A 121,896-nucleotide genomic window follows, 5' to 3' on the forward strand; every position below is an offset into this window, starting at 1 on the left:
AAGTTCCGGTCCCTTTTGCCCAGCTTGAAGTTCCGGTCCCTTTTGCCCAGCTTGAAGTTCCGGTCCCTTTTGCCCAGCATGAAGTTCCGGTCCCTGTTGCCCAGCTTGAAGTTCCGGTCCCTGCTGCCCAGCTTGAAGTTCCGGTCCCTGCTGCCCAGCTTGAAGTTCCGGTCCCTGCTGCCCAGCTTGAAGTTCCGGTCCCTGCTGCCCAGCTTGAAGTTCCGGTCCCTGCTGCCCAGCTTGAAGTTCCGGTCCCTGCTGCCCAGCTTGAAGTTCCGGTCCCTGCTGCCCAGCTTGAAGTTCCGGTCCCTGTTGCCCAGCTTGAAGTTCCGGTCCCTGTTGCCCAGCTTGAAGTTTCGGTCCCTGTTGCCCAGCCAAAGGGGCAGGTGCCCAATGCCCAGCCTGTCTCTGGACATCCTGTCCCTAACAACCTGCCTGCCTCTGATGGTCTGCTGCTCGATGACACGTCTACCCCTAGGGATCTGCTGTCTGACAACCTGCCTTCTTCTGCCTCTGATCCGGTGACAGATGTCCAGCCTGATGATCCCATGCTTGATGTCCAGCATGCGTCTGATGATCCTTTTACCATTGACCAGCCTGATCTTACTTCTCTTCTACTTACCACCCAGCCGGGTTCTACTGACTCAATACCAGCTGCTCGGTTGGACTGTCATGCAAAAACAAAGTGTTCACCTGCTAATGGGTTTGAAAGCTCTGAGTCCTCGCATGCTTTATATGGGTTACCTGCTTGGCCTGAGATTCGTTTGTCGGTTGCCTCGGTTGAGTCCCTCTGGCAGAGTGTTGTTCCTATGGCTCCAAAGCCTGGTGGTCCGGACATGCCCATGGTAACTAGTAGCTGCATTTGCCTTCATGGCCCTGGTCATGGTAAGCTCCTGGGGAATGGAGGGGTACTATCTGTGCCTCTCCATGATCCGGATGCGCTTGCCCCAGCTTTGGGTGCACTAGGGGACCCGGGTCAGGTAACCAGTGCCTCAGAGATACCTAGGTGGCTTTTGAAGTGCAGAGTAAGTCCTGGAAACCAGGCAAGCTACTTGGTTATGGCGAGACACTTCTGTGTCAGAGTTCTGGTATTGTCACATGACCCCATGGCTAAGTCTGCAGGCAACTCGTGGGACCCCAGCAATGGGGTACCTGCTGTTCTGAGGGACTTGAAGTATCAAATTCTGTACATGTCAGAGGATCTGGCCAGCAGGACACCCAGCCAGTTGCTTGACCTCAGCGGTGGGATACCCAGTCAGTCACCTGACCCAGGCGGTGGGACACTTTGCCTATTGTTGGATCTTGGCAATGGGGCATCTCGCTTGGAACCCGGCACTTCTTCAGCCTACAAGGAACTTTTGCTCTGGATTTGTGCAGCAAATGACTGTCTTTTATGGACTGGTTTAGCTAGGGTTTTTTGGAGCGTCCTGAGGCCGCTCCTTAGAGGGGGGGTACTGTCAGGAAAGAGCTCACCTGCTGGTGGCACTGTAGCTCCCAGATCCATAAGCTGCAGTTCCAGTGTCCACCAGCGGGTGTCTCTCAGTAGTCAGAAGCGAACATCTTATGCAATCAGTCATCACCTGATGCTGGTTGCAGGAAGTATATTTAAACCCTGTGTATGCTTCTTCTCACTGCCTTGGTATTGTCTCCTTGTGCGCCTGACCTGCATGCCTGTGTCCCTGTATCCTGATCCTGATCCTGGACTCTGATCCTGACCCTGACCCTGCAGCCTGATTCCTTCCTTCCTGTTTGCTTACTCCGTCTCCTGCAACCCTCTCTCTGTTCTGTCTTGCTCCCAGCTCCCTCTGCTTGATCTCCCGTGTATGACCCCGGCTCTGTTACTATTACTATTCATTTATCCTGTTTTGTATATATTTGGTTTGAGCAGTTGTTTGCTGTGTGTCACTATTGTTTGGGTATCTGATTGGATTTACACAGTTATAGTTTTCTGGAGGTGCGTTTACATTTGTGTTATTCACTTATTTTTAAATAAATTATATTCTTTACACCTTAATTATGTCTAATGTTCTCTGTGTCAGTCCACACATTTCTGGTCACACCTGTTGCTGACACAAACGCACACGGAAACCCCGTCCACATATGTGAACGGTGTTCAAACCACACATGTGAGGTATCGCCGCGATCATTAGAGCGAGAGCAATAATTTGAGCCCTAGACCTCCTCTGTAACTCTAAGATGGCAACCTGTAGAAATTTCGCCTATGGGGATTTTTAAGTACCAAAGTCCGTCGCCATTCCGTGAGTGTGCGCAATTTTGAAGCATGACATGTTGGGTATCTATTTACTCGGCATAACATTATCTTTCACATTATGGAAAAAAATTTGGCTAACTTTACTGGATTCTTATTTTTTAATTAAAAAAAGTGAATTTTTTCCAAAACAATTGCGTTTGGAAGACCGCTGCGCAAATACGGTGTGATAAAAAATATTAAAATAATCTCCATTTTATTCTCTAGGGTCTCTGCTAAAAAATATATATATAATGTTTGGGGGTTCTAAGTAATTTTCTAGCAAAAACAACTTATTTTAGCTTATAAACACCAAATGTCAAAAATAGGCCTAGTAGGCAAGTGGTTAAGGAAGGAATCCTCATAGGGGTACGACATTGCAAAATGCTTAGGGATTGCAAAGGTGCGTTTAGGGCACCTACCCCGCCCTCCCCCCATCCACGAACACTAACCTGGTATCCATCTCACAGCTGCTAGTTCCCTCACGATCAGCACCCCTCCACAACCTTCCTGATTGCTAAGTAGAGGTGAAGGTAGGCAAGTGACTGGCTCCTGCAGCTGTCTATCAGGAGCTAGGAGGAGGAGTCAGGATCATGGCTTGCTGGGCGCTGTCAATCAAAAGTAGTGATCGACCGATATCAGTTTTTCGTTGCAGATATTTTGGCCATCGCATATCGGTATCGGCAGATGTTTTTGCACATTTAAAATTTTGCAAAATAAACACAAATTTTGACACAAATCTGTTAATAAACATGTTAATCTTTATTTATTAACATTTTTAACATTAAGGGCTCGTTCTTCACACCTTAACTGCATGAAAACTGATAGGAAAACTGCACTTGCAGGGACATCAGTTTCACATCATCTGTGCAGAATGCATAATAAACTGCTGCAGTAGTGCACTCACTCACTGCAATAATTTTAAATCACTACTGCAGTGCAGTCAGTGCAAAAACTGCTAGAAAAAAAGCGAGACAACAGCAAGACAGTGTATTGGAGTTGGACTGGAGTCAGTGGACTACTGCTGCAGTAGTGCACTCACTACAATGATTTACTGCAGTCAGTGCAAAACTGCTAGAAAATAGCTAGGCAACATCTAGACAGTGGATTTGAGTGGACACTACTCTTTTCAATACTCCCAGTTAAGTTGAACAATATTATACTGCAGAAACAGAACATTTCAGCATGTCCATGGTCACCTGTTAAAGGGCTTCTGTTTTTCTCATATAATGCTGCCACTTCATCGACATGCTCAGGAGGAGAGGAGGACAGAGGAGCAGAGAGAGGTATCTTCTAGCATGGCAAGCAAGTCTTTTGTAGTGTGCCTCATTTTCTTTCCACCACTGAAGAGGATGACTGGTTCCTTTAAATAGAGATGAAGTTCATCATCCAGGCTCCTTATTGCAGATTCAGAAGAAATTGAATCCTCCGCATGAGGCCCCAATAAAACACTTCAAATGTCCTGATCAATTCGACCACGATGAAGAAGACTCTCTTCTGTTCCTTGACGTATTTTTGGGCATTTTTCTGTTTTTGCAGCATGCTGCTCTTTCATTTTATAAAAATAGTGATCTGGACTTGTCTTTTTAGCAGGAACCTCCTGCACCTCCTGTTAAAAATCTTCTGTCAGCCATTGTTTTGCCTTTGCCAATACATCATCAGAAGAGAAAGCATGGTTATTGTATTGAGGATTCAAAAGACTTGCACTTTTTAATCTGTTAATGCTTCTCAAAACATGTATCAATCAAAGCTTGTTGGCTTGACAGACCATCATTTGAAAGTTGGAGGGTGTTGTGTGCCATGACACGGAGGTATGACATATCAGCAAGCCTCATTCCTTTCCGCATGTTTGCTACACTGTCTCGAAGTAGCACAAGCATCACTCGTTCTTTGTTGATTCACCAGTCTTCAAGCATGCCTAGAAACATTTCTCTACTGTACTCAGTGTGGGATCCTTGCATCACTTTTGTATTCAACACCAATTGTCTTTTTGTCCATCCACTGTCAATGAAGTGAATTAGAGTGAGTTGCCAGCATTCTCTGGTTGCAGCATAGCCTTTACTTTGTCAACAACCTTTTGGTGAATCTTTCTCAGCATTTCTGTTCGATAATATTTCTCACACTTCAGTGTGTAGCTTGGCTCAAGTATGGACATCAACCGCTTAAATCCTGAGTCAGAAACCATTGTAAATGGCTGGTTATCAGTGACAATCATCTCTGTGATTACTCTGTCCAGCAGTTGGGATCTTCCATCTGAATCTAGACAGTGACACCTGTTTTTTTCTGAAACATATCAGTTATTAGTGCCTGGGATAGTGTAGGAGGTATTTCAAAAACACTGATACTCATTTTGCTTTTTCTGTGCTGCATGATATAATTCAATATGATGAACTCTTAGATGGGCCCAAAGATTTGACGTATTTTTGCAGTTACTGATCCCATGCTTCTATTGTTTGTGCATGTGTTGGAAACTGCTGCTTTTCCTGGAGAAGGTTGAGACGAGAAATAGTCCCAGACCACACTTTTACTTTTTCTCTCCTCATCCATCTCCATTGCAATTTGAAAGAAAAAAAAAAAGGTAAAAAATTGGCTTGCTGGCACCCTGTTGTGGGTCGGACGGTGGCTGACGCCTGGTAGTGTGGGTGGCTTTCTGGCACCCTTGTGGGCTGGTGGCTGACGCCTGGCGGTGTGGGTGGCTTGCTGGCACCCTGTTGTGGGTTGGTGGCTGACGCCTGGCACTGTGGATGGCTTGCTGGCACCCTTTTGTGGGTTGATGGCTGACGCCTGTCAGTGTGGGTGGCTTGCTGGCACCCTGTTGTGGGTTGGTGGCTGACTCATGGCAGTGTGGGTGGCTTGCTTGCTGTCACCCTGTTGTGGGATGGCTGGCTGCTGTCACCCTGTTGTGGGTCGGTGGCTGACACCTGGCAGTGTGGGTGGCTTGCTTGCTGGCACCCTGTTGTGGGGTGGCTGGCTGCTGTCACCCTGTTGTGAGTTGGTGGCTGACGCCTGGCAGTGTGGATGGCTTGCTGAGTTGCTGGCACCCTTGTGGGTCAGTGGCTGACGCCTGGCAGTTTGGGTGGCTGGCTGGCACCCTGTTGTGGGTCGGTGGCTGAGGCCTGGCAGTGTGGCTGGCTTGGTATCACCCTGTTGTGGATGGCTGGCTTGCTGGAACACTGTGGTGGGTGGCTGGCTTGGTGTCACCCTGTTGTGGGTGGCTGGCTTGCTGGAACACTGTGCTGGGTGGCTGGCTTGGTGTCACCCTGTTGTGGGTGGCTGGCTTGCTAGAACACTGTGGTGGGTGGCTGGCTTGCTAGAACACTGTGGTGGGTGGCTGGCTTGCTGGAACACTGTGGTGGGTGGCTGGCTTGCTGGAACACTGTGGTGGGTGGCTGGCTGGCTTGGTATCACCCTGTTATGGGTGGCTGGCTTGCTCGAACACTGTGCTGGGTGGCTGGCTTGGTGTCATCCTGTTGTGGGTGGCTTGCTTGCTGGAACACTGTGTTGGGTGGCTGACTTGGTGTTACCCTGTTGTGGGTAGCTGGCTTGCTGGAACACTGTGGTGGGTGGCTAGCTTGCTGGAACACTGTGCTGGGTGGCTGGCTTGGTGTCACCCTGTTGTGGGTGGCTGGCTTGCTAGAACACTGTGGCGGGTAGCTGGCTTGCTGGAACACTGTGCTGGGTGGCTGGCTTGGTGTCACCCTGTTGTGGGTGGCTGGCTTGCTAGAACACTGTGGCGGGTAGCTGGCTTGCTGGAACACTGTGATGGGTGGCTGGCTTGGTGTCACCCTGTTGTGGGTGGCTGGCTTGCTGGAACACTGTGCTGGGTGGCTGACTTGGTGTTACCCTGTTGTGGGTAGCTGGCTTGCTGGAACACTGTGGTGGGTGGGTGGCTGGCTTGGTGTCACCCTGTTGTGGGTGGCTGGCTTGGTGTCACCCTGTTGTAGGTGGCTGGCTTGGTGTCACCCTGTTGTAGGTGGCTGGCTTGCTGGAACACTGTGGTGGGTAGCTGGCTTGCTGGAACAATGTGGTGGGTGGCTGGCTTGCTTGAACATTGTGGTGGGTGGCTGGCTTGGTGTCACCCTGTTGTGGGTGGCTGGCTTGGTGTCACCCTGTTGTGGGTGGCTGGCTTGCTGGAACACTGTGGTGGGTGGGTGGGTGGCTGGCTTGGTGTCACCCTGTTGTGGGTGGCTGGCTTGCTGGGACACTGTGCTGGGTGGCTGGCTTGGGGTCACCCTGTTGTGGGTGGCTGGCTTGCTGGAACACTGTTGTGGGAGGGTGGCTCGCTTGGGGTCATGCTGTTGTGTGGATGGCTGGCTTGGTGTCACTCACCCTTGTCTGATGTGGGTGGCTGGCTTGCTGAAACACTGTGTGGTGACAGGTGGCTGGCTTGGTGTCATCTGGGTGGGTGGTTTGCTCGCTGGAACGCTGTGGGGTGGCTAGCTGGCTGCTGGCACCCTCGTGTGGGGTGGGTGGCTGGATGCTGGCCTGGCGCCCTGTTCTGTTGTGGGTCAGATGGCTGACAGCTGGCACCTTGTGGTGGGTGGCTGAGGCCAGGGCCTGTGGCTGGATGGCTGGCACCATGACCGGACTGCAGCTGGCGGCACAGTGCACACGAGGCTGTTGGAGGCGTGGAAGGCGGAAAGCAGAACGTGTGCAGCGCGCGGTGAAATTATGCCACATATGGGCCGTGCAGGCGCGGGAGGCGGTCTTAGAAGGCAGAACGTGTGCAGCGTAACATACGCAATGAAGTCACGAAAATATCGGCAATATCGGTAATTTCAGAGGCCAATTCTGATATATCGGGGAAAGCGCATATCGGCCCCCGATAGATCGGTGTTGCCGATAATCGGTCGATCTGTAGTCAAAAGACACACAATCAAGGCTGGGAGCAGGCATGCATGAGTGTCTCTTTTGCAGCTGGCTTGGCACGAGACACTTGCAAACAGGATCACAGTGTAGTGCTGTGGAGACCTAACAGGCATACAGTAAAGGTCTTGTTTCAGGGACGCAAACTATACATAATATTAAAGTCTGTCTATCTTGAGCAACAATCGAAAAATGAAACATATTCTGGGTTTAGCATCACTTTAAGAGTATGTAGAGAGGGTTAGGCTAAAGCTGCTTGTAAAAAAACAAACAGAAGGGTCAGCGCTCAATAGACTGGATAATGAGGTAGTGGGAATTCCACAAAAGTCAGACTTGCCATAAAAAAGATGATTTATTATAGGATTGTCAATAGACATGTATTATATAGAAAAAACATAAAAAGCCAATGAAACCACATTGGATCCTGAGGGCGTTGAGGGGTCAACACCATCCAAATAGGCGGCTGTGAGAGCAAGGAGGGGGCGCCAGTGTCCTTGCTGATGGAAGCCTAGGCCAGGATGGGCCCAACCGCACAGTGTGCCAGAAAGGAGTGACTGCAAATTGCCACAAGGTGGTAGAAGCCGATTGGAAAGGCAAGGTGGCTACCTAAAGAAGGTTTGGCTGGCAGGTGGTGTATGTAGATGGGAGCCGATCGGCTGAGACAGGCCAAGATATGGCGTGCCTGGATTACATCACTTTGTGGCTCTGTGAAGGAAAGGAAGATAGATCCCCATAAACCAGAGTTAAAGCAAGCTCGTCTGTTGCCATGACAACACATTTTGTGCACATGCGCTTCTTCTAAGGGTGACGACTTTCTAGCAATACACACCAAATTGAGCATGTGCAGTTTGGTGTGTCTCTAGCAAAACATACTAAAGCATACTACTGAGCATGTGCAGAGTGACTCCAAAAGACAGGATCAAACAGCCTTTTTACACAATGCAGAGGATTAACCCCTTAGGATCCACAGTAAGTAGAACAAGCATGTTTTACTGCTTTAAAGATTGATTTTACTGTTGTGGGTTTGGTAACACTTAAATACATTTTTAAAAAGACTGATGTCCATCAAGTTCTACCATTTTTGTTCAGAGGGGGTAAACATAAGCCCCGGGTGTAATCCTTGTCACTTTATCTTCATAGCAGCAAAAAACAGACAAATACTTTTCTGTCTCAGTGAAAATTGCTCCCCCCCATTTCTCACCTGGGCATCAAAAGAACAGCAAGTAAGGGAAAATGGACAGATTCTAAGGGCTCTTTCACACGGGCGTTCCTTTTTTTTTGCCCGATCAGGTCCTTTTTTTTTTTTTTTTGTAACGGACACGGATGACACTTGTGTCATCCGGTCCGTATGTCCGTTTTTTCATCCCATCCGTTTGCGGATGAAAAACTGACATAATGCATGTCTATGTAAATACGGATGTCTGCGGATGACACCACTGACATCCGTTTTCGCTTCCGTTCCGTTTTTTGAAAGGAAGAAAAAATAGGGTTCTCCTCCGTTCAAAAAAACTGAACTGAACTGACAAAAAACGGATGTCAGAGGATGATCATCCGATGACATCCGTATTTACATAGAGATACATTATGTCCGTTTTTCATCCGCAAACGGATGGGATGAAAAACGGATATACGGAACGCCCGTGTGAAAGAGCCCTAAAGCTGGCCATAGATTGTTCCTTTTGATTTGTTCAGACAGCGGGCTGAATTAAAAACAAAAATGAACAGATTCCTCCATTCACACAAATGAGGTGGATGGAGGATTTCCCTCACCAGGATACTTTATTCTGACACCAGGACTCTCCACTGTCAGAATACACTGATCATTGGCTGCAGATCAACAAAACTTATCCAGCTATTCTAACTATTGAAATTTGTCAAATGGGTATGGCCACACACAAATTGCTGAACTTTGATCCATCTATGGTTACCTTTACTTTTCCCCACTCTATCCAAAATAACAACCGAGTACTCTAAATCTACTGCAGTCATGATCTCTGCAGATCATCCACAAGTTCAGAAGAAATGTACTTCCTGTGGGTTATTCTCTCTGCTTTCTGTATCACCAGTTTTATTCAAGCTTGGATAGCAAGTCTAAATCCGATTGGTGGCTTTCAGAACCTGACTGAGGTTCTAACCCTTCCCCACTCCATTTAACATGTTTGCTACATTAACCACTTAAGCCCCGGAAGATTTTACCCCCTTCCTGACCAGGGCCTATTTTGCGATTCGGCACTGCATGACTTTAACGGACAATTGTGCGGTCGTGCGACGCTGTACCCAAATTAAATTGACGTGCCTTTTTCCCCACAAACAGAGCTTTCTTTTGGTGGTATTTGATCACCTGTGCGATTTTTTGATCATGCGCTTTAAACAAAAAAAGCGACAAATTTGAAAAAAATAACAATATTTTTCACGTTTTATATGAAATCCCCCCCCCCCCCCAAAAATGTAAAAATCAAAATTTTTTAACATTTTAGGCCAATTTGTTTTCTGCTACATAGGTTTGGTAAAAAAAAAAAAAAAAAAAAAAAATCGCAAAAAGCGTATTTTGATTTGTTTGCGCAAAAGTTATTGCGTTTACTAACTAAGGGAAAGACTTTTGTCATTTTTATTGTTTTTTTTTTTAATGAGTAATGGCGGCGATCTGCGATTTTTTTTGCGGGACTGCGACATTGCGGCGGACAGATCGCACCCTTGACTGACATTCGACACTTTTGGGGGTACCAGTGACATCACTACAGTAATCAGTGCTATACATATGCACTGTTACTGTAAAAATGACACTGGCAGAGAAGGGGTTAACTTTATTTGAGAAGGAGGGGTTAAATGTGTCCCTAGGGGCGTGCTTCTAACTGTGATTGGATGTGGCTTGTGATGTAACAGCAGAGATCTACGGTCCTACATAGCAGGACCGTATGATCTGTGCTGTTACACAGGGGAGAATGACAGGTGGTTTTGTTTACATTAGCCGCCTGCCTTTCTCCCGGTGTAACAGACGATCGCGAGTGACCGGTGGACATCGGGTCCGCCGCTCACACGCCCGGGGGGGGGGTCTGTGAGTGAGCGGGAGCGCGCCTCCAGCGGCGCGCGCTCGCTACCTAGAGCCTTACAGACTAGCAACGTAGTGCTACGTCACTTTGCCTGTGAGGGGCTGACTGCCGACGTAAACTATCGTTAGGCAGTCGGCAAGTGGTTAAGATACACTTTGAGTAATATGTTCCTTCAGAGAGGTCTATATATCAGACCAAGAGGACACGAGTTACAGGGGGGGGGGGATTTGGTTCCAAAAGAGGAAGATATAGTATCTCACAAAAGTGAGTACAACCCTCACATTTTTGTAAATATTTTATTATATTTTTTCATGTGACAACACTGAAGAAATGACACTTTGCTACAATGTAAAGTAGTGAGTGTACAGCTTGTATAACAGTGTCAATGTGCTGTCCCCTCAGAATAACTGAACACACAGCCATTAATGTCTAATGCTAGCTACAAAAGTGAATACACCCCTAAGTGACAATGTCCAAATTGTGCCCAATTAGGCATTTTCCCTACCTGGTGTCATGTGACTCAGTGTTACAAGGTCTCAGGTGTGAACGGGGAGCATGTATGTTAAATTTGGTGTTATCGCTCTCACTCTCTCATATTGGTCACTGGAAGTTTAACGTGGCACCTCATGGCAAATAACTCTGAGGATCTGAAAAAAAAAAAAAGAATTGTTGCTCTACATGAAGATGGCCTAGGCTATAAGAAGATTGCCAAGACCCTGAAACTGAGCTGCAGCATGGTGGCAAAGACCATACAGTGGTTTAACAGGACAGGTTCCACTCATAACAGGCCTTGCCATGGTTGACCAAAGAAGTTAAGTGCATGTGCTCAGCGTCATATCCAGAGATTTTCTTCGGAAATAGACATAGGAGTGTTGCCAGCATTGCAGCAGAGGTTGAAGGGGTGGGGGGGTCAGCCTGTCAGTGCTCAGACCATACGCTGCACACTGCATCAAAATGGTCTGCATGGCTGTTGTCTTCTAGATGCACAAGAAAGCCCACAAAAAGTTTGCTGAAGACAAGCAGACTAAGGACATGGATTACTGGAACCAAGTCCTGTGCTCTGATGAGACCAAGATAAACTTATTTGATCCAGATGGTGTGAAGCGTGTGTGGCGGCAACCAGGTGAGGAGTACAAAGACAAGTGTGTCTTACCTACAGTCAAGCATTGTGGTGGGAGTGTCATGGTCTGGGGCTACATGAGTGCTGCCGACACTGGGGAGCTACAGTTCATTTAGGGAACGCCAACAAGTACTATGACATACTGAAGCAGAGCATGATCCCCTCAATTTGGAGACTGGGCCCCAGGGCAGTATTCCAACATGATAACGACCCTCTACACACCTCCAAGACTACCACTGCCTTGCTAAAGAAGCTGAGGGTAAAGGTGATGGACTGGCCAACCATGTCTCCAGACCTAAACCCTATTGAGCATCTGTGGGGCATCCTCAAACAGAAGGTGGAGGAGCACAAGGTCTCTAACATCCACCAGCTCCGTGATGTTGTCATGGAGGAGTAGAAGAGGACTCCACTGGCAACCTGTAAAGCTCTGGTGAACTCCATGCCCAAGATGGTTAAGGCAGTGCTCGAAAATAATGGTGGCCACACAAAATATTGGCACTTTGGGTGCAATTTGGACATTTTGACTTAGGGGTGTACTCACTTTTATTGCCAGCGGTTTAGACATTAATGGCTGTGTGTTGTTATTTTGAGGGGACAGCAAATGTTCACGGTTATACAAGCTGTACACTCACTACTTTACATTGTGGCAAAGTGTCATTTCTTCAGTGTTGTCACATGAAAATATAATAAAATATTTAAAAAAAATGTGAGGGGTGTACTCACGTTTGTGTCATACAGTGGAAGGTCATCAGATGTAATAGGGATCAGTTTTATATAGGCACCATTCCTATATTTTGTACATTGTCACCACCTTATGAAAAAAGAGTCAGGGTCATAGTTTGCTTATCAGAGTGAAAAAACTGGCTTTATTTTTGCAACTTTTGTGTCCTTTCACCAGTAACAAATCTCAGCCTACCTAAAGTGGTTAGACGGTTAGGTGATCTGGGGACTGCTGTGTACAAAGTTCTGTTTTCCTCACCTTGTGTGATCCCGGTAGAACAGAAAACTTGTTTGGTGAGATCCCTGCACATCCTGCTCAACAGTCACTGTGTGTCATCGGGACTGTGCCTGGGGCTAGGGAGCAAATAGCAAGTGCTCCACAGCAATAAAATTGGATTTAGAACTAGAGTCTATGAACTCATTGTAATCCCTTTCAGGGAGAAAAGAGGGTAGAAGTGATCTAAAGCCAATGTACACACAAACTCTTAAATAAAATACAGGTTGTTGCAAATGTTCCTCTAAAGCGTTTCTCAACCTTTATTTCTATGATGGAAACCTTTAAAATTAAATCTCAAGGCACACTAGTTAGGGCCAGTTCACGCTGGTGTGCCCAATTCCCATGCAATTCCCGTGTGTTCCTGTGCAGTGTGTTTTGAGGGCCCAATAATTTAAATTGGCTGCAAAATGCACTGGAACACTGGAAAAGTAGCATTGTGCAACATTTAAAAATGCACTGCACCAAGCACATTGTATTGCAGGACAATGTAAATTGGTGGCCACAAATGAGCTGCATTTGCAGTGTCATTAACAATATATTGTCACCCACATGAAGATCGCAAGGGAAGTCACCAGTGCTGCAGGAAAAAACGCACAGAACACACCTTTCCCGTATAGTGTGTACACCAGTCCCTAAAATGTATATGTTACCACATATGGGAGACCTGAGCCTGAGATGATGGTCCACAGCCTACAATAACTCCAGCATTAATGTCCGTTGATGCAACAAAACCCCCCAGCATTGGTGTCTGTGAGCACAATAATAACCAACAGCATTGGTGTCAGTACTATTAACCCCAATCACCCCACATTGGTCAGTGGCAGTGAAATCTACCCCCCCCTCTCCTGCTTTCTCAGTCAGTTAGTGATTTACTCTTTTCGAACCCAAATGCACAGGTGCCAAAGCTTGAGCCAGCAGAAAAAAAAAAGTTTGGATGGGGGAGAACTCTGCACTTAGGTGAAATTATATGGGAAAAAATATATTAGCAGCTACCATCACAGGTCTTGATACTGACCACAAATGAAAAATCTTTTTAATAAAGAGTGTTTAAAAACAATGTATACATTTACATGACAACACCAAAGGAATTAATCAAATCTAGGTTATAACACACATAAAAATCCCATACATTGGAAAAAGATTCAGAAGAAAAAGTGTATAAAACAGTCCACCACAACAAATGTGTGTAATAATATTTAATCCAAAATTACACGTGATAAGTCCTCTCAAATAATTCTTCTATTAACCAAGAAAAGCACTTAACCCAAACACCACTTTGTGTATATACAATGTATATAAAAAGTCTACACACCCCTGTTAAAATGTCAGGTACCTTTGATTTAAAAAAAAAAAATGAGACAAAAAATGTATTTTTGTAAGATCTTACCATAGAATCCTTTTCTCTTAGCTCATTGACAGACGTAGTCCTCTTGATTAATATCAAATTGGGACGTCCCAAAGCAGTGCCACAAATGAGGGGTGGGAACAGAAATCAAAATCCAGAAGGCCCAACCGGAGCCAACCAGAAGTATCAAGGGACTCATCGAGCAAACAGATGAGACCTACCCAACAAACCCTCGAGGTAGACCAACAGTCTCCTCAAACAGCGGCCTGCAGGAACCTTGCGGCCAAAAGAGGCATCCGACGATGCCCACATAAACCTTATACAATCTTGTAAAGGTATGAACCGACGACTAAGTAGTCGCCTTGAAAACCTGAACCACTGACGCCTGATGGCGGAAGGTCCAGGAAACACTAAGCGCCCGCGTAGAGTGCGCCTTAACAGGGAACGGGGGATCCCGACCCTTAAATATAATAAGCCTATACCACCGTCTGTCTGATCCATCTAGAGATGGTCGCGGCAGAAAACAGGCAACCCCTTCTTAGGGCCATCCGTGATCACAAACAGTGACTCCGTATTACGAAATGAATCCGTAGTATTCAAGTATACCCTGATCGCCCGAACTACATCCAAGGAATGCAACGCGAATTCTCGAGGATGACTGGGCTTAGGACACAGGGAAGACAATACCATGTCCTTATTCAAATGAAACTTTGAAACCACCTTAGGAAGGAAGGATGGATTCGAACGAAGAACAACCTTATCCCTATGAACCACCAGATATGGGGAACAACAGGATAATGCGGCCAGTTCTGACACCCTGCGTGCAGAAGTGATAGCCACCAAGAAGGCCACCTTCTGGGAAAAAGTAAGCAAGGGAATATCCCTGGTATTTTAAAAGGGAGGTTTCTGAAGAACCGACAACACCAGATTAAGATCCCAGGGCGGTAAAGGCGCGCGCACTGGCGGAGCCAGGTGTCGCACCCCCTGGATGAAATTCCGCACCAAGGAATGAGTAGCCAAAAGCTTCTGAAAGAAGATTGCTAATGCTGAAACCTGACTCTTGATAGCACTCAAGGCCAGCTTCTGCTCAACCCCCTGTTGCAGAAAGGCCAATATTCGGCCCACCGAATAACAACGTGGAGGGAACCCAAGGGATTCACACCACGCAATCTAAGACTTCCATGTGCGATGATAAATCTTTCTGGAAGTCGCTTTTCTTGCTTTAACTAGAGTAGGATAACTGAAGCTGACAATCCCTTGTCCTTCAGCACCTGGGTTTCAATAGCCAGGCCGTTAAAGCCAGCGATCGTAAAGCAGGATGGAAGATCGGTCCCTGCGACAGCAGATCCTCCCTAAGAGGAAGTCGCCAAGGAACGTCTGCGACCAGCCTGACCAGGTCGGCGCACCAGGCCCGACTAGGCCAGTCCTGAGCTACCAGGATAACTGGGATTCCCTCCACCTCTATCCTGCGAAGAAGCTTCGGCAGCAACTTGAGAGGAGGGAAGGCATACAGTAGCTGATACTGCCCCAACGGGGCGATCAGCATGTCTGCGGTGTCTGCTAGAGGATCGCGGGAGCGAGCCACAAACCCCCGCACTTTCCTGTTGAGTCGAGATGCCAACAGATCCCATTCGAGGTGCCCCAACGGAGGCACAGTTGGTGGAATACCTCTGGATGAAGAGATCATTCCCCTTGATCCAGAATCTGACGGCTGAGATAATCTACCTGCCAATTCACCCCCGGAATGAATACCGCAGAGAGAGCTGGAACAATCGTTCCGCCCAACGAAGAATGCTGGCCACTTCTATGGCCGCCAGGACACTCCTGGTGCCCCCTTAATAATTGACATAAGCCACTGCTGTGGCATTGTCCGACTGGATCCGCACCGGGCTGCCCCGGGGCTGCTCGATCCAATGAACCAGAAAAAGTCTGATCGCTCTTAGTTCCAATACATTTATCGGTAACCTGGACTCTTCCAGGGACCAAAGCCCCTGAGCAGATAATTGACCGAGAATTCCTCCCCACCCGGATAGAATGGCATCCGTGGTGACAATCGTCCAGTATATTGGAAGAATGACTTCCCCTGGCTGAGCATCGGAGACCGAAGCCACCAGACCAGAGACTCCCTGGTCCACTCGCTCAATCGGATCCGATTGTCCAGAGATTCTGGATTCCGATTCCATTTGAGAAGAATCTCTCCTTGAAGGATTCGGGTATGGAACTGGGCAAATGGTACTGCTTCGAAAGAAGCCACCATCAAACCCAGGACCCTCATGCAAGTCCGAAGAGAAGGCCAGTTGTCGGATAGTAACAACTGAATTACCGATTTAATCTTCCGGAGTTTCCCTGCCGGAAGGAATACTTTTGCCCTGGATCTGTCTAGAATTAGACCCAGATATTCGAGCCTCCTGGTGGGAATCAGAGAAGACTTCTGCAGGTTCACCAGCCACCCGAACTCTTGCAAAGAGATCATGGTGATCTCTAAGTTTTGTAACAAGATCTGTGGAGACTCCGCACGGAGCAGAAGATCGTCTAAGTAACCTAGAATCGATATGCCTCGTTGCCGCAACAGCGTCAACACTGGGGCCAACACCTTTGTGAAGACCCGAGTAGCTGAGGCGAGACCAAAGGGTAACGCCGCAAACTGATAATGGTTCTCTTCTACCGAAAAACGCAGGAAACGCTAATGTCCTGCGTAAATGGGAATGTGAAGATAGGCATCCTTGATGTCTATGGACGCTAGAAAATCCCCTTGATGCAGGGAGGCTGCTACTGTGCGAATGGATTCCATTTTGAATTTTTGTATCTTGACAAAAAAAGATTGAGTGCTCTTAAGTCCAGAATTGGACGCACCTTATCCTCTTTCCTGGGTATTATAAACAGGTTTGAATAAAACCCTTGAAAACGCTCTGTCCAAGGAACGTGGACTACCACTCCTTGTTGCAGTAAATCCGTGTCCGCTCCCCGCAGAGCTTCTAAGCGATCCGGGGATAGTCGGATATTGGAAGGGAAGAATCGCACCGGTGGGAGAGATCGAAACTCGATCTTGTAACCTGACCTTATGACTTCGCGAACCCACTTGTCCGGGATTCTGGAAAGCCATGGATCCGGAAACCGGCAAAGACGTCCCCCCACCCCAACTATGGGTGGGGGCACACCTTCAGGCTTTAGTAGTCTTATCTTCAGGCCTGGAGGAGCCGGGCTTTTGCTTGCCCGACCAGCGCCCCTTAAAACCTCCCGAAGGAGTTTTGGAGGGCTTTGCTTTTTCGCCCTTGGGGCGAAAAAACTTCTTATGGGCGGAAAAGGAAGGCCCCCGTCTCTGACGAGGTCCTTAACCCTTAGTACTTTGTGGCAAGAAAGTGCTCTTGCCTCCAGTGAGATCCTTGATAATCTCATCTAAGTTGGCCCCAAATAGGCGCTCATCCTGAAAAGGGAGATTAGCCAAAGCCTTCTTGGAACCTTGGTCTGCCGACCAACATTTTAGCCACAGTGTACGCCTGAGAACCACTGCTGAGACTGATGCTCGCCCCAATAATGGAGTGGCGTCTAGCGCAGCGTCGCAGATAAACTGTAACCCTTGTATCATCTGTTCTAACAGATCTGATACCGCCTGAGGGATATCACTCCCTTCTAAGTCCCGGCGTAACCACTTGGTCCATTCTGTTACAGTTTGAGAAACCAGACCAATAGCAATTACTGGTCTGAAAGCTGACCCACTCAGGGAAAAGATGGCGCGAGACACGGCTTCCACCTTACGATCCACTGGATCCTTAACCACTTGCCGACCGCCGCACGACTATCTACAGCGGCGGTCAGCCCCTCACAGGCAAAGTGACGTAGGTCTACGTCGCTCGCCTGTGAGGGTTTAGGGAGCGAGCGCGCGCCGCCGGAGGCGCGCTCCCGCTCCCGCGTGGTCACGGACCCCCCCGCGCGTGTGACCGGCGGACCCGATCGCCGCCGGCCACTCTGCGATCGGCGGGGGAGAGGGAGAAAGTCAGGCAGCTTGTGTAAACAAGCTGCCTGTCATTCTCCTCTCTGTATGAGAGATGATCACATGGATCTACTATGTAGATCCATTGATCACTCTGCATACAGTTGAAGCCACAGCCAATCACAGTTAGAATCACGCCCCTAGGGACACACACAGCCCCTCCCTCTCAAATAAAGTTAACCCCTTCACTACCAGTGTATTTTTACAGTAACAGTGCATATATATAGCACTGATTACTATAGAAATGTCACTGGTAACCCCAAAAGTGTCAAAAATGTCAGTCAAGGGTCCGATCTGTCCGCCCCAATGTCGCAGTACCGCAAAAAAAATCGCAGATCGCCGCCATTACGCGTTAAAAAAAAAACAACAAAAATGACAAAAATCTTTCCCTTTGTTAGTAAACGCAATAACTTTTGCGCAAACCAATCAAAATACGCTTTTTGCGATTTTTTTTACCAAACATAGGTAGCATAAAACAAATTGGCCGAAAATATTAAAAAATTTTGATTTTTACATTTTTTTTGGGGGAATTTCATATAAAAAAAAGGGAAAAATATTGCTATTTTTGCAAAATTGTCGCTCTTTTTTTGTTTATAGCGCGTGATCAAAAAAACGCACAGGTGATCCAATACCACCAAAAGAAAGCTCGGTTTGTGGGAAAAAAAGGACGCCAAATTCGTTTAGGTACAGCGTCGCATGACCGCGCAATTGTCCGTTAAAGTCACGCAGTGCCGAATCGCAAAATACCCTCTGGTCGTTTAGCAGCCAAATCCTCCGGGGCTTAAGTGGTTAAAGGACGGAGCATCCTCCAATGGGATAACCGTAGATTTGTTCAATCTGGAGATTGGAGAATCCACCATAGATGGTACTATCCACTTCTTGAGGAGGGATTCCTCGAACGGATAACGCCTATTAATGCGTTTGGAAATAGTAGGGGCTCGCTTTGGATGACCCCATTCTTCCTTAATTACATTACCGAAACACTTGGGTAAGGGAAATACTTTCGCCATTTTGGCGTGTTTATTAGTACCAAATGGAATCTCAGTATCAGCTACTTCTGATGGTGTAACCTGTAGTCCTAAGGTTTCCCGAATGGCTACAATTAATGCGTTTACCAACGCTTCCTCTCGGGCTATGGTAGATGCTGAAACATCCTCCTCACTGTCTGAAGAGACAGTACCCGAGACACAAACCCCAGATGAGGTACCTGCAACTGCAGGGATAGGCTCAGACTCTGAATCTGAAGTTTCAGATGAAATGGGGGTAGGCGGGGGTCGCTTCCTTGCGCCCTGTCCCCGACAAGCCACTTCCACCCGGGATACAAAAGTTTCCAAAACTGCTGACAATGACTCAATAGTCAGTGGGGAACTGGAGGGTCCTGCAGCCACCTCGAGGGGATCAGGTGGAGATACATGTGCGGCAGGGTCCATGTTAATCCAGGACACTTTGCCAGTGAAAAATTTAAAAAAAAAAAAAATACCTTCTTTTTCTTTTTTTTTATCTGTAATCCACCAGCGCAATAGCGCCCCTCAGCGTACCTGCTTTGGACCCCCACAGAGAGAGAGAGAGAGACCCCAAGGGCTCACCACCTGATGCAGAGAAGTTTCCTTATCAAACTGCTGTCAGCGTTTGTCCTATGCAGACTGGGAAGTCCTGTACTAGGTTTCCCGGGTAAAAGGAAGTGGCTCCGCCCCCTGTGCACGCCTTCCGGCGTTCCCAGCTGCTCCTCGGGGTCGGCTGGGCACATCAAACATGGCCGCCCCCATGTAGAAGACAATAGGCTTCGAAAAAATGGCAGCCTGCGTGACCTGCGGGCGGCCTGTGTAGGCAATGCAGACATGCGGTCTACAACAAAATGGCGGCGGACTGCCGATCTAGCGTGGCTCCTCCAGTGCAGCGGCCTGTGAACGGCTCTGGAACGGCTGATGGCCGTCTGTCGGCCTGCGGGAGCATGGCGATAGCTACAGTCTAAGGTAGGCTATAACCTCCTTTGCTCTGGATGCTTTATATGTTTACTATGGTAAATCGAACCAGGCTTCCTTGGATCAATCTGCTAGAGAAACCAAGGCTGCTGAAGTGTCAGCTCCCAAACCCAGGTTGCTTTTAGAGTGTTAGCTTCCAAACCAAGCCTGCTGGAGTGTCAGCTCCTAAACCAAGGTTGCTAGAGTGTCAGCTCCCAAACCAAGGTTGCTTAGAGCGTTAGCTCCCAAACCAAGCCTGCTGGAGTGTCAGCTCCCAAACCAGATCACACTATCACAGGGGATATGTGAACCTGTCATAGGCTAAAAGGGGGAACCTTAATGTCAGAAAAGGATCCGACCATACACAGAGGGGCCCGTATCCCAAAAACACCCCACAGGGGGGAAGGGGGAACATTTTACTCACCATACCGGAACTGACGGGCACCTCTCTTCACAGTACCCTCTCCACCGAGGTGGGGGGCTGTCGACAAATACTGATGCTGGTTCTTGGCGTCCAAGAGAGACGTTTAACTCGCAGGGTCAGTCCCCATCCAATGGGACTATGTCGCGGCCGACCCAGCGCGGAGCTATGGTCTGCACGCGCTCGTAGGCTGAACCGGGGTGACCACTGGATCTCAACATCCAGCCCGTCGCCCGGCTCCAGCATATTTACTTGAATGTGTCGCGGCCGACCCAGCGCGGAGCTATGGCCTGCGCGCGCTCGTAGGCCGGCTGGGGTGACCACTGGATCTCAACATCCAGCCCGTCGCCCAGATCCGGCATAATTTGCTTGAAGATCTCACAGGAACAACTGGAGACAAAAGCTGCCTAAAAAAAGAAAACATTTTCTAAAAAATCTTGCCAGGACCAAAGATCCCAGCAAGGAACTTAGGTCCTTACTCCTAACTAGACAGAAAAAAAACTGATTTCCTGCAGCAGACAGGAAGAGGATATACCCTCTGGGACTGCCCCTAAGGTGTGGCCAGAACGTTTTCCTTCTGCCTAGTCCTACTCCTGTAGAGGGCAGCATAACCCAATTTGATATTAATCAAGAGGACTACGTCTGTCAATGAGCGACAGAGAAAGATACATTTCAGAACTTTTTCCACCTTTAATGTGACCTATAAACCTTAAATCTTTAAGGTGGAGGAAGTAAAAAATAAAACAATATGGTTGCATACGTGTTGACACCCTTAAATGAATACTTTGTTGAAACACCTTTTGATTTTATCACAGCATTCAGTCTTTGGGTATAAGTCTATCAGCATGGCACATCTTGGCTTGACAAGATTTGCCTACTCTTCTTTGCAAAAACACTCCAAATCTATCAGATTGCGGGAGCATCTCCTGTGCACAGCCCTCTTCAGATCAACCCACAGATTTTAAATCGGATTCAGATCTGGGCTCTGACTGTACCATTCCAAAACTTTAATCTTCTTCTGATAAAGCCATTCCTTTGTTGATTTGGATGTATGCTTTGGGTCAATGTCATGCTGAAAGATGAAGTGCCTCTTCATTATCAGCTTTCTAGCAGAAGCCTGGAGGTTTTGTGCAAATATTGATTGGTATTTGAAACTGAGGCCCCTGTTCCAGCAGAAGGAAAACAGCCCCAAAGCATGATGCTGCCACCATCATGATTCACTGTGGGTATGGTGTTCTTTTGGTGATGTGCAGTGTTTTGGCACCAAAAATATCTTTTGGAATTATGGCCAAAAAGTTCAATTTTGGTTTCATCAGACCATAACACATTTTCCCACATGCTTTTGGGAGACTTCAGATGTGTTTTTACTAAATTTAGTTGAGCTTGGATGTTTTTCTTCTTAAGAAAAGGCTTCCATCTTGCCACTCTACCCCATAGCCCAGACCACTAAAGAATACGGAATATTGTTGTACCATGTACCACACAGCCAGCACAGATTTTACTGCAGCTTCTTTAATGTTGCTGTAGGCCTCTTGGCAGCCTCCCTGACCAGTTTACTTCTCCCTCAATTTTGGAGGGACGTCCACTTCTTGGTAATGTCACTGTTATGCCATATTTTCTCCACTTGATGATGACTGTTCCGTGGTATAGCTTAGGTCTTGTAAATTCTTTTATACACTTCTGCTGACTGATCCATTTTAACAATGAGATAACTGTTAGATTCTTTGGAAGCTCTCTGCCGACCATGGCATTGGCTGTAAGATGTGACTAAGAAAATGTGAGAAAATACCTACTAGAACAGCTGAACTTTGTTTAGGGTTAATTAGAGGCACTTTAATCACTTGCTACCCGCAAGATTGGCAAGACGGCAGATTGGTGTAGTTATTGTTCAAGGAAGCCATCATATGACGGTGCACCACACCAGCCTCTCTGACTATCGTGATCGCGCCATGTTGCCAGGACACAGCGCGACCCTGATCTCGGTAAAGAGTCAATGACATGACTCTTTACCCATGTGATCGGCTGTGTCCAATCACAGCCGGTCACATGTAAATGAGGAAGTGCTGTTATTCAGCTCTCCTGGCCTCACACTGTCAGTGTGTGAGGCGAGGAGAGTCGATCAGCGGCTCCTCCTCATAGGGGAGACAAGAAAAAGTAATCAGGGCACTGATCATCAGTGCCCTGATTACACAAAATGTAAATAAAGTGCCAATTACTACACACCATCAGTGCCCACAGTGCCCGCCATCAGTTCCCACAATCTGTGCCCATAGTGCTGCCAGTCAATGCCTGCTCATCTAGGCACTGACTAGCAGCACTATGGGCACTGATTGTGGGCACTGATGGTGCTGCCCATCAGTGTCCATCAGTGCCACCCGTCAGTGTCCATCGGTGCCGCCTATCAGTGCGGCATATTAGTACCTCCTCATCAGTGCTACCTCATCAGTGCCACCTCATCAGTGCCCATCAGTGCAGCCTCATCAGCGCACATCATTGAAGGAGAAAAATTATTTATTTTCAAAATTTACTCACAGAAAATAAGAAAAACTTTTTCTTTTCAAAATTTGTCATTTTTCTTTTTTTTTGTAAGAAATAAAAAACCCAGAGGTGATTTAATACCACCAAAATTTGTGTGAAAAAAATAATGATAATTTCATATGGGTACAGTGTAGCATGACCGCGCAATTACCATTCAAAGTGTGAAAGCGCTGAAAGCTGAAAATTGGCCTAGGTAGAAAGGGGGTGAAAGTGCACTGTAGGCAAGTGGTTAAATGATGCCAGGTGTGTACTGACTCCTATTTAACAAGAGTTTGAACGTGATTGCTTAAAGGTTTTTTTATCTTAATGCATTCCATGCATTAAGATTAAAAGCCTTCTGTGTGTAGCAGCCCCCCCCCCCCAAATACCTACCTGAGGTCTCTGTCCAGTGATGTCCACGAGTCCCTCAGCCATCCAGGACTCTCCCTCCTGATTAGCTGAGATACAGCCACAGCTGTCAATCAAAGTCAGTGAGCCAATCAGAAGACGGGGGGGGCGAAAGGCAGCTTCGTGTCTGAATGGACACACCGAGCTACAGCCCGGCTCGGGTGCCCCCATAGCAAGCCGATTGCTGTATGGGCATTCATTAGGAGGGAGGGACGAGGGACCCGAGAAGAGGAGGATCCAGGCTGCTCTGTGCAAAACCAACTGCACAGAGGAGGTAAGTAGAACATCTATGTTATTAAAAAAAAAAAAAACAAGACTTTACAATCACTCTGATTCTGAAAACAGCTACAACCCCAGTTATAACAGGGTGTGCACACTTATGCAAACACATTTTTGCTTTTCATTTTTACTCCCCCCCCCCCCCCTAAAAAAAAGATTTCAGTTTGTTATTCAGTTAAGTTATACAGTTTATAGGTCACAATAAAGATGGAAAAAGTTCTTACATTATTTATCTTTGTCATTTTTCACGTAACAGAAACCTAAAAATGTTAACAGGGATGTTTAGACTTTTTATATCCACTGTAGATCCACCTTACTAGATGGGGAGACCACTTTTCACGGATGGTCAAGGCACGCTTTTAGTGTGATCAATGGGGCATCATAAGATCGCTCGAAAGGCATTCACCAAAAATCACAAATGAATAGAATAATACTCTTGTGGTGTAGTAAGAATGAGTACCAATTTATTTAAAAAAATGAACCGCTTGCCAACTGCCCACTGCAAATATATTGTGGCAGGCTGGCTCGGCTGTGTGAATCACCGGCGGGGAAGCTTAGTCACAGGGCCGCTGGCTGCGATTGCCGCCGGGCACCCGCGATCGCTCCCTGTGGATAGAGAACGGCGGTCTGCTGTTGTAAACACAGCAGACTGTTGTTCTTTCTGGAGTCAATACAGAGCGTGCCTGTGTTCCTCCTATTTAGGATCAAAGGTCTCTGTATTGATTCCACAAGCCCATCCCCTCACAGTTAGAAAACACCCCATATGCATACATTGAAACCTTTGATCACCCCCTGGGTTAACCCCTTCCCTGCCAGTGACATTATTACAGAAACAGTGCATATTGTTAGCACTGATTACTGTAGTAATGTCACTGGTCCCTACAAAAATGTCAGTTAGGGGTCCGATCTGTGCACTGCAATGTCGCAGTCCTGCTAAAAATCGCTGATTGCTGCCATTACTAGTAAATAAAAAAGACAACATAAATCTTTCCCTTAGCTTGTAGACACAATAACTTTTGTGCAAACCAATCAAAATACACTTATTGGGATTTATTTTAGCAAAAAGATGCAGCAGAATACAAATTGGCCTAAAATAATGAAAAATGTTGATTTTTAATTTTTTTTTATTGGGAATGTTGTACAGTCAGGTCCATAAATATTGGGACATCGACACAATTCTAATCTTTGTAGCGCTATACACCACCACAATGGATTTGAAATGAAACAAACAAGTTGTGCTTTAACTGCAGACTTTCAGGTTTAAATTTGAGGGTATTTACATCCAAATCAGGTGAACGGTGTAGGAATTACAACAGTTTGTATATGTGCCTCACACTTTTTAAGGGACCAAAAGTAATGGGACAGATTAACAATCATAAATCAAACTTTCACTTTTTAATACTTGGTTGCAAATCTTTTGCAGTCAATTACAGCCTGAAGTCTGGAACGCATAGACATCACCAGACACTGGGTTTAATCACTGGTGATGCTCTGCCAGGCCTCTACTGCAACTGTCTTCAGTTCCTGCTTGTTCTTGGGGCATTTTCACTTCAGTTTTGTCTTCAGGAAGTGAAATGCATGCTCAATCGGATTCAGGTCAGGTGATTGACTTGGCCATTGCATAACATTCCACTTCTTTCCCTTAAAAAAACTCTTTGGATGCTTTCGCAGTATGCTTCGGGTCATTGTCCATCTGCACTGCGAAGCGCCGTCCAATGAGTTCTGAAGCATTTGGCTGAATATGAGCAGATAATATTGCCCAAAACACTTTAGAATTCATCTTGCTGCTTTTGTCAGCAGTCACATCATCAATATATACAAGAGAACCAGTTCCATTGGCAGCCATACATGCCCACGCCATGACACTACCACCACGCTTTACTGATGAGGTGGTATGCTTTGGAACATGAGCAATTCCTTTCTTTCTCCATACTCTTCTCTTCCCATCACTCTGGTACAAGTTTATTTTGGTCTCATCTGTCCATAGGATGTTGTTCCAGAACTTTAAAGGCTTTTTTAGATGTTGTTTGGCAAACTCTAATCTGACTGTTTCTGGCCTGTTGCTCACCGGTGCGTTCTTTCTTTTTAACCACTTGCCGACTGCCGCACAACTATTTACGTCGGCAGTCAGCACCTCACAGGCAAAGCGAAGTAGGGCTACGTCGCTAGCCTGTAAGGGTTTTGGGAGCTAGCGCGCGCCCGCTCGGTCACGGACCCCACCCTGCGCGTGTGCCCGGCGGACCCGATGTCCGCCGGGCACACGCGATCGTCGGTGACAGCGGGAGAAAGGCAGGCGGCTAGTGTAAACAAAGCCGCCTGTCAGTCTCCCCTGAGTAAGAATGGTGATCAAACGGTTCTACTATGTAGGACCGTTGATCACTGTTCTTACACATCAAGCCACAGCCAATCACAGTTAGAAACACGCCCTAAGGGACAGACTTAACCCCCTCCCTCTCAAAAAAAGTTAACCCCTTCACTGCCAGTGTCATTTTTACAGTAACAGTGCATATGTATAGCACTGATTACTGTAGTAATGTCACTGGTAACCCCAAAAGTGTCAAAAATGTCAGTCAAGGGTCCGATCTGTCCGCCCCAATGTCGCAGTCCTCCCCAAAAAAAAAAAAAACGCAGATCGCCGCCATTACGCGTTAAAAAAAAATGACAAAAATCTTTCCCTTTGTTAGTAAACGCAATAACTTTTGCGCAAACCAATCAAAATACGCTTTTTGCGATTTTTTTTACCAAACATATGGTAAAAAAAAAAAAATTGGCCTAAAATGTTAAAAAATTTTTGATTTTTACATTTTTTTGGGGAATTTCATATAAAAATTTGAAAAATAGTTATTTCTGCAAAATTGACGCTCTTTTTTTGTTTATAGCGCATGATCAAAAAAATAAAAAAAAAATAAAAAAAATCGCACAGGTGATCAAATGCCACCAAAAGAAAGCTCTGTTTGTGGTAAAAAAAAGGACGCCAAATTCGTTTAGGGTACAGCGTTGCACGACCGCACAATTGTCTGTTAAAGTCACGCAGTGCCGAATCGCAAAATAGGCCCTGGTCAGGAAGGGGGTAAAATCTTCCGGGGCTTAAGTGGTTAAGGATGTTCCAAACAGTTGATTTGGCCACACCTAATGTTTTTGCTATCTCTCTGATGGGTTTGTTTTGTTTTTTCAGCCTAATGATGGCTTGCTTCACTGATAGTGACAGCTCTTTGGATCTCATATTGAGAGTTGACAGCAACAGATTCCAAATGCAAATAGCACACTTGAAATGAACTGTGGACCTTTTATCTGCTCCTTATAAATGGGATAATGAGGAAATAACACACACCTGGCCATGGAACAGCTGAGCAGCCAATTGTCCCATTACTTTTGGTCCCTAAAAATTGGGAGGCACATATACAAACTGTTGTAATTCCTACACCTTTCACCTGATTTGAATGTAAATACCCTCAAATTAAAGCTGAAAGTCGGCAGTTAAAGCACATCTTGTTTGTTTCATTTCAAATCCATTGTGATAGTGTATAGAGTCAAAAAGATTAGAATTGTGTCAATGTCCCAATATTTATGGACTTGACTGTAAATCAGCCGATACCGACCCCAAGGAGCCAACTGTGCGTCTGTGGCGTCGGCCAGAGGATCTCGAGACCTGATTACAAACCTCTGCACCTTCTTGTTGAGATGAGAAGCAAACAGATCAACCTCGGGTGTCCCCCACCGGACACACAGGAGATGAAACATCTCCGGGTGTAGGGACCACTCCCCTTGATCCAACACCTGATGACTCAGGTAATGCGCTTGCCAGTTCTCCACACCTGGGATGTGCACAGCAGAGAGGGCTGGGACAAACTGTTCCGCCCAGGCCAAAATTACAGCCACCTACCTGGCCGCCAAGATACTCCTGGTGCCCCCCTGGTAATTGATGTAAGCCATATACAAAACCAAAAAAAAAAAGTAGAGGCTTTGAGAGGCCAATTGGGAGAAGGAGGACCAAAATACAACCATATAAGATAAAATAAATGTATTAATACATATAAAACAGTATATGCAATTTAGGGACACAAGGAAAAAGTCCCATACAAAAATTACAAATAGAATAAAAGACGCAGTACAGAAATATGTTCCCTATATAGGGTAATATGGAATACTTCATGCAGATGTTGATGCAAGTCTCTGATGACACTCGGTTTGAGGGTCCCAATAAGCCAACGCGTTTCGCATAAGGCTTCGCCAGGGCCAAAGAGACCGAACAAGACCGATATTTCTAGCTGCGTGCAAAGATAAAAGAGTGGCAGGATAGAACATAGGGTCCCTAGATCAAGGTGCAGGGTTTAAATGGCGGCTCCAGTACCAGCAGTTATATTCATTTGTTTCTCAGTTGGCTAGATGCATCTCCATACACCAATACCTTTGTGGCTTTCATATATGTGTATTTTCAGCAGAACGGATAGCAACGCAACTCATTAATTGTGTAGCAGGCTATAGTAACCTTAGGAAGCGCTCATCCGAATGTTGCTTTTCATGTGGTAAGTGCCAGTGGTATGGAGATGTATATGCAGTATTGTCCTATACAGGATTGAGGCAGGGAGCTTAAAGATGTACAGTCACGGGCAACACAGGTCCATGGCTGAAGCTCTCATTAATAAAAGAAAGCCTCATCAGTAGTAGTCCTCTGTGTATCCTGTTAAAGTCACGCAGTGCCTAATCGCAAAATAGGGCCTGGTCATTGAGCATCCAAATCCTCCGGTCTGAAAGTGGTGAAAAAAATGTTATGATAAATGGACATATGAAATTAAACTATGGGAATCATTTTTGTCATTTCACCATGTGTATGAGACTGCTGGTAGAGAGTGTGTCAGGTATGGAGTGCGTCAAAGAGTCAGCTGTGTGGAGATATTACACGCTTGCCACGCCAACTAGTTCCACAGCTGTTTGCAATGTCTGCAAAGTAAATGTTTCGAGGGGAGGTGGTATAACTGCAAAGTTCAATACTACCAATTTAATCAAGCACATCCAGAAACACCACGCTAAGGAGCACGCTGAATTCCTGCAGCTCAACAAAACAAAAAGGAGCAGACAATACAGCCCAGCAGCAACAAACTGCAGGATGCATTTCAACAACGTAAAAAGTTTCCGATGGAAAGTATGAAAGCATCAGCAACAACACAGAAAGTTTTGGAATTCATTGTTTTAGATGCTCAACCAATGTCAGTTGTTGAAGATGAGGGCTTCCGTCGCCTACTGGAACACTTGGTGCCGAGGTACTCTCTTCCATCACACAAGTATTTTTCTGAGACTGCAGTGCCAGAACTGTACAAAAAAGTTTGCGAACACGTCTCAAAAGAGATTAAAGATATAAAAGCTATGAGCTTTACTACAGATATATGGAGCTCAGATGTGTGTCCAATGTCGCTTTTAAGTTTAACAGTCCACTGGTTGGACACAAGCTGTACACCGCACGGTGCAATGCTTCAAGCTAAAAACTTTCATGGTTCACACACCAGCGATACCATTTCAGCTACAATTAAGGCTATACTTGAAAAGTGGCACATTCCTTAGAATAAAGTTCATGTCATACTCCGGGACAATGCAAGCAACATGAAAAAGGCCACAGACAAAAATGGGGGTACGGAGCTTAGGCTGCTTTGCTCACAGCTTGCAGTCAATGAGGGACTACTGTCACAATGAGTGTGAGCGATGCCATTGCAATTGGTAGACAAATTGTGGGGCATTTTAAACATTCTCAACTTGCATCCTTGTATTCAAGGCTGCAAGATATCCAGCTCCAGATGCAAATGCAACCTAAACGCCTGCAACAAGATGTCAAAACAAGGTGGAATTCTACGTACTTGATGATATAGTCTTCTGGAACAGAAACGAGTCCTCCGTGCTTACATTGCTGACCATGATGACCTGCCCAGTAGACTGACCACTAACCAGTGGGCTTTGCTAGAAAAAACAAGCATTATTTAAGCACAATTTGAAGAGCTAACAAGGAAAGTAAGCTCATCGACTGCCAACAACGCTGACGTCATTCCAGCTGTCATCGTCCTCAAACGCATTCTTGCTAAAGAAGGCAATGCAGATACTGGCATCAAAACAATGAAAACAACCCTGCTTCAAGCTTTCAACAAACACTTTGACACTGTGGAAGATGAAACCCTATATGCACTTGCCACCCTGCTGGACCCGAGATATAAAGACAGGTAAGTGAAGATTGTGTAACCTAACTAATTATTACATTAGCCCATCAAGTGTTAGAATTTCTAAATGTTTAAATTTACAGCATGGCATCTCATCAAATACAGTAGAAGACAGTGTTCTTGTGGAGAGGAGAATAACATATCTATCCTATATATAATAATGAATCACAATGATAATAATGAATGACAATGACATTAATTCATTTATTAGGGCCATATATTATATAAGTCTACCTCTGTTTGCGCAGGAGAGCCACCCTGCCGCAGTAAAAAGGCAGCGGGTGGTCGGGAAGCGGTTAAATGAGCATTCAGCCCTTGCTTTAAAGCTTTAAAAACAGAAAGTACTACTTTCTTGATAAAGATTACTGCTGTGATAATTTCAGACGTGTAAAGTTTCAGCAATAGTACATCACCATATCCGCTATACACCTCCATCGGAATGCTGTCATCCCCGTAGGGTTTTTACAGGTAGGGAAAGAGTCACCCTCTTCGGTTCCTCCAATGTGATAGGAGCTTCAATGTTTTTGCATTGCGCTACGGATAAAGTAGTATATACAGTGGATATAAAAAGTCTACACACACCTATTAAAATGCCAGGTTTCTGTGATGTAAAAAAATTTGATAAATAATTTCAGAACTTTTTCCACCTTTAACCCCTTGGAGCCTTAGCCTTTTTCTGACATGTGTTGCTTACCAGTTAAAAATCAAGTTTTTTGCTAGAAAAATTACTTAGAACCCCAAAACATATATATATTTTTAGCAGAGACCCTAGAGTAGGGGTCCTCAAACTACGGCCCTCCAGCTGTTGCGGAACTACACATCCCATGAGGCATTGTAAAACTCTGACATTCACAGCCATGACTAGGCATGATGGGAATTGTAGTTCCTAAACAACTGGAGGGCCATAGTTTGAAGACCCCTGCCCTAGAGAATAAAATGGCGATAGTTGCAACATTTTATGTCACACGGTATTTGCGCAGCGGTCTTTCAAATGCAATTTTTTGGAAAAGAAGTCCACTTTCATGAATTAAAAAAAATACAAAAAACAGTAAAAGTTAGCCCATTTATTTTTTTGTATAATGTGAAAGATGTTACGCCGAATAGATACCCAACATGTCAAGCTTTAAAATTGCGCACTCGTGGAATAGCGACAAACTTCGGTTCTTAAAAATCTCCATAGGCGAGATTACTTTTATTGCTGTCACAAGGAATGTAATGCTGTCACAAGGAATGTAAACATCCCTTGTGACATTAATAGGCAGTGAAAGTTTCTCCTTATGGAGGTATCTGGGGTCAAAAAGCAAATATTTTAAGGCAAAGCACCGGCCCTTGCGGCCCAGGACGTAGCCACCGACCTGGTAGAATGGGGCACAATACCTTCAGGAGTCGCCGCTCCTTGAGCCACATAAGCTTCTTCAATTGCCCATTTTAGCCACCTTCCCAAGGTGCCCTTTGATGCCTTTTCATACTTATGAGGTCCTGTGAAGATTAAACAGGGCATTTGACCTTCTAAACTCTTTGGTGACAGACAGGTAGTGTATTAGACACATTCTCACATCCAGGGAATGAAAGGCTTCTTCTTTAGCGTTAGCTGGTGTTGAGGCAAAGGTAGGCAGCACAATTTCTTGAGTGCGGTGAAAGGATGTAGCTATTTTAGGGAGAAAAGCTGGATCCATAACTCGGTCTGGAAAAATAATCAAAAAGGGGTCTGTAATAGACAGGGCCTGAATCTCACTCACTCTTCTGGCAGAAGTAATTGCTACCAATTCTGGCAGAAGTAATTGCTACCAAAAAAAGTGTCTTCAAGACCAAATGTTTCAGAGATGACTCTGCTAAAAGGTTCAAAACGGAGCCTTAAGCCCCGTACACACGCACAGATCGTCGTCATACAAATGTTCGTCTTTTCTCCCCGGGATGTCGGTGTCTGTTGAAAAAAGTGCAAAGACAGCACAAGGACAGCACAAGAATTTTGTCCGCAGACTTCAGCTGACTGCAGAAGTGATGTCATGTAATGGTTAACTTTCCCTGTGTTTTTTATTTTCTGAGCATGCCCAGTCTTGCAAATCTGCGGTCTGTCGGCTGATTTCTGTACTGACAGGCGAACAATCGTCCGTTCTGGTGTCCGCAGACAAAAATTTTCATGTTTGCAAGAAAGACTCTTGTCCGCGGATTGTGTGCAGACAGCTGTCGGAGGCACCATACTAACACGCGTACAATCGGCAGATCTTTCGTCCGCCGACGTTTGTATGACGACGATCTGTGCGTGTGTACGGGGCTTAAGTAAGTCCTTGTAAAACTAAAGATAGATCCCATTTGGGAAAATTCTTAATAGTCGTTGGCCTGCTTGTAGCTGAAGCCTTAAAAAACCTTATAATTAAAGTCTGTTGTGATAAGGTCTTTTAAAAGAAAACTGAAAGAGCCGCCACCTGTGTTTTCAGGATACTTGCAGCTAATCCTCTCTCCATTCCTTCATGGAGGAACTCTAAAACAGAAAATATATCTTTTTTAAAGGAACGCCAGAAGTTATACTTTTTCCAAACTTTCATATAAATAGCCCTGGTCACTTTTTTCCTACTGGACATCAGTGTGGAAATTAGTTTTTCTGGCCCTCAAGAGATCTTCCTCAGAAACCATGCTGTCAACTGAAGCAGCTCTGGATGATTCAGGGTCCCTTTTGCCAGAAGATCTTCCCTGACCGGGAGTTTCCAGGGTGGTTTCACTGCCAAATTCAGGAGAGTCGCAAACCAAGGTCTTTTTGGCCAAAAGGGTGTGATCAGCATTAAGCTGGTAGATTCCTCCCTGAACTTCCTGAGAACCAGAGGAATCAGATGGAAAGGGGGAAACGTATAGCACAATGTGAAGTCCTGAGGATGAGCAAATGCGTCTAGGTCCAGCGGTTGATTCTCCCTGTGGAGGGAAAAGAATACTGGCATCTTGGTGTTTTGTTGGTTTGCAAACAGGTCGATCTGGGGAAACCCCCAAATCTCTGAAATCATAAGGAAAATTTCCTGATTCAGACTCCATTCTGATTCCAGAACCTTCTTCCTGCTCAGAAGATCTTCCAGCAGATTCTGGGAGCCCTTCAGGTGGACTGCCGTCAAGGATGCCACATTCTGTTCTGCCCAGTCCAGTAACTGCATGGCCAGCTCTAAGAGGCTTCTGCTTCTTGTTCCCCCTTGCCTTGAGACATAGGCTACTGCCGTCATGTTGTCCGACAGGACTTGTACATGCTGAACTCTTACGTTTTGCTGGAAAGACAAGAGCCAAGGCTATGGCTTTTAATGGTCACCAATTTGAAGACTTCCTGGCCTCTGCTTTGGACCAAGTGCCTTTAACTGTGACCGTCCAGGTGAGCTCCCCACCCCCAAGCACTTGCGTCTGTGATCAGTCTCTTGTTCAGAGGAAAGGACCAGCCTAGACCCTTCGTCAGGCTGGCTGGGTTTCGCCACCACCAGAGGGCCCTTTTTACCCTTGCCGAGATCTTGATAGGCTTTTCTAGTGGCTCTAGGTGAGACCACTTTTGCAGGATCTCCATCTGCAGAGGGCGAGAGTGTAACCTAGCCCACTGTACTGCTGGAATAGACTAGGTGAGAAGGCCCAGGGCTGCCATTGCTGTCCGAACTGGCAGTTTGAGGTTGGCCTGCCACTGAGCTACTGCAGACTGAACTTTTACCATTTTTTCTTCAGGCAGAAAAACTTTTTGGAGAACAGAATAGATATTGTAACCCAGAAACCGAATCTCCCGTGAAGGAATCAGATTGGACTTCTCCAGGTTTAGGAGCCACCCTAGGCTCTCGAGATGTAACCGAGTCTCCTGAAGATTCTCTAGCATCCTCGCTTCGGAATCTGTAAAAAGGAGCAAGTCGTCCAGATATGGAACCACAGAGATTCCCCTCAACCGAAGAGGTTCCAGGGCTTCTGCCATCACTTTGGTGAACACCCTGGGGGAGGATGACCTCACAAGCGGACACACCGTGTCCACAGACGGGACCACCAGCAAGGCCCAACTCCCCTGAACTATAGGAAGGCCAGCGACATCCTTGGTACCCCCGGGGAGGATTAGGATGGTCAGCATCATCACCAATCTACTAAGGTGACCACCTTTCCCCCCCAACTGGAGAGAGCGCAGCCAACCACAAGAGGGTCCTCGCAGTGCTTCCACCATGGAGGAGGAAACACAACTAAGAAGGCATGGTGAAAGAGGAGGAATTTAAAGACTGCAGTGTTTCCTGATTTTGGGTGGAGCTGCGCTGTCCAGGTGCTGTCCTGAAAGGCGATTTGAGAAAAATTAGATTTTTGTCTTACCGTAAAATCCTTTTCTCTGATGTTCATTGACAGACGCAGTCTCTGGTCTTCATAACAGTAGGGTTATACTGCCCCCTTCAGGAGTAGGACACTAGGCAGAAAAAAGTTCTGGCTATGCCCATGGGCAGTCCCAGGGAGTATACTCTCTCTCCCTGCAATAGGAGGTCAGTTTTGTTTCAAAGCAGTGTCAGAGAAAATAATACCAACCCAACTCAATAATAAAGGGTTGTAAATTTGAGCCTGAGATACAATCAAGTTAAAAGGTACCAACATCCAGCATAGATTTTGAGGTTTTGAGCACTATCACTTCATCATCTAGAACATCGCCGTCTCAAAATTACAACGTTTTTTTTAGACCTGACACTTTTAGATCCCAAAAAGCAACAACAAAGCAACTTGGACACATGTCCTCAAATCCCCACACCTTCCCCCTCCCACAACACATATAACCCCACACGTTTGAACATTATAAATCTTACCCCGTTTGAACTTTCCGACGATGAAACCACGGTCCTTCAGTTAGGACTTGGCTTCTGCCCTTAGGACACCCTTGACATTACGGAGACAGTAAAAGACCTATATCTGTTCGCAAGGAACTTAACTTTCAAATTAATTTTTAAATAAAAATCTGTGAAATTTACAGCTTGAAAGATCATTAATAGAATGCACAAAACATTTCACGATGGCTGAATTTCGGGCATTGTGTGATCTGATGTTGCTGTATGAGGGAGGATCTACTGAGTGTCAGCCATCCTCCTCCGTGGCTCACAGTACAAATTAGTTCCAGATTTTCTAGGTGATACCATGGAACCTTTGATTCCTAAGAAAACTTTCAAACCCTGAGCTGTTCATTTTCCAGACTTATTGACCTGTCCAACTATCTGGTCTTTCCTGCACAATACAATTAAAGACCTCAAAAGGCAGAAATGGCAGAACATCTCCTCCAATTTGACTCCTGCACAAAACCAAGCACTTAAAAAACTTCAAACTAGAACTGATATGGTCATTAAGCCCTCTGATAAGGGTGGAAATATTGGGTTAATGACCCATACACAATATCAAAATATGTGCTTAAAATGTCCTCAATAACCAGGTTTGGTATCAACCTATCCCGATGGCCTCAGTACAGGGATCTATTGGAAAGTATCACAGCTTTTATATAGAGGCCTGGTGGCAGGGTATCATTGACAAGGACACCTTCGGCTTTCCGAATACTAGATTTCCCCGCACACCTACCTTCTATACTCTCCCCAAAACCCACAAGAACATCTCTTCCCCCCTGGTAGACCTATCGTCTAAGGCAATGGCTCACTTACTGAGAGCGCTAGCCAATTTATTGACACTTACCTTGCACCCCATGTCTACAACCTGCTTTCTTATGTGAAGGACACCACTGATTTACTTAGGCATATTGAGGATGTCCAGCTCCCTCCCGATGCCTTGCTCGTGGCTGTTGATATGGAAGCTCTTTACTCCAGCATCCCCCAGAAGCGGGGCAACGAGACGGTAAGGTCCTTCCTTATGGAACAGGATGAATCCACCTGGACACTCAATGTAATCATCATGAAACTATTGCAATTTATCTTACTTTGAATTACTTTGTTTTCATGGACAAGGTGTATTTACAGACGCAGGACGTGGCCATGGGTACATGTGCACCATCCTATGCTAATATCTACTTGGGGGGGTTGGGAAAGAATGATTTTCTAAGAAGAGACATATGCACCCTATTTGAATTGTGTCCCCTTTTGGTACAGATATATTGATGACCTGTTCTTGGCCTGGACAGGCCCTGAAAATAGGTTACATGATTTCTTGCGCCTGTTAAATATAAATGACTGGAATTTATAATTCACTGTTTTGTATAGTGCCCATCAGATCTCCTTTTTGGACCTCATGATCACTAAATTACCGGATGGAACTATCACTACTGATCTTTTCCATAAACCGTCTGCTGGCAACACTTTGTTGCATTCCACAAGTGCACATCCCAAATATCTCATTCATTTATATTTAACAGGCACAAAAAATCATGTAACATATTTTCAGGGCCTGCCCAGGCCAAGAACAGGTCATCGATATATCTGTACCAAAATATGTCTCTTGTTAGAAAATCATTCTTTCCCAGCCCCCCCCCCCCCCCCAAGTAGATATTAGCATAGGATGGTGCACATGTTGTCCCCATGGCCACGTCCTGCGTTGGTAAATACACCTTGTCCATGAAAACAAAGTAATTGCTTGTTAAGATAAGTCGCAATAGTTTCATGATGAATACATTGAGTGTCCAGGTGGATTGATCCTGTTCCATAAGGAAGGACCTTACCGTCTCGATGCCCAGCTCATGTGGGATGCTGGAGTAAAGAGCCTCCATATCAACAGCCACAAGCAGGGCATCGGGAGGGAGCTGGACATCCTCAATTTGCCTAAGTAAATCAGTGGTGTCCTTCACATAAGAAAGCAGGGCGTGGACATGGGGTGCAAGGAAAGTGTCAATAAATTGGCTAGCGCTCTCACTAAGTGAGCCATTGCCTTAAGACGATAGGTCTAGCAGTGGGGGGGGGGGAGATGTCCTTGTGGGTTTTGGGGAAAGTATAGAAGGTAGGTGTGCGGGGAAATCTAGTATTCAGAAAGCCGAAGGTGTGCTTGTCGATGATACCCTGCCACCAGGCCTCTATATAAAAGCTGTGATACTCTCCAATAAATCCCTGTACTGAGGCCATAGGGATAGGTTGATACCAAGCCTGGTTATGGAGGACATTTAAGCACATATTTTGATATTGTGTTTGGGTCATTAACACAATATTTCCACCCTTATCAGAGGGCTTAATGACCATATCAGTTCTAGTTTGAAGTTTTTTAAGTGCTTGGTTTTGTGCAGGGGTCAAATTGGGGGAGATGTTCTACCATTTCTGCCTTTTGAGGTCTTTAATTGTATTGTGCAAGAAAGACCAGATAGTTGGACGGGTCAATAAGTCTGGAAAATTAATGGATCAGGGTTTAAAAGTTTCCTTAGGAATCAAAGGTTCCATGGTATCACCTAGAAAATCTGGAGCGAATTTGTACTGAGTGTGAGCCACCTCAAACAGCAACATCAGATCACACAATGCCTGAAATTCGGCCATTGTGAAATGTTTTGTGCGTTCTGTTAATTCTCTTTCAAGCTGTAAATTTTGCTGATTTTTATCAAAAATGAATTTGAAAGTTCCTTGCGAACAGATATAGGTCTTTTACTGTCTCCATAATGTCAAGGGTGTCATAAGGGCAGAAGCCAAGTCCTAACTGTAGGACTGTGGTTTTATCGTCAGAAAGGGAATGTAGAGCCCAAATCTCTCATTCATAGTATCCTGTATGCGCAATATCTGTGTTTACGCAGAAATTGCTCCAGGGACGAAGATTTCCACATTCTAGCCAATTTTTTGCGCGATTGCCTCCTCTAAAGAGGGTATACATGTACCAATTTTAAGAAGGCCTTTAATAGGGCACTTGCCAAGGACAGGATCTCCTTGTTATACCATCCCCCCCAAACCTCAATATTAAGATACTGTAAAATTGACCACTCAGTTATTTCCCATCACTGGCATCTTCTTACCGATCACCACATCATTTAGAAATATGTCAGAGACACCCCGGAGCTGATGTTCTGCAGGGCTACCTCCCTACGTGAGCGACGAATTCAAAGTCACTACCAGGATGACAGTAATCCACCATCGGGCATCAGGGAGACCTACCAATGTGGAGAGTGCCCTCGTTGCTCTTGGGTGCTTAAGGGTGCCACCTACAGGTTGCCAGTTGGCAATCTTTTTTCGCCATGCGCATATGCTAATTGTTCCACAAGTGGTGTGATATATCTCATGATATACGAGTGCAATGCATTCTATGTCGGTAAGACCAGACGTGAATTACGCCAACGTATTGGCGATCATTTATATTATTCTAACAGTGGCAAGCTTACATCTATAGGCCGTCACATTAGATTTAGAACAGAAGTGGCAAAATTCTTTGTATTTGGAAGTGGTCCCTGAAGACCCCCGGATTGGGGACTGGGACAAGAAATTACTACAATGGGAGACCTTATGGATAGAAAGGCTGAATGCCATTGTCCCACCAGGTCTCAATGAAGTACTAACATACAAACCATTTTTGGGAATTCATTCCTGGGCTTATTGCTGCTCCTTCTCTTCCTATTTTTCTCCCCTCTCTGCTTGTATGTAGGAACTATATATATATATATATATATATATATATATATATATATATATATATATATACACACACATACACATACACGTGTTATATATTATTCCATCTTTATATATTACTGTTTTTTTCACTAATACCCAACATTAAATGTTATTGCTGTATGTCTTTTTTCATAATGGCACATACATGTGTAATCTATTTCCACCATTTGTGTGATGTAATTATCTGTCTGTTTGTATGGGCAATTATACACAATACATTTGTTTTTTATCTTCCATGTACAGGGGCGGCAACTCCCTGGAGTGACGGGTCTCGGGCTCTCTTGTCAAGGTATGGCCGTTCTCTTCCGGCGGGCATGTGATCCACTGTACAGCGGTGGTTTCAGGTCTTGGAACCTCTCCGCAATTGTGGTTGCGGCTCACGGTGAGCCGCTGCCGTACTGCGCATGTGCGAGATAGTGCATGCGCAGTCCGGTGGATCAGAGCGGGTGACGTTACACGCCAATTGTTTGGCGCGGCCGACGGTCGCCCTGCTAGGAGACGCTTAAATAGCAGGCTATGCCAGATCTGGCGGCGTCTGCTGTTTTTCATCCAGTGGAACCTCCACTGTTCTGAGGTGAGATATGAAGATTCTCTTATTCTTATTATAAGATAAATAATCTAGCCTATTCATTTACCCTTGCCTTCCTGATATTACATAGGATCTGGCGACTGATAGCCTGAATGGCTGTTAGCCTGAATGGCTGTTTTGAACAGCCTTTAAATCTACCTTATGAGAACAGTTTTTCATTCTCGAGTCTCTTTGTATATCCCCCTTGTGGATAATCACTAACCTCCTATTAATGGTATGAAACTTTCACATATTTATATAGTTATATCTTTTTTGGAACCATTTCCTAGATCCCTGCCAGCCCTCTTCTTTCCCTCTCCAATTCTTTTCCACTTTTTTTTCCCTTCCTTTCTTTCTTTTTCTTTACTCCATTTTCCCCTTTTTCTTTCGGTCTTTGTCTTGTCTCTTTTCCTTTCTTTTCTCCCCCCCCTTTTTTTCTCCCCTCCCCCCACTCCTCTTTCCCCTTTCTCTTCTTCTTCCCCCTCCCCTTTCTTTTTTCCCTATCCTTCTCTCCCCTTATCTTTTCTTTCCTTCTCTTTCTCTACTGTGTTTGTGGATATGGGAATGTTTCAGGATATGGCATTAAAAACTCTTATTATTTTACCATCAATAGCGTCTCCCATGTCCGCCGGTGAGAGAATATGGTGGCTGACTTGTCATGGGGGTTTGTGATGGTTGCTATCTTCAGGTGAGCCCAACCCTTCCCCACTAATTGCTGTACACTTGATTTGGTAATGCTAAGCCAGTTTCAACATTTTTTTTTATATGTATTAATTATATTCCGTTATTACCAGAATGTGCGTATTTTCAATACCTCCTGAAGAAGCGGTTTTCTCCGTGAAACATTTTGGAGGAATATATGCCTGGAAATTACTTTGTATCCCCTGGCTTGAATAATCAGCCATTTACCGATCTATGGTATTTTGTACCAATGTTTCAATTTTAAATTTGTTTTGAATAAAATTTTGTAAAAAGACTTCTACATGTTACATAATACTTACCACTACATGTTACATAAATACTTACGGTACCAGAAAAATCCTAAAATTTCCTTCCCATTCCCCTCCCCCTTCCCCCCTGGACTGTTCCTATAGGGAGAAGCAGCCCTTTCTCCTTCATGAATCAATAAAGGGGCGGGTACTGCCCCCATCAATGAACATCAGAGAAAAGGATTTTACAGTCAGACAAAAATCCAGTTTCCTCTATCATTCATTGACGGATGCAGTCTGATATTCATATCAGTAGGGACGTCCCAACGCAGTGCCATAAAAATGAGGGGTGGGAACAGCATAAAAATAATTCCCCAAGGCTAAACCATAGCCAACCATGCAACACAGGACTCATCAGAACAACAAGATGAGACCCACCTGAAAAAACATCAAACACCCTCAAAGGAAGACTAAAACACCCTTAAAACGCAGCCTGCAAAACTTTGCGGCCAAAAGAGGCATCTGCAGATGCCAGCACATCCACCTTGTAAAACTTTGTGAAAGGGTGGACAGACGACCAGGTAGGCGCCTTGCAAACCTAAAGCACAGATGCCTGATGGCGAAAAGCCCAGGAAACACTAAGCGCCCGAGTAGAATGCGCTTTAACAGGGAAAGGTGGAACCTGACCCTTACTTGAATAAGCCTGCACAACTGTCTGTTTGATCCACCTGGAAATAGCCGCAGCAGATGCAGGCAGCCCTTTCCTTGGGCCAACCGTGAGTTTGTACAAAGAGCGAATCTGACTTTCGAAAAGACTCAGTAGTCGCCAAGTACACCCTGAGTGCCCGAACCACATCCAAAGTATGTAATGCAATTTCCTTAGGATGTTTAGGCTTAGGACACAAAGATGGTAAACACGATGTCCTCATTTAAGTGAAAACTGGAAACCACCTTCCGAAGGAAGGATGGATCCAGACGAAGTACCACTTTATCCCTGTGAACCGCCAGATAGGGTGAATGACAGGACAACGCTGCCAGTTCCGACACCCTGCACAGAAGTTATAGCCACCAAGAAGACCACCATCTGGGATTAGGCAAGCAGAGGAATCTCCCGAATACTTTCAAAAGGAGGTTTCCAGAGAACCGACAGCACTAAATTGAGGTTCCAAGGAGGTCGCACCGGAGGTGCCAAGTGTTTACACCCCCTGGATAAAACTATGCACTAGGGAATGGGAGGCTGACCCTTGATAGTACTCAAGGCTAACTTTTTTTTTTTATAAATTCTTTTATTGAAAAGGACAAGGCATATGACAAGTCACATATAGGAATATAAATACAAATGTAACGAGCAGTATCAAGATAGAACACAATACATAGCTCTCGGTCAACATATCTAGTAAAAAATATCAGATGAACAATGAATCGAAGCATATAGACAGATAGTATACCATAATTTAATAGAAATACGCTGCCCCCGGGAACAGAGCACATGGAGAGGTATGTTACCAGATGCATTATGGTAAGTGGAAGGACCATCCGGGGCGGCCCCCCCCCCGTCACCACCGGCGTCTATCAATGGCCGGTTACCGGCACCCCAACGGCCCCCAGAGTGCTCCTCCGTCCCAAGGGGGAACGATAAGGCTAACTTTTGATCAGCTCCCCATTGAAGGAAAGCCAAGAGCAGAGACACCGAGTGAGAGAGAGGGTGAACCCTAAGAGACTCGCACCACGCAATACATGACTTCCATGTACCATGATAGCTCTTCCTAGAAGTCGCTTTCCTTGCTTTAGGCAGAGTAGGAATCACTGAAGCAGACAATCCCCTGTCCTTCAGCACCTGGCTTTCAACAGCCTAGTCGTCAAAGCCAGCGACTGTAAAGCAGGATGGAAGATTGGCCCTTGAGACAGTAGATCCTTCCTGAGAGGAAGTCTCCAAGGAGCGTCTGTGACTAGCCTGACCAGGCTGGCGTACCAAGCTCGGCGAGGCCAGTCCGGAGCCACAAGAATGACCAGAAACCCTTACGCCTCGATCATGCAAAGAAGTCTTGGCAGCAACTTGAGAGGAGGAAAGGCATACATTAGCAGATACTGACCCCACAGGGGCACCAGCGCGTCCGTGGCATCTGACAGAGGGTCCCAAAAGTGGGCCACCAACCTTTACACTTTTCTGTTGAACTGAGACACCAACAGATCTACATCTGGAGTGCCCCAATGAAGGTACGACTGCTGGAACACCTCCAGATGGAAAGACCATTCCCCTTGATCCAAGGTCTGTCAAATGAGGAAATCCACCTACCAGGTAACCCAGGACTGATATCCTCCGCTGTCATAACAGCGCCAGGACCGGAGCCAACACCTTTATGAAGACCTGAGGAGCAGAGGCGAGATTAAAGGCACAAAAACGGCACAAACTGATAATGATCCTCTCCCACGCCAAATCGCAGAAACCGTTGATGTCCTGCCCATATTGGGATGTGAAGGTAGGCATCTTTGTTGTCTATGGAGGCCAGGAAATCCCCCTGATGCAGGAAGCCACCACCGTGCGAATGGATTCCATCTTGAATTTTTGAACCCGCGAAAAGCAATTCAGTGCCTTCAGGTCCAGGATTGGACGCACCTTGCCTTCCTTCCTGGGGAACGTAAACAGGTTTGAATAAAAGCCCTAAAAACGTTCCGCACACGGAACCGGAACTACACCCTGTTCCAAATTATTATGCAAATTCTATTTAAGTGCCAAAAAGATTAAATATTTTGTTTTCCAGTTTAACTCATGGATGGCATTGTGTCTCAGGACTCTTTTGATCACTGAAAACAATCTCGGACACCTGTGATAATTAGATTGCCAGGTGAGCCCAATTTAAGGAAAAACTACTAAAGGAGGGTGTTCCACATTATTAAGCAGAGCACTATTTTCATGCAATATGGGGAAGAAAAAGGATCTCTCTGCTGCCGAAAAGAGTGAAATAGTTCAATGCCTTGGACGAGGTATGAAAACATTAGATATTTCACGAAAACGTAAGCATGATCATCGTACTAAGAGATTTGTGGCTGATTCAGAGCACAGATGGGTTTGTGCAGATAAAGGCACATTGAGGAAGATTTCTGCCAGATCAATGAATTGGATCAAGAGAGCAGCTGCTAAAATACCATTACATAGCAGCAAAGGCACATTGAGGAAGATTTCTGCCAGATCAATGCATTGGATCAAGAGAGCAGCTGCAAAAATACCATTACATAGCAGCAAACAGATACTTGAAGCTGCTGGTGTCTCTGGAGTAGCACAGACATGCTACAAGGTGTAGAGTCCTCCAGTCATGCAACTGTGCATAAACCTTCTATTCGGCCACCACTAACCAATGCTCACAAGCAGAAACAGCTGCATTGGGCAGAAAAATAAAGACTCATTTTCAAACAGTCCTGTTTACTTGTGAGTGCCGTGCAACCCTGGATGGTCCAGATGGATGTAGTAGTGGGTGGTTGGTGGACGGCCACCCTGTTCCAACAAGGCTGCAACATCAGCAAGGCGGTAGTGGAGTCATGTTTTGGACTGGAATCATGGGAAAAGAGCTGGTCGGCCCCTTTAGGGTCCCCGAAGGTGTAAAGATGACCTCTGCAAAGTATGTGGAGTTTCTGACTGACCACTTTCTTCCCTGGTACAGAAGGAAGAACTATGCTTTCCGTAATAAAATCATCTTCATGCATGACAATGTACCATCTCATACTGCAAAGAATACCTCTGCATCAATGGCTGCTATGGGGATAAAAGGAGAAAGTCATGGTGTGGTCTCCATCCTCCCCTGACCTCAATCCTATTGAAAACCTTTGGAGCATCCTCAAGCAAAAGATTTATGAGGGTGGGAGGCAGTTTTTCATCCAAATAGCAGCTCTGGGAGGCTATTCTGACATCTTGCAATCAAATTCAAGCAGAAACTGTCCAAAAACTCACAAGTTCAATGGATGCAAGGCTTGTGAAGCTGCTATCAACAGCATGTGTCTGCAGCAAACTCGATCCTCAGAGAAAGATCTGAGTGTCAGCACTAGGGTATAGGGAGGGGCTCCACCACCAGAACAAACGCCTCTAGAAACTCCCAGAACATGGCGCCATTGCAAAATGGCCGCCAGGTGTACAAATATGGTTGCCGAATCTTGCAGAGCACATGGGCTACAGGAAAATGGCAGCCCTGTGGAGCTACTGAGGGCCCTCGAGGGGACACCCCCCCAAAGCCTCCTAGATGGGATCGTTAGGAAAGGAGACCCTGGGAAGGACAGGTAAACCCACCCTGATCAACAGAAAGAAGGGGGAGGGATGTTGGCGCTGCCTGGGAATCAGGTGTATTGAAAATGACAAAAACCTTAAATGGATAATGAATAAACCAAATAAATCCAATAATAATAGGATGAATATAAGGTGTATAAAATACTTGAATGTGACTATAAATAGCAAAATGTGCAAAAAAGTGGCAAATATTAAAATAAGTGAAATATATAATGAATAAGTATATAGAGGTCCACTCAAGAAGTGACAATGATAAAGTGACTCTGCAAAGTGATGGACAGACAAATAAAAAATAAATAAAAAATTGGCAGTAATATATCAAATACCGCGAAAAAGTGCTCAAGTAAGTGACAATATACGAATAAAAACTCAATCAAATAAATGTATAGTATAAAGTCAGTGCATAAATATAGCAGTGCAATCAGGGGAGAAGTCAGTCTATGTGCTGATCCCAGGCAACACTGGATGGGATGGTGAGATAGAAGTGCTCATGCTCCTTCTTGCTCTAATATGCACTCACCAGAACAAATAAGCCCTGCAGGGGTATCTCACCCCAATGGGTAGATAGATATGATAAAAGATCCGTCTCTGGTCCTCCTATGGGTGGAACGCCCCAAATCCTGGATAGGATATCCTTGAGCCGGGCTAAATCACACACACCAAGGATCCTCAGACCGTGGTATAGTCCCCAAACGAACACAAAGAGGGAAGGACTCACAGATTTCTTATCTTACAATGAGCTTATTCAGTTACCCAATAGTTCCCCCCTGATTGTTCGTCCGACGCCGGCGGCACCCCCCCCCGCCAGCCTGAAGCTTGGTCCCAGCCCCCGGAAGTAGTTACAAACATCCCATAGCCCCAGTAGTGAGGGGGGGCAGGTAGGTGGGGGGTGCTTGACAGGACAGAGAGGAACCAGGGATTGTGGAGGTCTGGCCGCCCTAGGAAGGGGCCCACATCCACCCCAAAATCCGCCAGGGGAAGAGGAGGGAACATTTACTCACCATACCAGGAACAGGCAGGTGCCATCTCCTGACAGAACCACTCTCTTGCCGAAGTGGGGGGCTGTTGGCCAACAGGAACACTGCGACTCGGGCCTAGACACGGTCGTATGCGACCTGGCGAGACGATTAACTCACGGGGCCAGTCCCCGTCCGGTGGGACTATGTCACGGCCGGCCTAGCGTGGAGCTGGGGACTGAGCGCGCTCGCTGGAAGGCTGGGGTGACCACTGGATCTATATAGCCAGCCCATGGCCCAGATCTGGCTTAGTTGCTTGTAGATCTCACAGGAAAAAAATCCGGAAAAGAAAAACTAACTAGGAAAAACTATCTAGGAAAAAAGCTTTTGCCAGGACCAGAGATCCCACCAAGGAACTAGGTCCTTACTCCTGACTAGACAGATTAAAACTGACATCCTTTAGCAGGGAGAGAGGGTATACCCCCTGGGACTGCCCATAGGTGTAGCCAGAACTTTTTTCTGCTTGGTGTCCTGCTCCTGTAGGGAGCAGTATAACCCTACTGATATGAAGATCAGAGACTGCGTCCGTCAGTAAACGATAGAGAAACACCTATGTCCGCGGAGGCCTGCTGGAATGTCTGCAGATGGTTAAGAGAATCTTGAGCTGACATCCAGGCCTCCCGAGCAGTATCAGTGGGTTGAACAATGTTAGCAAGTTCAAACTGCGGAACCTAATCCTCCATGTGAGAAAGTAGCTCAGATGACCATCTCTTGCCTTAATCTCAGCTTTAACTAACCCTCCAAGAAACGCTTTAAACGACTCCCATTTTCAAAGAGGATCCTCATAAGAGGCCTTAAAAAATAAAGGCAGTAATTTGATGTGACTTGTAAAGTTACTGAAAGCTTGACTTCCAATTATTATTACAATTTTAATGTATTTAACAAAAAATAAAAGCTAAAATAAAACAAGTGATGAAGCCCCTGAAGCTTCTCTCAAGAGAAACATGGAGACGGACATTGCAGCCTATCATGCTCTCTTGCTTCAGCGTTCATTCACGCATATCTGCTGTGGTAATGCACGCATTATCTCAACACACCATATACAGTATGTGTAAGTGCATTGTGGTGCCATTTATTTACAGTAATAGCCCAACGTACTACGGGAACACAGCTGTGTAACAAAAAATGATGCATGTCTGATATTCTGACTATTTATAAAATGTTCAAATTGGAGTGCAGGGGATTGCAAGCTTTTTTATTTGCCTGGGGATGGGCTTTAACCTCTTACTGACCACAAAACGCATCAGTGATAGAAAAGAGGGTGGGCTTTAACCTCCGTACACACTGCATATATGTGCCCATAGCGGCCAAGGTTTCTGTGCTGAGTGCATGCTTACATCACAGTGACCAAGTTGTCACAGACCGCTTCTGGTCTCAAGATAAGATTGGGAGCCAGCTGGATGGGCTCCCCATCATGTGACCACTGTGACAGTCAATCACAGTGATCATGTGCCATCACGGAATAAAGACCCAGTTAAAAGGGCCCCCGTTACCAGACGGAAGGGTGTTAAAATACAGCCAGTTCCCCCCAGTAATGTATGGGGATACCCCTGGCCTATTGATCTTAGGAAAAACATTTGTCCAAATCTCCCAGAACACTGCCCATTGTTCCTTGTTTGCTCAATCATACATTTAATTGTATAGATTTTATCACTGCCATTATATGCTTGTGGGTAGTCTAAAACTAGATAAAATGCCTGGTGATGCTGGCCAATCCTTTGCCTTTGGGATCATTGTGTTTATAAAGCTTAGGTGAAAGGATACAGTGAGGTTGAACACAAAGACCATGACAGGGTGTGTGCATGTTGATCTATCAGCAGTTGCTGGGCGACTGGTTTGAAAGTTGATGCAAAGGATTTCTTTATTTTCACAGCACAAAACTATGGATATTTCACAGTGAGGAGTTGTGACAGCTGTCCAAGGGGAGAGCAGGTCAGAGCCACAGGGACACAAGGTGTATTTTCACTGGAAATACAAGCTAGGATCCTAATGCTAATCTGGGGTAAAGTCCAGTCATATTAAATTGCGGAGTATTGTTATAGAAGACAAGATCTTAAGATCTAAAAAAATTCTTCAATTTATATTAAAGTTTATTATGGAAATTTACAAGCAGAAAGGTGAGGAAAATGTAACAAAGTACTATCTTCAAGCCCAACTCCGGGGGGCGGGTGTCAGGAGCCACAGGAAGCGGTCTCCTGAAGGGAGGATCACGGAATTAGGTAAGCATATCACCGTTCTCCAATCCCCTAGAAAAAAAAAAATCAAGAAGTTGAACCATGCAGTGCACACATGGGAAAACTTGGAACTTTCCTTAAAGCCCTGGAATTGGGCTTTAAGGAAAGTTCCTCTATCATCCCTCTGCATCAGGGGTCTCAACACTTTTCAGTATGAGGGCCACATCCATATTTTACAAAGATTAGCTGGACAAAAAAAAAAAATAAGTTTAATAAATGAATAAATAAATTTGAGACTAATTAATAGGTTTTACTTGCGACTCCCTTTGTAGTCAGCATGGCACGATTCAGAATAATAAAGAAAGAATTACAGTAAAACTGATCCCATCAGAGTAACCTTTACATCAAAGCCCCCCACTCCTTACATGCGATTCCCCATCAGATTTTTCTCTTACATCAGACTTCACCTTACCTCACACACATACTGGCAAGCCCACAAGCTTGGCTGTAGCGGTAGGCACAGGTGGAAGTTCTCTTCCTCCTGTAAATGCTGACGCATGTTCGTGATTCTTGTTAGGAAGCAGGCGGTCCTTGCAACCAATGACGGTACAATGACAGCACAGCTGGGGAGGACCTGTCCTGAATACCATGGGGGAAGTGGGGCTGTGAATGTTGGAGAGAAACGGAGATCACAGGCTGACCTAAAGACCCGTGTGAGAGGCCACCGACCCAGCTGCAGGTGATACGATACAAATTCTTGCAGTGGGCCAAATTTGGCCAACAGGCTATATATAGTTTGGAGATCCTGCTATATATCAGTGTACCGTAAACTTGTTCCCAGTCTATTCATTGCCTATATTTCTTGTAGTGCTGGTGCTTTCAGTTTAGAGCATGGTACACCTTACAGAGAAACAATGTATAATTTCCAAATATATTTGTAAATATATGCAAAGGAGAACTTGGTTATGGTTTAAAAGTTAAGAATCAGATATGAACCAATTCCCTTTTGCTGGCTTGCTAGCGTTGGGCTCCTGCCATCAACTGTTACGGTGTTACCACCTAAATGAGCACCTCAAGTGCTGGTTTAAAGTTGATTAAAAAGGTGCTTTGTCTAATTGTTGTTCTCAGATCAGGCCCTGGCAGGATCAGGCCCTGGCAGTTGCCTAGCCTGTCCTCAGTCTACCTCTGGGTGTTGGAATGTTTGGGTGGAGAATACCTAGAAGTATACCAGGAAACAGATTTATGAATCATAACCAGCATTACCAGAAAACCTGCTGTTGTGAATCGCTTTGTTTGGTGTCCTGTTGAATATCACTCAACTATAATATACGGTCACAAATAGTTTTAATTAAGCTTGGGCTCTGCCAAAAGCAAGAAGAAACTTGCGCACCAGCTTAGTCTCCTACTACATGAGCTCAAGGAACAAACCACACCTATTAATTTAAAAAAAATAAATAAAAATCGCACCATAAAAATTCATAATAAATATTCTGGGATTTTCAATGTGCCTAAATGATGTCAAAATTCCCATAGGCAAACTTGTGAGTGTTTTAAAGAAAAAATTGACAGTTGTAATAAACTTCAAGCTTACAGAGGTATAAGCATAGAAGTCCTCGTTCTCCAAACGGGTATTAACAACGGAGCTTCATCTGATACTATTTAAAGCGGAGTTCCGGGCACAAAAAAGATTTTTTTTTTTTTTTGTGCCCCTCCGCTAGGTATGCAGCACCTGAAAAGGAATTGGATAGTTATTTTTTTTTTTTGTTTACTCACCTTTTTATTGACGATCGTAAATACTCACCTATGACAGCTTCCTCCTCCAGCGCCGCGGCTCACCCCGTCACTTCCTGCCTCGCGATGATTCCTGGGAGCTAAACGTCATAGCTCCCAGGAATCAATGCGCCGCACCGGCCCCGCTCGTCATTTCCGGGCGACGCCGCATTCCCCTGCTAAACAGCTTCTGGGCATGCCCAGAAGCTGTTTAGGAATGCGGCGCCGCACCGGAAGTGACGAGAGGGGCCGGTGCAGTGCATTCTGGGACACGAAGACGCGGAAGAAGACGGAGAAGAGGACCGCGCCGGCTTCAGCTGCCCACAACCGAGATGGAAACGCTGTGGAAGAAAATTTCTAAGTAAGTATTTCTTCTTGCAGGTAAGTGCGAACCGGGACAGATCAGAGGCTAGCCATTGTGGAATGTGCTAGCCCTGACTGTCCCGGGGGTATGTTCATCCAAAAAACGTTTCTCTGCCCGGAACTCCGCTTTAAATTTTAGTGTTGAATGGGGTAGAAAAGAATTAGAACCTCTCAAATGTATTTACTGTGACAATCATTAGAACAATTCCCTATTACCATTAGGCCAGGAAGGGATGCAAGATCGCATAAGGGGGGACAAAGACTGCAATTTTTCACTTAATCATGAAAAGATTAGAACAGTGGTGGTCAATTTTCTTTATATGGAGGCCTAAGGTACTGTCTGTAACATGACCAAAGGACAAAGCAAGTAGCATGTTGTAATAGATGAATGTAATGCTACAGAAAGCTATCAAGACTGTAGACATTTTGCTACAGGAGATGGTCGTAGACTGCATCCATTTTACAGGAGGTAGTCACAGACTGTAAAAACAGAAAAGATATTTGTGCTCCAGACATAAATTCAACACAACATAAAAAAAGGTTCATCAAGGTTCACATCATTCAATGTCTGTTTTGACCGCTCTGTGAAAGGAGGGTCATTTCCTCTGGTAAGGAGCCATGAGTGTTAGCACAGGGTGCAATTAAGATTTCATGTGGACATATTTTGACAATGTTTCAGTTAACTTTAAAGTGATTGTCAAATAAAACTCCTAATCCATTTTGGTTTCTGTGCAGTCTTTCCTGTTTTCCTGTGCAGACAGTGGAGGAAGTATATACTTTCCATTTTGCAGGAACATCTTTAATTAAAAGTTTTATTTGAGTGCCTGTTCACATTTATGCGATGCGGGAAACGCTGCGAATATAGCGTGTTCCCGCATCGCTTCCTCACAAGAGGCAGTTCACACTGCCATATGCGATACGCTGGGGGTGTCAATTCAAAGTTAACAACACCCCCAGATCAGATCGCATATTGCAGTGCGATCTGAAAGTTCACACAGAATCGGATCGCATTAGTGTGAACCACCATGTGATCCGATTTTGCTGCGGACCAAAATAAGGGTCCTGTGCATGTTTCAGTGCGATTGTGGTGCGAATTACGCCATACAAACTGTATATCTGAATTTGCACCGCACAGACATCGCAAGTAAGTGCGCTCCGAATTACATGCAATCTCTGTGAATCGCACATATGTGAACCGGCACTAAAACTGAACTCTAGGTATGGTTTTTACAGCACATTTATGTTGACATATTTCTTTTTTTTTTTTCAACATATCTAATACCGGAGTGATTATGGTAGAAGCTGCACACCCAGTAGTAGTTGGCACTAGTAGGATTGGGGCTACGATAGTGATCAGTGCCACTTTCTGGGTTCTGTGAATGGCAGCAGTGCTGGGTGCCCATCCTGTGGCTATTATGCACACACACTTGGGTACTGCTGTAATTCACAGAACTCTCTGAGCTTTTTAAATGAATACAAGGCATTCTCTTGCTGAATATGGTGGAGAGGCAGGGTGATAATATTACATTCTCCATCTCATCCAGAGATCAACTTTTTTTTTTTAATAAAAGGCGTTCTGTGAATGCCAAGTGAGCAACCCACTGTGGTCATCGGTTTCTTCATCTTTCACAGTAATTGCTCAGGAATGAGATAAGCATAGTAACATTGGCACAAGTTGAACTAATGCAGCTATGCAATAAAAGTATACCTAGGGTTCATGTTTAATTACTTTTTAGTTGCTCTACATTGAGCCCAAGCTTTGCCCATGCATGGCAAAGCAACATGTTCTTTTTAAAGTTTATCTATAGTCAATCTTTTTTTGTTTTTTTGGCTAGAGAAAGGGAGAATTACAATGCCTGTCAAGTTTTTTGTTTTCTGTGCCCCTGCTAGGCAGACTCTGCCTTACTATATGTCGTGCTGACCACTGTCCCAGGTACAGAAAGTAATGGGAAATCTAAATCTTACACTAGAAAAAGAGTTAAGGTTAAATCTCACAATAGGGCATCTGTCCTGGTCACCAGTGTAGTAAGGGTGAATCCTCTAATGAAATACCTGTTCCTGTGACAACTAAGAGGGGAATTTACTTTACTGAGATTTCCTCTCACTTCATCTCACCAATGGGGCATAGAAAAAACCTGCAGGGATTTCAACCCTGCCCTACTCTATCCAAAACTAAAAGAAGTTTTGCTTCTACATTACCTTTAATGGCTGCCCCTCCGTTTACTCTCCAGCAGCTTTAGTCAGATACCAAAAGAAAAGAAAAATACCCGACACTTACATTTTTGGGGAACATGTGACTTATTCCCCTTCCACCCATGTGACTGTGCTGGTGAGGGGTTCTTTACATCAAGCTGTTCTTTTTTACGTGTATATCTAAAAGAACATTACAAAAATATTTCCTTTAGTCACATAAGAAAGGCACAAGGAGCAGTAAGAGTTAACAGGAACATTTATTATTAACGGATAATACAAAACAACTTGCATCTCTTCTATAAGAAGAAAAATAACACAGACATTGAATTACACACCAACTGGCTGTACACTTTATGACAGTATTATCATCTCACCACAAAAACACCCAGCTGGTTACAATGTCAATAATAAGGAAGGACTCCGCATTACATAATTATCTGTTACTTTATTCATAGCGGTTCGATTGCAACTGTATTCTCCCTTTTCATCTTCCAGTGCAGCATAGGAGAGTAAAAAAGAATCTGATTGGTTGCTATGAGTAACAAACACTGTATGGCCACTGTACACCATCAGGCACATTTTAAATGTGTCGCAGTATTGCCTTAGATTATCTCTAACAGTCATGTTTAGTCAGAGAGACACGGGACAAGTAAACCTGTCACAACTACGAGCAATCGAAACTGAGCATATAATAGAAAAAAAAACTGGGAGGTTACCTTCAGGGAAACAAATGTGTCAAAATTATCACTAAATCCAGAGGCAGCTGAAATGACATGCAAGATTCAACTTTTCCTGAAAAAAATGTAGCTTGACCATCACCTCCCAACCCCATATAAAGGGTAGACTCCTCCAATAAGGAGGCACAGGGGCAGGACCCAGGTCAACCTCACCTCCCAACCCCATGTGAAGGGCAGACTCCTCCAATAAGGAGGCACTGGGGAAGGGACCCAGGTCAATCTCAACTCTCAACCCCATGTGAAGGGCAGACTCCTTCAATAAGGAGACACAGGGGAAGGACACAGGTCAACCCATACAAGAAAAGTCAAGTCCTACACATAACTATTTAACGGGGTCCACTGCTTTATCAGTTTTTACTGACAGGATCCTCTGCTGATTCATATTTTCATGGTATGCTCAGTTTAAATTTCTCAAGTTTTTGTGACCGGGGTCAGTTATGGTGACTCAGCGCAGCAACCCCTGTAGTCATTCCATTCCACCACTAGATGTCACCAGGTTTATTGATAGCCAAGGCTGTAATGATCCTGCCTCTAGGGAGGGAGGGAGGGGTTGGGGAGAAATGTCACCATTAAGTCTGGGGTCATAGTACACTTGGACTGAGCAGTGAATACTTATTGTTATGTAAGCACTGACAATTTGCAAGTGGTAGTAAATGCACAAGGTTTTTTACCTTCATGCATTCTATACACGAAGGTAAAAAACCTGTGTGAAGCAGCCCCCCAATACTTACACGAGCCTCCTCTTGATACAGAGATGTCCACGAGAGCCTTGCCTTTCCGGGTACTCGTAACTCCTGATTGGCTATTGGCAGCAGCAGGAGCCACTGGTTAATCCACAGCCAGTGAGCCAATCAGGAAACACAGAGCAGCGGCTGGATTTGGGTGCCCCACAGCAAGCTGCTTGCTGTGGGGACACCCGACAAGAAGGAGGAGCCAGGAGCATTGGTGTGGGACCCGAGAAGAGGGGAATCCGGGCCACTCTGTGCAAAACCACTGCACAGAGCAGGTAAAGTATGTCATGTTTGTTATTTTAAGGAAAAAAAAAAAATTAAAGCTTTACAATCACTTTAGGAGGAAGGACCTCCTGTCGCCGGAGAAGAAGAAGACCAGTGATGTCATCAGACCAGCCAGAAGACTGCAGGATATTGTACCAGCAACAGGAATACTGAACAAAATATTATTCCTTTATTAAAATAGCCAGCAGGAACAAATTCTACACTGATATATTTTGTACTAGGCACAGGACTTTCTCAAAGAACAGTGAAGAAAAATGCTGTGCTTAACCTGAAACATTTTTCCTGCTGGCTATTTTATTATTAACAGAATATTTTGCACCTCAGTGTACGATAATGGGATTTTTGTACTTACCGTAAAATCTATTTCTCTGGGTTCGACGGACACAGCGCTTCATAAATCATAACTAGTGGGTTATATTGCTTCCTCCAGGAGTAGGATTAGGCAGAACAAAACACACCTGGCTATGCAATGGGCTGTCCTCAGCTGGTATATAACCCCCCCTCTACTCTAGGTAATCAGTTTAGTAGCAAGCAGTATTAGAAGTATCAGAACTCCATAGAGGGGTGCGGTGTCCGTCGAACTCAAAGAAATGGATTTTACGTTAAGTACAAAAATCCCATTTTATTTTTCGTTCATCGACCGACACAGCGCTCCATGAATCATAACTACTGGGATGTCCAAAAGCAGTGCCAATAGGAAAATGAGGGGTGGGGAAAATAACCCAAGGATAAACATAAGAGCCCTTAATCAGGACACAGGAGCCTTAACCGGGTCACAGGAGCCCCACCTAAAAAAAAATTAAAGAAAAAACACCCCTCAAGAGGGAACAGCCCCTCTTAAAACAGCAGCCAGCATAACTTTGTGGCCAAAAGAAGCATCCTCAGATGCCAATGTATCTACCTTATAGAATTTTGTGAAGGTGTGCACCGACGACCAAGTAGCTGCCTTGCAAACTTGTGATATTGATGCCTGATGGCGGAAGGCCCAAGAAGCACTCAGCGCCCAAATAGAATGTGCCGTGGCAGGGAAAGGTGGAACCTGACCTTTAATGGTGTAGGCCTGAGTCACCGTCGATCTGATCCATCTGGAGATGGTAGCTGAAGAAGCGGCCACAGCCCTTTTCTTGGTCTGTCTAACCACAAAAAGTGAGTCTGACCTCTGAAAGGACTCAGTTGCTGCCAGATACACTCGAATCGCACGAACCGCATCCAAGGTATGGAAAGCAAATTCCTAGGGATGAGCTGGCTTGGGACACAAGGAAGGCAACACAATGTCCTCAGTAGAATGGAAGTCAGAGACAACTTTGGGCAGGAATGATGGACAGGGATGAAGAACCACTTTATCCCTATAGACCACTAAATAGGGACTGCGACAGGATAATGCCGCCAATTCCAATACCTTGAAGGCTGAGATAATAGCCACCAAGAATGTCACCTTCTGGGATAACGTAGGTGAGGGAATCTCCCAAATATTCTCAAATGGAGGTTTCTGGAGAACCAAAAGTACTACATTTAAATCCCATGGCGGGAAAAGAGACCTTACAGGTGGAGCCACATGTCGAAACCCCCTGAATGCATAGTTAGGGGTCGCTGAAAGAAGATTGCCAGGGCAGACACCTGGCCCTTGATGGTACTCAAGGCCAACTTCTGACATCGCCTCACACCAAGAAATGTACGCTTTCCACGTGTGATGGTATATCTTGCTGAAAGACAACTTCCTCGCCTTCACCATAGTAGGAATCACTGATCACAGGACCAACTGGCCTGCTAAATCAACATAAGCAGCAGGGATCTGCTCACCCCCAGGCCCTGGCGCAAAAGCTTGATCCATTCAGTTAGGGTGTGAGACACCAGGGCTGAGGCAAAGACTGGCCACAATGTCAAACCAGCCATAGTAAACATGCTGCATGCCACAACCGATGCTTTCCTGTCAGCCGGGGATTCCTCTGCTGGGATCAGGGTAGCTTTGTTCAACTTGGAAACAGGAGAGTCCACCACTGGTGGACTAGTCCACGTTTTCATAGTGACTCCTCAAAAGGGTAACATACAGCAAAACGTTTGGGGACTACAAAAGGGTAGTTTTGGTTGTTCCCATTCCTTACAGGAAAACATGTCCAAATAGGGCACATAAGGAGTGCGAGGTGACATGTGTACCAAACGACACAGCCACATCCGTGGCTACATCAGCCACATCCTCCATTTTTAAAGTCTTACCCACTGCAGTGATGCACCTACCAGTGCTTTTTATTTCACTGCTGCAACCATGGAGGAATCATCATGGATCTGGGGGGTGGGATATTAAGCCCCCCACCCCTGAACGGGCCGCACCCACAGCGGCATCAGGCTCAGAAACAGATGAGAGACTGAGCAGGGAAAGGCAGGGACGCTTCCTCCTGGGCCTTTGCCCAAACGCCACTTCCACCCGAGACACGAAGGACTGCAGGACCACCGTCAGTACAACTATGGGAAGCTGGGATTTCGAGGGACCTGCCACCTCCATGAGGGGGTCAGTGGGATAGATGCGACCCTGAGCCTCCATAATGAAAGAAATGCCTTGCAGTACAAAAAAGATCTTTTGGCACCACTAAAGGATCCCCCCAAGGCTCAGAGTACCTATCAGCAGAGGAGATAACAGGGACCCCCAAGGACTCACCCTACCGATCGGAGGAGCGCCGAGAATTCGGACCCAGCATCACCATGGACGCCATCCCTGTTCATATGTCCTAGGCACAGGAAGAGGAAACTGAGGAGGAAGCAGAAACTGAGGAGGAAGAGGAGCTTCAGCATCCCCCCGAGGCTTCGGTCGTCTCCAAGACTAAAAGGAAAATGGCCCCTGTGACATCATTGGGCTACACAAACAGGGCCGCCAACCAGGGACCAGCTAGACTAAGGGAAAATGGCTGCCATCAGCTAAAGCATGCTGCCAGGATCTTCCCTGTGCCCTCTGCAATGCTGCACCCTCTGCAAGGGGACCCTCTCCTGAAGGTAGGAAACATTAGGGGGAACTCCGCTGCACACCTTTGCACAGGTCTCTGCACTGGGACCCCCCGCACTATAACCACACTGCAAACAGTGGGGCATGCGCACCTAGGGGTCTCCTACACTGGGACTCCTCCAAACTACCAGGGCAGAATGCACACTATCCCATGACCCTTACAGAGTGGGGATAGCGGGGGAGACACCAGGGGGGGGTCACAGCTGCATCCTCTGCCCTGGGACCCCCGCCAGATTCCAGGTCCAGACGGGGAGAAACGGAATGGGGGAAGATCAGCTCACAGGGATTTTTAAGGATGGGAGGAGGGAACCCGCAGGCAGGTTGGACCATCCCTGGAGGTTACCTGGGTCCACCCCACAAAAAAAGCCAAAAGGGGAGAGAGGGGACTGTACTTACCCTTCTATGGTGCGGGTAACGCTCTAGACAGAATCCTCCCCATCGAAGTAGGGGAGCTGTCGGCCAAGGGATTGTTGCTACTCAGACCCAAGCCCGGTCATATGCGACTCTGCGAGACGTTTAACTCACGGACCAACCTCTGTCTGTGAGGCTATGCTGTGGCTGACCTAGCGTGTAACTGCAGTCTGCACACGCTCGCTGACTGGGCTGGGGGGACCACTGGACCTAGATCATCCAGCCCGTCGCCCAGCCTGGCAGTTGATTGTAGATCTCCTGAGAGAAAAAACAAAACAGATGTAAGGAAGGAGAAAAAAAACTGCTAGGACCAGAGATCCCAACCGAAAGCCTAGGTCCTTACTGCTGACTAGACAGATTAAAACTGATTACCTAGAGCAGAGAGGGGGGTTATATACCAAGCTGAAGACGGCCCATGGGCGTAACCAGGTTTTTTTTTTGTTCTGCCTAACCCTACTTTTAGAGGAGGCAATATAACCCAGTAGTTATGATTTATGGAGCACTGTGTCCATCAATGAACGAAAGAGAAAAATGGATTTTTGACTTACTGTAAAATCCTTTTCTCTTAAGCTCATTGACAGACGCAGACTTCTTGATTAATATCAGTAGGGTTATACTGCCCTCTACAGGAGTAGGACACTAGGCAGAAAAAAAGTTCTGGCTACACCTATGGGCAGTCCCAGGGGGTATACCCTTTCACTTCCTGCTATAGGATGCCAGTTCTGTAACAAAGCAGTGTCAAAGAAATATCATTCCAACCCAACTCAAAAATAGAGGGGCGGGTACTGTGTCTGTCAATGAGCTTAAGAGAAAAGGATTTTACGGTAAGTCAAAAATCCAGTTTTCTCTGTCGCTCATTGACAGACGCAGACTTCGTGATTAATATCAGTAGGGACGTCCCAAAGCAGTGTCCTAAATGAGGGGTGGGACAGCAGAAACAAATCCACAAGGCTAAACATAGCCCACCAGGTAAAACAGGACTCATCGAAAGAATAAGACGAGACCCACCTGAGAAACAGAAACCCTGAAAGGAGGCTAAGGACCCCCTCAAACAGCAGCCCGCAAACTTTGCGGCAAAAAAAGGCATCCGCAGATGCCAGCACATCAACTTTATAAAACTTTGTAAAGGTGGGAACAGACGACCAGGTAGCCGCCTCGCCAACCTGAAGTACAGAAGCTGGACGGTGAAAAACCCCAGAAAGAACCAAGCGCCCGAGCAGAAAGCGCCTTCACAGGGAAAGGAGGAACCTGACCCTTATTGAACAATCCTGTACCACCGTGTGCCTGACCCATCTGGAAACCGTAGCAGCAGACGCAGGCAACCCTTTCCCAGGGCCATCCATGAGCATGAAAAAGGAATCTGACTTGCGAAAAAAGTCAATAGTTGCCAGATACACCCAGATTGCCTGAACCACAACCAAAGCATGCATGCAATGTTTCGGATGTGTAGGCTGAGGACACAAGGAGGCAAACAAGACAACTTCATGCAAATGAAAAAATGGAAACCACCTTCGGAAGGAAGGACGGTTCCGGACGAAGTATCCTGTATCCCTATGAACCATCAGATAGGAAGAACGACAGGACAACGCCGCCAGTACCGACACCCTGTGCGCAGCAGTAATAGCCACAGAGAAAAAAAGGGGGCCACGTTCAGGGACAAAGTGAGCAGGGGGATCCCCTGAAAATTTGCAAAGGGAGGGTTCTGAAGAACCGACAGCACCAAGTAAAGTCCCAAGGTGGTAACGGAGGTCGCACCGGAGATGGCAGGTGTCGCACCACCTGGATGAAGTATGCACCAGGGAAAAAAGTGGCCAATAGCCTGAGGAATAATATTGCCAAGGCCGAGACATGACCCTCGATATACGCAAGGCCAACCTTTGAGAAACTCCCCGTGGAAAAAAAGCAAACAATCAAGCCACGGAGCAAGAGCTTGGGGGAACCCCAATAAACGCACAGCACGCAATATATGACTTCTACGCACGATGATTCATTGTTCTAGAAGTCGCTTTCATTAGTGTGAGCAGAGTAGGAATGACTGATGGTAGACAATCCCCTTTTCTTCAGCACCCGACTATAAACAGCCAAGCAATCAAAGCCAGCGACTGTAAAACAGGATGGAAGGTTGCTCCCTGACAGTAGGTCCTCCCTGAGAGGAATTCCCCAGGGAGCGTCCGCGACCAGCCCAACCAGGTCGGTGTACCAAGCCCAACGAGGCCAATCTGGAACCATAAGAATGACCGGAATCCCTTCCACCGCTATCCCGCAAAGCAGTCACAGTAGCAATCTGAGAGGAGTAAAGGCATACAGCAGCTGATACAGACCCCACGGGGCCACCAGCGCATCAGCGGCATCTACCTGAGAATCCCGGGAGCGGGCCACTACCCGCTGTACATCACTGTTGATCCGGGACGTCAACAGATCCCTATCTGGAGTGCCCCAACTTGGGCACAACTGGTGGAACACCTCTGGATGGAGAGACCATTCCCTTAGATCCAAGGCCCGTCAACCGAGGAAATCCGCCAGTCCACTTCCCACTCCTGAAAAGGGAACAGCGGAGAAAGCTGGCCACTTCAAAGGCCGCAGGGGCAATTAAGGTACCCCCTCAGCAAGTGACAGAAGCCACGGCGGTGGCATTGTCCGATGGAAAGCGCACTGGACAATCCCAAAGACGTTCGGTCCATCGAAACAGGCAAGCCTGATCGCTCCCAGTGCCAGCACAGTGAGAGGCCAACCTGGATACTTCCAGGGACCAGACTCCCTGAACAGAAAAACCACCGAGAACCCCTCCCCACCCGGATAGACTGACATCCGTGGTAACAGACCAATGAATCGAAAAGGAGGGACTTCCCTGGAGTCCGCACCAGGGACTGAAGCCACCATATCAGTGACTCCCTGGGCACCAGGCTCAGCCGAATCGGATTGTCCAGGGAAATGTGATTATTGTTCCATTTGAGAAGGGTGTCCTTCTGGAGGATTCTCATGTGGAATGAGTGAAAGGGGCCGCCTCGAAGGACGACACCATCAGTCCGAGAACACACATACAGGCCCGAAGGGACGACCATTTGCCGGACAGCAACAGCTGAACGCAGTCCGGAGCTCGTGGAGTGTGTCCGAAGGAAGAAACACCCTGGCTAAGGGTGAGACCAAGTCAGGCCCAGAAAGGCCAGTCTTCCAGACCGACAGTCCCCGCTGTCAGAACAGCACCAGAACCAGAGCCAAACACCAATGTGAAGACCTGAGGAGCAGAAGCGAGACCAAAGGGTAATGCCACAAAAAGATAATGGGCCACTCCCACTGCAAAGCGCAGAAAACCTGTGTCCTGCGCACAGGGGATGTGAAGGCAGGCATCATTGATAGCCATGGAGGCCAGAAAGACTAATGCAGGGAGGCCACCACCGTGTGATGGATTCCATCTTGAAAGTTTGAACCAGCACGAAACAATTCATCTCCTTAAGTCCAGGATTGGACGCGTCTTGAATCAAGGAGAGCCACGGGTCCAGGAACCGGCAAAGACGTTCCCCCACCCCAGATATGGATGGGGGTGCACCTTCAGGCCGAATTGGCCTTGTCCGCAGGTCTGGAGAGATTTGATTCTCGTTTAATAGACCAGGGTCGCTTGGAACCCCCCAACCCCCCCCCCCCCCGAGGGAGCATTGAAGGACTTTGCCTCATCGACTGACCCTGAGGGACGAAAGAACTCCCTGTGTGCTGAAAGGGAGGGTCCTCGTCAGCAACAGGGGTCCTCACCCTTTGTAGCCTATGGGAGAAAGTACTTTAACCCCCAGTGAGACTTGGAAAAAGTCAGCCAAGGAAGTCCAAAAACAGACGATCCACAGATCAGTTAAGCAATCATCCAAGGCTGATCCACAGACCAACACTGCAGCCACAACATGTGCCAGAGGACCACTGCCCAAAAGGACAAACGGCCCAGCATGGGAGCAGTGTCCAATGCAGGAGCACAAACAGCTGCAGCCCTTGCACCATTTGGTCCAGCAGCTCTGGAACAGCAAGGGGGAGTAGCCTCCCCTCCAGATCACGGCGTAGTAGTGCAGCCCATTCAGTCAATGTTTGTCACACCAGGGCACCCAGCAACACCAGTCTGAAAGCAGGCCCCGCCAGAGAGAACATACAGTAGTGCGGGACAGATTCCACCCTCCGATCCACCAGATCCTCACAGGATGGGGGAACCTCCACCAGGATCACAGTAGCTCCGTAGAGTCTGCATACCGGCGGATCCACTGTAGGTGGCACAGTCCACTTGTCAATGAGGGACCCTGCAAAATGACAGCGCCTAGCATCCCCTCAGGCTGGGAGCAGTGTCCAAACCCCAGAGGAACGTTTTGGATGGTCCCACTCTTGTTTGAGCATATTGTCCAAGTATCACGCACAGACACTAACAGTGCGTCCACCAGCGCCTAGGCTTGCGAGGCAGCGAAGGCAAAAAGGACATAAGACCCGACAGGGAGACCCGTGTCAGCAGCGACTGATGCAGACCCAGAGTCTGAGGCATCAGATGAGGCAGGGGTAGGCGAAGGGTGTTTAGCACCTCCTCCTTTACAGGCCACCTCCAGCCAGGACACGAATGATTCCAGGACCACCGAAGTGCATCTATAGCCAGCCGGGAGCCCGGCAGCCCTGCGGCCACCACGAGGGGGTCAGGTGGGGACTCATGTTCAGCAGGGTCCATTTAACACTAGTGGAACCCGTGATGTTTTTTTTCAGCGTCCCGTCGCTCTATAGCGCCCCCAAGTGGCCAGGCAGCGCGTATTAGAGACCCCCCAGCAAAGAGAGACCCCCCCGGCTCACCAACCCACAGCCAGATGCACCAGAAAGCCCAGAGTGTCGCAGCAGCACGTGTCAGCAGCGATCCCTCTGCAGAGTATTGCGCCCGGGCCGGGGGAGGGGCTCCACCCACATGCACGCCTCCAGGAACTCCCATACAGTCAACTCATTCACCGAAATATGAGCCGGGTGTACCAAGATGGCCGCCGCCATGCAGAGCACATGTAGGCTACAAGAAAATGGTGGCGCAAAAGAGGACCCCTGGGGGCCCTCCCTCGTGCCTACCCACGGATCAATCGGCAGATGGGCCTGGAAAACACAGGTAGCAGCAACCCCCCCCCCCCCACACGATCGTTCAGGCGTCACCGGCGGCGCACCCCCTGCCCCCATCTGCGGCCTGTAACCCAGATTCAGCTCCCCCCGTGGAGTCACCTCTCAACACCCCCACTAGTAAAGGGGGGTGGGGGTGGGGAAGGGCAGATAGGTGGGGGTGCGTAACAGGACAGAGGGGAACCCGGGATTGTTGGGGTCCGACCATCCCAGGGAGGGGCCCACGTCCACCCCAAAACCCGCCAGGGGGAGAGGGGGAACATTTTACTTACCATACCGGAACAAAACGGGCCCCAACTCCTGACAGAACCCCTCTCCACCGTGGTGGGGGGGGCTGTCGGCCAAAAAGGATGCTGCGACTCAGGCTCAGACTGGCCGTAGGCGACCTGGCGAGACGTTTAACTAGCGGGGCCAGTCCCCGTCCAGTGGGACTATGTCGCGGCCGACCCAGTGCGGAGCTAGGGCCTGCACACGCTCGGAGGCCGGCTGGGGTGACCACTGGGTCTCAACATCCAGCCCGTCACCCAGATCCAGCATAATTGCTTGTAGATCTCACAGGAACAATCTGGAGAAAAAAACTAGCTAAAAAAAAAAAAATGATCTAACAAAAGGCTTGCCAGGACCAGAGATCCCAGCAAGGAACTTAGGTCCTTACTCCTGACTAGGCAGAAAAAAACTGGCATCCTATAGCAGGAAGTTAAAGGGTATAGCCCCTGGGACTGCCCATAGGCATAGCAAGAACTTTTTTTCTGCCTAGTGTCCTACTCCTGTAGGGGGCAGTATAACCCTACTGATATTAATCAAGAAGTCTGCGTCTGTCAATGAGCGACAGAGAAATTTATTTTTGCTGGTAAAATCGATTACTTCGGGTGTACAGGAGCAAAGCCAGCACCTGAGATGCGAGTGTGGAGCCTGATCTTGCCAGGAGCTGCATGTGAAACATGACAGAAGACTTCAGGAGTAAAAGAATGCATAAATCAATCATATAAAAAAAAAGGGAGCGGGAGTTGGTGTCAAGGGATGGGTGGAAACCTTGGGCTTTAAGTTCAGCAATTTCTCAGCTCAACTAACAAATCGAAGAGAAAAGAAAAAGCACAGCCCATGGGAGCCAACTCCCAAACATTTGCTGTTCAATATGTCAAAGTGAAATCCTGGCTGCAAATTTGTCACTCTGGCACACACCATGTAATTCCTTTTTTTTTTTTTTTTAGGTTAGTAAGGCTCACTGTGCATTGCTTTGACACTAGAGGGGATGGAGTGGCCTGGTATCATAACTTAAAAATTGGGCCATGCAAACGAAGCACTCTGGGAGTGGTTACTGAAAAATGTGCTGCCCTGATATACATTTTTATACCAAATTTTCTCAGCAATATTACAGGTTTGCTTTAACGTGTACCTGCTGTGCACACTAAACTGTGGGTTGAGCTAATACTGATGCAAACTATTAGAAAAGGGGCTACAGTTTGACAGCGACACCCTTAGTTTGTTTGCAGGATCATTAAAGTGCTTGCAAAGAAAGAAATGGAAAGTCGATGACACCAAAAGCAATATTTTCATTTGCGATAACTATTGACAACTTTGGGATTATGGCTGAACTATTGGCTGCAGATTTATATACTTACATTTTTCAGTAAAATAAAAAACAAAAAAAAAAAAAAAGGGGGGGGGGGGGGGGGGAGGGAACCATCAGAAACAAAATGTACTGTAAAAAAAAAAAAAAAAAAAAAAAAAAAAAAAAAGCCATGTCCTCTGCTATGCATATAAATAGACCGGATGCAATTAAGTATTCAAGTGATATTAAAGCCCCCCTTTTTTTTTTTTTTTAAATAAACATGTTATACTTACTTGCTCTCTGTAATGGTTTTACACAAAGCATCCTGTTAACATGCTTGTTATTTTTAAAGAAAAAAACGAGACTACAATCACTTTAAATGCAACAGAAACAAAGGAATCACATGGCCTCACCATCTGAAATATGAACTGTCTGTGATGGCCATGCAAGCAGACTCCAACTACCTTCAGCACAAATCCAACATGAAAGGAAGTATCTAAAACATTTCAGACTTTTTTTTTTGTAAACTATGTGACGCTCTGTAAACGTCTTAGAGGTGTATTGTGTGCCTTTGTCATACAATAGGGGTGAAAAACATTCCTTCTTAAATATGTAAACAAAATAAGCTTATAGAACAGTAATAATAAAAAGCCATTAGTAAAAAGATTCCAGTACCAATATGCATGCTAAACAGATATAAAAAATACAACAAAGTGCTTTGATTATACAACAAAGTGCTTTGATTAGGATACAGCCAGTCTGTATTCTACACACAAAGTTGTTTGCAGGAAAAGGCCTCAATTAGGAGTGTCCAAAAGTTGGAAGGGTGTTGCCCCATAATCACCAATCAGATTCCATTGGACTGCTGGAAAAGGAAACGTTAAAGCAGATTGGTGACATAGACAGCTGATGTTTCAAAGTCTGATCAATGATAGCGAAGGTGAATTCTAATTAACACAGCCCATTTAAAAAAAAGGTTTCACAATCCAATGCCACAAGAGCCAAGTAAGATCCTTAAAGGAAAAGTTCACTTTAAAAAAAAAAATGTTTGCAGGTAAAAAAAAAAAAAAAGAAGTGCATTTACAGTTGTTTTTGTGAGAGCATAGAAAGCATTGCACCAATGACCTGCAGATCGCTGATGCCTTGCAGGACTCTGTCTGCCCATGCAACATATAGGCAGGCAGTTACACAACAACAGGAAGCTGAACAGCACCCGCTAGTGGTCCATTGACAACTGCAAAGGCTCTTAGTACTTGTAGTTTTCACATTCACAGAACTTTGTTCATAACTGATGTGAGTATACCCCCGCAGGCTGTCTAACCAGGGGATTGGGGGGGGGGGGGATAACGTGTTACGAGAAGTTAAACATTCTTTAAAATGAATTCCACTTTTTCAGCCAAATTATATTACCTACTTTATATTTGTCACATGTTCTCATCCACAGAACATACAAAATTAGACTTGTGCTTTTCTGAAAACCCCAACATTGAAGTTTTCCTCTGCTGTGCAAAGGCGGCTAAGGAGTTATGCTGTCCATACACTAGACGAAATATCAGGCAAATTCATTTTCGAAAAATCGGCCATGAGAGCAGACGATCGTGCCATCATTTAATGACCGAATTTCGAACGATAAATCGTTCAATGGACATAAATAAATTCAGTTTGTCACATATACCTAGTACAAACAGGTCAGCCGAGAAACACATTAACCTTTCAATTTATCGTTTGTTTATCGTTCGGCCGGCAGATTTTCAAAACTGTTCCTTCGATTTTTCGGCTCTGAAAAGTTGAAAACGATTTTCTATTTGTGCCCATTAACTGGACGAAAAACAGACGATCGGACCAAATTACAGATTTTCGAACGATTTTTCGGCAGGTGTACGGCCAGCATTAAAGTGATTGTAAAGTCTCCTTTTTTTTTTTTATTAAAATAACAAACATGTCATACTTCTTCTGTGCAGTTGGTTTTGCACAGAGCAACCCCGATCCTCCTCTTCTCGGGTCCCGCTTCGGTGTTCCTGGCCCCCTCAATATAAAAAAAATTAAAAAAATGAAAGGGGACAGTGTAAAAAAAAAATTAAAAAGAAAAAAAAAAAATGCAAAAGCGCTCCATCCCTTCGAGTTTAGAAGCGAACGCATGCGTAAGTAGTGCCTGCAAATGTAAACAGTATTCAAATCACACGTGAGGTATCACCGCGATCGTCCGAGCAAGAGCAATAATTCCAGCACTAGTCCTCCTCTGTAACTCTAAACTGGTAACTGTTAAAATTTTTATAAAGAATCGCCTATGGAGAATTTAAAGTACCGTAGTTTGTCGCCATTCCACTAGTGTGCACAATTTTAAAGCATGACATGTAAGGTATCTATTTACTCGGCGTAACATCATTCACATTACACAAAAAAATTTGTGCTAACTTGCAAACTTCACTGTTTTTTTATTCAGGAATGTGTTTTATTTTCCAAAAAAAAGTGTGTTTGAAAAGACAGCTGCGCAAATACAGTGTGACATAAAATATTGCAACGACCAACATTTTATGCTCTAGGGCAGCGATGGTGAATCTTGGCACCCCAGATGTTGTGGCACTACATTTCCCATGATGCTCATGTACTCTGCAGTGTAGTTGACCATCATGGGAAATGTAGTTCCAAAACATCTGGGGTGCTAAAGTTCGCCATCACTGCCCTAGGGTCTCTACCAAAAAAAAAAAAAAAAAAAAATTATAATATATATATATATATATATATATATATAAAATGTTCTGGGGGTTCTAAGTAATTTTCTAGCAAAAAATACTGATTTTAACTTGTAAGCAACAAATGTCAGGAAAAAAAGCCTAGTCTTTAAAGGGTTAATGCATAGAATTCATTAAGATAAAAAGTCTTCTAACGTTACAACCACTTTAAAGCATAAGCGCTGCCAAAATTAAAATCAGCACAAGGAAAATAACTCACAGCCAAAAGGATGCATCCCCTGTGCAGATTCAGCTGCTGCATTCATAAAAGCCAGACCACAGCTTCTATGAAGGAAACAGGGTCTATGATTGGAGGGATGGAGCCATCCTCTATTCATAGATTTTGTTGTCTTGGCTTTGATGCATTAAACAGCTAGGTGGAAAGGGCAGGCAGACTCTCCTGATGAGGGCCTGAAATAGCCCCTTCATTGTATTAACCCCCACTACCCCAGGAGATTATGGCAGTGGGGGTTGGGGCAGGACGCAAAAAGATTTCCATAGAGGAATCAGATCAAGGGAAAACATCCTACTGCGAGTTTTGTACCTTGTGCTGATTTTTCCATTTTTTATTTTGGCTACAGTTAAGCCTAGTACACAGGATGAGAAAATTGGACAAAAAATACTGCTTTCGAAGTGATCGTACGATAATCTGATAATTAGCACAGAGCTTTTGAGAGCCGAACACAACAGTTCATTCAAAAATATGCGAAGGGACAAACAAAAAATTTTCTTGTAAAAAAAATAGAACAAATGATTTTTAGTATAGTATTCGTATGAAAAAAAATCATGTGACCAAGACCATGCATGCTCGGAAATGAAAGAATATATTACAATACATAACATCACATCCAAAGTTGTATTCTGTCTTACGAGAATTTGTGACTTTAGTAACCTATTGGTTTTCAATATGAGATTACCATGCAAAAAAAATAAAAACAGAGGATCATTCATCCGATATTCTTATTGTGTGTACTAGGCATTAGGCTTCAATGTTTATCATAATTAACCCTGCTTATACTGTGCAGGCAGATCTCATCATCAGTTGTAAACTAAAATGGAACACTGTCCTAACAAAGATTTAAAGATCTAAAATCTGGGCTTCTTGCACTGTATGTTAATGAGGGGAAACTCTGCGTGTCCCTGACTGGGAACAGATTGATTTACCTCTCATTTCAAATTGTTCAGAGAAACTTCCAGTCTACCCAAGGCCTGCTTCAAACAAGCACCTAGAAAGGTTAGAAATATTTCAAAAATGTACAAATCTTACTGCAAATGTGGAAAAAAAAAAAAAAAAAATTAATACAGATAGATATATCTATCTTGCTGTTCCTTCACCACTCCATCAGTCAATTCAGTAGTCCTTAGGTAAGCTACCGTAAATGGTCAAGTCTATTAAAAAAATTGATTTCAGCTTTAGGTGAATCACTAGCTGGCTTCCTATATGCCCCAGAAATTCTAGCCTTCGTTTTTTTCTCCACCCGCTCCTACAAGGCCATAGCAATACTATCAGTTCCATGCAGCTTGACTTTACATTAATATATTCTACATTATGAAGAATTCATAAAAGAAACCTGACTCCCTTAATTGGCTTTATAATAGTTTAGTAGTTTGGCAGAAGTGAGAATTCTGGTGGGGAAAACTCCCCAATGACAATAAAAGAAGAACAATGTGTAATTCAGCTCACTAGAAACCACACAAGGGGATAGCTGTGGAGAACAATTTAATGTTACATTAGTTTGGAGGCTCCCAGAGCTCACTAGATTCAAATTATAAAGGCACATAATACCTGCTACTAGCAGTACATAACCAGACACTAAGAAATTAAACTGTTTTTGGATATTGTACCACCAGAAAATGTCATTTTCTTTAAAGGGAACCTGTTCTCTGGGTGAGTTGAGCAAATCAACAGGTTTTATTGCTGGCCAAGAATCGCAACATCTAATTCACTTTTTCTTTGATTTGCTGCAGCCAGAAGCAAGAGAGGAAGCCCTGTGTAAAGTTCAGGACGTGACTTGGAACTGACATGGGGCTAAAGATGCTCCCCTAGCCTCGTGTGCAGTGTTAATTTCGTCGACTAAATTAACACAATTTTAGTCGACTAAAATACGACTAAAACTAAAATGGCATTTTAGTCTTAAGACTAAAATACGACTAAAACTAAAATGGCATTTTAGTCAAAAGACTATAAATAAAACTAAATCGAAATTTGCTGCCAAAATTAACACTGGTGCATGCTCAAAGCTTATTTCCATAAATAATAACATATTAGATTTTTCACTCCAGGACCAGCAGTAGTATATAATGAGTTTGGAAATTGTGGAGAAATGCTTAAAATATGCATTACAAATTACAATTGAACTACACCCATTAGATTATAGATGAATAAAATGTACTGGAGTTTTAGTCGACTAAAATGTACTGGAGTTTTAGTCGACTAAATACGACTAAAACTAAAACACTTGCAGAAGACTAAAATGGGACTAAAACTAAAATGCCATTTTAGTCCTAAGACTAAGACTGAAACTAAATTGAAATTTGCTGCCAAAATTAACACTGCTCATGTGTCAGTGCTGGGTGTCTCAGCGTCTGATTGCCAAGCACCAGCACTGTCATGTCGAAGGGAGGAGAGTAAAACTGGCCATACACTAGTAAATTTTCACATGAACGTTTGTATGATAATTGACAGTACGTTCAATAGCATTATATCAAGGTAACATATAGCACAAATTCACTGCTTAGCGCGGCTTACCTTGATATAATTTTTGTTTAAGTGTTTGTCACACTATAAGCTGCTGCTTATTTGTACATTAGCATAGCGCGGTTATCTTCCAAATTTACATTTAATAGCATGATGAATGTCATTTGAATGCACTTCAAATTTGAATTCACTTTGAACGTTCCATTTTAGAATAATGGATAAAAACGCATACACCGCTAGAAATTTTTTGACACCATATTTACACCTTGATCCTTAGAATTCTCTCATCAGTGCGGTCAAAAATGAATGTTGATTTCACCACAATAATGATTAGAACATCAAACAAACGTTCTTAAAACAAATTGTTTCAAATGAAATTCTACCAGTGTATAGCCAGTTTAATTCCCATTTTATTCATAAATGGAAACATTTTTATTTTACCCATCGCCAAGTGACTGCCTGAAGTGGTGGAGAAGAGGTAAGAATATACTGCTGGGGGCTGCCATTATGGTTAACCTCTTATCATGCAAGGGTAAGGCATTAAAGCGGAGTTCCACCCTCAAAGGTGACTTTGCCCCATCCGCTTGCTCTGTGTCACCTGAAAAAGAAACGGATAATGAAGATTTTTTTTTTTTTGTTTACTTACCTTGTTTTTGAAGAAAATATACTTACCTTCCTTCCTCTGCGGACACGGCCGCCGCCGTCACTTCCTGCTTGCGTTGACTCCTGGGAGCTGAACGTCATCGCTCCCAGGAATCAATGCGCCTGCACCGGCCCTGCATTCAGGGACCGAAGAGGACGCGGAAGAGGACACCTAAGAGGATGCCCTGGCTTCAGCTGCCCACACCAGAGATGGCAGCGCTGGACAAGAAATTTTAAAGGTAAGCATTTCTTCCAAAAGGTAAGTGAACCCGGGGACAGTTCAGAGGCTATTATTGCTGAAATGCACTAGCCCTGACTGTCCCGGGAGTATTTTTACCTACATTTTTTTTTTTTCAGGCCGGAAATCCGCTTTGAGCACAAAACCTAATTTGCACAGGCATGGAAGCCAATATGCACCTTAGCCCAGTGTTCTATCTACCTTTGAAATGCTTTATAAGTGGAGTAAGGCTCATCAAGGGGAACAATGACTGAGTGGACCTGCAAGGCTTGAAGTAGAAGACAGCATTAAGCAAAGAATTTCCTGAGGGCTGCTGTCTGCTGAGCAAAGATATCTCCAATATTTTCAGAGAATTCCACTGTTCCTTAACCTATTCAGAGCCAGCAGCCTTCCCCATGGAAGTGAAGCAATGCACCTTCAACAGGGAAGGAAAAATATTGGCCACACCAGGGGAATGTTGCTCAGGACAAAAGTGGTGCGAAACCAGCTTCCCACTGACGTCCATTTAACAATACTACATATTATTAATGTGCTTTCTTACTGGGGAGACAAAGTACCCATTGTTTTGAATATTGGTTAATAACTGACTATTAACATCTCTCTAATGAACGACACAAGCGGGCACTTTACTGCATCTCCCCACTCTATGACTAAGTCCTTTAAAGAACGAAACCTGTCAGAGGGAGGAGCAATTATGGGCCTCGCTCATCAAGGGCTGTGACTTAAATTCCCTCCCCTTAAGGGGCACAGTTCTATCCTATTTCGAATGCATGTTTTATTTTGCTGAGAAATCACTTTGAAAAACACCTTCTAGCATTTCTGTCTGTTGCCATCTTGAGTAATGGTAGATGATTCATGTAGCATTTACTTCCTGAAATCTGTCTTTAGCTCAGGCATGAAGGCAGGAGGGTGTGCTTAGCCTTCCCACTCTATGACTAAGCCCCTAAAGGACAAAACTTTGTCAGAGGGAGGAGACATTATGGGTCTCGCTCATCAAGGGCTGTGACTTAAATGCCCTCCCCTTAATGGGCACTGTTTCATCCTATTTTGAGCGCTCTGCTGATCATGGTTTTACCTTGTGACTTTCCAGACTTTGGCACTGCTTAGAGCTAAACCTTGCCCAATCACCATCTTCCCTTCTATTAGCAGCGCATTTACTGGCCACCAAGGCACTAATATTGAATAGGAGATCGGGGGCTGTGCAGATCTTAAATTGGAAGACAAGAAAGTCCATCTTTTAGTGACAGAATGAAAGGATCAAGAAGATCAGGAGAAAAAGGCTTTTATGATCCTGCTGTTAGGCAAAGCTGAAAAGAAAAAAGGATATCTACTAATTAAGATTTGAATTTTACCTTCTCTCTGCCTTCACTAATGCTGCACACACCATAAACACCTTTTTTTTTCTTTTTATCGGTTCCCTAGCGGGCACATGAGGACACAACTTTTGGTCCTGGCTGGCTGCTGTGAGAGCCGGCAATGGTGGGGAATTCCCAAAGCAGTGACATCACCCCAACAGCACTAATCCTATGGGCATTGTTGGTAGCATTTACTTCTTGAAATCTATCTGTCCTTAGCTTAGGCATGCAGGCAGGAGGGTGTGCTTAGCAGAGAAAACCCCTCTGCCCCTCCTGAAGACTCATGGGATGTATGACAAATTGCCTAGGCATGGAAAGCAGTAAGTAACTGAAGAAATGTAGAAGAAAAAAAAAAAAAATAAGTTTAAAACAAATAAATATAATATACTTTCATATTTATTTACTAATGCTAGCTTATTCAATGAAATGATTAAAATAAAATGAAAAAAAAAGTCAAATTTGACAAAAATTTAGGTTCTGCTTTACTATACCAAGGCAAAACCTTTGTTGGGACAGAATGTTCAAATCTAGTTACAACTGATAATAAAGATTTGCGTGCACAGTACAGAAAGGGTAAATTATGATAAATACAGCTGCTCTGCCATAAAACAAAGAACTACCTAGGAGTTTTCTTTTCTGGAGGGTCCAAAAATGGAGCATCTAAAAAATGTAAGCTGCATTTCTTTTTTATTAAGCTATGTGAATGGGTGACATGTAACAAACATAAAAGTAGGCGTTATCCCCATTTGGCTGTAAAAGTGGAAACTTTAAGAAATACATTCCAAACGGTTTCACCTTAGGTGAAGGGTGACAGAGGAAAGAATGTTTAAAAAAAAAAAAATGCACTGATCTTTACAGCCCCAACAAGAGATCCTATGCCGGGCAATTCTTTTGACAATGGCCCTGCCTTTCTGTTGCTTTCCATCAGAGTATAGACAGGGTCCATGCACGCTGGCTTAAAAAAATGCCAGTGCTCTTGGCAGATAAAATAACGCCAATTTTGAGCATTTTATTTTTTATTTTTTTGTACTAAGGTTTAGTGTTTTTTTTTTTTTTCTGCCAGAAAACTGCTCTCAAAAACTCAAAACAGAAGTTTTTTTTTTTTCCGCCTCCAAGCTTAAAATATGCTTCTAAACATTCTATTGTGAATAGACACATAAGATAACATTAGCTGCTTCCTAAAGAAAAATGCTAAACTCCTCTAGAAGCAGCATTTTTTTAAGCTAGTGTGCATGGACCCTTAAGCCTGGTACACACTTTTGTTTTGTTTGCGCAAAAAAAAAAAAAAAAAAAAAAAAACTGTCAGCTCCGTTCAGAGACCCTGTACTTATGATTTGAAATTAGTGTAGCCATCTCCTCGGCTGAATTGTTGTGTTCTGACAGGTGGGCGGCCACCCCACCAGAACACTCCAATCAGTGCTCTCTGCCATTGGCTAAGAGCGCTGATCAGAAGTCAGTTGGCTGACATTCAGCTTGAGCACCTGGCTTTAAAGTTTGCGCTATCTAGATCAGCCTTTTTCAACCAGTATGCCCAGGCACCCTGGGGTGCCTTGAGGTTTCTTCAGGGGTGCCTTGGCAAAATGGCTAAAAATTGCCCAAAAATTGTTTTCAAATCAAGATTTCCATTGTGCACAATTACAACCTTCTAACTGCCGGCGTCCTAATGATCATTGGGATAATCAGTTGATAAGGAGCATTTCAGTCGCCTGCATAGCATCCTTGTTTGACCCTCCCCTTCCCCTCACATTAGCTGAACGATAGAGAAAAACTGAGGGAGAAGAGAAACATTGGAATACTAGTCAGTACCAGTTTACAAAAGTGTATTTGCATTGGAAGAATAAATCACTTCTAACGTTGGGTGTCCTACTTGGACGTTGCTGCATTATGTTAGACTATTTGAATAGTTTTTACATTTTAGAATGGGGTGCCACGAGAGTGTCCATTTTTTAAGGGTGCCTTGACTGAAAAAAGGTTGAGAAACACTGATCTAGATGGATAGAAGCAACAGAAAAAGGAGGGAGGAGACTGGCAAAGAAGCTTCACATCACTAGAATATAGCCTTACCGTTGCAACAATAGGAAATAGTCAAGTGCTGTCCCTTTCAGCTTTTTTTCCCCAAATAAAAAACAAATAAAATCCCCAAGAAAAGAGGAGACTAGGAAAGGTCACCTATGAACCATTTTTACAAGCTCAAGATCATACGGACCACAAAAGGGACCACTGTACAACACCAACTTTGCCAAATAATTTAACAATTAGGTCATTTGGTGTGTAAAAACTACTCAGACATGATTAGCCACTGTCACACCAAATTCATCTCTATTGCCAAAAAAATATATAGTCTGTGATTATGGCAAAAAGTACCTATGTTTTTTAATTAAGTGCTTTTAAACTTGTAACACTATTACCAAAAACCACAACTAAGGACCTTTCTGAATCAAAATTAAAAAGTGCAATCGCAGTGCTAAACTTTGAACACTCAAATACTTAAGACGGCTTCACACCAAGATACAAAATTTAAGTTTAAAAAAATGCCAGGCGAGATTGCGGCCATTTATGAGCTCAAGAGGGTCCAGACAAGAGTCTAAAGCCATAAACAATTGTGCTGCGCTACGGTCAAATTATTCAAACAGTGAGTCCCAGTGTAAATTTCATAACACAAACTGAAAGGCCCAAAATTGTGATGATAGGTGATAATCCTGTATTCCAAGAGCAGACAAAATTCCTCCACCACATAGATGTGCTCTTACCAGAGTGTATAGACCTCCTATTGCGGGGGGGGGGGGGGGGGGGGGGTTCAAAGCAGGCTAATGTGTCTCATCCACTGCTGATTCAGCATGGAAAACAAAGATAGGAATCGCTCCAGGTCATCCATGGACATTGCAAAAATCCTCTTGCCTCATAGCCGGTGATATAACCCCAATGAGATAAGCGCCAATAGTGTAAAACCTCTTAAGAACTGACTTTATTAAAAAACATGGGTAATTGCGATGACGGAGTTACATATCCTCATCCTTGCGATTACCCAGAAGTGCAAGCGATCGCTTTTTATGCATTGGATTTGTTTTCTGCTGAACTGACTCTTGGAGCATGTAAGTGCGATATGTTTTTTAATGAAGTCAGCTCTTAAAAGGTTTTACACTATTGGCGCTCATCTCTTTATTGGGGTTATATCACCGGCTAGGAGACAAGAGAACTGTTACAATTGCCATGAATGGCCTGGAGCGATTCCTTTCTTTTTTTTTTCCATGCTGAATCAGCAGTGGATGAGACACATTAGCTTGCTTTGACCCCCCGCAATAGGAGGTCTATACTTTCTGGTAAGAGTACATCCTTATATGTGATGGCGGTGAATCCACAAGGTGGAAGGATTTTGTCTGCTCTTGGAATACAGGATTATCACCTATCATCACAATCTTGGGACTTTAAGTTTGTGTTTCGAAATTGACACAGATTCACGGTTTGAATAATTTGACTGTAGCGCTACACATTTGTTTATGATTTTTCTATTGTGATCATTATCTCATGTTAGTGGTGCAACTTTCATTTGATTTCATTATACCACAAGCACAGGATTCTTCTGTTGTTAAGAGTCTAAACCCGCCTGAACTATTCCGTCGGGAAGATGTCAACAGCCAATCATAAGCAGCGAATGCATTTTCTACCCTACACATATACAGGCCTCTCTCATATATGTGGCAGCGGGACGGGGAATGTCTCTGCCGCTTAAGATTGGTTGCTTTGACAGCTTCCTGAGAGGATAGCAGCAGGTTTGGTATCCTGTCTGAACACTCCTTAGCTCATCCCTAATGGCAGGCCTTGGAGCCTGTTTTTTTTTGTAAAGACACCTTTACATCAAGGATCTGATGACTTGTACAGAATTACCAGGCTGGATCCTTAATTTCTTTCTACAGATATGCCTGCTGAATATTGCAAAAAGGTTTTCCCAGGAACACAATATGCAGCACCCAGGTAAAAAAAAGTGCAACCAGTCAAATTTAAATAAAAAATTAAAAAAAAAAACAAAAAAAACAAATCACCCCTTAATGACACAGGTAATTTGAGCCTTTAGAACTAAAATGTTGTTTTGGTCAAAATGCCATCAATTTATATTGTCTTCTAAAGCTGCAGTGAATGTAGGAATATGTCCTCCCAGCCAGCAGCAGAGGATTGGAAATATTTTCTTACGACAATGCATTGCTTTGCACACAGCTTTGTCAGGTGATCTTTGTTAATGGACAGTAATCCCCTGTTGGGAGAAAAAGTATTTAGCACCTAGCTTCTTCATAGTGCCGTGGCTGTTGGCATCAGCCTGATCACAGCAAATAAAACCAAAGAACCATTCTGAATAATGTTTTCCTCAGTTTTTAAAAGCTGTTGGGGAAGGATTAGAACATCTGTCTGGATTTTACTACTGTCTGTGTCCCCACTGAGAAGATTTCTTGTCACACAGGTTGTAACTAAGACATCACCCAAAAAAGAACCACCACAGAAATAAAAACCTGATAGAACTTCTACCCCCTGCACCACTCTATCCAACAAAGGTTTTAGCTGGAACTTGGTTGAAAAATCTGGCTAGTGAAACTGAACGTGCATGTAAAAGGCAAAACAATTAAAATAGGTTTTAATCCTTTTCCTTACATAATCAGATTATTTTTTCTGTCTGTGTACCATTGAGGAGATTTCCCTTCAGTTCCTGTCCTTGAGATGCAACAGGAAGTAAGAGAAAAACTCCCCAAAATGAAAGGAACTCCCACCTTAGACAGTTGTCACTGGAACATTTGCGACAGATCTACCCACACCTGTCAGTCTAGTGACAACTCAAAAATCTTGGATTTTCTTTTCACTTCAACTTTTTTTTGGTTTTCCTCTCACAATGGTCCCCAAAGAGGCTGAATTTCCCAAGTGGGGAGGAAGACCGCAATCGAAATTTGACATGAGAGTTTAATAATTTAGCATGCCATTCAAAACTGAACAACAGAATTTTTGTAAAATCTTACCGTAATATTCCTTTCTCCGAGTCCTCCGACAGTCGCCGCCACTTCATAATCTTCACTAATGGGGTAATTGACCTTTGCTCCGCAGGAGTAGCTAGGCAACAAGATTTGTTAATATCAAAGCTTTTAGCATATCACACCCCTAGGGGGTGGTCCCCTCAGTCAATACCTCCCTGCTTCCTGCATTCTCAACTCAGTTTCAGTAGCATAGCAGTAGAGTACATAAACAAACCCCAAAAGAGGGGCGGGGGCGGCGACTGTCGGAGGACTCAGAGAAAGGAATTTTACGGTAAGATTTTACAAAAATTCCGTTTTCTCTTACGTTCTCCGACAGTCGCCGCCACTTCATAATCTTCACTAATGGGGACGTCCCAGAGCAGTGTAGACATGAGGGGGTGGGAAAAACGCAGCCGTGCCTAAAGCAACGCAGTACCCACATCAGAAAAAGGAACCTTACCAAAGTAAGAGAACCAACTGGGCAACAGGAAAAACGTGCTCAACAGGAGCAACAACCCAGGAAGAACAAGTAACCTAGGGGTAAAAACACCCCAACAGCCAAGGACCCAAACAAGGGACCCTAAGGCACTGCCGCACTAAGAACTTTACGGCCAAAGGAAGCATCTGCCGATGCCTGAACATCCACCTTGTAAAATTTTGAGAAGGTGTGAACGGACGACCAAGTCGCCGCCTTACACACCTGGGCCACAGAAGCCTGATGACGATAGGCCCAAGATGTACTCAGAGACCTGGTAGAGTGTGCCTTCACAGGGAAAGGAGGAACCTTCCCCTGCAAAGCATAGGCTTGCACAATGGTCCGTCTGATCCATTTGGCGATGGTCGCAGCCGACGCCGCCATGCCCTTCCGAGGACCCTCTGGAAGGACAAATAGAGAATCCGACTTGCAAAAGGATTTCGTCGATGACAGATAAACTCTGATCGCCGAACAACATCCAAGGAATGCAAAGCCACCTCCTGTGGATGCTTAGGTTTCGCGCAAAGCGAAGGTAAGACAATGTCCTCATTGAGGTGAAATTCCGAGATCCTCTTCGGAAGAAAAGAAGGGTTAGGTCGTAAGACCACCTTATCCAAGTGAATTACCAAGTAGGGAGAGCTGCAGGACAAGGCCGCCAGCTCCGATACCCTGCGAGCCGAAGTGATCGCCACCAAAAAGGCAACCTTCTTGGACAACAGAGACAACAAGATCTCCCTGATCTTCTCAAAGGGAGCATGCTGCAACACGGACAGAACAAGGTTCAAGTCCCATGGAGGTAAAGGGTCCCTCCGAGGAGGGGCCAAGTGTCGCACCCCTTGAACAAAGGTGCTAACCAAAGAATTAGACGCCACAGGGCGTTGAAAGAGAACGGCCAGTGCAGAAATCTGACCCTTAATCGTGGCCAACGCCAAACGTTGGTCCACGCCCGTTTGAAGCAAAGCCAACACTCTCGATACCGAGTATGAGCGAGGGGAATACCCCCTGGACTCACACCAGGCAAAATACGCCTTCCAAGTACGGTAGTAAATCTTCCCCGAAGAGGCTTTTCTAGCCTTGATCAAAGTGGGAATGACCTCAGGGGAGAGACCCTATCCTTCAGGACCTGGCTTTCAACAGCCAGGCCGTTAAAGCCAGCGACTGTAAAGCAGGATGGAATATCGGTCCTTGAGACAGGAGATCTTCTCGAAGAGGCAGACGCCACGGAGCGTCGACCGCCAGATTCACGAGGTCTGCGTACCAAGACCGGCGAGGCCAGTCTGGCGCCACCAGAATCACCGTGTGCGGTTCTGAGGCCAACCTGCGAAGGAGCCTGGATAGCAGCTGAATCGGTGGAAAGGCATACATCAGACGATACTGATGCCAGGGCGCCACTAACGCGTCTGAGGCGTCTGCCCGAGGATCGCGCGTCCTTGCCACGAACCTTTCCACCCTGTTGTTTAGACGAGACGCGAACAGGTCCACATCTGGGGAACCCCACATCGCGCACAACATCTGAAAGACATCCGGGTGAAGGGACCATTCCCCCTGGTCCAGGGTCTGGCGACTCAGATAATCTGCCTGCCAGTTCTCCACCCCCGGAATGTGAACTGCAGAAATCTCGGCACGTGCGTCTCGGCCCAAGACAGAATGTCGGCTACTTCCCGAGCCGCTCGGGCACTCCTGGTGCCCCCTTGGTGGTTGATGTAGGCCACTGCTGTGGCATTGTCCGTCTACACCCGAACCGGACGGCCCTGAAGCCTGTCCGTCCAACGCAGAAGGCAGAGATTTATCGCTCGCAATTCCAGAATGTTGATTGGAAGGGAGGATTCCTCCTCCGACCAAGTTCCCTGGGCGGACAGAACGCCCAGAACACCACCCCAGCCCGACAGGCTGGCATCCGTGGTGATCACTGTCCACGACAAAGGACGAAAGGACTTGCCCCCCGACACCGCCGGGGACTGGAGCCACCACAAAAGACCCCTTCGGGTGAGGCGGCTCAACGAAATCCGCAGATCCAGAGATTGCGGACGCCCGTCCCACTTGACCAGGATCTCCGCCTGAAGATCCCGCGTGTGAAACTGGGCGAAGGGAATCGCCTCGAAAGCCGAGACCATCAATCCCAGACACCTCATACACGTCCGGAGGGACGAGCACTGATTGTCCCTGAGGGACCTGACTTCGTCCTGAAGTGTCCGGAGCTTGTCTTCCGGCAGGAAGACCTTCGCTTGAACAGAGTCCAGGATCATCCCCAGGTAGGGAAGACGAACCGACGGACACAGCGTTGACTTCTGAAAATTTATCGTCCAACCAAACTCCTGCAGAGTCTGCATCGCGATGGACAGGTCGTTCACCAGGCCCTGACTGGTCGCAGACCGAATCAAGATATCGTCCAGATACCCCAAGACAGAGATGCCCTGGGCTCTCAAAGCCAGGACCGGCGCAAGCACCTTGGTGAAAACCCGCGGAGCCGAAGCGAGACCAAAGGGTAACGCCACGAATTGGAAATGATCCTCCGCAATGGCGAATCGAAGGTACCTCTGGTGACCCTGGAAAATGGGGATGTGAAGGTACGCATCCTTCAAGTCGATGGAGGCCATGAATTCCCCCGGAACCAGGGTAGCAACCACCGAGCGCAGGGATTCCATGCGGAACTTGCGAACCCGCACAAAGCGGTTCAGAGCTTTTAAGTCCAAAATCGGACGTACCTTGCCCTCCTTTCTGGGCACAGTGAACAGATTGGAATAGAACCCTCGAAATCTGTCTCGATGAGGCACCGGAACCACCACTCCCTGGGCCCGCAGGTCCCGCACCGCCAGGTGCAGATCCTGCAAGCGCTCCAGAGACAGCTGAAGATTTGAGGGAAAAAATCTGCTCGCCGGCCGAGAGAAACTCGATCTTGTATCCAGATCGAACAATTTCCTGAACCCACCTGTCCCGAATGCGGGCCAGCCAGGGTTGAAGAAAACCGAGCAAACGTCCCCCCCACCCCAGAACCGGGTGAGGGCGCCCCTTCAGGCCGAATTGGTATGGGTAGTGGACCCGGACTGGCCGGACTTCTGCTTACCTGCCCACGGCTTCTTCTGGGAGCCTTGGCCCTTGAAGGGCTTGCCCTTATATTGCGACCGAAAGGCACGAAAGGACCCCTGAGAGGGCCTAAACGAGGTATTCTTCTTACCGCGAACAAACTTATTCTTGTGAGTTTGGGGTAAGAGAGTGCTCTTACCCCCGGAAATTCCCTTTATCAGAGTATCCAAAGACTTGCCAAAAAGGCGAGATCCCGCGTTGGGCAAATTAGCTTAAGTCTTGCGAGATGATTGGTCAACCGACCAACATTTCAGCCATATCAGGCGACGGTTCAATACCGCCACACTTGAGAGGCGTGCAGCCAAAGGGACTAAATCCAAGTCCGCATCGCACAAATACATGACACCCTGATGAATTTGATCCACCATAGCCAATGTTGTCGGTGGAGCAGAGTCAGCCACCAGGGTGCGCCTGAGCACCTGCGCCCAATCCGCAATAGCCTGGGCTGCCAAAATGGAAGCAAAAATAGGCTTCAGCATAGAACCAGCAACCGTATAAGCATGACGGGCAAGAGACTCCAATCTCCTGTCCGTAGGGTCCCAGAACACCGGGGTATCCTCAGCAGGAATCGCAGTAGATTTATTCAAAACTGCCACCGCGTGATCCACCTGAGGCGGCACACACCAACGCTCATCAGTGGTGGGTGTAAACGGATAACGCAGCTTGAACTTACTTGGCACAGTAAAAGGCTTCTTTAAATAGCGCCATTGCTCATCAACAGCGTGCTGAAATTCCGCAGGGCAGGGAAAAACCTGCGCCGTTTTGCGTTTCCTTTGCGTCCCATAAGAGGACATCAAAGCAGGAGGACATGGTTCATCCTGCAAACGCAGTGTTTCCTTGATAGAAGCAACCAACTCATCCATGAGTGCAAGCTCTTCAGGCGAGCCAGGGGGAGAATTATCAACCCCTTCTACCTCAGCCTCCCCCTCAGACCCCCCCAAGGTCCAGAGATGAGCGAGACCCTGAGAAGGGCACTCCAGCCATAGCAGCCCCATCGCCCTCTGAATCAGAGGAAATAGACAATCTGGGCCGTTTTGCGGATCGATCAGCCATTAGCATCTGCACCTGAGAAGCCAAGTTCGCCACAATAGCAGCCAGATCAGCCCCCTCGGGGGATGCAGCAGCCCCTTGGCCCCACACCAAGGTGGGAGGAAACTTGCAATCCTGAGAATCCATGCCCCAGCAATATTGAAAAAGGAGGACTGCCCCTTTAAGACCGCGGCGAGCGTAGCCCACCGCACACTACTGTATGAACCGACCCCCACAGGGATAAGGACACTGAGCAAGGAATACAGGAAAAGGAAAGGTAAAAACCTGGAGAGACCACACAGGCTGCTGCCACCGATCGCTGTGCCAGAGCAAAAGGAAGTGATGCTATGACTGACCGCCCTATAAAGCCTATGCAGGCTACACAAACATGGCCGCTCGGCTGAGGCATTTTAGGCAATGAGAAAATGGCGCCGACATGTGGCCGTATGATCGATCGCCACCAAAATGGCGGCGTTTGGCGCCAAAACACCGCGCCGTACCACACAGGGACGGTCACCATAATTTGCCGCAAAAAAATGGCGGGCCGCAGCAGCGGCCGCCGCACAGCATGTCTAAGCCCAGTCTGCCCCATACTCTCACATAGAGCGGGAGAGCCCCCCCCCCCCCCGCAGCCCACAGAAAGGCAGCTATTCCACACAGGAATCTGACAGGGAGCTCAGCACATACACAGACATGCAGGGTCACACAGCACAGACTGACACCCAAAACAGACAGGTCCCCACATAAAATTGCACTTACCAGTCCTGATGGCGTGGGGAGCCTTCTCCAGGGACCAAACCGCTGTACTGAGGACAGGGAGTGTCGCAGCCAGGACGCAGTGGAACTGCGGTGCGAAACCGCAAATGGCGTCCGGTGAGGTAGCCACCTCACAGGCAGCATCCTTGCAGCGAACAGGGATGAGTCGTTCAATATGCCAGGGAAACCTGAGCTGAACGCTCGATGGCAGGCTGGGAAGCCCCTGGCCCTGAACCCTGGGATCCAGGGTGGCCAGTCCGAGACCCAGCTCCGCATGATCATCTTCATCCGAAGAAACTAAACTAATGCTGAGAAAAAGAACAGCTAAGTAAAAGAAAGAGAAAAATACTCAAAATAAAATCAAAAAGAGGATAGAAGGCTGAGACTGACAGCCCCAGCACAGGATCAGCCAGCTACTCCTAAGCTAGGCATTAGAAACTGAGTTGAGAATGCAGGAAGCAGGGAGGTATTGACTGAGGGGACCACCCCCTAGGGGTGTGATATGCTAAAAGCTTTGATATTAACAAATCTTGTTGCCTAGCTACTCCTGCGGAGCAAAGGTCAATTACCCCATTAGTGAAGATTATGAAGTGGCGGCGACTGTCGGAGGACGCAAGAGAAAAAAAGGTTTTGTCTTTACATACATTGTAATCACCCAGCAGGCCAACATAATAGGCCTTTTGGATTTGTTTTCTATAGTTAGCTTGGAAAGCAAAAAACACCACAAATGTTTTGTGAACTCGGATTAGAAATTCACAACAGAGCTTTGCTGCACCCAGCCAGACTGTAAGTACCAGCGATAAGGCCAATTTCGTGCTTGCAATTGTAACAGATAAAAAATATTCTGTTAAGAATTATTTCGCTTTCCCCTCCTAATAAAGTTCCAGCACAATAAATAACCTCTAGCACAGGTTCATGCACAAGGAAGCAATAACTGCCTCCTATTGGCCAAACTAAATAAACATCTCCTAATTGCAAAGCAACCTTCTCCTAGAAGGAACATTAATTGAAACAAATCCAATGACTGTTCTAGCAACTTAAAGTTCCAGTTTACTGTCCCTTTAATTCTTTGGACTGCTCAACTAAAATATCTTGCAAAATGTTACGTTCATAAATTAGAGTTTCTGATTTATAAAGGAAAATCTCTCTTTTCATAGGTCAATCTAGAATTCAAACTAGAAAAAGATTGATTTAATTGCTTATAGACCAGGTGGTAGAGATCTCGCTATTTTAGGAGCAACTTTTGCAACTAAGTGTAGATCTAAGACCCTCTACCAAGCTATAAAGCATGTGTGCAGGTTGCAAACTCCTGGGGAGCATTATTGGAAGTGTGCATATTCATGTGCAAAATATAGAGGGTGTCGTGAGCCAATCACAAGTATTCACAGCAAGCGATCACTGGTACCTGACAGTGATCACCTGACCAATTGCTGATGCAAAAACAAAGCATTCAAGATTTGCAGAGCAAGTAAATGAAAACTTCTTATAACCTTTGGAATTTAGTAATTCGAAAGACAAAGGCCCAAAGTACCCCAAGCCATAAACAGGTTAGCATTTACCAGCTATAAGACAGTCACATTTACTAAAACTCTGTTTTTACAATATTTTTATATTTCATCACTAGTAACACTGAGGCCATGTGTTGACTGGCCGGAGTTGACTCCAAACAATAGGCTTTTTCCACTGTCACACAGCAACATTCATTTAAAAAAAAAAAAAAGGGGGGGGGGGGGGAGTCTATAGCTGCAGTGTGTTAAAGATTCCAAAGTACACACAGCTTTCCAACCACCGCAGAGCTAGCTTGTGAGACACAAAAAACATCCAGGCAGAGTGTCTCCAGCCAATCCTCTATTTTAACACTTGGAAAGACTCCCCCATGTTATTGGTGAAAGTAGAAAACCCACTTTAGCTTATATAAATATTCCTAAACCACTGCCTGAAATTTTTTTTGTCAAAATATTGCATGTATTATTTCCCCACTTTTGCAATAGCAAGCATCAAAGTCAAAATGGATGCCGTGGCCTGCACACTCTAATCTGCTTATTGCTTAATAATGTTACCATAGTGTTTCAAAGGACCAGCAATACTGACAGGCATCACCCTGTATTATTAGATATAAATCAGACCAATTTAGTTGTCAGCTGGGGCCGGCTCGCCTTTTGAGGCGTGGTAGGACTTGGAACATGAAGTGACATGCCGGTGGAAACTGTCTCTCCACATAAAACGCTTACCACAAATATTACACTCATAAGGCTTAATTCCTGTGTGGATTTTCATGTGGCCAACCAGATGATGCTTCATTTTAAACTTCTTTCCGCAGACCCCACACCCATAAGGTCGTAAACCCAGATGCATACTCATGTGTCTGTCCCTCTGGCTCTTATGTGTAAAGCTTTTTCCGCACTGGCAAGGATATAGTTTATACACCACAGCAGTGAAACCAGAGGATGAGCTTTCTTCTTTAATACCGGCAGGAACATCCATACCTTCACCAAACCCAGCAGAGGCATTATCTGCTCTGTGGCCTTCAAGATGTTCTTCCCGCTCCCCTGAAAACTCTTCCATTGAAGCACCATAGAAGTCAACATGCTCATCATAATGACTGTTGTCGCTGTGTACTTCTGGCTCTATAGATTTTTTGTTGCAGAAATCAAAACTGTCTACAACTCCCGAAGACTGAATTGGAGGCTCTGCTGGCCCTGGATTTAGGGATTCTGAGACATGGTCCTCGAAAGGAGGGTGAACTTCAATACCTTCACAATCCTGCTCAAACCTTTCCGGCTTGACATGGATCCATCTTTTGTGAGACATGATACTGGGCTTAATATACAATGGACGGGAGTAATGATAATCTGCACTATCACTGGCCCCTTCCTCTCCATCTTGGCTTGTCATCTCTGTACTAAGTTGATCATGTTCCGTGGAAGAGTTGCTAGGCAGATACTCGTGTTCCGTAAGCTGAGAGGACATCTCATCGTCTTTTGGGCTCCCTTCCTCATTTTCAACATCTCGTATCTCTACAGCTTTTCTGTAATCTGCTTGACTACTCGAACCCAAATCAAAAGTTTCACTTAGGCCATTATAGTTACTGCTGCTGGGAGACTGGCGGTCATTGCTGAGGGTTGATTTTTGACAAAGGAGAGTTGGATTGCTTTCTAGAAGTTCTGTACATTTGTCAACTACGTGCCACATCTGAAGAAAGCTTGCTGCCGTAAGGTAACTTACAATCTCATGAGCTGGCAGAGCCAATCTTCCTGTGTAAGTTGACAAGAGAATGTTCTCAAACACTCTCGGGTTCATGACGTCAGGAAGGACGACTCTGCGGCTGTTTTTGAGCAGAACCTGGTCACAGAAGTATGGCGAGCTGGCAGCCAGGACAGCTTTGTGTGCCCGGAAGAGGTGGCCTTGTACCACGATGGAGATGTCACATAACTGACCCAGTTGACGCTGCTGGTTTAACTTCTGCAGGATAGTGCAAGAGAAGTCTGGAAATTCCACACGAAAAGAGTTCAGTCCAGGTTCCATCTCATCAAATGTGTTCCTGAAAAAAAAAAACCCACAATGCTGTCATATTATATCCCAGCCTGACATATTAGCTGCAAATAAAAACATCTCTTTCCCCCATTTTATGATTCTTCACCAATTTTTAACTTTGCTTTCTCCTTTTAGCCCTCCACATGTTCTCTAAGTTTTTTTGTTACCATTAATGATCCCTACAGATCATTCCAATCCATCTTTTCTGGGTGTGTGGATTCCTTTGTGTACTCACGGCTATTCCCGGCTCTACCAGAGGGTATCTGCAGCTGCCAATTGACATATCGCGATGCTGCGCTGTGATGTGTTTGTTGACTCACTGTCGATTGCATTTCAATGCACCTCTACAGTGTGCTCTGATACACCACCAAGCACAGATGCTTGGGCGCAGTAATGCGTTGTGTGTGTGATGTAAATAAGCCCTAAGAAACTTCACACCTAATATTTATTACATGCATTTACTGTACATAGCGCCAACATATATGAACTGCTTTACACACTATTTATTCACAATAGTCCTTCCCTCAAGGAGATTACAATCCAAGGTCCTCATCTCACATGCATTTTTACACCCACATACCAGGACCAATTTGGACAGGAGCCAATCAACCTACTAGAATGTCTCTGGGGTGTGGGAAGAAACTGGAGTACCCAGGGAAAACCCACACAAGCACAGGGAAAGAAAGCATATGCTATGCAGATTTTGCAATGGCCAGGATTTGAAGCGAGGACCCTAGTGCTGCAAAGCATAAGTTCTAACATCTGTACTTGAAAGTTTCTTTTGAAAAATAAAATAAAGGAATTTCAATTGTGTTTTTATTTTTTATTTGATATATGCATAGAATTCTGTGCCCCGGATAGCATAGATCAGGGGTATTAAAATAAAATTCATGGAGGTCCAGTCAGTCAAATTTCCTTCCAGCAGAAGTCCAAATCACATGCAAGATTCTTAATGGCACTTCTGCGCACTGGCAAACGCGGCACGTATTTGCGAGCGTCATACCTGTATCATGCAACTCTGTATGGTGCAATTTAAAAAAAGGGTCATGAACTTTTTTTGTTTTGATTGTTCTGCTTAAAAGGCAGCCCACTGAAATGAATGGGCTGCCTATATGCAGAATGCAATGATGTGAACCTAGCCTCAGATCCTTTACATCACAATCAAAATTTTACACTTCCCAGTCCCCCCTGCACATCAAAACCCCCTTTTCTCAAGTCGCCTTTCAGGACAGCACCTGGAGAGAGCGCAGCTCCACCCACTTTACAGGAAACACTTCAAGATAAAAACTCCTCCTCTTCCACCATGCCTCAGTTGTTGTGTTTCCTCCACCATGCATGGAAGCACTTTTAGGAGCTTGGTGGGGCTGCGCTCTCTCCAGGGGGAGAGGTAAGGTAATGCCCAGGTGTGTGTTGGTGACCATCCCAGCTCCCCTCCCTGGATTAACAAAGGGGGTACGCTCCGGAGCCACTAACCTCGCTCGCTCACGGGAGCAGAGATCCGTCGGTGGGTCCAGCCTGAGTGTCAGGGGCCGCGGTTGGGCTGCTCGGCGGTCGGCGGAGAAAGTATTTTTTTGAATTTCGGCCCTGATCCCGGAAGACGCAACGGCGTCAGTTCCGGTAGGCGGGACTGCCGATGGAGGCGTGACGGCGTTGAGCTCCGGCCGTCAGAACGCAGGGGTCAGTTGGCAGTTCAGAGGCCGGTGCTTTCCACTTCCGGTCAACGGGGGACACAGAGAAGCGGCATTTAGATATATGGAGAGAATCTGTCAGCACGCTGCACCTTTTCAGCATGGAAGAAAGGACTGCAACATCGGTGGAAGCAGGCACCGTCCAGGCTCAGGTAGGAGAGGTACAATGGTGCCTCTTATTTCTTTACTAGTGAGCTTTTTTGGTATCTTTGATCCTCCTTGGGAGTCCTGCCCTGCAGTACTGAATATATTTATCTCAGTCAAGCAGGATGTGTGTTTCTGGAATCCTTTTTCTTCACAGTGGGTCTCTGTTTCCTTTATTAAATCACAGTGGTGGTCTTTTGTTAAAGGTATTTTTTTTTGGGGATTCATGGTGGCTCCTCTTTTTTTATAGGTTTAGCCACAGTGAAAACCAGAGCCCCAACGCCAGGAAGGAAGTGTCCTTCATGTAAAAACCCACTTAAGAGATTCCTGGTGAAACCCCTCTGCAGTCTGCAGTGTTAATCTCTTTGGGTGTGGTCGATGCTCATAGGCATGAGTTCAAGGCCTAACCATAACACCCTGTGTGCTACAGCTGTGTGTCATTATAAAGAGAATGTTCAGCTGAGTAGTGAATTTATCCATTTATGGCACCCTATCCTCAGTTTCCTAAACAATTGGTGAAACATCCTCTCAGCCATCCACTTCTGAATCTCTGTATTAAGTGATTCAGAGGATGAAAGGGCGAATGCGCTCTTGTCTCTCAGGAATTCAGAGGGTGACACAGTGCTGTAGTGGTTAGCACTTTCACCTAGCAGCAAAGGGTCATTGGTTCAAATCTCAACCACGACACTACCTGCCTGGAGTTTGCAGGTTCTCCCCGTGCCTGTCTGGGTTTCCTCCGGGTGCTCCGGTTTCCTCCCACACTCCAAAGACATGCTGGTCTGAATCCTCTGGATATAAATTGTTATTTAAAGATCTGGGAGCAATTTATTCCACGTTTGAAATGACTATCCATGATGGAAAAAGTCTTTCCGGGCCATAAGGTCCTTACAGAGGCCTTGGAAAATGAATGGAAGGACCCAGAGGGGTCTCTTTCTTTTTCTCTAAAATCTCTAAGAAAAGAGGTTTCCCTTTGAAGGGGATCAGACACATTTGGGGAATAAAAATGCCCAGAGGCAGTTTTTTCCCAGGTGTCTTGTCGCAAGAAGGTGGCATTGGAGGATATGGGGATATTAAAGACGCCATGGATAAAAGGGCAGATTCTCTCCTTTAAAAAGGCTTGGGATTCTATTACATCCAGCCTAAAGCCGCCCATGGCCTCCACGGTCGTAGCCAGAAATCTAGAGTGGTGGCTCGACCAGTTCAAGGGACATGTGGAGGCTGGTGCAGCAAGGAAAGATCTCCTGGAGTCTTTCCTGCTGATCCTAAAAGCAGTAAAATACATGGCTGAGGCTTCTGCTGAAACAATCATGTCTGCCAGGCGGCTGCCCTTGTCAACTCTGCTCGAAGGGCAGTTGGTTGAAAAATTGGTCGGGAAATTCGGCTTCTAAGGCCAAACTTTGTGGTTTGCCCTTTTCAGGTGACTTGCTTTTGGGCCTGAATTGTAAAAATTCTGGACAGAATGGCAGATAAAAAGAAAGCCTTTCTGTCCAAAAAGAAATCGATCCCAAGCAAGGGATTTCGTCTTGTCCCGCAATCCAGCAAAAAGCGTGAACAAGACCTGAGACCCAAATGGGCCTCACAGAAAGGCAAGGGAAAAAGTGGAATTCTCTTTAGACCTCCTGACAAGCAGGCCCAAAGCAAAGTGACAGCTGCCTTCCAGCGGGGAAAACTTTTAGGGTTCCTCCCACGGTGGGAAGAAGTGTCCGCAAGCCCCTTTGTAAAGAATATGGTGGCTTAGGGTTACAAGCTGGAGTTCTCGGAGACTCCTCCAAGCAGATTTTTTTGTTACTCTCAGGGGATCCGGAATGTCTTGTCAGCATGACCGACACCAGACTCAAGAGTTGTTTCTTCACCTTGTGTGGTGAAGCTTCCTCAATCATGTCTCTGTTACAAGAGCTGATTCAACAGCAAGTTCCCAAGGAGTAAAAAGGCCGTGGGTTTTTTCACATTTTTTTCTGGTAAAGAAACCCTCCGGCAAGTATCGGATGATCCTAAATCTGAAGATTCGGAACGGATCTATCAGGTACAAACATTTCAGGATGGACACCATCTACTTAGTAGCCAAGCTGCTGTCCCCAAACTGCTTTATGGCATCTTTGGATCCAAGGGATGCTTATTTGCTCATCCCAATAACTCAGGACTGTCTGACAGTCAACCTGGGGGTATCGGTCTGGCACCTGCAGTTCAGAGCCCTCCCCTTCGGTCTTTCATCCTCTCCCAGGGTGTTCACCATGGTGATGGCAGATGCCCTGAATCCTTTAAAGGCTGAAGGGTATTTCCATTGTTCTATATCTGGACGATCTGCTAATATTGGCAGAAATCAAAACCAGACGTTGGTAGACCTTCAGGAGAAGGTCAGCTATGGAAGACCCAGAAGGCTGTTGCCCAGATGCAGACCAGTCATCAAGGTACAGTCAGGTCAGCTATGGCAGCTCTGGGATTGCTCACGGCTATTATCCCTGCTGTACAGTGGACAAGGCTACGTGCCCGTCTCCTCCAAAGAGACATTTTGCAGATATGGTCACATCGGGACCCTCGGGAGAAATTTGTCAAAATTTCCACCAAAGCAAAAAGGTCTCTTTGGTGGTGGAGGAATTCCAGAAATCTGGAAAAGGGTCTACAGGGGTCCTTCCATCCGAACAAACGTCTGACCACGGGTGCCTGGGGCTGGGGAACCCACTAGATTGTCGGACAATGCAAGGGACATGGTCCAAAACAGAGGCCAGGAGGTCATCCAACTGGCGGAAGTTGAAAGCCATCTTCCTAGGTCTAGTGTCCTTTCAACAGGCATTCAAGGGCCATCATGTCCAAGTTCCCTCGGACAAAATGACAGCGGTAGCCTATGTGTCAAAACAAGGAGGCACAAGAAGCAGACAGCTTTCAGATCTGGCAATCCAGTTGCTCTCCTGGGCGGAGAAAAATCTGGCCTCCTTGTCAGCTGTTCACCTAAAGGGATCACAAAACCTTCTGGCAGATTTACTGAGCAGAAGAAAAGTACTAGAATCAGAATGGAGTCTGAACCAGAAAGTATTTTTGGAGATAATGGAAGCCTGGGGACTTCCCCAGATAGATCTGTTCGCTTGTCAACAGAACGCCAAGATCCAAAAATTATTTTCCCTCCATAGGGAAGATCAGGCCTGGGGCTTGGATGCTCTAGCTCATCCATGGGACTTCCCTTTGTCTAATGCATTTCCCCCATTTCAACTAATTCCATTAGTTCTCAAGAAATTCAGGGAGGAAAAGACCAATTTTAATCCTGATCACACCTTTTTGGTCAAAAAGGCCTCGGTTTGCTCTCCTGATGAATCTGGCCTTGTGACCTCCTTGGAAGCTTCCATCCAGGAGAGATCTACTAACACAGGGGAACCTGTTTTATTCAGAGTTAGACCATTTACAGCTGACAGTGTGGTTTCTGAGGAAGACCTCTTAAGAGCCAGAGGCTTGTCAGACAAGGTCATCTCTACCCTTCGCTCCAGTAGGAAGAAGGTGACCAGGGACATTTATATGAAAGTCTGGAAAAAGTTTAACTCCTGGTTTTCCAGCAAAAATTTTGAGATTAAAAGTTTAATTTCAGTGCTGGAGTTTCTCCATGAAGGAATGGAGAGAGGACTGGCAGCCAGCACTTTAAAAAAACGCAAGTGGCGGCTCTTTCAGTTTTTTTCGAAAAAACATTGTCTCAAGGGACTTTAGTTATTAGATTTTTCCCGAAGCGGGATCTGTCCATTGTTTTACAAGGTTTAACTAAGTTTCCTTTCGAACCCTTAAAAGAGGCTTCACTGAAGAATTTGGTTTTGAAGACTATCTTCTTGATAGCTATAACCTCAGCCAGAAGAATTAGTGAAATTCAGGCCCTCTCAGTGTCAGACCCCTTTCTGACAGTTTTTTCAGATCGAGTTGTGCTGCGTACAGACCCAGCATTTATTCCAAAGATGGCTTCATCTTTTCATAGGTCACAAAAAAATTGTGTTACCAACCTTCTCCTCAACTCCTAAAAATATTCGTGAGGAATCCTTTCACATAATGGATGTGAGGAGATGTTTGCTTCAGTTCCTCCTTGGAACTAAAGAATTTAGAAAATCAAATGCATTATTTATTGTCTTCTCGGGATCTCGCATATGAGAAAAAGCATCCAAGAGCACTCTAGGCAGATGGCTCAGATGGGCTATCGAACAAGCTTATGTAGATCCTCCTGTAGGTGTAGATCCTCCAGAAGGCATTCTAGCACATTCCAAAAAGTACGTGGCAACCTCATGGGCTGAAAGGGCCGGTGCTTCGCCTGAACAGATCTGCAAGGCAGCTACCTGGTCCAGTTTCTCAACCTTCCTAAAACACTACAGGTTGGACTTGTCAGCTCAGGATCAAGCCTTCGGCAGAAAGGTTCTGCAGGCAGTGGTCCCACCCTAAGTGTAAATTACTCGCTTATCCTCTCCAGGTGCTGTCCTGAAAGGCGACTTGAGCAAACCTTAGTTACTTACCGGTGACGGTATTTCTAAGAGCCTTTCAGGACAGCAGCAGCTACCCTCCCTGGTTTTTGTTTATAATATATTGTAAATGTTTAACCTGTGGTAGTTGTTGTTTATGTTCTATTTTCCAGCATGTCGGAGGTTACTCTAAATGACTGAGGCATGGTGGAAGAGGAGGAGTTTTTATCTTGAAGTGTTTCCTGTAAAGTGGGTGGAGCTGCGCTCTCTCCAGGTGCTGTCCTGAAAGGCTCTTAGAAATACCGTCACCGGTAAGTAACTAAGGTTTTTTATACCAGAGTCTCCCATCACAGAAAGATTGCCTGCTTTATATTAGTCCCCCTTCACAGCAGTGTCCTCAACCTCCCTTCACATCACCCTACCCTCACATTCCTGTCCTTAGACCCCCTTATATTACCCCCCTTCACATTGCAGTCCCCAGCCCACCGTCATAAAACCTTCACTTAAATTCTGTCCTCATCCCCTTTATAGCACCCCATTCACAATGCAGTCCCCAGCCCCCCCTTACATTGTTGTCCCCGTTCCCCCTTTATATCACTCCCCCTCCTTCACGTTCTTGTTCTCGCCCCCTCCTCCTCTATATTTCAGTCTACAGCTCCCCTTCACATACCCTCCGGCTTGCCTCCCTGTCCTTCATAGCAGTGACATAGCCCTCTTCCCTGTCCTACCTTGCGGAGGGCGGGAGGCACTGCAGGTCTAGAGCGGACATCGGGAGGCAGGACAGTTCTGGATAGAGGGCCCAGGATGGGACATTGACTCTGCCCTGATGCCGAACGCAGTCGGCCATTTAGTGATGCCTGGCATAGATTAACTGCAGAATACACAATTTTTAAGATAAGCACTACGCTGCAGCAGAGAGGTTTGATTTACCATTGTTTACAAATGTATGCAACCAGTGTGTACCCACAGTGGAGGCATGTGCTACAGTGCAGGAGAAACTGCACAAGCATAGAAAATATTGCAACACTTTTTAGCATGTGGCATACAGCACCTAGAACTTGTTCATGTTCCACCTGTATGTCCACCTTAAATGCTTCCTGTCCACGTCATTGCAAGATGGGTGGGAACCCTATTGGTCATATGACGTCCCCTCGAAAACTGGCCACCTTCCAGTGTGATCTGTCACCCGCTGCATCCTCCGGACACAGCGGATGACTGGTCACTATACCGGCCCACTGCCATAGTCATGAGCTTGCTGTGACCAATCACAGTAGATCACATGACAGTTGTGAACAATGAATAGCTTCCTTTCATGCTATTCATTGTGTACAACTATGTTGCTAGCTGTGATCACATGGTACAGACAGGGCCAAGCATGGCCAATTTGCACCAGGTAACTAACTGTGACCAATCACACCTAATCACAACAATAGATAGGATCTACACATGGTTATTCAGTAAAAATTATTGCTTATAGCAGTGAAAGGAATGTAAAAAAAAAAAAAAAAAAAAAAAAAAAAACTTCCCGGCGTGGTACAGTATTACTATAGTAACAGTGTATTGCTCTATCACAGTATGTAAAATAAAAAAAACATTTTTAAAAACTGAAAAAAAAAAAGAATAAAAATTATAAATATATTTTTTTCTTTTTATATACTGCCACCAGTCAGCGCCGGTTCACACTACCGCGACGCTACTTCCCGGGGCGACCTCCGAGATCGCGGTGCGAGCAGCGCGCCGCGACCTCGGAGCGGCCGCCACGGACTTCATAACATTGAAGTCTATGGCGGTCGCCTCCTGGTCGCCCCAAAGAAGCTCCGGACCCTTTTTCTAGGTCGGAGCGACTTGTGTCGCTCCTATTAGAACGGGTCCACAGCTTCCCTATGGGAGGCGACCAGGTCGCCTCACAGGTCGCCCTAGTGTGAACCGAGGCTAAGTGTCCCTGGTCACCACCACACCAGGTATATGACAATGCTGTACTGAACTGGTGACCGAATGTAAAAAATGAAAAACTAATTTTTAAATTTTTCCAAAAAACGTGACAAAAAAAAAAAAAATTACAAAAAAGGAGCACCATGCATCTTACTAAATACCTCAGTCCGTTTACTTCCAAAAAGGGGTCATTTGGGGGGTATTTATACTGTCCTGGTGTATTCAGGCTTTAAGAAATTAGATAGGCTGCCAGTACATCAGGACTGATCAGGTGCTATAAACTTGCCTACAGACTAAAATAGTACCCAGCGATTTGAGTTTTTTTAACAAAGAAATATAGCAGAATACAATTTGGCCTAAATTCACGAAGAAAGATAGTTTATTTGCAATTTTTTTTAAATGAAAAAAGAAAAATGCCTTTTTCCCCTCAATTTTTGGCCTTTTTGTGTTTATTTAGCAAAAAGTAAAAAGCTCAGTGGTGAATAAATACCACCAAAAAAAAAACTATTTGTGTGAAAAAAAAATGACTGAAATTTTATATGGGTACAGTGCTGCATGACTGCGCAATTGTCATTATAAGTGCTACAGTGCTGAAACCTTAAAGTGGTTAATCAAACTGACTTAAAGTAGAACTATGGCCAGGCTTTGGATGTTCAAATATCTACATATAATTAACAAGCCTTGACGCCACTGTGGAGTAGTTGAGCCTAAAAGCAGCCCAAGCTTCTTTCTTGGTAGCTCAGTTGCCAAATGTCAGCAGTATGTTGGCAGCCTGTCAGCCTTCTAATCTTAAAGTGGTTGTAAACTCAAATATCTTAAATTGATATAGCCTCCATGTGTTTGTTCATTAAGTATTGCAGTGTTTGTTTGTTTTTTCATTCCAATTCTAAATACCTTTTTTTCTTTGCGCAAAAGCAAAAAAAAAAACTTTTCGCCAAGTAAAGGCATAATGTGATAGTATGCATCACATACTAGCACATCATGAAAAACTTCGCTTGAAACAAAGCCCTCCAGCAGCACGGGCATTTGCAGGCTACGACCACTTGAATGGCCGAGCCGCGATGATGTCACTACCTTGCCCGCTGACACCCGCTGCCATCCGCATCTGATCCTGTCCGTGAAATCCGGACGGATGGAAACCCTATTTTCCAACCGTCCAGGGGATCGGATCAGATGACAGCAGACAGGCAGTTCACTCTCATCCGATTCCCTCATAGAGATGCATGGGGCTCTGACAACTCCCTCTCCGCACACAGAGCAGAGAGGGAGCTGTCACCTTCCTGCTCAGCGGGGGATATGTGTATCGATCCCCCACTGAGCAGCACGGATCCGCCTACGGAGGTGGACTGTGTGAAAGGACCGTATGGGTCTGAACAATCCAGCTCGGGTTTGTGTCCCTCATCTGGGTTCTTATTTGCTTAATGATTGGTTATCCAGGTGAGATAAAAGGGAAAGGCTGAAGCATGATGTTGCTCTGGCCTGGAACTCAGAAAGCATGTCTGAGAGAGCTACAAGTTTGAGGTTTGGGAGTAAAAGGTTGCTAAAGTACTTGTTTTGTGTGGTGACTGGGAGAAGCTCACCACTTGGTAGAGAGGAAATCTGGCTGTATAGTTGGAGCCAGGACAGCAAGGATTTACTTTCTGTTTTATTGCAACCTTTTAAAATAAAGAACTGACTGCGAAGCAGTTTTGAAAGAAACTTTGCTGCCCAGACTACCTTTTTCCCCAGGGAAGGTGATCCCCATTTTAGCTATTCCCCCACAATATATATATATATAACATGTAAACACACAGAATCATCCATCCACCTGAGCTGCTGAGGTTCTCTTACATTTAAGATTATATGGACATTTGCTCTTTTATTGTTTATGATTGTGGACCACCATATTATAGATATTGGTTATTACTCACAAACAAAATATTGGAGATAGCGCAGCATTTTTTTCTTTTATATATATTCAAGTGATTTAGTTACTTTATGCTTCCAGCTTTAATTATTCACACACTTGTGCACAAAAAATCAAGTACACAAGAACATTGCAACCATATATATCAGCTGTCATTGTTTTAGCAAATGATGAGGACTTCTCTTTTTTATAAGGAAAAAGTCCATCTTACAAATAAAATTATGAAACAGAGTTAAAGGGGTAGTAAACTCTGAAAGAAGAAAAAATATAAAAAGGTTTCCACCTGCAAGGCACTATCATAATGTGCTAGTTTGCACTACATACTAGCACATTGTGAAAGACTTAAAGCGGAGTTCCGGGCACAAAATAGACCTTTTTTTTGTGCCCATCCGCTTGTTCTCCTTCACCTGAAAAGGAATTGGATAGTTAGGTTTTTTTTTTTTTTTTACTCACCTTGTAATTGTAGATAGAATATACTCACCTATTCTTCACTTTCTCCCTCTGCGCCGCGGCTCCGCCGTCACTTCCTGGCTTGCAATGATTCCTGGGAGCTGAACGTCATCGCTCCCAGGAACCAATGAGACGGCACCGGCCCGCTCGTCACTTCCGACACACCGGAAGTGACGAGCGGGGCCGGTGCATTCTGGGAGAAGAAGACGCGGAAGAGGACGCAGAAGAGGATCGCGCCGGCTTCAGCTGCCCACAACAGAGATGGCAACGCTGGAGAAGAAATTTTATAAGTGAGTATTTCTTCTTGCAGCTAAGTGCGAACCGGGACAGATCAGAGGCTAGCCATTGTGGAATGTACTAGCCCTGACTGTCCCGGGGGTATGCTCATTGAAATTTTTTTTCTGTGCCCGGAACTCCGCTTTAAAATAAAGCCCTCCAGCGGTGCGCTGTTACTGCTGCAGAGGCTTTCATAGTCACCCGGTCTTTTTTCTGAGCTCAGGGACTCTGGGCGTCTGATTGGCCAAGCCGCAATGCACACGGAGTCTCGGTTGCGGCACCTAGCTCTAAAGGAACGGCACAGATACGCCATCCTTTCAGAGTGCATGTGCCGGCGATGTCACCAGCTGCTGCTCGCAAGAATATCTCCTAAACGGTGCACATTTAGGCCCCTTTCACACGGGCGATCCGATCGTCAGTTTTTCAGGCGGACCTGTGGGGCAGCGGATGTCAGTGGAAACATCTCTGCTGACACCCGCTACTATCCGATTCCGATCTTGTCCGAGAAATCTGGATGGATGGAAACCCTATTTTCTATCCGTCTGGAGGATGGGATCGGATGAGAACGGACAGGTGGTCCGTTCTCATCCAATCTCCCCATAGAGGGCAGCGTGGATCTGACAGCTCCATCTCTGCACACAAAGCAGAGACAGAGCTGTCATCCGCCTGCTGAGTGGGGATCGGCAGATAGATCTCCCGCTGAGCAGAATGCAATCCGTCGCTGTGTGAAAGGGGCCTTAGAAGATATGGGATTTTTGTCTTACCGTAAAATCCTTTTCTCTGAAGTTCATTGACGGACGCAGTCTTCTGTTCTCTAGGACACTAGGCAGAAAAAAGTTCTGGCTACGCCTATGGGCAGTGCCAGGGGCTATACCCTCTCTCCCTGCTATAGGATATCAATTTTGTATCAAAGCAGTGTCAGGGAAAACAATACCAACCCAACTCAATAATAGAGGGGTAGGTACTGCGTCCGTCAATGAACTTCAGAGAAAAAAGATTTTATGGTAAGACTTTGACGGACGCAGTCTTCTGTTCTCAATAGCAGTAGGAACGTCCCAAAGCAGGGCTATAAAACATGAGGGCTGGGAACAGCAGAAAATAATTCCCCAAGGCTGAACCACAGCCAACCAGGCAACATAGGACTCATCAGTAGAACAAGATGAGACCAACCTGAAAAACATTAAACACCCTCAAGGGATACTAAAAACACCCTGCAAAACTGAGGCCAAAGGAAGCATCTGCAGATGCCAGCACATCCACCTTATAAAACTTTGTGAAGGTATGAACAGACGACTAGGTAACCGCCTTGCAAACCTGAACCACAGATGCCTGATGGCGAAAAGCCAAAAGAAGCACTAAGCATCCGAGTAGAGTGCGCCTTAACAGGAAAAGGTAGAACCTGATCCTTAATTGAATAAGCCTGCACAACCGTCTGTCTGATCCATCTGAAAATAGTCGCAGAAGACGCAGGCAGCCCTTCCTTGGTCCAGCCGTAAGAACAATTCGCTCCGGAGGAGCCAAAATGTCACACCCCCTGGATAAAACTACATACGACGGAATGGGTGACTAATGGCCTTTGGAAAAAAATTGCCAAGGCCTAAACCTGACCCTTGATAGTATCCAAGGCCAAATTTTGATCAATCCCCCCTTGAAGGAAAACCAAGATCCGAGCCACCGAGTAAGAGCGAGGGGGGAACCCCAAGAGACTCACACCACACAATATATAACTTCCAAGTGTGATGATAGATCTTTCTAGAAGTTGCTCTTCACACTTTAGGCAGAGTGGGAATCACAGAAGCAGACAATCCCCTGTCCTTCAGCACCTGGCTTTCAACATCCAAGCCGTCAAAGCAGGATGGAAGATTGGTCCTTGAGACAGTAGATCTTCCCTGAGAGGAAGTCTTCAAGCAACGTGTGTGACTAGCCTGACCAGGTCAGCATATCAAGCCTGGCTAGGCCAGTCCGGAGCCACAAGGATGACCGGAATTCCCTTCCGCCTCGATCCTGCGAAGACGTTTTGGCAGCAACTTGAGCGGAGGAAAAGCATACAATCAGCTGATACTGACCACACGGAGCCACCAGCGCTTCTGTGGAGTCTGCCAGAGGGTCCTAGGCGCGGGCCACAAACCTCTGCACTTTCCTGTTGCTCTGAGATGCCAACAGATCTACGTCTGGAGTGCCCTAACTAAGGCACAGCTGCTGGAACACCTCCGGACGGAGAGACCATTCCCCTGGAGCCAAGGTCTGCCGACTGAGGTAATCCGCCTGCCAATTTTCCACTCCTGGAATGCAAACAGGGGAGAGCGCCAACAAACCGTTCCGCTCACCAAAGAATGCCTGCCATCTCCAAGGCCGCAAGGACACTTCTGGTGCCCCCTTGGTGATTGACATAAGCCACAGCCGTGTCATTGTCTGATTGAATATGCACTGGACAGCCCTGAAGGTGCTCCATCCAGTGCATTAGGCAAAGCCTGATTGCTCTAAGCTCCAGAACATTGATCGGTAACCTGAATTACTCCAGAGACCAGAACCCTTGAGCAGAAAGCTTGTCGAGAAGACCTCCCCACCCGGACAGACTAGCATCTGTGGTGATCACTGTCCAATATATGGGGAGGAGGGATTTTCCTTGTTTGAGTGTCGGGGACCGAAGCCACCATAATAGGGACCCCCTGGTCACCTGGCTCAACTGGATCTGATTGTCCAGAGAACTTGGATCTTTGTTCCATTTGATTTCCTTCTGGAGTATTCTTGTGTTAAATTAAGCATAAGGTACTGCCTCGAAGGACGCCACCATCAGTCCCAGAACTCTCATACAAGTCCGAAGGGACGACCATTTGCCGGACAGCAATAGCTGAATCGCAGACTGGAGTTTTTTAAGTTTATCTGGAGGAAGAAACACCCTGGCTGAGGACGAGTCCAAAGTCAGGACCAGATAGTGCATGGAAGGAACCAAGGACTTCTGGGGATTCACAATCCACCCGAACTCCTTCAGAGTTCTCATGGTGATCTCCAAGTTTTTCTCTGCACAGAGAAGCAGATAGTCCAGGTAACCCAGCACCGATATCCCCCGCTGGTGTAATAAAGCCAGGACCGGAGCCAACACCTTTGTGAAGACCCGAGGAGCAGAGGGGAGACCAAAGGGTAACGCCACAAACTGATAGTGATCCTCTCCCACGGCAAAACGCAGAAACCTTTGAGGTCTTGCACATATTGGGATGTGAAGATAGGCATCTTGGATGTCTATGGAGGCCAGTAAATCCCCCTGGTGTAGGGATGCCACCACTGTGCGAATGTATTCCATCTTGAATTTTTTAACTTGCACGAAGCAATTCAGTGCCTTCAAGTCCAAAATTGGACGCACCTTGCCCTCCTTCCTGAGGACTGTAAACAGGTTTGAGTAAAAGCCCTGAAAACGTTCCGAGAACAGAACCGGAACCTTTACTCCCTGTTGTACCAGGTCCTGTACCTCCCCAAAGAGAGCCTGTAAGCGATCCGGGGACAGTCGCACATTGGAAGGGAAAAACCTTAGCGGAGGGACAGACCGAAACTCGATCTTGTAGCTGGACCGTATGACCTCATGCACTTGTCTTCTATTCGCGATAGTCACAGATCCGAAAACTGGCAAAGATGTCCCCCCGCTCCAGATACAGGTGAGGGCGCACCTTCAGGCTGAAGGGGCCTTATCTGCAGGTCTGGAGAAACCGGATTTCTGTTTTGCAGCCTAGGGTCGCTTAGAGCCACCAGAGGAGGACTTGAAGGACTTTGATCCTTTATCACTCGTCCCTGAGGAACGAAAAAACGTTTTATGTGCTGAAAAGGAGGGACCCCATCTGCAATGAGGGTCCTTACTCTTGTTAGCCTGTGGGAGAAAGGTACCTTTATTAATGTCATCAAGGGTAGCCCCAAACAAGCGATCACCCTGAAAGGGTAGAACAGTCAAAGCCTTCTTAGAAGTCTGATCCACAGACCAGCATTTTAGTCAAAGTATACGCCAAAGGACCACTGCCGTCATCGACAGTCTCGCCAATATTGGAGCCGCATCCAGCGAGGCATCGCAAACAAAATGCAGCCCCTGGATAAACTGGTCTGTCAGCTCCTGAAAGGCAGGGGGAAGGTGTACCCCCCCTCCAGGTTACGGCGTAGTAACTTAGCCCATTCAGTCAAAGTTTGTGACACAAGGGAAATAATAAACACTGGTCTGAGCGCAGACCCCGCCAGGGAGTACATATTGCAGGCCACAGACTCCGCCTTTCTATCCGCCGGATCCTTAAAGGACGGGCAATCCTCCACTGGGATCATGGTAGCTTTATTCAGTCTGGAGACCCGAGGGTCCACTTCTTAACAACTGACTCTTCAATGGGGTAGCGCCTAGCAATCCACTAAGGCACCCCAGGGGGACGCTTTGGGCGGTCCCACTCTTTTTTGACCATGTTGTCAAAATACGCATGAAGGGGAAAACCTTAACCATTCTGGATGGCTTGTGAGTGTCAAAAGTAACCTGCGCCGCATCTTCCATTTTCAGGGTCTCACACACAGATACAACCAGTGCCTCCACCAGCACCTTTTTTTCTGCTGTGGAGGAGGGAGAGGTGTTATCCTCGCTATCAGAGGAGACAGGGCGTGAGGCAGTAGACCCGGCAGGGAGACCCTTGTCTGCAGTGGCTGAATCAGAATCTGACACATCAGATGAGGTAGGGGTAGGAGGGGGGATGTTTTTTGGCACCCCGTCCTTTACAGGCCACCTCCACCAAGGACACAAAGGATTCCAAGACCGCTGACAGTGCATCTATGGATAGCTGGGATCCGGAGGGCTCTTCAGCCTCCTTGAGGGGGTCAGATGGGGAAAAATGTTCTGCAGGGTCAATGCTGCACCAGGGGAACCCCACATCAAAAAGTTGAAAACTTTTTTTTTTTTTTTTAAATGTCCAACTGCATTACAGCGCCCTCAAGAGGTCAAGCAGAATGCACAGAGACCCCCAGCAGAGAGAGAGACCCCCCCATACTCACCAACCCACCAAAGATGCAACAGGAAGACCCACAACGTCTGCACAGCACATGCCTGCAGCGATCTCAATCCTCATAGAAAAACCTGAGTGTCAGCACTAGGGTATACGGAGGGGCTCCACCACCACAAAAAACGCCTCTAGGGACTTCAAGAACATGGCCGCCATTGATTTACAATGGGATCAGCCGCAAAATGGGTGTGCCGGGTGTACCAATATGGCTGCCGATCTCAACACATGTAGGCTACAAGAAAATGGCGGCCTACGGAGCTTCAAGGGGCCCTCGAGGGGACCCCCCAGCCTCCTGGACGGGATCGACAAGAAGGGGGCCCTGGGAGAAACAGGTAAATCCCCCCCTGCACGATCGATCACCAGCGGCGCACCCCCCCCCCCCCCCCCGTCCCAAGGAGTAGCTCTAATCGCCCCATAGCCCCAGTAGTGAGGGACAGGTCAGGGGGGGGTGCATGACAGGACAGGGGGGAGCCTGGGAATGTGAGGGTCCGACCGTCCCAAGGAGGGGCACGTGTCCAGTTTACTCCCCAAACCAGGAACAAGCGGGCACCATCTCGGCCAATATGAACGCTGCGACTTGGGCCTAGACCCAGTCGTATGCGACCTGGAGGGAGTCGGGGACCTACAACTCACAGGGCCAATCCCCGTCCAGTAAGACTATGTCGTGGTCGACCTAGCACGAAGCTGGGGTCTGCGCGCGCTGGCTGGTCTGCTGGGGTGACCACTGGATCTATATATCCAGCCCGTCGCCCAGATCTGGTACAGTTGCTTGTAGATCTCACAGGAAAAATTCCGGTAAAAAAGCCTAACTGGAAAAGAAAACTTTTGCCAGGACCAGAGATCCCAGCAAGAAACTAGGTCCTTACTCCTGACTAGAAAACTTAAAACTGCCATCCTATAGCAGGGAGAGAGGGTATACCCCCTGGGACTGCCCATAGGTGTAGCCAGAACTTTTTTTCTGCCTAATGTCTTACTCATGTAGGGGGCAGCATAACCCTACTGCTATTGAGAACAGAAGACTGCATCCGTCAATGAACGATAGAGAAGTTAATTTTACCTACAGGTAAGCTTTATTATAGGGATGCACCGAAATTTTCGGCCGAAAATGGGTTAAAAATGCTGAAATTAATGTTATGTGTATGGGTGGTTCCTGCGCTATCTGAGGTAGTGTATGTTTCCTTCTTATTGCTGCACCACGATACTGGTACCAGGAACCAGTTGATACAGAATTAAAACAATGTGGGTTTGTGGCGCGCTTCAGAAGTGAAATGTTAAAATATTAGATGATGTGATAGATATTTAAATTATTAAACTCAATAAAGTGCTATTTTTTAAAAATGACATTCTTTTGGCTGGGGTATATTTCCACTTCAAATATAAACGTGATGACGTAAATAAATAAATGTATAAACAATCTGTGTTCCCTCTATACCGTGTTAAACATATTTAAAAGTGCTGAGTGCTTTCAATCTTCAAAAAATATTAAAGACAACCAATAAATACGTATTCCAATTGAACAATGTGCAAATAGTTGCTCCAAAAAATATAAAGTGCTTTGTGCTTTCACTCTTAAATCAATAAGGTGCAGTGTTCATTAGTGTCCATTAAATATCATCCACAATATGGTGTAATTCAACTCAATCTCTTCAACTTTAAAAACCAAAACGTGCTTCTGTGCAGATAAAAGTGCTGTGACTTGCTGCCTCCACCAGGTGTCACATCTAGGTGCTCTAAACTCTCACCTTGATAAGGTGTAAAATACGCCTGTGTATATAGGTTAGCCTTCGGGGTGGTAATTAGGGGCTTTCACTCTTTCCAATATCCTATTCCTGCTTCCAGGTAATCCTGTTCTGTCCGTTATAAGGTGCTTATATTTTGTGGGGTCTTCACCCCCTATCTCGACCTCAGGCTCGATAAACATAAAAGGCCATCATGGTGCAGTATTTAAAATCGGTTTATTCATAAAATGATCAATTGCACTTACAATTAGCAGGTAGCTACAGCGCATAAAACTGTTAAAAATCAACGTCGGGAGAACTTCGCTCCGATCTCTAACGTCACTTCCGGTGTTTGGCGGCTCCTCCTACGCGTTACGTCACATCATGTGACTTCCTCAGGGAGTGGCCTCTACTGGATGTGACGTTATATTTATATTGGTCGGGCCGGAAGTATCGCCGCGGCCATTTTGAAAGAACTTATGACCATAGTTCCGGCGGAAATGCTCTCATCGCCATATTGCTCTTAGTATCGAGCATCTTTTTACTCAATGTTTACCCCGGAAGTGAGATTGTAGATCGTATTTCCTGTATAACAATATGCATGTACTGCGTACACCAAAAGGTCCACAGCATACAGATAACAAATTCTCACGGGTTAGAATGTTAATGTTCACGAAACATACAGAGAAGATAAAACCAAGAAGATATTCATAAATATATTATTAAAAAGGATTGGATTTCTTCAATACGATCTTTATATGCTGGAGAGAGGGGATATTATTGATTATTATTGATTATTAATTTTGTTACTGTAAGATGGTGTTGTCTATCCTTTCAATATTAAATCTACATTAAAACCTGTGTTTCAATGTATTCTAAAATATAAAGTTATTTCTTCTTTAAGGGCTTTCATAAAAAGTTAAAAATCTAAAAATCACTAATAAAACAGTTTAGATCAAAGTCTACATTAAGACCGTTCGGGGTAAAAGAGTCCATTTTAAAAATCCATTGCGATTCAAGTTTACTCAGAGTGCGAACTTTATGACTCCCTCTCCAATGTCTTGTGTAGGGAGTTATACCCCAAAAGATCATCTTAGAGGGGTCTTTACGATGGTATTTTGCAAAGTGTCTTGATACAGTGTGCTTGTCACTTCCTTTGATTATGTTTTGCACATGTTCTTTAATGCGAATTCTTAACAAGCGTTTGGTTCTGCCTATGTATTGCAGTCCACAACTGCACTGTAAAGCGTAGACTGCTCCTTCTGTATTGCAACAGATGAAGTCTTTGATTTTATATTTTGTTCCGTTGCTAGTGGATGAAAATTCTACTATTTTTTGTTTTGGTTGTTTTGTTTTTGTGCATGCAAAACATCTTTTACAGGGGTAGAATCCCTTGCCAGTGAAAAAAGAAAAGGGTTTTTTTGGGGGGTCTATGATGGTTTTTACTATTTTATTTTTAAGCGTTGGTGCCCTTTTATATATAAAAACGGAATTTTTGTAAAATCTTACCTGTAAAATTCCTTTCTCTGAGTCCTCCGACAGTCGCCGCCCACTTCATATTCATCACCAATGGGGTTATGTCCTTTATTCCGTAGGAGTAGCTAGGCAATAGAATATGTTAGTACAAAGACTTTTAACCTATCCCAACCCCAGGGGGTGGTCCCCTCAGTACATAACCCTCCACTTCCTGTATCCAACTCAGTTTCAGTGGAATAGCAGTAGAGAGTACATCAAAACCCCAAAAGAGGGGCGGGGGCGGCGACTGTCGGAGGACTCAGAGAAAGGAATTTTACAGGTAAGATTTTACAAAAATTCCGTTTTCTCTTACGTCCTCCGACAGTCGCCGCCCACTTCATATTCATCACCAATGGGGATGTCCCAAAGCAGTGTAAACATGAGGGGTGGGAAGAACGCAGCCGCGCCCAAGGCAACGCCGTCTCCCCATCAGAGAAAGGAACCTTACCAAAGGAAGGAAACCAGTTGGGCATAAGAACAAAACACTCGCTCAACAGGAGCAAGAAAACCCAGGGAAAAAACAAATATCCCAAAAACCCAAAGAACCCGTAACAAGGGCTCTAGGTAACTGCCGCACTAAGAACCTTGCGGCCAAAGCAAGCATCAGCCGATGCCTGAACATCTACTCTGTAGAATATCGTGAAAGTGTGTACGGCCGACCAAGTCGCCGCCTTACACACCTGGGCCACAGAGGCCCCATGACGACAGGCCCAAGACGTACTCAGAGATCTGGTAGAGTGCGCCTTCACAGGTACAGGGGGAACTTCCCCCTTCAAAGCACAGGCCTGATCAATGGTCTGTCTGATCCATTTGGCGATTGTAGAAGCCGACGCCGCCATGCCCTTCCGAGGACCATCCGGAAGGACAAACAAGGCATCCGACTTGCGAGAAGACTCAGTCGATTTGAGATAGACTCTAAATCGCCCGGACAACAGCCAAGGAGTGAAGCAACACCTCCGTCGGATGCTTCGGCTTCGCGCAAAGCGAAGGTTTGACAATGTCCTCATTGAGATGAAAGTCCGAAACCCTTTTTGGAAGAAAAGAAGGGTTAGGTCGCAAGACCACCCTGTCCAAATGCACAACCAGATACGGAGACTTGCAGGACAAGGCTGCCAGCCCCGACACTCGACGAGTCGAGGTGATAGCCACCAAAAAGGCGACCTACTTGGATAACAAAGACAGCGAGATCTCCCTGAACCTTTCAAAAAGGAGCACGCTGCAATACTGATAGAACTAGATTCAAGTCCCAAGGGGGAAGAGGGTCCCTCCTAGGAGGGATCAGACGACGTACCCCCTGCACAAAAGTGCTAACCAAAGAATCAGATGCCACAGGCCGTTGAAAAAGAACGGCCAAAGCAGACACCTGACCCTTGATCGTGGCCAGCGCCAGACGCTGGTCAACACCCGTCTGAAGGAAGGGCAACACCCTAGACACCGAAAAAGTGTCAGGAGAGAAACCCCTGGATTCGCACCAGGCAAAATACGCCTTCCAAGTACGGTAATAAACCTACCCCGAGGAAGACTTCCTCGCATTCATTAAGGTGTGAATGACCTCAGGGGAAAGACCCCTGTTCTTCAGGACCTCGGTTTCAACAGCCAGGCCGTCAAGGCCAGCGACTGTAAAGCAGGATGGAAGATCGGTCCTTGCGACAGAAGATCTTCCCGAAGAGGCAGACGCCACGGGGCGTCGATTGCCAGATTTACGAGGTCTGCGTCCCAGGACCGGCGAGGCCAGTCCGGTGCCACAAGAATCACCGTGGTCGGTTCCGCGAAGGAACCTGGACAGCAATTGAATCGGTGGGAACGCATACATCAGTTGGTACTGATGCCACGGGGCAACCAACGCGTCCGACGCGTCTGCCCGAGGATCGCACGTCCTTGCCACGAACCGTGGTACTTTGTTGTTCAGACGAGACGCGAACAGGTCTACCTCCGGAAGACCCCACCTCGCGCACAACATCTGGAAGACAGCCGGGTGAAGGGACCATTCTCCCTGGTCCAGGGTTCGACGGCTCAGATAATCCGCCTGCCAAACTTCCACCCCCGGAATGTGACCTGACTATATTGCCGGGACATGCGTCTCGGCCCAAGACAGAATCGCGGCCACTTCTCGAGCCGCCCGGGCACTCCTGGTGCCCCCTTGGTGATTGAAGTAAGCCACCGCCGTGGCATTGTCCGTCTGCACCGGAACCGGGTAGCCGAGAAGATTGTCCGTCCAACGACGAAGACAGAGGAGTATCGCTCGCAGTTCCAGAACGTTGATCGGAAGGGAGGATTCCTCCGTCGACCAAACACCCTGGGTGGACAGAGCGCCCAGAACACCACCCCAGCCCGACAGGCTGGCGTCCGTGGTGATCACCGGCCACGAAAGGGGACGAAAAGACTTGCCCCCCGATACTGAGAGGGATTGAAGCCACCACAGAAGATCCCTTCTGGTCTGAGAACTCAATGACATCTGGAGATCCAGAGACTGCGGACGCCCGTCCCACTTGGACAATATCTCCGCTCGGAGATCCCGTGTTTGAAACTGGGCGAAGGAAATCGCCTCGAAAGCCGAGACCATCAATCCCAGACACCGCATGCACGTCCGAATGGACGAAGATGGAACGTCCCTGAGGGACCTGACTGCCTCCTGAAGAGCTGCGAGTTTTTCTTCCGGCAGGAAGACCCTCGCCTGGACAGAGTCCAGAATCATACCCAGGTAAGAAATCCGAGCCGATGGGCACAATGTCGACTTTGGAAAATTGATCGTCCAACCAAACTCCTGCAGAGTCTGCAACGTGACGGACAGATCCTTCTCCAGACTCTGGCTGGTCGCAGACCGAACCAGAATATCGTCCAGATACCCTAGAACCGAAATGCCCTGGGCCCTCAACAAAGCCAGAACCGGTGCCAGCACTTTGGTGAACACCCTCGGAGCCGAGGCGAGACCAAAAGGCAACGCCACAAATTGGTAATGATCTTCCGCTATGGCGAATCGAAGGTACCTCTGGTGACCCTCGAAAAACGGGATGTGAAGATACGCATCTTGCAAGTCGATGGAAGCCATGAACTCCCCCGGAACCAGGGCAGCCACCACCGACCGCAGGGATTCCATGCGGAACTTGCGCACCCGCACAAAGCGGTTCAGCGCCTTCAAGTCCAGAATCGGACGCACCTTGCCCTCCTTCCTGGGCACGGTGAGCAGATTGGAATAGAACCCCCGAAATCTGTCCCGATGAGGCACCGGGACCACCACTCCCTGAGCCCTCAGGTCCTGCACCGCTAGATGCAGGTCCCGCAAACGCTCCGGGGATAACAGAAGACTTGAGGGAAAAAATCTGCTCTCCGGCCGAGAGAGAAACTCGAACAAGTAGCCAGATCGAACGATTTCCTGTGAATTGGGTGAGGGCGCCCCTTCAGGCCGCACTGTTGCGGTCCGCAGAACCGGATAGGCCGGACTTTTGCTTACCTGCCCACGGCTTCTTGCGGGAGCCTTGACCCTTGGACGGCTTGCCCCAAAAGTGTGACCGAAAGGCACGAAAGGACCCCTGAGGGGGCCGAAAGAAAGCATTCTTTTTTCCAGGAGCCGTCTTAGTCTTGTGGGATTGAGGTAAGAGCGTGCTCTTACCCCCCGTGACCCCTTTAATTAGGGCATCCAGGGATTCGCCAAAAAGGCGAGAACCATCAAAAGGCAGATTGGCCAAGGTCATACGTGAAGATTGATCCACAGACCAACACTTCAACCAAACCAGGCGGCGAGATAACACCGCCACACTGTGTACACGTGCAGCCAACGGAACCATATCCAGGTCCGCATTACACAAATACATGACACCCTGGTGGATTTGATCCACCATATCCAAAGTCGCCTAGGGGGCAGAATCAGCCACCAGGACACGCCTAGGCACCTGCGTCCAGTTCGCGACCGCCTGGGCCGCCATAAGTGAAGCAATAAAGCTTTCCACATAGAACCCATAATAGAATAGGTACGACGGGCAAAGGACTCCATCCTCTTGTCCGTGGCATCCCGGAACACCGGGGTGTCTTCAGCAGGAATCGCAGTGGACTTGTTCAAAACTGCTAACGCCTGGTCCACCGGAGGTGGGACACACCAACGCCCATCAGTAGCGGGCGTAAAAGGATAGCGCAGCTTAAACCTACTTGGTACAGCAAAAGGTTTGCGTATATTACACCATCGTTCTTTCACAGCGCGCTGAAAATCATCAGTGCATGGAAACATCTGCGATGATATGCGCCTTTTCTGCGTCCCATAAGCCGCCAAGGCAGCTGGAGGACATGTTACCTCCTCCAAACGCAGAGTTTGCTTGATAGAAGCAACCAATTCATCCATGAGTGCAAGCTCTTCAGACGAGCCAGGGGGAGAATTATCAACCCCCTCTACCTCAGCCTCCATTTCTGACCCTATAAGGTCCAGGGAGGAACGAGATCCCGATAAGGAGATCTCTGCCCCAGCAGCCCCAGTACCATCACCCTCTGAAACAGAGGAAATTGAAAACTCTGGGCCTTTTAGAGGATTGAGCAGCCACCAGCATTTGCACCTGAGTCGCAAGGCTAGCCACAATCGCAGCCAAATCCCCCCCCGGGGGGGGGGAAACCGCAGTCCCCTGGCTTCCCACTAAATTGGCAGGAAACTAGTATTCCTGAGAATCCATGCCCTTGTAGTAGCAAAAATAAATGGGTGACCGCCCCTTTAAGAGAGCGCTGCGATCGTAGCCCACTCACACTAAGCATCCCACACAAGGGACCCCCACAGGGACAAGTATACCAGGGCAGGATACAGGGAATAAAGAGAAATGAACCTGGATAGATCGGTGCTGCTGCTGCTGCTGCCTGCGGTGCTCCTAAAGGAAAAGAATTGCCGGCATACAGGGCGCTCTATGAAAGCCTATGGAGGCTACAAGAAAATGGCCGCCATGCATGTAAAACATGCGGCCGGAGCGATCGCAGCCAAAATGGCGCCGTTTTGGCGCCGAAACCGCCGCTCCCACACCCCATGAGGGAGAAGTAAAACACACCATCTGCCCAAAAAAGGGAACATGGCAAACCGCCGCAGCGGCGCTGTAACGTGCCCCAAGCATGAGAAACTCAAGCCCCACAGCACACAGCCGTTCACACAGACAGAAAACTGACACAGAGTGCAGCCAGCCCCCCCCTCCTGCAGCCCACAGCATGCAATGTGAGAGATAGGGAAAACGTAATAGTGTGAACACAGGGCAAGGTACACAGTCCCAGACCGGTCCCCATATAAATGCACTTACCTCTCACATGGCGTGGGGGACCCGCACAGGCGAACAAACCGCTGCACATGAGGCAGGGAGAGTCGCATCCAGGACGCATCAGAAGGTGGGCTGAGAAACCGCACAGCGTCCAGTGAGGTAGCCACCTCACCTAGCATCCCTGCACGGAACAGGGATGGGTCGTTCAGATAACTCAGGAGCGATACCTGACTGAACGCTCGATGGCGGGCTGAGAAACCACCGACCCACAGCCTGCTACCAGGGGGGTCAGCCCGAGACGCAGCCCGCATGATCCTCTTCATCAGAAGAACTAACGCTGGTAAAACAACAGCTAACAAGAAAGAGAGAAAGAAAAAAAAAAAAACTCAAATAAAATCCAAAGAAAGGAAAGAGAGCTGAGACAAGGTGCCCCAGCACAGAAACTTCCAGCTACTCCTGACAGCTAGACAAATGAAACTGAGTTGGATACAGGAAGTGGAGGGTTATGTACTGAGGGGACCACCCCCTGGGGGTGGGATATGTTAAAAGTCTTTGTACTAACATATTCTATTGCCTAGCTACTCCTACGGAATAAAGGACATAACCCCATTGGTGATGAATATGAAGTGGGCGGCGACTGTCGGAGGACGTAAGAGAAACATGGTTTTTCTGGAATGTAATTCTTTAGATGTCTGTCTATTTTTAATACATGCCAGTGTCTCTTGAATATTTTCTCCACTGCTTTATATTGTAAGTTGTAGTTCAATATTATTGGGATTTTGTCTGTGTAAGATTTTTCATTTTGTTTTTTCTTCAGTAGTTCGTCTCTCTGTATATTCTTAACTTCTATTATTTTGTTTTCCATGAATTTCTGTTCGTAGCCTTTATCCCGAAATCTTTGGGCTAAAGCATTAGCTTGTTCTTCGAAGTCTTTATCCTTAGTGCAGTTGCGTTTCAACCTTAATAATTGTCCCTTCGGGATATTCCATAGCCAGTTTTTGTGATGGCAGCTGGTGATGGGGAGGTAACTATTACGATCTATCCCTTTAAAATGAGTTTTTGTAAATATTTTTCCATTTTCCTGAGAGATGTGAAGATCCAGGTAGGTGATTTCTTCTTCACTGATGTTCCATGTCAGCTTTATGTTTTTATCGTTGTTATTTAATTTTTCTAGAAATTCTTCCAATGTATTTCTTGTACCTTTCCAGAAGATTAGTCCATCGTCTATGAATCTATTGTATAGAATAAGTTCTGGCGGTCCGTTTTGGTAAATAGCTTCTTCCTCCCATTGGGCCATGAATATATTGGCTATGCTTGGCGCAAACTTCGCGCCCATTGCGACTCCGATGCTTTGGTGGTAGTATGTGTTATTGTACCAAAAATAGTTTTTCTTCAGACAAAAGTCTAGACATTTTATTAGAAATTTCCGTTGCTTGCAGATCAATCCTGTGTATTTCCTTAAGGCCCATTTTGTGGCTTTGCATGCTTCATAATGCTTGATTATTGTATATAACGAGGCCACATCTATAGTGGCCATTTGAACTTTCTCTTGTTGTTGGGTTTCTTCCAATATTTGCAAAATGTGCTTTGTATCCTTAGTAAAGGCTAGTAATCCCGCAAACAAAAGCCTTTACTAAGGATACAAAGCACATTTTGCAAATATTGGAAGAAACCCAACAACAAGAGAAAGTTCAAATGGCCACTATAGATGTGGCCTCGTTATATACAATAATCAAGCATTATGAAGCATGCGAAGCCACAAAATGGGCCTTAAGGAAATACACAGGATTGATCTGCAAGCAACGGAAATTTCTAATAAAATGTCTAGACTTTTGTCTGAAGAAAAACTATTTTTGGTACAATAACACATACTACCACCAAAGCATCGGAGTCGCAATGGGCGCGAAGTTTGCGCCAAGCATAGCCAATATATTCATGGCCCAATGGGAGGAAGAAGCTATTTACCAAAACAGACCGCCAGAACTTATTCTATACAATAGATTCATAGACGATGGACTAATCTTCTGGAAAGGTACAAGAAATACATTGGAAGAATTTCTAGAAAAATTAAATAACAACGATAAAAACATAAAGCTGACATGGAACATCAGTGAAGAAGAAATCACCTACCTGGATCTTCACATCTCTCAGGAAAATGGAAAAATATTTACAAAAACTCATTTTAAAGGGATAGATCGTAATAGTTACCTCCCCATCACCAGCTGCCATCACAAAAACTGGCTATGGAATATCCCGAAGGGACAATTATTAAGGTTGAAACGCAACTGCACTAAGGATAAAGACTTCGAAGAACAAGCTAATGCTTTAGCCCAAAGATTTCGGGATAAAGACTACGAACAGAAATTCATGGAAAACAAAATAATAGAAGTTAAGAATATACAGAGAGACGAACTACTGAAGAAAAAACAAAATGACAAATCTTACACAGACAAAATCCCAATAATATTGAACTACAACTTACAATATAAAGCAGTGGAGAAAATATTCAAGAGACACTGGCATGTATTAAAAATAGACAGACATCTAAAGAATTACATTCCAGAAAAACCATGTTTTATATATAAAAGGGCACCAACGCTTAAAAATAAAATAGTAAAAACCATGATAGACCCCCCAAAAAACCCTTTTCTTTTTTCACTGGCAAGGGATTCTACCCCTGTAAAAGATGTTTTGCATGCACAAAAACAAAACAACCAAAACAAAAAATAGTAGAATTTTCATCCACTAGCAACGGAACAAAATATAAAATCAAAGACTTCATCTGTTGCAATACAGAAGGAGCAGTCTACGCTTTACAGTGCAGTTGTGGACTGCAATACATAGGCAGAACCAAACGCTTGTTAAGAATTCGCATTAAAGAACATGTGCAAAACATAATCAAAGGAAGTGACAAGCACACTGTATCAAGACACTTTGCAAAATACCATCGTAAAGACCCCTCTAAGATGATCTTTTGGGGTATAACTCCCTACACAAGACATTGGAGAGGGAGTCATAAAGTTCGCACTCTGAGTAAACTTGAATCGCAATGGATTTTTAAAATGGACTCTTTTACCCCGAACGGTCTTAATGTAGACTTTGATCTAAACTGTTTTATTAGTGATTTTTAGATTTTTAACTTTTTATGAAAGCCCTTAAAGAAGAAATAACTTTATATTTTAGAATACATTGAAACACAGGTTTTAATGTAGATTTAATATTGAAAGGATAGACAACACCATCTTACAGTAACAAAATTAATAATCAATAATATCCCCTCTCTCCAGCATATAAAGATCGTATTGAAGAAATCCAATCCTTTTTAATAATATATTTATGAATATCTTCTTGGTTTTATCTTCTCTGTATGTTTCGTGAACATTAACATTCTAACCCGTGAGAATTTGTTATCTGTATGCTGTGGACCTTTTGGTGTACGCAGTACATGCATATTGTTATACAGGAAATACGATCTACAATCTCACTTCCGGGGTAAACATTGAGTAAAAAGATGCTCGATACTAAGAGCAATATGGCGATGAGAGCATTTCCGCCGGAACTATGGTCATAAGTTCTTTCAAAATGGCCGCGGCGATACTTCCGGCCCGACCAATATAAATATAACGTCACATCCAGTAGAGGCCACTCCCTGAGGAAGTCACGTGATGTGACGTAACGCGTAGGAGGAGCCGCCAAACACCGGAAGTGACGTTAGAGATCGGAGCGAAGTTCTCCCGACGTTGATTTTAACAGTTTTATGCGCTGTAGCTACCTAATTGTAAGTGCAATTGATCATTTTATGAATAAACCGATTTTAAATACTGCACCATGATGGCCTTTTATGTTTATCGAGCCTGAGGTCGAGATAGGAGGTGAAGACCCCACAAAGTATAAGCACCTTATAACGGACAGAACAGGATTACCCGGAAGCAGGAATAGGATATTGGAAAGAGTGAAAGCCCCTAATTACCACCCCGAAGGCTAACCTATATACACAGGCCTATTTTACACCTTATCAAGGTGAGAGTTTAGAGCACCTAGATGTGACACCTGGTGGAGGCAGCAAGTCACAGCACTTTTATCTGCACAGAAGCACATTTTGGTTTTTAAAGTTGAAGAGATTGAGTTGAATTACACCATATTGTGGATGATATTTAATGGACACTAATGAACACTGCACCTTATTAATTTAATTTATATTGATTTAAGAGTGAAAGCACAAAGCACTTTATATTTTTTGGAGCAACTATTTGCACATTGTTCAATTGGAATACGTATTTATTGGTTGTCTTTAATATTTTTTGAAGATTGAAAGCACTCAGCACTTTTAAATATGTTTAACACGGTATAGAGGGAACACAGATTGTTTATACATTTATTTATTTACGTCATCACGTTTATATTTGAAGTGGAAATATACCCCAGCCAAAAGAATATGTCATTTTTAAAAAATAGCACTTTATTGAGTTTAATAATTTAAATATCTATCACATCATCTAATATTTTAACATTTCACTTCTGAAGCGCGCCACAAACCCACATTGTTTTAATGCTGAAATTAATGGCAGCCGTGAGGAAGGAGGAGGGCACAGCGCAGGTTTGAAAAGTCCCGCCTCTGGCCGGCCACCCGCCTCTCAATGATGTCCCTACTACTACGATGTGTATGAATGAACTGACACACCGTGCAGGAGGGCGGGCAAGCGGCCGCTAATAGCTATAACTATGTGAGCGCTTCACTTCCCTGTCATGTGGGTATCTCCTCTGACAGGGAAGTGAAGCGCTCACATAATTATAGCTATTAGCGGCCGCTCGCCCATCCTCCCGCCCGGTGTGTTAGTTCATTCATGCACAGATCGTAGTAGTGACATCACAGGGAGGCGGGCCGCTGGCCAGAGGCTCGTCTTTTGAATGAAGGACACCGGAGGAGCAGAGTGACAGTAAGGAGATTGCCTCCTTGGGATGGGGAGGGGCGGGGGGGGGGGGGGGGTTTTGTGTACTGCTGAGGGGGACGCTGAGGCGGGGGGGGGGGGGAGCTGAGGCGAGCTTACCAATGGTATTAGTGTTATGCAGCATGAGTTAATTAACACTGATACTGGTTGCACTAATGCAGCACAAAGGGGTTTAAATAACTGCCACTGGTCGGTCACTAATGCATCAGTGACCAGCAGTGACTATAAATTAACCCCCTCATGCTGCATAATACAAATACCATTGGTAATTAAATTAACCTCTTGCCAACCCATCACAGTACATGTACTGTGACAGGGTGGCAGTGACAGGTGTACGTCGCTGCCTGTTTTTGGTGTATGCCCCTCTTCTATCTATTTTAAAATTATTTGGGGGAAAAAGTCATTTTCAGTTTCGGTTTTCGGCCAAGGGCATCCTGCATTTTTGGTTTCGGCCCAGAATTTTCATTTCGGTGCATCCCTACTTTATTATAAGCTTACCTCTGGGTAAATATTATATATGAGGGTATCCTACCACTTTAATGTTAACAAACATCACCAGTATAAGAGTTAGAGAAGCTACAAAGTTTCACAAACCTACTGTACAGGCATGAAGGTGATGGCGCTCTCTTGTCCCAGGGTCCGGATGAGCTCACATTTTGCAGCAGCGTCCTCCTCTCCCAGGAGCGATTTCTTCTGCAACACACACAAATGACGATTCAACTAAAAGCTTCAGACACTTTCAATAAACACCCATTATTTACTAAAACTAGAGTTATTTTGTCAAAGCTTTTTTTGAGTTTTTTATTTTGGTCAAAGCTTAAAGTAATTGTAAAGGCTCATTTTTTCTTCAATAAAAGCAACAAACATGTTATTCTTACCTCCTCTGTGCAGTTGGTTTTGCACAGAGCAGCCCGGATCCTCCTCTTCTCGGGTCCCTCTTTGTCTCTCCTGGCCCCTCCCTCCCTTGGAGTACCCCCACTGCAAGCAGCTTGCTACAGGGGCGCCTGAGCCGAATCACAGCTCTGTGTATTTATTCACATCCATTCGGCCTCGCCCCCCCCCCCCTCTCTCTCCTCATCTGCTAACTGACTTTGATTGACAGCAGCAGGAGCCAATGACACCGCTACTGTGTCTTAGAAAATGTCGTGGACATCACAGGATCGAGGGAGCTCAGGTAAGCATTGGGGGGGGGGGCTGCTACACACAGAAGGTCTTTTTATCCTAATGCAAACCACTTTTATTGAACAAGATGAAGTTAGAAGCCGATTGGCTACCATGCACAGCTGCACCAGATTTTGCACTCTCCAGTTTTAGCAAAGTTCAAAGATAGGTATAATTCCCAAGCAGTGTTAGGCCTCCTTGCACACAATACTCCTGTTTGAGCATCTACTTTTTGCAGACCTTTTTTTTTTGGATGTATTAGCGAGTATTCGTGCATATTTGTGCGTATTTGCGTGCATTGAGGCTTAAATTACTTACCAAAAATGTAGATTTTTCTATTTTGTTCTTACTGAAGAATGCACAGCGCTTGTTTGCGCGCCTGTGTGCACAGGCACATTACAATTAATGGGCTGTATTTTAGCGCCGAAAAAAACAAAAAAAGCTGCGAGATGCTCAAACAGGAGTATGGTGTGCAAGAGGCCTAAATGGCTAAAAAAAAAAAAATCACAAGTATCAAAAACGAGTCACAGGCCATGACATGCACACTAGGCCTGCTGAATATAATCGCCGAATCAATGCATCGCGATGCAACCCTTCGCGATTCTGCATCGATTCGGGATGATTGAATAATCGATTACCTAATGACGTCACTTCCGGGGGCGGGGACAGAAGTGACATGGCGGCGCTGGCCGGGCTTGTGGGATACGGAGCTCCTCCTCGCGGCGCGGGAGAGGAGAGGAGGAGAGCTATCAGTGCTCTCTCTGGCCCCGGGATACACACGGCACGCCCACTTAGCACGCTGCTGCCCGACCGCCCGCTCTGACAGCCCGGCCGCCCGCTCTGACAGCCCGGCCGCCCGAAGTCACGGCCTTCCCAGCTCGGTACACTTCTTGTAGCGGTGCGGTTCTCGGCAGACAGCCTGAGTTGACCGCAGGGGAGCGAGGAGGCCCTGCTTTCCACCTGTACCGTGCACTGCACTAGTCCGAGCTCCAAATTCCTGACATGAGGCTCATCACCCGGGAGTCGGGACCTGTCCGAGCCCTACTCCATACACCTACCGCTACTTCATCCACAACTGGCTGCAGCTCTGCTTCCTGGTAAGTCGGGGCACTACAGGGCCCAGCATTCCTCCTTACCAGGGCCTGTTATACTACAACTAGGGGGACTACAGAGCCCAGCATTCCTCCTTACCAGAGCCTGCTATACTACAACTAGGGGGACTACAGAGCCCAGCATTCCTCCTTACCAGGGCCTACGGTACTACAACTAGCATCAGGTAACTCTTCTAACCTGATGTGGCCTGCTCTAAAGGGGGATCTATGAGGGGACCTGCTCTACTAAAGGGGGATCTCTGGGGATGCTGGTCTGCTCTAAAGGGGGATCTATGGCGACCCTGCACTAAAGGGGATCTATTCCATAGAGCAGGGTCCCCATAGATCCCCTTTAGAGCTCAGTTCCCCTGGATCCCCTTTAGGGCAGGCCCAGGCTCCCCATAGATTTCCTTTAGAGCAGGGTCCCCATAGATCCCCCTTTAGAGAAGGGTCCCCATAGATCCTCCTTTAGAGCAGGGTCACCATAGATCCCCCTTTAGAAAAGGGTCCCCATAGTAATAGTGATGCATCGCGGAATCGAATCGCGACCCTAATAATCGTAATCGAATCGTGAGGTAAGTGAAGATGCGCAGCCCTAATGCACACACAAGTTTAAAGAACAACCCAGATTGCAACCCTGAACAAGGATGGAATCAATGGTATGTACAATAAACTGGGATATTATGTGAAAAGACGTATCGAAGATCGGACCAATGAGGTCCCGTTGTATCTAGCACCTATCATACAATTCCTAATTGTAATTGGAGGGATTCCTTTCCCAGTGGTGTTGGTGCCTGTGGTTGGTGTGTATATAATGTACATGGAGAGGGGTGTATATAATATACAGGGAGGGAAGGGAGAGTATATAATGTACAGGGAGAGGGTGTATAAAATGAACAGGGAGGGGGATGTATAAAAATTACAGGGAGGAGGGATGGGTATATAAAATGTACAGGGAGGGGTGTATATCATGTACAGGGAGGGGTGTATATCATGTACAGGGAGAGGTGGGGGTGGGGGTGTATGTAATGTACAGGGAGGGGGTGGGGGTGTATGTAATGTACATGGAGAGGGGTGTATATAATGTACAGGGAGGGAAGGAGGAGTATATAACGTACAGTGAGGGGGGAGAGGGGGGTATATAATGTACAGGGAGGGAAGGAGGAGTATATAACGTACAGTGAGGGGGGAGAGGGGGGTATATAGTACAGAGGGGTGTATATAATGTACAGGGGGAGAGGGGGGTTGGGGTGTATATAATGTACAAGAGGAGAGGGGGGTTGGGATGTATATCATGTACAGGGGGGGAGAGGGTGGTTGGGGGTGTATATAATGTACAGGGGAGGAGAGGGGGTTGGGGTGTATATAGTACAGAGGGGTGTATATAATGTACGGGGGAGGGGAGTGTATATAATGTACGGGGGGAGAGGGGGGTTGGGGTGTATATAGTACAGAGGGGTGTATATAATATAATGTACAGGGGAGGAGAGGGGGGTTGGGGTGTATATAGTACAGAGGGGTGTATATAATGTACGGGGGAGGGGAGTGTATATAATGTACGGGGGGGAGAGGGGGGTTGGGGTGTATATAGTACAGAGGGGTGTATATAATGTACGGGGGGGGGTGGGGGTGTATAATGTACAGGGGGAGAGGGGGGTTAGGGTGTATATAACGTACAGGACGGGGAAAGGAGGGTTGGGGTGTATATAGTACAGAGGGGTGTATATAATGTACAGGGGGGGAGAGGGGGGTTGGGGTGTATATAATGTACGGGGGCAGGGGGGAGAGAGGGGGGTTGGGGTGTATAAAATGTACGGGGGAGAGGGGTGTATATAGTACAGAGGGGTGTATATAATGTACGGGGGAGGGGAGTGTATATAATGTACGGGGGGGAGAGGGGGGTTGGGTGTATATAGTACAGAGGGGTGTATATAATGTACAGGGGAGGAGAGGGGGGTTGGGGTGTATATAGTACAGAGGGGTGTATATAATGTACAGGGGGAGAGGGGGATTGGGGTGTATATAATGTACAGGAGGGGGGTTGGGGTGTATATAATGTACAGAGGGGGAGAGGGGGGTTGGGGTGTATATAATGTATAGGGGGGATGGGGTGTATATAGTACAGAGGGGTGTATACAACGTACAGGGGGGTTGGGGTGTATATTATGTACAGGGGCTGGGGGGAAGAGGGGTGTGTATAATGTACAGGAGGGGGGTTGGGTGTATATAATGTACAGGAGGGGGGTTGGGGTCTATATAATGTACAGGAGGGGGGAGAGGGGGGTTGGGGTGTATATAATGTACAGGGGGAGAGGGGGATTGGGGTGTAAATAATGTACAGGAGGGGGGTTGGGGTGTATATAATGTACAGAGGGGGAGAAGGGGGTTGGGGTGTATATAATGTATAGGGGGGATGGGGTGTATATAGTACAGAGGGGTGTATATAACGTACAGGGGGGTTGGGGTGTATATAATGTACAGGAGGGGGGTTGGGGTGTATATAGTACAGAGGGTGTATATAATGTACAGAGGGGGAGAGGGGGTTGGGGTGTATATAATGTACAGAGGGGGAGAGGGGGGTTGGGGTGTATATAATGTACAGGAGGGGGGTTGGGGTGTATATAATGTACAGGGGGTGTATATAATGTACAGAGGGGGAGAGGGGGGTTGGGGTGTATATAATGTACAGGAGGGGGGTTGGGGTGTATATAATGTACAGGGGGTATATATAATGTACAGGGGGAGAGGGGGGTTGGGGTGTATATAATGTACAGGAGGGGGGTTGGGGTGTATATAGTACAGGGGGAGTATATAATGTACAGAGGGGGAGAGGGGGGTTGGGGTGTATATAATGTACAGGGGGTGTATATAATGTACAGGGGGAGAGGGGGGTTGGGGTGTATATAATGTACAGGAGGGGGGTTGGGGTGTATATAATGTACAGAGGGGGAGAGGGGGGTTGGGGTGTATATAATGTACAGAGGGGTGTATATAATGTACAGAGGGAGAGGGGGGGTTGGGGTGTATATTATGTACAGGGGGGAATATTATGTACAGGGGGGGAGGGGGGTTGGGGTGTATATAGTATAGAGGGGTGTATATAATGTACAGGGGGCGAGGGGGGGGGGGGTTGGGGTGTATATAATGTACAGGGGGGGGAGAGGGTGTATATAATGTACAGAGGGGGGTTGGGTGTATATAATGTACGGGGGGGGGGGGGGGGTTGGGGTGTATATAATATACAGGAGGGGGGGTTGGGGTGTATATAATGTACAGGGGGGGGAGAGGGTGTATATAATGTACAGAGGGGGGTTGGGTGTATATAATGTACAGGGGGGGGGGTTGGGGTGTATATAATATACAGGAGGGGGGGGTTGGGGTATATATAATGTACGGGGGGGTTGGGGTGTATATAATATATACAGGAGAGGGGTTGGGGTGTATATAATGTACAGAAGGAGAGGGGGGGTTGGGGTGTATATAATGTACAGGAGGGGGGTTGGGGTGTATATAGTACAGAGGGTGTATATAATGTACAGAGGGGGAGAGGGGGGTTGGGGTGTATATAATGTACAGGAGGGGGGTTGGGGTGTATATAATGTACAGAGGGGTGTATATAATGTACAGAGGGAGAGGGGGGGTTGGGGTGTATATTATGTACAGGGGGGAATATTATGTACAGGGGGGGAGGGGGGTTGGGGTGTATATAGTATAGAGGGGTGTATATAATGTACAGGGGGCGAGGGGGGGTTGGGGTGTATATAATGTACAGGGGGGGAGAGGGTGTATATAATGTACAGAGGGGGGTTGGGTGTATATAATGTACAGGGGGGGGGGGGGTTGGGGTGTATATAATATACAGGAGGGGGGGTTGGGGTATATATAATGTACAGGGGGGGGGAGAGGGTGTATATAATGTACAGAGGGGGGTTGGGTGTATATAATGTACAGGGGGGGGTTGGGGTGTATATAATATACAGGAGGGGGTTGGGGTGTATATAATGTACAGGAGGGGGTTGGGGTGTATATAATATACAGGAGGGGGGGTTTGGGTATATATAATGTACGGGGGGGTTGGGGTGTATATAATATACAGGAGGGGGGTTGGGGTGTATATAATATACAGGAGGGGGGTGTATATAATATACAGGAGAGGGGTTGGGGTATATATAGTACAGAGGGTTATGACAGATATATAACACACACAGAATGAAGTAGTGCACGCACACACACGATGTGATGGGGCCATTCAGCCGGCAGACAGGTGTATGTAATATACATGGTGGAGGTGTGCAGTGTACACCGTGTAACGGAGGGTGTAGGCCGATGTCAGAACACACACATTACACACACACACCGACCTGTCAGTACCGGGCCAGCCTCACCCCTCACATCTTCCCCCGGCCAGCTCTTTCCTCCCGAGCCTCCGCCACCGGAAGTGCTCACATCGTTCTCAGGCCGCGACTGACAGAACATTTCCGACTCTACCACTGCTGACTCCGCCTCTTTTGGCGCCAATGAACCACTAAGCGCCAGACCGATCCATGTTAGCCCCGCCCATTTTCGTCTCGGCTCCGCCTCCATAAACCATATCTGAATTTACGGCTGGCACCCTCATGGTAGTGGGTGGGCAGGTGGTGGAACGCTGTGCCTAGTATTAGCTATAAATCAGTCATCCTCTATATACAGCTTGCTGTAAGCTTTGGAAATAAAAGCTAGAAGCTTATTGGTTTGCCATACACAGCTGCTCCAGACTGTGCACTATACTTCCTGCCTTCACAGAGAGGGGACAGTCATTCAGTTGATAAATTTCTCTCAGGCTGCATTCACACTTGAGCGTAGATTTTCAGGCGTTGTTGGAGGGAGACATTGACATTTATCAAAAATGCTGGTAATCAGCCCAAAAAGAAGCTCATGTACTTTTTTCAGCTACAGGCGTTTTGCTTCAGGCGTTAAAACGCTCAGATGTGAACAGGGGCCATTTAAATGAATGGGGTTTTACTTGTTGGGTGTTTTGGAACGTTTTTTTTAGCGTTTTTGGAGCTGAAAAACGCTCAAATAGGCCAGGTGTGAATGGAGCCTAAGGCTCCATTCACACTTGAGCGTAGCGTATTTTACCGCGATTTTTACCGCGATTTTTTCAGGCGTTTTTCATTGACATCTATCAAAAACGCTGGTAATCAGCCCAAAAAGAAGCTCATGTACTTTTTTCAGCTACAGGCGTTTTGCAAAATGCTCAGATGTGAACAGGGGCCATTTAAATGAATGGGGTTTTACTTGTTGGGCGTTTTGGAAGCGTTTCTTTTGAGCGTTTTTGGAGCTGAAAACGCCCAGGTGTGAATGGAGCCTAAGTGTTTATATTTATGTCAGCTCAGTGACTTAGAGAAACACGTTTTGCTTCATTATTAAGGCATCACTGCAGGAAAAGCAGTGGGGGTGGTGTTTGGTCCCAGGCTGGGTGCTGTGGACACTGTAGTGACATAGAGGCTGGCAGAACAAACCACAGAAGGAATCAAGAATCTGACACTCCCTGAAGTGTCGGGACTAAATATACTTCATCTGTCACAGTTCGGCAAGAGTTTAGAGATTAACATTGGGTCGCATCTCTTTACCCTTTCCCTTCTGCTACCATTAGATACGCCGGTCACCTCTCTGCCTCCTTCCCTATTTCCCGTATAGGCAGGTGTCCCCCTCTCTCCGATCCTATTTATGCTAGCACTGAAACCCTTGGCAATAACCCTTAGGGGCAACTCTAACATCACGGGCATTCAGTACGCTGGCCTATACAAGGCAAGCTTCTTCACAGACAA

General features: G+C 46.0%; 1 protein-coding gene across 2 annotated transcripts; it reads right to left on the bottom strand.

Moving 5' to 3' along the window:
* Nucleotides 1-51,351: 51,351 nt before the first annotated feature.
* ZBTB43 (zinc finger and BTB domain containing 43) lies at nt 51,352-120,556 on the bottom strand. 2 transcript variants are annotated; one of them, XM_082263660.1, is made up of 5 exons: nt 120,448-120,556; nt 114,429-114,527; nt 83,128-84,608; nt 66,961-67,022; nt 51,352-51,421 (listed from the first exon to the last, which is right to left on the bottom strand). In XM_082263660.1, the coding sequence occupies exon 3, from the start codon at nt 84,590-84,592 to the stop codon at nt 83,198-83,200; it is 1,395 nt and encodes a 464-aa protein (XP_082119786.1). In that variant the 5' UTR covers nt 84,593-84,608; nt 114,429-114,527; nt 120,448-120,556; the 3' UTR covers nt 51,352-51,421; nt 66,961-67,022; nt 83,128-83,197. The 2 variants fall into 2 exon arrangements, with proteins under 2 accessions (XP_082119786.1, XP_082119787.1); XM_082263661.1 differs by lacking the exon at nt 66,961-67,022 and having other exon boundaries at nt 51,356-51,421; nt 83,554-84,608.
* Nucleotides 120,557-121,896: the final 1,340 nt, after the last annotated feature.

This window comes from Pelophylax lessonae, assembly GCF_965119305.1.
Source record: "Pelophylax lessonae genome assembly, chromosome: 7".
In the NCBI taxonomy this organism is placed as follows: Eukaryota; Metazoa; Chordata; class Amphibia; order Anura; family Ranidae; genus Pelophylax; species Pelophylax lessonae.

What these genes read in the sequence shown, in the direction of transcription:
- ZBTB43 (XM_082263660.1), bottom strand. Translation starts at nt 84,592, where the DNA reads ATGGAACCTGGACTGAACTCTTTTCGTGTGGAATTTCCAGACTTCTCT.